This window comes from Malaclemys terrapin, chromosome 2, assembly GCF_027887155.1.
Source record: "Malaclemys terrapin pileata isolate rMalTer1 chromosome 2, rMalTer1.hap1, whole genome shotgun sequence".
Taxonomy (NCBI): Eukaryota; Metazoa; Chordata; order Testudines; family Emydidae; genus Malaclemys; species Malaclemys terrapin.
Genome location: NC_071506.1, coordinates 21,868,263 through 22,012,062, shown reverse-complemented (window position 1 = coordinate 22,012,062; position 143,800 = coordinate 21,868,263). Strand labels below are relative to the sequence as shown.

The 143,800-nt window shown below is 43.2% G+C and overlaps 3 protein-coding genes across 9 annotated transcripts; 1 reads left to right on the top strand and 2 right to left on the bottom strand.

Moving 5' to 3' along the window:
- Positions 1-14,362: 14,362 nt before the first annotated feature.
- KLHL38 (kelch like family member 38) lies at positions 14,363-25,136 on the bottom strand. Of its 4 annotated transcripts, none has more exons than XM_054021221.1 (4): positions 24,906-25,136; positions 22,890-24,326; positions 20,607-20,712; positions 14,363-14,947 (listed from the first exon to the last, which is right to left on the bottom strand). In XM_054021221.1, the coding sequence occupies exons 2-4, from the start codon at positions 24,237-24,239 to the stop codon at positions 14,661-14,663; spliced, it is 1,743 nt and encodes a 580-aa protein (XP_053877196.1). In that variant the 5' UTR covers positions 24,240-24,326; positions 24,906-25,136; the 3' UTR covers positions 14,363-14,660. The 4 variants fall into 4 exon arrangements, with proteins under 4 accessions (XP_053877196.1, XP_053877198.1, XP_053877195.1 ...); XM_054021223.1 differs by having other exon boundaries at positions 22,890-23,956; XM_054021220.1 differs by lacking the exon at positions 24,906-25,136 and having other exon boundaries at positions 22,890-24,888.
- Positions 25,137-33,501: 8,365 nt separating this feature from the next.
- Positions 33,502-71,859, bottom strand: ANXA13 (annexin A13). Of its 3 annotated transcripts, none has more exons than XM_054019072.1 (11): positions 71,787-71,859; positions 52,974-53,049; positions 48,154-48,248; positions 42,981-43,151; positions 41,929-41,962; positions 41,541-41,620; positions 38,852-38,920; positions 38,509-38,610; positions 35,630-35,705; positions 34,833-34,945; positions 33,502-33,667 (listed from the first exon to the last, which is right to left on the bottom strand). In XM_054019072.1, the coding sequence occupies exons 1-11, from the start codon at positions 71,799-71,801 to the stop codon at positions 33,548-33,550; spliced, it is 951 nt and encodes a 316-aa protein (XP_053875047.1). In that variant the 5' UTR covers positions 71,802-71,859; the 3' UTR covers positions 33,502-33,547. The 3 variants fall into 3 exon arrangements, with proteins under 3 accessions (XP_053875047.1, XP_053875046.1, XP_053875044.1); XM_054019071.1 differs by lacking the exon at positions 71,787-71,859 and adding an exon at positions 55,511-55,577; XM_054019069.1 differs by lacking the exon at positions 71,787-71,859 and adding an exon at positions 55,258-55,317.
- A 13,766-nt stretch (positions 71,860-85,625) lies between these two features.
- Positions 85,626-140,766, top strand: FAM91A1 (family with sequence similarity 91 member A1). 2 transcript variants are annotated; one of them, XM_054018268.1, is made up of 24 exons: positions 85,626-85,802; positions 91,379-91,463; positions 92,542-92,693; positions 93,836-93,893; positions 98,786-98,853; positions 100,612-100,725; positions 101,870-101,960; positions 108,302-108,364; positions 109,536-109,642; positions 110,796-110,834; positions 110,987-111,099; positions 112,900-113,018; positions 113,494-113,606; positions 113,880-113,966; positions 114,929-115,061; positions 117,362-117,510; positions 119,146-119,280; positions 120,252-120,365; positions 122,262-122,334; positions 124,472-124,621; positions 125,040-125,147; positions 125,558-125,681; positions 127,021-127,090; positions 137,230-140,766. In XM_054018268.1, exons 1-24 carry the CDS (start codon positions 85,731-85,733, stop codon positions 137,419-137,421), a joined length of 2,529 nt encoding a protein of 842 aa, XP_053874243.1. In that variant the 5' UTR covers positions 85,626-85,730; the 3' UTR covers positions 137,422-140,766. The 2 variants fall into 2 exon arrangements, with proteins under 2 accessions (XP_053874243.1, XP_053874244.1); XM_054018269.1 differs by lacking the exon at positions 137,230-140,766 and adding an exon at positions 130,772-131,058.
- The last annotated feature ends 3,034 nt before the right edge of the window (positions 140,767-143,800 follow it).

Genomic DNA, 143,800 nt, shown 5'->3' with positions numbered 1-143,800 from the left:
TAATCCCTGGGATTAAGTAGGGGCATTTGGCCAGTCAGAGGGCTGCTGTTACTCTGGGTCTCTTGGGTGGTACTTTCTGCAGTGCCTACTCCCCACTGTGCTGTCTGGTTGTGCCTCTGCATGGCCTCCCAGTGACACAGTGGGAACATGCCACCCCAGGCTCTGCAGGTCCAGGTTCTAGTCTCCAGGTCCTTACATTAACCTGACAACAGCCCTGTTAGGTAGGGGCATACAATTATCCCATTTTACAGATGCAGGAGTTGAGGCACAGAGACTAAATGACCTGCCCAAGGTCACACAGAGAACCTGTGGCAGAGCAAGGAATTGAACCCAGGTCTCCTAAATCCTAACCATTTGACCGTCCTTCCTTAAAGCTTACTGAAGGGCCAATGTAGGTGGTGGGCTAATGGTCCCAGTGCTGACTCTCAAACTTACTTTCCAAGGTGCCTCCAAACACCTAATAATTTACCACTTTGTGTTGCCGGGTTCCTTGCAGGAGTATGTTTTCAGTAGCAGTAGCCCTGTTAGTCCCAGCCTTTGTTATTCCTCTGTGGGTGCGATTGAGTACTCAGCCACCTGTTGCTGTAAATCTGGCTGGATTTCATAATCTCCTCCCGCCCCCTGCGCTCTCTTTGAATTTCTGTAAATACATCTGCGTGACCTCTTGTTTTCTGCACTGTAGAAACTTGCACAGTCACACGGGGGACATGTGGCACAGCCTGTATTGCTCTGACCCTATAAATATAGACAGATCAGTTTATTTCCAAAAAGTATGGATTACATAGTTACCCTTAATTGTTATTGACTCTGGCAACCTTTTACCCAGCCTGGATCTAGCACAGTTCACTCAGCTAAACAGCAGTAGGTAACCAACTGGCCTATTTTACATAAATGTAAAGGAAACTCTAAAGCCCTGCAGAAATATTTTATGTAAACAACATACAGAACTATGAAGAGAAACATTAGCTTAAAATATTAATGAATGTTATGTAGCTGAGATTGAAAAAATTACTCAGAGAGAATATTTCACTTGACTAGAGCTCAAAGTACTATACTTGAAATTCTGAAGTCAAAGTTTCCCTTGCAGTCAAACTCCCATTGAAATGTGGCCCCGGTTAAGGTCCATGAGCGTTTGCCTGAGTATGGACTGAATGAAAACCCAGGGCCTTCAGTATTTAATGAGAGGTGCTCTCTAATTCCAGTAGAGAGCTGCACTTGATAACTGCCATAGGTCAAGATTTTCAAAAGCAATTAGTTGATTTGGGGTACCTCAGTTTTAGAGGACTCCATTTGAAACACCTTAAAGTGGAACTTGCAATCAGGCCCCTTTAAGGTGTCTCAAGCTGGGGCCCCTGAAATCACTAGTCACTCTTGAAAATTTTGATCACAGTCTGGAGTAAGGACCTCAGGGTTTGATCCACATACTGTATGTTATGTAAACAACAAGGAATCTGGTGGCACCTTAAAGACTAACAGATTTATTGGGGCATAAGCTTTTGTGAGTAAAAACCTCACTTCTTCGGATGCACCGAAGAAGTGAGGTTTTTACTCACGAAAGCTTATGCCCCAATAAATCTGTTAGTCTTTAAGGTGCCACCAGATTCCTTGTTGTTTTTGTAGATACAGACTAACACGGCTACCCCCTGATACTTGTATGTTATGTACCGCTCATAACAAACTCTAGCGAGCAATTTAGTGGCTGGCAAATGGTGATATTTAACGTACATTACACTATGGGCTTTAAGATTAGTAGAGCTAATCAAGAAAAGAGAAAATGCAAGTGGTATCTCTGGTGATCCAAGCAATGGCTTAGAAGACAAGATTAAAGAAGTTTTACAACATACAAGTGCTTTGGAATGGAGTAGTTAAGTACTGCCAGTTCCAAGAATCAGTTTAATGTTAAGGGACTGGTGGCAGTTATCCAAACATCCTTGCAATCCTCAGTTCATAAGCAGTTTTCATCATAATACAGACAGAATAAATTAAAAACAAAAACAAAACAAAACAAAAACCCTACCCCACAAGATCTCTGCAGTTACCACATTCTATATGAAATTCAAGCTACCAAGAGGAGAAGAATTGAATGGATTCCCATAAATAATGTAAGTGGAGAACCTTGATCGCAACAAGAAAAACACTGGTGCATTTTTGTCCTTTTAAAATAAACCAGATGCCAAGAAGAGGGTGAGAGAAGGAGTTCTCAGAAAAGTTGGCACAAAAACATGGAACGAACAGAAAAAAAAAAGTGCTTGCTTCTTGACTTGTGATGAACAAATGATAGGACCAATCCTGCAGCCTTTATGTGTGTTGACATGTGTTATGTAAATACTGGGAGCTGTTTTTGTAGGGTCTGAAGCTGCTAACTTACAAAGAAAATGAATGTATGGAGTTCTAAATAGACATCATTAGTTTTAATTAAAAAAACTAAGTTTCATGGCGACATCAAAGTTATGGAGACATCCGTGTTACAACTCATGTACATTTCTATCCAAGCATATGATAGAACAGGATTGTTTTGGTTGATTGTTTAAGATCCTATCAGATGGAGGAACTGTTGCTGAAATGAAAGTACTTATGCTGCATGCTTTGTGCACATATTCCATTTGCAAACACTGCATGCAGCCTACGTTCTTAAATGTATGGGTTTCATTCTATTTATATAGGGCTTATAGCCATATAATCAATTTATTCCATTTTTACATGGAAAGTATCATTTAGATACACAATACAGCAAAAGCATGTAGATATATAAGCTAATTGCACCTAAATTGTATTCTTTTAATAGACCTTTTCTTTTAACTGGTATTTCTTTAAAAGAGCTTTTGCTGTTTTGTGAAATACTTTGATTTGGGACATGGAAACAGAGGCAGATTAAGATTTATGGGGCCCTAGACCAGAGCAAGTGTGGGGGCCCCCTCCACACACCTTCCACCTGGGATCCCGTCCCCATTCCGTCCCTTCCGCCTGCGGCCCGTCCACAGCCCCACACTGTTCTGCCCCTGTTCCACCCCATTCCGTCCCCCCACTGCAAGCCCCCCTTTGCTCCTTTCTGCCCCCCTCCCCACACGGCAGCCCTAAGATCAGAGAAGCTCTGTCCCCCCAGTCAGGGACCCAGGGCTGCTGAGGGGAGTGAGAACTCCTCCAGCCCTGAGGCCCAGACAGGGAGCGAGAGCTCTTCCAGTCCCAGGACTGCAGCCAGAGTCTGGGCGCTAGGGCTTCCTTCACCCCACCCTGCCTGGTGCTTCTGCCAGGGGCTGGGGTTGGGATGTACGGGCTTTCCCTGCCCCATCCGGCGCTTTTGCTGGGGAGTGAAGTCAGGGTGTGAGGGCTTCCCCTGCCCTGCCCACCCAGCGCTTCTGCCAGTGCTTCAGGCTTCCCTGCCCAATGGTGGATGTCTCTGGGGGCGAGGTGCCCATTTTTCTGGGGGCCCCCCAATTGGCTGGGGTCCCTGGGCATGGGCCCCATCGGCCCATTGGCTAATCCGCCACTGAATGGAAAAGGCATTATTCTAACTAATCCATTTTAACCAAGTTAAATTTGTATGGCATTTTACCTTTTGTAATACCGGTATTGCAAATGTATTCATTCACAAATGTTTGTATTTACCAGGAATTAATTTAAAAGGGTTGCACTGTATTTCGGTGGATGCTTTTGCTTGCTGAGCAGAAAATACATTCTTTTAAACCAGTTTCTTTAATGAATAGCAGTAATGGAATTTTGTCCTGGCTGTCCCTGGCAGTTTATAGAGGATAATACTAACTACCGTAGTACTTAACATTTTACAAACTTTAACAGATTCTTTCTCAAATGAGGAAATGAGACACAGAGGGGAAAAGTGATTTAGCCAAGGTCAGCCAGCAAGTCTTCGCAAGAGCTTGGAGTAGAATTCAGGAGTTCCGGACCATACTCCTTCCACTGAGCGTGCTACATAACTCTCTGGAATTCAGTAGAGCTACACCCATTTGCACTAACTGAGGATCTGACCCTAAATGTTATTACAGGTCAGAATGAGGACAAAGAAGAAGGGGAGTCAAGAGATGTTTGGAGGGAAGATTAAAAAACCCATTAAAAAGAGAGGCCATGTTTTACTCAGAGGTATGCATCTGAAACCCCAATTAAAGTCCGTGGAGCAGACTGTGATCTCATTTGCACTGGTCTAAATCCAGAGTAACCCTGCTGAAGTTAACAGAATTACACCAAAGTATCTGAGACCAAAATCTGTTTTAGCAGGAGTTCCTTGTGCTTATCGGTGGGCAGAATTTGGTCCTAGGAGTAAATGGGGGAAGGAAAGGTCCAAGCCCTTAGGTCTTTGCTGTTTTTCAGTCTGTGCTTTACTGGGGCAAATTTCTGCTAGCGTTAGTGGAAGTTTATCTGAATAGAGCTCTCAGGATTTATTCCAAAGAATTTATGAAAAAATAATCCACTCCCTTTAGTTATGAAAATTACCCTCCATTTGTGTATAAATAGGTTTAACCTCACAAGCAACTCTTAGGCCAGATGCTACTGATTCACCGATCTGATCTAAATCTTCAGGTATTCACCACTCCCCTGACTCCATGCTGAATGAATCACTGTTTGTGTGCAAATGCAACAACCTACTGCACCTAGAAGCCTTCATGTCTTATTTGCCAGCGTATCTGCAGCTATCAGGAGAACTTCACTAAAACCTGTGTATGGTCTCGCCTCCTGATCCAACCCTGCCAGTAGGTTATAATTTACATAAACCTACATGTATTTGCATGATCCAGGCACAAACCATGAGAAGAATGTGCCTGCTTGGTTCAAAGTTCTACTGTAATAACAAAAGCTCAGTGTGGAAGAATAATTGTAGGCACGTCCATTGTCTTATTCTCGTTTTCATGGTGACAGGTTCTAAGAAACTGGGGTGTCTGTGTGCAGGACAGGAGTGCCTGTTGGAGTTACACGTAACTTTTATCTCTTAATTAGCCTTGCCCATATCAAAAGGAAACGCAGAGGACTTTCAGCCACTCTGAACTGTTATGACATTTCATGATTGTGTACTAGAAATTCAAAGATCCCAAAATGTATCCTCCCCCCGCCTTTTTCCCCTCCAAAGTGTTGTTTGCGGAATCACTGCTTATTTCACTGAACACCACTATATTTCACCTGAGAAAACCTCCAGAGCCTATAGGGACTAGAAAAAACTCCATTTATTCCAAATTTTAGTATATAAAAAGGTACCCATTGTAGGCTCTACACATGGCACCTTAATGGAGAGCCCAAAATCTCCTGACCCCCTACATTTTTTTCTCTTAAAGGATATTATTTTCTATCGAGTGCTACAGGATTTTAGGATAATGGCTGTAGATCCCATTGGTTTAATTCCCTATTCTAAAGCCCACTGAAGTCAATAAAAGTCTTAATAGAAAGACTCCCATTGACCAATAGGGTTTGAACTAGGGCTTACATTCTGCATGGCTTTCCCATAGAAGGAGCACAGGGGAAGTATGTGCAGTCAGCAGAGGGAGGAATCTTTCCTCCCAAGAGAAGCAGTTGTGAGTCCATTGGACGGAAGCAGCTGCAGCTCAGGGGTCACAATTGCATGGAACCTGGAGGGAGGAGCACAAGTTCTAACAGGGAAGAGCTGAGAGGGGCCAGCAGGGGAAGCTGGCTGTGCACATGGCAGGAAATCTAGCTGCAGTTGCAGCACCTCTGAAAATAGTTCTCTCACTGAGGAGCCAGTTTGGTTTAGAAAAATGGAGTTCTCTCATCTTATTACCTGGCCCAACGTGCATGAAACAGCGGTAGCCCACCTGGGGCACTTTATACTGCTGTGCAGCTCATGCAGAATGGGTTCGCCGTGCTCTGTGTGGCTCTACCACATCCATCGCACCCCCTCGCATAGCGGAATTGTACATACGCCTCTGCACAGAGGCCCTATGTCATCACAGAAGAGTGCACCAGACTTCCCCTACAATGCAGCTGCAGGTCAGTAGTTACTTATCCACTGATCATTTGGGCCTGTTTCCTGGGTCATGTTTACTCAGCTCTTCTCTCCATAAAGGCAGAATTTTCTTGACAAAGACCACATTCCATGGTGCTTACACTGTCTCATGATTGAGAGCCCTATCAGAGGAACACGTAAACAGAGCAGCATGTCAGCCTGTGGTACTCTTTAATGTTGTTTTTGGGGAAATATATATGTCATAACAACACAAAGCAGATATATTTCCCCAGCTTTTATTCTGGCCAATGCCTATTTAATGCAGTGGGACACCTTATCTGAATGAGTTCATGGTAATACAGCTCTCCCCAGAGTTGCCTTCCTTATCCCTTTGTTTTCCAGTTCTTTCTTAAGAACATAAGAATGGCCCTACTGGGTAAGACCAATGTCCAAACAGCCCAGTATCCTGTCTCTGACAGTGGCCAAAGTCAGGTGCTTCGGAGGGAATGAACAGAACAGGTAATCATCAAGTGATCTATCCCCTGTCACCCATTGTCTTCCAGCACCTTCTGACACCTTACTTCTTATTGTGTTAACCATCTAATTTAGGCTATAAGCCTTCTGGGCCAGAGACTTTGTCTCCACAGCCCTGTGTGTATTAGTGATTAGTCCACCATATTGATTATAGAGGTTAATACTGAAGTTTCTGTATGAGGCACTGTAGATGCACTGCATTTAACCCTCATCTTCTTGCTAAGTCTCGCCGTGCAGTAATATATCAGCTGCGTGGTATGTTCTGCTCCTCCTAGCTGAGCATGCTTTCCCCTTAGCACTCCCAGGCTGCCCCATCTCCTGTAACACGGGAGGTGATGTAGAACTATTTCTGCTGACTCACCGGAGTAGGCGAATCATACTCACTCCAACCGAGGAGTTTAATTAAAAAGGGTTTGAGGGGCTGACTGTCCATTGCATGTTGTGTAGTCACTGACACTGGTGTCGGGTGAGTTAAACCCTATTGCCAGTGTGAGTGGAGAGCTCTCATTGGCAGTATTACACACCCACTATGCACATGTGTAAGTGACTGCACATGGTGCAGAGAAAAGGGCCAGGGGGTAGGAACAGAGAGGCCCCACAGGGAGAAACCCTAGAAACAAACCAATTTCAGGAGAAAGTTAAGTTCTGAACTTATTGTGTTGTCATTTAAGTTGGCAATTTAGGCAAGGCCCAGGAAGGAGATGAGTTTTTTGATGCTGATCCTGTGTCGTGTGTTAAGAGCATGGGGTGGGAATTTTGCCAAATCACAGAAGGACATAGCCTAAATGAGAATCAGACTAGGGAGGCCTAAAAGGCAGCACAAACTATTACCTTAGGGTTGACTGTCTTGCTTTTAAATAAACAAAATTCACTGTGGACCAGATTCTGCTGCCCGCACTCATCCCAAGCACCTTGCTCCATGAGTGTTTCCACTGATTTCCAAGCCTAATGGTAATGATTTCCAGCCTCTGCTGAGTTACTTTGGATTTGAACTGGTGATCAGGTGGTTAAAAGACTCAGTAGGCCGTTATTAATCCCCTGAGACATCCAGTGCCTTGGTCTGCTAAGAAACTATTGCAACAGTGAAAAAGGAGCATGAATAGAAAAGATCCTTGTGAAGGCAAGTGACAGCTGAACTGTGCGTGTGACTTTGAGAGTGTGACATAGCAGTTGTTTTCTTTGCTATCATTTTGCTCCAGTTTTGGAAACTTCAGTAAACAAAATGGGCCAATTCTACTCTTAGTTACTCTGGAGTAAATTCTGAGTCTTTCTGTTGATGTCAGTGGATTTATAGTGTTACACAGAATCTGAGGCAATATTTCTCATTATAAATTGTACTTCCTTTGTACCCTTCATTTGCTAATGAAAAATAGCTGATGAATACGTTACAAAGACTCCACTAATCAATTTGTGTCAGATCCTCAGCTGGCACAACTTGGCATAGCTCTCTTAAAGTCAATGAAGCGATGCTGATTTATACCAGCTGAGGCTAGAGCTATGTAACTTTTGCTTATGAGCTCTCAAGTTTTGGGTGTATAAAAAAGTCTGTTTTGCTTCTACTGTTAATGATTAATGACTCTAGAAAGGTGATAAGGAACAATGCCATTGTTAAGTTAGATTTTGCTCTGTGCCATTTGAATTTATTCTAAAAAAAAAAAAATACATTGTTTACTTCTTAAATAAAGGACTCCCCTTCCACTGAACTCATTGCAGTTTGAAAAAAAGTGGACGACAAAAAGATGAACTTGGAGTTTATGCATTGATATTTTTCCTGATCTGTAAGGTGTTTAATCAAAAAGGAGCAGGAAATGCATTATTTTTATAAGCACATTACTACACAAGAAAAACACTGCCCTTGGAACTGATTATATTGTTTGATTAATGGCTGCAATGAAAAAATACAGGCTTAACCTACAAAGGCCTTTAAGATCAAAGTAAAATCTCTTAATAACACAAACTGTCCATGCAGCGATACGTAGCTTTAAATTTGTAGTGACCAAAACAGAAGGAAATTTAAGAGGAAACTTTATCTCGTTTCTCATTTGAGAGAGAGAAACAGAAAGTTTTGGGGTTTTTTTGTCAGAAATTTTTCCCTTCCCATAAAATGACTCAAATGCTAAACATTTGCTGTTATAAACAGCAGGATTAGAGACAACCCATGCTAAGTAGTCAGCAGTTGGGGCCTGATCCAAAGTTCATTGTTAAAGTCTATAGAGAGACTGTCATTGACTTCAGTGGTCTCTGGGTCAGGTCCTTGGTACAGGGAGGAAGGGTAGTCATGTGGTTAAGACATAGGACTGGGAGATGTGAGTTCTTTTTCTGGATCTGCCACAGACTTCCCCTGTGATCCTAGGCAAGTTATGGAGGCCTAAATTGGTAAGAATGTAAGAATGCTGAGGGCCTGCATATTTCGTGCCCAACTTGGGACACCTGAAAATGAAGCATTGGAAATGCTGAGCACTCACAACTCCAACTGACTTCAGTGGGAACAGCAGGAAATCAAGCTCAAAATTAATGGATGCCTTTGGAAATGTAGGTCTGTCATGGAGTGTGAGGGAGTCAGGGCCCTGCACCCCCACTTCCTGCAATTCACTGTGACTCTCAGTCAGCCAGTAAAATAGAAGGTTTATTAGAAGACAGGACCACAGTCTAAAACAGAGCTTGTAGGTACAGAAAACAGGACTCCTCAGTCAGGTCCCTCTTGGGGGGGAGGGGAGCCCAGATCCAGGTTCTGGGCCTCCCCCCGTCTCCCCAGCCAGCTCCAAACTGACACCCCTTCCTGCTGCCTCACACAGCCACACCCCCGGCTCCTCTTCCAGCCTTTGCCCAGTTTCCCGGGCAGAAGGTGTCACCTGGCCCCAACCACCTCCTGGGCTCAGGTTACGAAGGGCAGCCGCCATCGTTTAAGTGCTGGCCGTCAAGAATCATCCCTCAGTGAAGTCACACCCTTATTTCCCATCACCATCTAGTGTTGGTGCAGTACCCCAGGGAAACGCAGGCACGCCCCGGCTTAGCAGAAGACAGTAAACTAGTAAAACTCCCCTGCAACATGACCAGGTTAATACTCCCTGCTCCCTACTCCGTCACAAGGTCGACTTAACCCCTCTGTGTCTCAGTGATAGCAGGAAATACCTCCACAGAGTGCTGTGATGCTTCCTTCATATTTGTAAAGCACCTTGTAATCCTCAGATGGAAAACACGGCATAAGTGAGGAGTATTAGTATGAGTGTCCCAACGCTACAGTGATGGGCACTTTAGAAATGGAGGTAATGACTCCATAACAATGCTGACAGTAAAACCAGACTTGCAGTTCTTATTCAAGAAAGTTTGCTGTTGACACCCAGGAATAAGGACTGCACAATCAGGCCCTGGTTAGTAGGGTGGTTGCTCTGCTTAAGTTCTGGTTCTGTAAACAGTTTCAGGCATTTTTTGAAAGTTTTTGTATCCTTTGGGTTGAAATCTCTTGTTCTTGATCACCATCCGTACTGTGAGATACAGGAATGGCTCAAAGCCACATTAGACAGAGCACATACCCTCTCTCTGCAGGACTTAACTTGACAGAGAATCTGGAGTATTGCTCAACGTTGAAACGTTGTGTGTCTGTTTTTGCACCTACATAGGGCCCAGTCCTGCATTCCTTGTGTGATGGGCAGCAGATTTGGAGTCTGTGCGCAGGAGGACTACAAGGGCAGGCCCACAGTCATTCAGGACTAGATTGTCACTGTCCTCACTTGGTGGTACAGGGGAGAAAGAGGGATCATTGTGCATCCTGGATAGGGTTACCATATTTTGTGCCTCCAAATGGAGGACACTCCACGGGGCCCCGCCCTCGCCCCCAGCCCCGCCCACGCCCCCCGCCCCAACTCCGCCCCTTCCCCAAAGTCTCCGCCCCCTCCCCTGCTTCCCGCGAACATTTGATTCGCGGGAAGCCTGAAGCAGGTAAGAGGCGTGTGGGGGGAGGAGGCGCGGCCCAGGCTGGACCCCCGGCGGCTCCAGCCTGGGTCGGCTCGGGCCCTGGGGTGCCGGCCCCCGGCCGACCACCCCCGGCCGAGCACCCCCGGCCCGGCCCCCGGGCCCCCGGCCGAGCACCCCTGGCGCACCCCCCGGCACCGCCGGCCCCCGGCGGCCCGGCGCACCCCCCGGCGGCCCAGCACCGCCAGCCCCGGGCCAGCCCCCGGCCCAGCGGTGCCGGATTTTCCCGGACATGTTCGGCTTTTGGGGATTTCCCCCCGGACGGGGATTTGAGTCCCCAAAAGCCGGACATGTCTGGGAAAATCCGGACGTATGGTAACCCTAAAGCAGGCCCTGAAGTCCACTGAGTGCTACAGGGCTAAGCCTGATGTGTTCTGCCCCTGCCCTCTGCATATGGGCCAGCCGCAGCCAGACCCTTATATGGATTATGAGATCATTGACAGCTACTTTATGTAGGTTCAAGAAAATCCTCACACTTCAAAACATAAACCAATTATTTGTGGGCTAGGAGGATTATTCCATAATTGTTCAGTACAGGGATTCTTTTGCCTTTAGAAGTGTCTGGTGCTGGCCATTGTAGGAGACCAGATGCTGAACTAGATGGATATCTGGTCTGATCTGGTTTGGCAAGTCCCATGTTTGTCCCCTACTTTGCACAGATGTTGACACCTGCACATGTTGTAAGACAGTAGAGAAAAGGGTCGCCAGATTTTTACTCCGTTAATAGCCCCAAATCAATTAAAAACTAGCCCAAAAGTAACCCAATACATTTTATTGAAACAATTTTTTTTTTAATTAACACAGTGGTCTATACATCAAATAACAAACAAAAGCTTTCCTTAGTTAGCTAGTACAAATTTGATTTTTTAAAAAAAGCTACAAGCCCCAGCAGGGGTTTGTCCACATCAGCAACAAAGCTGTGAGATGACACTCAAATTCAAAATCAAAACCCCGATGCTGGTAGGTGCTGGAAGGGTGTGTATTTCATGGGAGGGGGTATTTGGGGAGTGCTGGAGGGGGTGTTGGGAGGGATGCTGTAGGTGTGTGTGTGTGTGTGTGTACTGGGAGGGAGTATTTGGGGTGGTGCTAGAGGGGCATGTGTGTACTAGTGGGGCATTTGGGGAGTGCTGGAGGGGGTGTTGGGAGGGATGCTGTAGGGGTGTGTGTGTGTACTGGGAGGGAGTATTTGGGGTGGTGCTAGAGGGGCATGTGTGTACTAGTGGGGCATTTGGGGAGTGCTGGAGTGGGTATTTGGAGGGGTGCATGGGTAGTGGGAGGAAATACTGGGGGGTGCTGGAGGGGTGTGTGTATACTGTGAGGGAGTATTGGGAGGGCGCTGGAGGGGGTATTTGGAGGTGCTGGAGGATTTACTAGGTGGGATAGTTGGGGAGATGCTGGATGGGTGTGTCTGTACTGGGAGGGGTATATGGGGGGTACTGCAGGGGGTATTTGGAGGTGCTGGAGGGTGTACTAGGTGGGATAGTTGGGGGGATGTTGGATGGGTGTGTCTGTACTGGGAGGGGTATATGGGGGTACTACAGGGGGTATTTGGAGGTGCTGGAGGGTGTACTGGGAAGGAGTATTCGCGGTGTGTGTGTACTGGGAGGGAGTATTTGGGGTGTGTGGGGGATGGGGATGTGTGTACTGGGAGGGGTATATGGAGGGTGCTGGAGGAGGTATTTGGAGATGCTGGAGGGTGTACTGGGAGGGATAGTTGGGGATGCTGGATGGGTGTGTCTGTACTGGGAGGGGTATATGGGGGGTACTGCAGGGGGTATCTGGAGGGTGTACTGGGAGGGGTATTTGGGGGGGATGTGGGATAGGTGTGTGTGTACTGGTAGGGGTACATGGGGGATGCTGGAAAAGGTATCTATGGTCTCACACTCAAGTTTGGGGACAGTGTTGCACTGTGTCACGGTGGCAGGGCGAGTGGCACAGGCCCAGGATGCAGCGCCAGACTGTCAGTCAGCCTCCCTACGGGCCTCTCTCCTTTCCCAGGGCAGGGAGCCAGGGCCTGGCCTTGTCACCCCTCCTGGCCAGGCTCTGAGGCCCTGCAGTGGGGCAGGCGGCCTGGCTGAGAGGCGCTTGGCAGCTCTGCTTACCTGGCAGGGCAGGTGGGATCCACCAGCTGCAGATGAAGAGGAGGGACCAATTGGGGTGTGGAGAGAGCTCAGCATCCAGAACGTGAACGGAGGACCGGGTCTGCCTCCGCCCCGCATGTGGCATTTGCAGGGGGGTACATGGGCTACTTGTGTTGTGAATGCCAGCTGTGGTATTTTTTGAGCAGTTGTGGGTTGCGGTATTTTGGGAAGTTCCACAACCTCTGACTGCTCAAAAAAAATACCGCAACTGGCATTCATAAGCAGCCCAATTCCATGGGGAAAATGCAGACTTGGCAGGCCCTTGGTAGAAAGTTTAGGAGCTGAAGGGTGGAATTAGGTTGACCAGATGTCCTGATTTTATAGGGACATTCCTGATATTTGGGGCTTTGTCTTATAGAGGTGCCAATTACCCCCCACCTCCTGTCCTGATTTTTCACCTTTGCTATCTGGTCACCCTAGGTGGAACCTGTGATCATCCCCATTTCCTCTTATGTAGGTTTACTCAGATTGCCAGAAGGGAAGAGCTGGCAAAAAACACAAGTAGCAAAATCACATCACCATTTGCTTTATAGGGAACAATTTTCTGTTGCAGCATTAAAACTAGTCACTTGAAATGTAATTTCCCCCTCTGATTCACCTACTTTCCATTAGCCTATCAGTTCCTCATACTCGTCTGCACTCCTGTAAGGCCTTGTTACTATGAGCACAGTATTGCGTATCGGACATCCTTTCCCTAGATGCCAATCACCAGCTGCCATGAAAACCCCTCACTGTCTCAACAGTTTATGCTGACTGGTCTGAGAGTCCAGGACATCTTCACTATCAGATGGTAGGTTTTGTTTTAGTTTTTGCGAGGGGAAGAGAGTGGCTCCCTGCAAATATATCTTCTCTTCTGGATCCATTATCCTGCATCTGTTACCCTCATTTTTCCAGCTGTACAGGAGTTCCTGTGGTTTAGCAGCTTCCTAGCCAACCTCTATGTCTGACTTCATTGTAATCCCTGACGTAGAGAGAGGACTGGAAGCTTTTTCTTCTCCTCTCCAAAAAGAAGAAACAAGTAGACAACTTTTGGGCTTCTTGTGCCCCTCTCTTCATTTCCTTCTTCTCTTCTAGGGTTGCCAACTGTGACTGAAGTTATTCCGGGAGAGATTTTTCCCCATAATGTGATTTTCTTAAAATATACTATTAAAATCTCCTGGATTGCTGTCAATAGTCACCAGGAGATCAATGCCAATTCTGGGAGACTCTAGGCCAATCCTGGAGGGTTGGCAACCCTTCTCTTGTTCCTTAAGGGAGAAGATAGAAGAGAAAACGCTTAAAGAGATCTTGACCCACTTTCCTCCAGTCACCAGGACAGTGGTCAGCTCTAGGGATTCAAATCTCCATCTCACCAACACTTGAAAGGGTTCAGAGTCAAGGACTGGGGTTTTGTTCCTCTCTAATTTGTGATGTGGAACATAAAATGTAGTCATTTCTTCCCTACCTTCCTATATAACCTGTTCATTTTTCAAAGCCCTTGTTTTAGCATTAACTGATGGCAGAAAGGTTTTCCCTGTTACTAGATGAGTATTGTAGCAAATCCATGGATATTTAGCATCACATGGCTACTCAGAACTTCATGGGGGGTGGGGGATAGAACTCAGATCCTCCTATTCCTAAAGCCCCTGCCACCAGAACTAAAGGAGAAATCCTGTTAGTATCTGGGCTACGACACACACTTGAGGAGTCCTGTTTCTGTCAAGTAGAGGGCCGTGTTATAAATACGTTAGCAACTTTGTTGTGACATGTTTCCCCTGAGACTTCAGCATTTCTATCAGTCTTCCAAAACACATTATACTCTGCGTAATCCTGAGGCTCTTGCACAGTTTTTACTCCAATTGCTTGAGTAAAATCTGAGTAGGGACCTCAGGGTGGGGCTGTTGGCAATACAGTATGTACTCCAGTATTTTACAGCAAATTACATCCCATTTTGCTGCAGTATGTACATATAGATCTGAGAATTCATGGCCTTTTGCACACAGTGCCCTGGAGATGACTGCCTCCTTTGTTTGCTTCACTGGCAGATGATTGGGACAGTTGCTAGTACTTTCCATATGCACCGTACCCAGCAATTTGGGCCCTTTGGGCCAGAGTAACACAAGATTCCTTTACAGGAGGTTGGAATAGGGGACACACTGAAGAGCAAGGCATCCATGGTCAAAGAGTTTGTGTGGGAGTTTCCCCTTCGAAGTCCATGTGTCAGTCTCAGGATCATAGCAGTCCAATGAATCAGAGTCTTGGATTGTATTGTCTGCAGTCAGACAGCGCCCTCCGGTAACATATAACTTGTTTTTGATCACAGCAGCTCCGTGATGCATCCGTCTGTCCTTCATGTCTGCACACTTAACAAACTTATTGGCCTTAGTATCGTAGGCGATGATTCTCCGGGTGTACCCTACACACAAATCAGGGAATGGAAGAGGTGAATGGTAGTTAAAGTCTAAATCCAACAGAAGGGATAACAACATATTTTCTTTCGTGAGTAAAAACCTCACTTCTTCGGATGCATAGCTATGCATCCGAAGAAGTGAGGTTTTTACTCACGAAAGCTTATGCCCAAATAAATCTGTTAGTCTTTAAGGTGCCACCAGACTCTTTGTTGTTTTTGTAGATACAGACTAACACGGCTACCCCCTGATACTTGACAACATATTTTCTGCTAATCTCCAGACCCTTTTCAATCTTGTAATTATATGGTTGGTTAATTTTGCAGGACTATGGGCCTCACTAGGCACATCTAATTTACCTGGGAAGTGCTAATATATCACAGTTGTGATGTATGTCTAGCTATCCAAGTTGTCCTTTCACCGTAGTATCTGAGCACTTGGAAATGCTATAAAACCCCTGATATGTGCAGATAGAATGTAGGATTAGCTGTACCAGATCAGACTGTAGCTCTGTCAAGCACAGTTTGTGCTTCCAGTTTTCTGACTCTGTTTTGCAAACCCCCGTGTATTTCTGCTAGCTGAATATATGAACTTTGGCCCCAGTGCTGGTCTCAGAAATATATGGACCACTCCCATTGGCATCAATGGAAAAATAAGGCTATGTATCCCTGTTCTGAGAGCCATTCTGTGCTCTGTATTAATTATTCATTCATACAGGAGTGGAAACACCATAACTTTTCACTTGTGGACTTCCCACCAGATCATTCCCTCGAGTGAGGAGGGGGAGAGGTTTGCCTCCCCAGAAGAGGCACCAGAACAAGCTGGCCAGCTCCCTAAATCTGTAGGTCCCTTTAGCCTGTATGGATCTCAGGGAATCTGCTGGAGCCCAGGCATCTGTTCTGCCAGAGATGCTCCTCTTCCCGCCCCATGTCCATCTTCCTGTCGATAGAGCTGTACTGTTGGGGGATCCCCCTGCTGCCAATGTCTCTGGAACTCCTTGTCAGTATGGTTTCCAGAATGTGGGTAGGTTAGTTCTGAGGGGGCCTACAGCTTCCCAGTCCCTTTCAAACAGAGAGGATGTCTTTTTTTTTTTTTTTTTTTTTTCCCTTTTCTTCCCCTGGACAGTAGTTAGTTTATCACTAACATGGCAGCTGGCTTTGGAAAGAAAAAAATCCTTGGCCTGAATTATAAAAGAAGCTAAATACTGCATGAGCAGCATCACATGAAAGAGCAGTGAGTTTTATTCCTCTTCCCAGTTTTCCATTGTGACCTCTATTTACAGTCCTCTATTGGCATTTGAGCATCATCATCTCAGGCTTCCTCATGGCTGGGAACATTCAAGGACTGGCCATTGAGTCAGGTATTGAGAATTCCCTTTAAGGGCCTAGTTCTGTTCTCTGTTTCATGTGTGAAAGGGATCCCCTTAATTTAAGTCAGAACTTCAGCTCAATCAATGCAAGCCATCTATGTCAGCGTCTTAAGGGATAGAATTTGGCCCCAAAGGTGCATGTTCACATGGAATCTCTCTTTATTGTTTCTCTTCTGACGTGATGAAAAGTCCTAAAATCTTTATCTGACAGCTTTGTCTAATTGCCTTTAGTGTTACACAAAATGTAGAGAGAGCCCCAAACCAGCAGCTCAAGTATGAGCACTTTGGAATTTTGGGGGCGGTGTGGGGATTGTATTCCAACTCAGATCCCTGGATCTGACTGCACCTCTAGCAGCTTCGGTTTGGGGTCAGATCCAACACTGAAAGAAATCTGTTTTCCAGTTCCAGCTCAATGTGGCCAGATTTTGTGAGAGCAGCTTATCTCACAAGTTTCCAGATATTTGGAGCTGGTGTAAGCGGGGGAATGGTCCCGCTATTGTGGGGAACTTTCCTGGCTTCTGCACTACCCCGGTGAAGTGGACTAGCGAAAGGATCAGAGTCCTCGCTCCCACTTCCTTTACCCAGAGGCCTCCCTGCCCTAGAGGTCTCTCCTTCCACTCTCCTGTCTGGCGGAGTCCTCGTAAACCCCGACAAGGCTGGGCCCAGGATTCCTGGGGGGCTCGACCCCCCCCAACCCTGCTGTGATCACCCAGGACAGGGGCTAGGGGGTGTCTCCACTCCGGGGTACTCTCTCTGCACTGGGCACCTCCCTGACCCACTGATCATTTCATACAATTTAAAGCAAATACAAGTTGTTTAATTAACAATTAATTTTAAAAAAGAATAAGGAAAAATGGGAAAGGTTAAAGGAAAACACATCACCCTGCTCTGTGGCAGGGAACATTACAAACAGTGTCTCTGGAACGTCAGCGCAGTTCAGTCTGTTCCTTGTAGGTCCCAGGCCTCCTTCCCAGGCCCTGGCTGTGCTGCAGAGATGCTGCGGGTCGGACACTTGCTCTGGTGGTGGCCACACGCTCTCAGGCTCTAGGTGGCAGGACCCTTTTTCCCAGCGTCGCCCCTGCCTGATCGGGGTTATGATCCCTCTCCAAGTCTGGCCTGCAGAGCCTCTTGGCTGAGGCATCTCCCTGTGCTGGGCCCACTGCCCAGGGTCCCCCTCGCTCTCCCCAGCTGCTCACCGCACCCAGCTCCATACTGCTCCAGCCCCGGCTCCACTCGGCCTCAGCACGGCTGCTGCTGCTGCTCTGCCTTCAGCTCCCTGGGCTGCTTGTCTGGCCCCTCTGGCTCTGGTTGCTGCAGCTCTGCTGTCTCTGGGCTGTGCTCTGGCTTTGGGGCTGCAGCTCTGCTTCCAGCAACTTAGCTCAGGCCCCTGCTCTCCCCTTAGCTCAGCCCCACTCTGTGTGACCCAGGCAATTCCAACTCACACGGAGGACGGGACCCCCTCTGGCCTCCTGACTCCCTGATTAGCCTGCCTGCCCTGTCAATCAGGCTGATCTGGAGCATTGGCCTCTCCCCATGGTTCCTGGGGACTGTCAGTCTCAGGCTCCTGATTTCCCATCGACCCCTCCCCTTTTAGTGCTGGGAGCTAGCAACCAACCCCCCCCCCACTGAATGTTAGTAAGGGGGCAACAGTCCCCTTACACTGGTCTCATGAACTTTTGGCCCTATCGGATCAGAACCTAAAGCCTAACCCTTATTCTGTCTCAAAGCCTGATCCAGGGCCCACTAGTAGATACTGCAAAAAGAACTTAAAAGTGGTGGGCAAGGGAAAAATGTAGGCTTCTAGCTAAAAACGGGGCTTGTCCATGAGGTGCATTAGTCTGTGCTAGAGAGATGTAAATTCTAGTGTGCCCTAGCATGTTGCACACTACCAGGGCTGTGTGGGCCTTGCTGGCACATATGAAAAGTTCTCTAGTGCATGTTAATGAAATACTGTTTCAAACAGCACTATAGTAACATGCAGCAGGGGATTTTTAGTGCATGCCAGCAGGTTCCACACAGGCCAATTAGCGCACAACACACTCGTGCGCACTAAAATTTATATCCCTCTAGTGAGGACTAACATGCCATGTAGACAAGCCCCAAGACTCTTGTTGTTCAGCAAGCATGTTCTCCCTTCTTTCATTCTGAGTTGTTTTGCAAGGTAACCTTGAAATGTGGTGAATGCTGTTTTTAAAAAAAACAGTATTATGTTTTGTAATTTCAGCTGTTGCTAAACCAGAAAAATTTGGCCAATCATTTGGCATAATTGCTGGTAAATGACAACTTATCTGCCATAAATCTCTCTGCTTTAAAGGAGAATGGAATATATTTAACGTTAATTTGGATTTTTGTGGTTTTTGTTAAATAAATAATTTTAAAACACAGTTTAGGCCTTAAGCTCATCAGCAGAATACTTGGGTCCACACAAGCGCATCAGATAAATACATTTGAAGGTAAGAGTTGAAAATCCTTTTTACCTACTTCTTTGCTGTGGTCTGATATCAGAATACTTTGCTTCCCCTGCTATCCTTGGGACCTAATCCTGACGGGTTTACTCAGGCTCAGGACTCTTCCCCCTCCTTTGAGTAGTAGCTTTCTCTGTGAATAGTCCAATAGCTTCAAGGAAGGGAAGGCTGGTCTAGTGGTTAGGGTGCCAATATGGGACTTGGGAGTCCTTGGTTCAAATTCCTGCTCCATGCCAAACTTCCTGTTTGATCTTGGGTAAGTCAATTAGGCCATTCTTACCCTACAAACTTCTGCTGGCATAGTTATTCATAGATTCCAAGCTCAGAAAGGACCAAGTGTGTTCATCTAGTCTCAGCTATATAACACAGACCATAGAAGGTCCCCAAAAGAATTCCTAGAGCAGACCTTTTAGAAAAGCATCCAATCTTGATTTTAAAATGGTCCGTGATGGAGAATCCATCATTGGTAAATTGTTCCAATGGTTAATTACTCTCACTGTGTACCTTATTCCCCGTCTGAACTGGTCGAGCTTCAACTTCCATTCGTTGGATTGTGTTCTGTGTTTCTCTGCCAAACTGAAGAGCCCATTATCAAATATTTGTTCCCCGGGTAGGTACTTATAAACTGTGATAAAGCCACCCCTTAATCTTCTCTGTGTGGGTGAGGGGTGTGATTTGTGACTGGTGTAGCTGAGCTGGCAGAAGCTCTTAGAATAGATGCAGTTATACTGGCAAAACTGCATTTGTACAGCTGTACCTTATTTCGCTCATGGTGGCTGGTTTTACTCGATTGGTACGGAGAGCAACTTTGCTAGTATAGCCGTGCCATAGTAGGAGCACTAGTATACTGGTATTCCTCGACTGGTAAAATAGTCATAGAGCTTGCCTACAGGGGAGATCCTGGAATGTTAATCTGAATTAACTAAATGTGTTAATTTAAAGTGAATTAATTAATATGCATTAAAACCCTGGTGAATACCCTCATTCAGAATTAAACTGGCCTTAATTTGGTTTAGTTTACAGTGAATTAAGCTACACTGAATCAAGGCCACTTTAATTCTGAATGAGGGTGTTCATGCAATGTTTTAATGCAGTTTAACTAAACCACTTTAAATTCACACATTTAGTTAAATCGGATTTTCTTGGCTGTTCCCATGTAGACAAGCCCTTACTGTACACATGAATAGCATGCTGCTCCACAAGCAGTCCCACTGAAACCCATGGAGTGTAGTGCAGTGCTGCTACTCAACAAGAGCAAGTGTGGCAAAATCACTTTTTGTTTCTGTAAAACACCATGGAGCTAAAGTGTCACTTCCCCCTGAGAAGTAGCACACAGCTGCATCACCTCAGGACCAAAACTGGGAAGGAACTGTGATGCTCTCCTATCCAGTTCCTGTGCTGGTTCCCTCCTTACTCTAGAAGAGAATTAATGTGCATTAGCCCTTTACCAGATGTAGATTACTTCCTCCACAGGCTGGCTTTCTCTTTTGGGTGTGGAGGTTAGAGTTCAGGCCCTGGCCATTAGCTATCTCTCTCTGCCTGCTGACCTCCCGGGAGATGGTAGCAGCCGGCAAGCCTGCTGTGACCAATGGTGTAGTAGCCTGCACATGGGAAGTAGGGGGTACTGTTTGTCCCCTTTCATCTTATGTGGGCTGCAAAGGTACGTGACAACATTGCCTCATTTTACTATCCCTTCACATAAAAGAAATTGCCTCAGCAAGTTGGTTGCCTCAGAATGTATTAAAGATGTAAAGAAACCGTTGATAAGTAAGTATGTCAAATTCCATGGGAGTTAGTCTTATGCAGCTGACCTGCATGACCTAGACTGCTTACCTCCAACAATGATAATCCGGTCTCCAATCACCACTGCTGGTGCACAAACATTCTTCACCATTCTGGTCTCCATTCTAAACCACATGTTCCTGGATATGTGGTAAACCTGAAAAGTACATAAAGATACACACTGTAAAGTACGCAGCATTTCAGCAGGCAATCACACCTACAGAAATGGCTACTTACTTGTTAGTTTTTGTGCATCTTAATGACCAACAATCTATTGCATTGGGTTGTTGAAAAATGGAGAACATTTCCCCACAAATTATTTGCTAATCTGTCCTCTCTGGAAAAAAAAGAGTCCTAATTTTACATAGTTCTGATGACAGTCATCCAATTGACCCAGCCATTGTATTCATGTTGCTGATTGGCGTGGGCCAGGTTAGCACAGAGAATTGATAATGGAAACCTTGACCAGTGGGGAGCGAAGGCACGTTTAGGCCTGACAGAAGCCTGCTGTGGATTTTAAGAGTCTGTTCTGATAACACGTAACATCATAAGCATAAGTAGAACTGTGTATGTATAAGAAAGCACAGAGTATTCATGCTGGCAAAACCAAGAAAAAACTAAAGTAACTAAAAAACTAGAACAAATTGGTTTGAACTAACAGTTTGAATCTGTACTGATAGGGGAGGAGAGTTAACATGAAAATGAGAAACTAATACATATGTATAAGAAAATATAACAGTTATAAATAAATTTGTTTAACAAAGGGAGGTTGAAGTTGTATTGTCCAGTGTTGGAGGTAACTGTGATGAGATCATTCTGATAAGCTTCCCACTTGTGAGTAATTGATCACTATTCACTGAGTTTTGCCTTAATAAATATTTGTTAGACCCATCTGCTCAGTAAGTGAACCTTCATCCAACATAACTCATTCATCTCTGTGTCAACAGTTCAAATGTGGCTCTTGTTGTTAGTTTGGAGGGTCAAATGTGTCAACCACATCTACTAAGTGATTGTCTCGGGGACATCTCCCCACCTGCACCTCTGCACCTAACTTCCACTGACAACTGAATTACGTCCCTGTGGGAAGTACAGAGTTGATTATGTGATGCTGCCATCTTGGTCAACAGCGATTGAACCAGGGACTTCCAGAGTTAAAAAAACAGGATCTGTAGCTTAGAGCTGTAACAGACTCTGTGCCTGATCCACAGAGGATCTGAGAGGGACACATAGCATGGGATACATGCTTCCGCTGAGTAGAGGAATCTCATCCTCTGAGCATCTGAGGTCCATGATGGTTTAAATCTTGGACAAGCCCTCATGAGGCAACCTCTACCACCTTCGTTGACACTATAGGTCGAACCAGGGACCTGCAGAATTAAAAGCATGTCTTTTCAGTTTGAGCTAAACAGCTAGGCTCTCTCTGAGAGCTGTAACAGACTCATATCCTCTGGATTGGGCACGTCGGAGGATACAAGAAACACACTGACCAGTCGGTTACCCTTGCCAGGAAAAGCAATATTAACACATGACTAACACATTAAATATGAAAGTATTTAATGTATTTTTGCCTCCTTTTAAAACAGTTTTACATCTGGCAGGGAAGTGGAGAGCCAGTGTCAAGTGACCAACTAGGACCCTACAACCCTTCAGTAGGGAGTGCATGGGCCATTGGGAACCATTGGCTTGTGTGAGATGAAATGGCAGTTCCAGTCCTGGTCCTAGTGAATAGGAATCCATATCACAGTAACTGCCATCACAACTGGTGTCTTTGCTGATACTGTCTGAGGAGAGACAAAAGACTGAGACCCAGATTCAGCCAGGAACTTAAGCACCTGCCTAATAGTGATCACTGACTTCAATGGAAATACTCCCATATAAAGTTAGCCATGTGGTTAAGTTCCTGGACTCAGGGCCTGAGTGGGCATCAGTTTGCAAGACTGTCAAAATGACACCTTTCACAAGCACTAAAATCACATAGAGCTGGCCCTGAGATCTTTACTCAGTTTTACTCAATCAGGCAAACTCTCATTGAAACCAGTGGGAATCTGCCTGAGAAAGGACTGAGTAAAACCTCAGAAGGGCCTCAGGGTTTGGGACTTAACAATAATAAAGGCTTCTTGTGGAAATATAAAAGTATTTAAACATAATTTCCTACATACTGGACTTCCCTGAATGAGCATTTCCAACTTAGCATGTGTATCTTCCCTTCTACTGCATAAGACTCATTGCAAATTCAGTTCTATATTGGGCTTTGATTTTACCAGCTGGGCTTGGGTGTCAGTACTGAATACCCTGGAGGAAATGCACATAAGATGAGCAGGAGTGACAATTTACCTGTATTAGACGGACAGGGTTTTGCATAATGTCTTCCCCTCCAAAGAGATAAATTCTTTGGTCTTTAGCTGCAACGGCAGGGTGAAGGACAGCAACGGGCATGTTTGCCATGTTCTCCCAGATGTTATAAATGCTGTCGTACCTCTCCACGGAATTCAGAATTTCCTGGTTCTCTCCAATTCCTCCAATTGAGAAAATGTAGTTCTTATAGGCTATGCTCCTGTGAGAATAGCGTGGAACCAGCATGGGTTCAACTAACCTCCACTGATTTAGCTTGAGGGAGAAAATATGAACATTATCACTGACTGGACTTTTCTCACAGCTAACAGGCATCCCTCCTAGCACATAGATATTGCTATGCAAGCTCACTGCAGAGGCTTTGTAAAGGCGCACAGGATGCTTGGCGAGGCTCAGCCACTGGTTGGTCTTCTCATCATATAGGAGGACATCCCTGGTTGTCGTCTGGTTGTCCTTCCTGCCACCAATGATTATGAGGAACTCTTGGTATGAATATCTGCGGGGAACGTGCCACATGGGTTTGATGTCAGGAGTGCTGGTGCTGTATAATGAAAACATCTGTCTCCTAGCTGATTCCAGGATGCTTCTACAAGCGGGTGAAGACTGAATGAGGGAGTCATTGGCAATGAAGTGGAAAAGGAAGGTTGGGTGGACGTATTGAAGCCGGACCTTCTTGAACAAATCTTGGATATAGCCCTGTCGCGCCTGGAGATCGTGCCGGATCCAAACCATGAGTGTCTCAAACACTTGTTCCTCCTCACCACAGAGCTCATCATCCCCAAGGTAATTGATCAACTCCAATGCACAAAGCTCCTTCAGGTCTTCAGAAGAGGCTACTTCAGGAAAATATTTCAGAGCCATCTCCTTGGCTTTCTTATTGAGATTCTGGCAGTTCAAGATTTCAGAGAGCCTTATCATGCTCAGGCAATTCTCAGGAGTCAGCTGGTCCTGGAGGTACAAGGAGCAGGCCTGGAACAATTTAATGTACTGTAACATGGAAGTGGCCTCCATTAGGTACAAGACGTTCTCGGCTGTTATAAGAATCTCTCCTGTGTAAACATAAAGGACAATCTGATACAAAATATTGGAGTCCATGCCTTTCAAGTCAACTTTTGCCTGGCAACTCTCTTTAAAGTTGTTACAGAACATTGCCTTGAAGTAAGGACTGCTTGCAGCCAGCACATTCCTGTGGCAAGGGATTTCAAACTCGCTAGTGCAGAGAGTAACATCAGTCAACATCCCGTTTTGCCTTAAAACGTTGAGCTGCCTCAATAGTTCGGAGGAGAAGTCCTGGTCTTTGAAGAGAAGGTCCTTTGCAGATTCTTCCTCCATAGCGAAATGTGAGAGAGAGGAATATTGGGCTTGGCAGGGAAGACAAATTCTTAGCAGCTTTTATTTAAATGCCCAGCTCCAAAGGGGCTAGGGATCAGAACATTGATGGTTACTCTAAATATTCTCTCTCTGTTTGCGCACAGAAATAAGAACACTGGTTAAGTGCAGTGGGAAGGGAGTATACAAGCCACGAGGTCATTCAGCATCTGTTTGTTTGTTTTTTAAAGGTATCGGATGTGAGGTCGGCATCTTCTGTGAGCCTCACACACAGCATAAGCACTAAAATGATCTTGCTGACTTGGGACTAAAGGGAAAAGCCCTGAGCAAATTGTATGTTCATTTTAAACATGTCTAATAAATGTGCTCAGCCTTTTCTTCGCTATTTTTAAAGTATTCGCAATTTAGTAACTTATGTTTCTTTCCCTTAGAGTTAGTCATTACTGAAGAATGTAAATCTGGCAGAGCTAAACTCTGCAGCAGGACAAACTAAACTCTAGAGACTGGGAATCTGCATTAAAATGGTTATTTATTAACTCTGCTTAGTTGTTGTTTTTTATATTAATCAGACACACGACTAAACAATGTACCAGGCAGAACAATAAGATGGCTATCTTCATGACACTGACTGTTCAATCTGCAGTGAAATCACATGGTAGAAATGTTTACCTTATGTTGTCCTTCACTGCATTCACTCACTTGGTGTCCTTTAGTCTCTGCTGAGATTTTCCATAGCTAGTACATGAGCAAAAACTATATACCCTCAAGATGTTTCTTTCTGTTGGTAAGTGATTCATAGAGGATCATTTCTGGATTTGTTTATTCTGAAGGCACTTTCGCTGCTTTCTGGAGCTTTGTGAAAGAACCACCAGGCAATGAGGCGTTGTATACATTCCAGGGCTAAGAATAGTCACATATGGACTTCTCACTGTTATCACATGTGACTTTCCCCTTGCCTTTTGCAAGGAGCTGAACATTACTGAGCATGCCCAAGGGGTGTTTTTCTGGCAAGTGTTTACATATAACAAATAGACTCTGAAACCAAGGTACACTTATAAAAGTCCTGGCTGTCCATTTGGAAACAGCCAGAAGGCCCTGTCCTGATGTGCCTGGGAATTCTAGAAGCCTGTAAACAGTCTGAAATGCCTAGCACTAGGTATGCACTGTCATGCACTTTCATCTTGAGGGAGGGGAAAATGGGTATCAGGAGTTTTTGAGGGGACAATATTTTCATTTTAAGGAATCGGGGGAAGTCCTTCTAATCTATCTGCTGAGATTTGGGACTGAGTGCGGGAGAAGCTGGTAGCACTGGTGTTTCATGCTAATGCTCCCATTGTAGCAAACTGCCCATTTTCTAAGTATCAGGGGGTAGCCGTGTTAGTCTGTATCCACAAAAACAATGAGGAGTCTGGTGGCACCTTAAAGACTAACAGATTTATTTGGGCATAAGCTTTTGTGGGTAAAAAACCCACTTCTTCAGATGCATGGAGTGAAAATTTCAGATACAGACACTCCCCGGGTTACGCAAGATCTGACTTATGCAAATTCGCACTTACGGAAAAAGTTCCATAAGCCAGAAACAGGGTTTTCGAGTTGCGGAAATTTTTGCGTAACGTATGAGTATACGTTTCCGACTTACGTAAAATTCGAGTTGCGCAAGGCTTTCCAGAATGGAGCGATTGCATAAATTGGGGGGGCGTCTGTACAGTCATAAATATATATTGGCACACAAAAAATAAAACCATGCTAAAGTAACTGAGGGCTAGATGGTGCCCTCAAGGCACAGCCCTGTGCTGGGGCAGTGTGGAGCTGGGGAAGCATCCTCAAGCTCCCTGGTTACACAGAGAGGAGCATAGTCTGTGACACCCCTTTTAAATAATCCCATTTTATGCAGCCAACCAGCAAATCCACTGGCCAATGTAGATGGGGGGAGTAGGTAGAACAATAGCCCTGTCTACTCCTTTCTCTCTCTCCTCCCCTCCCCCCGCCCACTTTCAGGTGAGTTGCTTCTAAGCACCATAATTAGTAGCCCATGCACTCCCGGGAGCATAAGCATGGTAATGTGGGCCGTGCAAGGTGGGCTGGGGGAAGGTGCATTACTGCCTCCCATATTGCTGCCTACAGGGCTGGCCATCATCATGCCCTAAATATTTACAGTGCACTTCAAAAACCAAAATGAAAGGTTCTGCTTCACATCCAGGGAAAATTAACTGCTCAAATGAAAGCCACCAAACCCGAGAAGATAAGCCAAAAAGCAGCTGTGTGTGTCTGTGTTATTTCTGCTACGGTGGTTTTTTCTGCTGATTGCTTTGGCTTGGTGTCTATCAGCACTAACACTAGCTCTTTAGAGTTTGTTTGCTTGTTTAGTTTTTCTGGCTGTTTCCTGGCAATGGCTGATGATTTATTTTTTTAACCCTTAAAGAAACTATCACAGCCATTCAACCCTGGATGGACTTTACTTATGTTGAGGTTTGATGGGGTGGGGATGGGTGGGATTTTTGCTGTTCCTTCGCTTTTGGATACTGGTGTATGTTTGAAAAACATTTATAAGATCAAATCTTGAGGTCTTTTTATTTATGCAAGATCTCTCTGACCTCGGAATCTGGCTGGTATAGTTTAAATAACCTATTGCTCTGTTTGATTGGGGCACAGTGCTAATTCCTCACAAAGGATTTCTGCTAATTCTGGCCATTACTCTGGGGAAATGAAGATTCCTGTCTTTGATTACCTTTTCCCTTCCCATGAAGGGAGGTTACAGTTTCAGAGATGATTCTCCCACCAACAGTGCACCTCAGAGTGCTATGTGCCTCAGCCGGATGGTTGCCAGCGAGTTTGCTTGAATTATATTGTAGTCATAGCTGTTTCAGCTTGAAAGGATACATAGCAGAGCCTGTAACTGAACTAGCAGCAATTGCTTGGATTGGGGTTTCCTGTTAGGAAAGTATAGAAATAATTTTTTCATGAAGCATTTTAGAAGGAAAAAAAACCCCCACAGTTTTCTATCTCTGGTGCTTATATGTCCTTCGGTACCGCAGTGCCTTGGCACCTCACAATCTAGTCACAACACTCCTGTGAGATAGCAAAGTGCTATTACCCCATTTTACAGTCCCCGGAAGAATGTCACAGGCAAGTGGAACTCATCATGACTACATGGGAGCAGGAGGACAGTCACATGTGTGAGTTGGACAAAGCTCTTCATTTTGCTTCAAATAGGGCTGTGCAATACCAAGGCTGTCGCAAAGGTGTGACATGGACAAATACAACACTTTTATCCTTTCCAGAAGAATATCTCTTTGGTCTCTTGCCAAATTGTTCTGAACCTGCTGCCCCTTGTCCTCAAACCCCAGTCTTGCTATACCCAATCTCTCTTCTTGTTGCTAGCAATCTTGCATTACTCCTGTTATGCTGGTTCAGCTATCCTTATAATCCGATTCTGCTGAGCACTGAAACACTGTACCCTCACCTCTTGTATATCCCATGTCACTACTGCGTTACTCATTTGCTATATAACTGATTCTTTATAGCAACCTAACTCTACAGCTACGGTTTGTATTCATGTACAACACAGAGCCTGCTTTCACTTGTTAGAAGTAGAGTTGGGACTGAATCCAAACCTCAGATCTGGATCTTGGTTTTGTTCTGAGTTTGCAGGTTGTGTATGTGATGTTGTGCAGTCTATATGGTTTTATAAAAATATAAGTGAATGTAATGTAACTGGAATATGCTTCATGCAAAAGGTCTCTTGTAAGGTATCATTACAAAGCTCATAATCTACTGAGTGTGATCATCCTATTTGTAGAAATGTACCACTCTTGTATCTAAAACTAGAAATATAAAACATAACTCTGAGGGCCTATTGTAATTATGTAAAGTGTGGGCCATTAAGGATGGTTTGGAATCTTGATGACTCCCATTGTCTGCAGATGGCTGTATTTACCTGTGAGTCTTCCTGTATATGTGTGTGCTGGCAAGTGAGTAATGAAGTCTTGCAGTGACATGTGATCATGTCACCTGAACTGGAATCCATCTTTAACCTGGTGCTTTTCCAGTGACGGGGGGGGGGGGGGGGGGGGGTGGAAACCCAGAGGGACAAAGGGTTCCCGCCTTATGCAAAAGATATATAAAGGGGTGGAAGAAAACCAGAGGGGGGGAGGAGCCATCATGAAGAATCCCCTAGCTATCACCTGAGCTGCAACAAGAGCTGTACCAGGGGAAAGAATTGTGCCCAGGCCTGGAAGGTGTCCAGTCTGAGAAAAAGCTTACTGAAGTATCTCTGAGGGTGAGATTATCTGTATTCAGTTTGATTAGACATAGATTCGCGCATTTTATTTTATTTTTCTTGGTGACTTACTTTGTTCTGTCTGTTACTACTTTGAACCACTTAAATCCTACTGTCTGTATTTAATAAAATCACTTTTTATTTAGTAATTTACTCAGAGTATCTATTAATACCTGGGGGAGCAAACAACTGTGCATATCTCTCTATCAGTGTTATAGAGGGCGAACAATTTCTGGGTTTGCCCTGCATAAGCTTTATGCAGGGTAAAATGGATCTATTTGGGTTTAGACCCCATTGGGAGTTGGGCATCTGAGTGCTAAAGACAAGCACACTTCTGTGAGCTGTTTTCAGGTAAACTTGCAGCTTTGGGACAAGTGATTCAGACCCTGGATCTGTGTTGGAGCCAGACAGGAGTGGCTGGCTCAGCAAGACAGGGTGCTGGAGTCCTGAGCTGGCAGGGAAAACAGAAGCAGGGTTAGTCTTTGCACATCGGGTGGCAGCTCCCAAGGGGGTTTCTGTGATCCAACCCTGTGATCAGGTTTGGATCTGAATATCGAGCGCCTGAGTATGTGAGAGTTTGAAGCCTGGGTATTCACCCATTATAGAGATCAGAGGCCAAATTTTGCTCTGTTACATCTGTGTGAATCCAGGTTAACTTTCTGGGCTTCACTGCTGCCCTTGCACTTGTATAACTGAAGAATTTTGGCCCAAGAAGTTTGGCTCTGGAGTTTGGCTCCTGGATTTTGATTCAGGCCAATCTCTCTAATCAGAAGGCGAGGGGCTAAGAGAGAAGCTATCATGCATTTTCTTGTTTTCTAAGAAAGACCTATTAGTCTTAATTGAAACAGTCTTCAGGCCAAAGCAAATTTGGCTGCCTAAAATTAAGCACTTAAAATTCATATTTAGGCACCTAAATAAGTGACTTGGTTTAAGAAGTGCTGAGCATTCCCAGATCCTGCTGAAACCTGTGAGTAACTGTAAGCACCCAAGTCTGAACATTTTAGCATAGGTGCTTCATCCTCCCCCGGAACTCCTTCACGCTCATATTGGAAGCCTGCTATACTCTTGACAAAACCGTATCATCCAAATAGGGTTGCCTGCATGGATCTTAGTGGATCGGATGTGCAATGTGACCTCTGAATGATAAAAGAGCTCTGGGAGCACTGGACACCTAAGTAATTATTAATTTCTTTCTAAGGGCTCTGCTTACAACAGAACTAAGGCAACTGCAAGCCTAAGCTACATGTCTCCTGCTCTGCTGTGCTCTTTCTTTCTCGATTCTGAGAGTTGCTGGATACAGACGCCTGAGGTTGATTTCAGATTAGGAATTTGCCTCCAAATAAAAAAAAAATTCTATTGGAAAAATTGGCCGAGTATTAGAGCTGCTAAATGTTCCTGTGACTGGCACATCCTCCCTGCCCACTATGCAGCCTCACGTTGCTCCTTGGAAACACCTCCCTCCTTTCAATTAGTCATCCCCAACTGACCTTGCTCTCACCTAAGTACTGTACTAGCTGCCCAGACACCACTGCTGGGAATATGATATAAATATTGAGAGAGCGAGACTTTGTTCCACTGTCCTCAGAAGGTAGTATACTATAATAAAAAGGCATGACCAAGATGCACAAAACCCCTTAAGCCTGTTTCCTGATCAGCCACTCTTATCCCTTGGATTACCAGACTCTCCCCTGTACTCTCCCTGCCGCATCGGGGCTAATCTAAGCCTCAGTCATTTGTTTAGGGCATACTCCTGCATCAGGGGTGGTGCAGAGCTGTCCAGCTCCAGTAGGAGAACCTCTCAACGCTCATGGGGAGCATGCTCATTTCTATGTGGTACAGTATACTCCCTCTTGCAGGCCAGTCCCACTTCATGGGCAATACAAGGCAGAGCAGGGCCAGGGGCCCACCTCTTCCCCACCCACTCTGCTGTGTTAGGTTCCATGGGGTAGTGCAGAGGGTACAATCCCTGCCCTCCCCTCAGCTCAGGGACTGCAATTCTTTGGCCCTTTTGTGGGATAATTTAGCAGATGATGCTGATGGGAGACATGGCTCAGACAGGGAAATCATGCCCACCTTCCCTTTGGATTGAGAGCAGCGGCTGATGTGCATCATCATGGGGAGGGATAGCTCAGTGGTTTGAGCATTGGCCTGCTAAACCCAGGGTTGTGAGTTCAATCTTTGAGGGGGCCACTTGGGGATCTGGGGCAAAATCAGTACTTGGTCCTGCTAGTGAAGGCAGGGGGCTGGACTCAATGACCTTTCAAGGTCCCTTCCAGTTCTAGGAGATGGGAACTCTCTATTAATTATTATTCTTCTCTGGCAGTTTAAGAAGCTGTGATGATGGGCTCAGAAGGGAGCACTATTCAGTCCATTTTGGCAGAAAGTGTGATGGCATGATATGGAGTGCTTAGGATGTGGGTTATAGGAGCAGAGGAAGATTGTCTTTGGAATTCTCTAGAGACACCCTGGGGGAAACGGTGACAAGATTCTAGAAATCCCTCTTTCTGTTACAAATGGGAAGACAGGCCAGTTTAGATTTAGTTTTTTAAAACATTTTTATTGCATTAGAATAATAGAATATCAGGGTTGGAAGAGACCTCAGGAGATCATCTAGTCCAACTCCCTGCTCAAAGCAGGACCAATCCCCAACTAAATCATCCCAGCCAGGGTTTGATCAAGCCTGACCTTAAAAACCTCTAAGGAAGGAGGTTTGCAGTGACAAAGTGTGGGCCAAATGGTCTATGGACTCAGTCAAGCCCCAGTTCTCCTCCAGTGCACATCAGCATCCCATCAACCTTCAAGGAGGGTCAAGGCTGCCACTCCTTCAGTGATGATGGATCTCCAGCCTAGCATCACCCATGCCCCATGACCCACCTTATCTCCTGAGACAGAGGTGAGTGACAGAGGGTGCACAATGGATCCGGGGGTGGGGGGTGTAAGGGAAAGGGATAACAAAACGCACCTTCTGGGGGTCACCCATTATGTGGCAGTAAGGGGGAAGGGAAGGAGTGGAAACAGGAGGGAGCAGCACCCTCAAAGGCAATGCTGCCAATGGGTCTCCCCACCACATCAGGCCTGGGGCTGATAAGGGGCCATTCCCTGGGCCTGGGTGCCTGTGAAGGGCTATATAAACCCCACGCTGGCATAGAAGGGGTTTGCTTTAGTTTGCTCCCTTAGTCTGGACTGGCCCAGGTCCTCCTCACCTGCAGATCATGCCAGGACCGGAGCAGGAGTTAACAGGAGAGACCTACTCTACTCAAAAGGGGCCACCCTGGGAAGGGAACAGTCTGTGGAGCATCTCCAGCCACAAAAAGAGAGCTGGCAGCATTCGGGGCTCTGGCCTTCAAGGAGGAAGGATGGGGATCCGTGGAGCTGAAAGGGTGAGCAGGCTGAAACTTGTGCTGGAGACACAGTAAACTCTGAAGGGGACTGAGATGCTCTCAGGGCCCCATATCCTGATGGGATCTGTCCACAGTTTCCCCCCACACACACTTTTTCTTTCATTCCTTTATTTACCCTTGTTTACCGACAGTTGGCTCTTTTGCTGTTTCACCTGGTACCCGGAGAGAGGAAGAAAGTGCCCCGAGGCCTCAGTCAGAGGGTTGAGCCCTGACACACTAGAAGGACATGCCCCTGTAGCACCCCTGGGCCAGGGGACAATTGGACTCACAGAGGTGCACCCCAGAAGGCCTGAGGCCTAGCAGTTTGGAACCAGTCTGATGGGCTGGATGGCTTCTCACTGGAGGCTGCCAGAAGCCTGGCACATGGAGTAGATATGGGGTGGCCTGGAGAGCAGGAAGCGGGGCAGCGTCCCAGACATCACTCCGAGAAGGGAAATAGAGAGGGGACCAGGGACACTGCAGTGAACTCAGCACCCATCCTGAAGGCCATTGGCAGAAAGTTATCCTCTCCCGGGCCTATAGGGGTCAGACAGTGACACAGATCCCTTGGCAAAGGGTCACTTGGTCTTTGCCAGCAGCTCTCACCTGAGACCTGACAAACCCATCACCCCAAATACATCTCTTGGAGGATGGTCATGTGAGGTGCCTACAGAAAGCTCATAACTGGTCAAGACTCATGATGACTGAGAGATCAATGTATGTGTCATATGTAAGGAACAAAGCATTTATATTGAAAATCTACTTTATGGACTTGGAATGGAAAATCAACCACCAAGAGGTAATGGGCCCTGGGATTGGCCCATCCACCCAAGAGGGAGTTGTGACTTCTCACTAGTCAGCTGCCAAGGGAATGCAAGACTGGAGTGATCAGCCTTGCTCCCTCCCAAACTATCAATGGAAAACCATTGGGGCACTACCAAACAACTGAAACTCTGTGTGTGTGTGTGTGTGTGTGTGTGTGAAGGTAACACAAATTTAATCATCTGAAATCCAAAATATGAATAGTTTAAAGGTACATGTTACACGTGTATGGTGTGGAAGGGCAGGACAGAGTGTATAGGGGAGGGGAGCCTGTTTGGAGGAGAGGCAGACTGGGCAGAGCTAGGGCATGACTGGACCATGAGCGGAAGGTCCAGCTGGAAGTAGCAGTGAGGGGCCCAGCTCAGTGTGCAGCTCAGGCTACATCACCAAGGTAGCATGTGCCAGACTGTATGCTGCTGCTGCCTATAATACATGGGTGCAGCAGCCTAGGACAGGAGACAGCTACTGGCTTCTACAGTGCTAAGTGAGGGCTGGATGGGATGGATAAGAAGGGGAGGCTGAGCTGGAAATGGTGGCAGGAGGAGGTGGTGGAGGAGAGAGAGAGAGACATTTGAAAGTATGACCATTATTCCCATTCCACCATAACAAAACGTACAGGAGAGGGGAGCAGCACTTGGTGTGATAGGCTTGGCCTGAACCTCACACCCAGGTAACACAAGGATTATCTGGTAACCTGTTCCCCTGCTGTAAAGAAAATAAACTTTTTTTTTTTTTTTTTTTTATTGCTAGTGCCACATTTTTTGCATGTTACTTGGAAGCTGGTCAAGAAGGTGGCTTCTTCTCATGTCTCTCCCTTTGTGACAGCAGTCTTAGTGTAACAGTGCCACTAGCAGCTTTCTAAAGTCCCCAGAGGTGTCTGATTTGATGGCCTCCACTAAGGCCTTGTTGTACATTTTCTGGAACTTCTCCTTTATTGTTTGAAGGTCAATCTGATGGGAAATGGAAAGAATTTTTAGAAGCGTGGATCTGTTTTGCATAATACCTTACACTTCTAGGTCCTGATCCAAAAAGCCCACTGCAGTCAGTGGGAAGATTCCCATTGATTTTAATCAGATTTGATCCAGGGCCTTGATGAGGAAGGAGTAGGTTCAAAACCTTGGAGAACTTTTAGCTCAAACTTGATATCCTGACTGCTGCCCTGGCAGAGTGGCTCAATTTACTGTCTCCTCTGGAAGACACTCATGGATGGTAAGGAGTGGGGGAGAAATTTCCAGGAATAGAATTAAAAAAATAAATAGTTTTTGGGTCATACATAGCTTTCTGGTTGCTAAGTACAGAGAAATAGATGTTATGTTATTCTATAAAAGATGGCATCAATGATATGGGTCATATCTTTATTACAGAGGTTCTCAAGTGTTTTCATAGTCAGGCCACAACTTAACAGGGAGAGTGTCTTGGAGACTAATTTCCAGCTCCACCACTTCAATCATATGGATAATCACTTCACCTCACCGTCACATGAACTGCTTCCCTTTCTATCTATGACCACGTAACATCCCGGTGGTGACAACAGCTTACATACAAGAGTGATGTTAAGACTGTGTTTATGGAGCTGAAATGTCTTGAGCTGTTTTGTGCTTTGTGAAAAGACTTTAATCATAGTCTGCTTTGGCTCTTTTCTTCTCTCCTTCTCCTCTGCCCTGTTTTTCCCATCTGGAAAAAGACAGAGCCTGCACCATGTGACTCCCTAGCTCTCCACTGAGCATACTTTGGGAACTGCTTCTTTATTGTTATTTAATGAGGATTTTTTTTAACAAAGCTCTTTGGGACGAAACGACTCATCTCCCAGTAGAATAATGGTGGCCAACTTTAATCTAGATGTGATTAGCTCCATTGTGCAATTACTAATGTGTCTCATGCATCATTCTTTAAAAAAAAAATTAATAGATTCGGTATCAAGGCTAGAGTCTGTTTTCAGTTTCATGGGAGTAAAAACAGTAATATCACTGAAGTCCATGTAGCTTTGTTGAATTTAAATTGCAAAACAGATTGACTGAGTGCAGAATCTGGCCCTACTCCTGTAATTCATTCCTTCTAAATTTCACACTTATCCACCAGAAGATTTGGGGCCTCTCAGATCCCAGCATATCTTACCTCAGCCCGAGTCACGAGGATGCGAATCAAAGTCTCCTCCTCTGTCCCTGCGCCCTTCATTGCCTCATACAGACGGGTGGCAAAGTAGCCTTGGCAATCTCTGGCACATCTCACTAAAGAAGAAACGTGAAGGGACCTCATAAGCCTTGTACATTTCATATTCCGCACTGCAGCTTCAGTAGGAGGAGAACAACAGCCCTCTTAATGGAAACCTAGACCTCCCCAATGTCTGTGCCCAACTGGACGTGCATTGTTGTAGAGCCTTAGTCCTGCAACTGGCTCTGTGGAGATGCAAGGGTCAACCCAATCATGACAGGTGACAGACTGAAGCCTAAAAGTGAATGCATTACCCTACAGAAAGAGCATGTTATATAACCGTGAATATCAAACTTGACTAAACATGTTAATGCAAGCACAGAAGGGTTGAAAATGTTGATGTTTATGTTCCAGAATGAAAACTAATTGTATGGGGACATGGTTTTTGTTCTTTTGGCCTGTCTGGAATTCCGCTCTCTGGCAACTTACTCCTGATTGGGATGACGTTGGCTTACTTCTGTGCTCTGAGACCTAAGAGCTAGATAGCCCATGCTGGGGGTTAATGGAGGTTCTTACTTCCCACAGGCATGTAGGGCAAGTCAACAAGTTAATTGGTTCTGTCCCCCAGTGGTCTTGCCATGTCTCAACCTAGTTCTAATAAAGCAGATTATCACTGTGTTTATACACATAAGAACCCCAATGGCTAAAGTCAAGTGAGGATGAAAACTAGAGAGAAAAGCTATAGACTTTCTTTCTTTTACCAAGAGTGAGAAAGGCCTTCTCCAAATCTCCAGATGTTTCACTTTTAATGGCATCTTCGATGTCTTTCCCCTTCAGCTAAAGAGACAATGAAAAAATTAATGACAGCTGCTGTTTAGTGCACTAATCTATCCCTCTAGTATCAGAACAGCAGTGAGCCATTCCTGTTTCTTATCAGATGGCATTTAACATGGCAAAAAGACTGATTTAGATCATATTGACCCTGTCTGTGGCTTTAGGGAGTAAGCTTTTAACTACTTTAATTCCCTAGCAGGCAAGGGTCTCACTCTGGCCCGGTCCACACTAACCCCCCATTTCGAACTAAGGTACGCAAATTCAGCTACGTTAATAACGTAGCTGAATTCGAAGTACCTTAGTTCGAACTTACCGCGGGTCCAGACGCGGCAGACAGGCTCCCCTGTCGATGCCGTGTACTCCTCTCGCCGAGCTAGAGTACCGGCGTTGACGGCGAGCACTTCCAGGATCGATTTATCGCGTCTAGACAAGACGCGATAAATCGATCCCAGAAGATCGATTGCTTACCGCCGGACCTGGAGGTAAGTGTAGACCTACTCTGTCTCAAAGGATCAGATCCTCAGCCGGTGTAACTCTTCATGGCTCCATTGAGATTGATAGAACTATACCGATTTAAATCAGCTGGCTCAGAATATATATAACGTGCATCATTAAAGCTAACTGAAGCATTTGCACTGGGTGTTATAGTGAATTAACTCATGGCTTCTTCTTGGGGAGACCTCCAACTGAGAGAGACTGTTCGCACCTCCTCTGGCCCACCAAAGACTTGGATAGGTCCAGACAGTCAAGGTGGATTTTGGCGGGTTATAACTTATTTTCTTTGGATAAATGTAGTTTATAAGGGTCTGAGCTTTGCCTGGGTTTTGTACCACACTGTAGGGAGGAGACAGTGGGGCAGTGGAAGGAGAAAATATTTTGAAGTTAAAATCTGTTCTAATTTTTGTGAATAAAAAAAAATTTTATTTGTAAAAATGAGATTTTCCCTGACTCTGCCTTGCAAGACAGGATCCTCCCACTCTGGAATATCTGCTTAAATGAGAGATGGACAAAGCTGGGAATGTTTAGGGTTTGAGTTCCGCGGAACCAGGTTTGGTTTGAATCTAGTCTTGTAAATCAAACCCATCAAAATATGGAGAGGATTCATGTGTGGACAAATGGCTTTAGTCTCGGGCCCATCGCAACTTCAAATACAGATGGAAAGGATGCAGGTGGGTTTGATTTGGATAACCCGGTTTGGCTTTTGCTTTAGAAATTCAGGGATTTCAGATTTGAGGCTCATTTATCGAAATTGCCAAGTGTGGGTAGTGTTTATCTGTGAATGTGTGTGGATAAATGGTTCTGGCTTTGGCCTCTCTCTAGCCACAAACCAAGGTTTGGAGTAAGTTGTGAATATATTTCCAAGAATGCCTTATTATATTTTCCCTCTTATCAAGAGATTCAATGGTTCTAATTATCTGCTGAACACAGAACAAGTTTAGGAAGCGAAATAAATGCAAGTTCTCGCCTTAAGGAAATCATGTTCAGGCATCAAAGCACAGTGACATTTCGTTTTAAGAATTGATCTAAAAAATCAGAATCATAAAATGGTCCTCCCTAATGGGAAATGTCAGCTTGTCCATCTCGAGCCAGAGAGTTCTGTCTAGTATGTTCTGGAGTGTTTTGTCCAGTCCAGTTTTAAATACTGCAAGTGACAGAGTTTCTGTCACTTCCTTTGGGAGATTTTTCCCCTGCCTACTGCATCTCACTGTTAAACTAATTCTCAACCTAATGCATTTTATCTTAACTCCCTGCCTTGTAAATAGCTATGAACTTTGTCTAAACAAACCTGAATTTCATTTATAACATTACATAGGCATCCAACACACTCAACAGGGTTTTGGTTTTTGGCTCTTCATTTTAGTAGCTGGGACGGAGCTGTTATGTTTTCAGTGAGAGCTGTTTATATTTCAGATGGGACTAAGTTGCACAGTTTAGCTCCAAACATTCCCAAAGTTCAGGGGTGTTTGCATCTTGGGGTTTGGTTTGGGCCCCTCTCTAATTTACACATTTTGAGAGAAAAGTGCTCCCACTTAGTCACAAGCAGGACATACCATCTTACCTTCTCCTACTTTGTCCTTATTCTCTTCCTAATTATTTTTCAGGCTCCCTGGGCTCAATTCCAAACAAATTTGGAAGCCTCTTGTGAAAAGAGGTCCATTTCTTGCATGGGAGACCAGCAAGAGCTAGGTTCAAGAGGCCTTCCCATCTGAGCCTCCCTTTCATTGAGACTGGAGGATCAGGATGAGAGATGTAGATTTCCCCCCTCCCCCCATCAGATCTCTGCTTCAGTGGAGGAGAGGAGCAGAAAGTAAGAACCTCAAGGTCTCTGGCCAGGGGCCTATTGCCTGTGCAATGTACCTCTTTGCTGAGTCTTTGCAGTGTGACTAGGGAAAGGTCACCCTCTCTGTTATTCATAGGGTTGGGGGAAGACAGGACAACAGTCAAACTTATTTTGCTGGATATTATAGGGCATATACTCAACTGGTGCAAATTGACATAGACCATTCATTACAGCATTTGAAGATCTAGCCTTATACATATATTGCTAGGTGTTTAGAATGTCTGGCCTCTCCTTAAAATTACAAATAAAGAATCATATGTTCCAAATGTAAGTAAATCTGCTGTAGGAATTATTTTGGGGAAGTTCTATGGCCTGTGTTATGCAGGAGGTCAGGCTAGATCACAATGGTCCTTTCTGGCCTTGAACTCTATGAATGTGTAAATTAATTCCATTAAATTACCACTGAGCTCCAAACTGCACAATACCTGTTACAGAACAAAGAAAAAAACAACCAACAAAACTCACCTTTTCATAAGCTTGAAAGGTAGCTCTTAGCTGCATGTAGTTTCTCTTTGCTAAGACAACATTGAAAACCAATTCGTCTGTTCCCCAGCAGCCTTCCCCTGCCTCAAAGATTGAATGTTAACATTAACAGTTTTCAAATGTTTGGGCTTTTTTTTTTTTTCATATTTTTAAAAACCAGACATTGCAGTGAACCCAGTGCACCCAATTCTGTTCCCAACCTGCCATTTTATTTATGTAATTTAATGCCATTGTCTTTGGGGTTGTTCAACATTTAGACGCCTTAGAAATGCCATAGACAGATGAAGACCATGACAATTGGGGATTTCTCCATTATTTCACTTACTTCATACAGGTCTTTGGCATCTTGCTCAGCAAGCGCTGCATTGATCTCCAGCCCTTCATCTCGGTTAGCCTATAGAAAGGGACAGTGTGTTAAAAAAGAGAACACATGCGGATTACTCTTGTACAGTAGAACCTCAGAGTTACAAACAACAGTGTTACGAACTGACTGGTCAACCACACACCTCCTTTGGAACCAGAAGTACACAGTCAGGCAGTAGCAGAGACAAAACAATAACAACAACATAAAGCAAATACAGCACAGTACTGTGTTAAACGTAAACTACTAAAAAATAAAGGGAAAGTTTAATTTTTTTTTTGACAAGGTAAGGAAACTGTTTGTGCTTGCTTCATTTAAAGTAAGATGGCTAAAAGCAGCATTTTTCTTCTGCATAGTAAAGTTTCAAAGCTGTATTAAGTCAAGGTTCAGCTGTAAAATTTTGAAAGAACCATAACGTTTTGTTCAGAGTTACGAACAACCTCCATTCTGAAGGTGTTTGTAACTAGGTTCTACTGTACTGGAATGGGAGTACTTGCGGCACCTTAGAGACTAACAAATTTATTTGAGCATAAGCTTTCGTGGGCTACAGCCCACTTCATGGGCTGTAGCCCACGAAAGCTTATGCTCAAATAAATTTGTTAGTCTCTAAGGTGCCGCAAGTACTCCTGTTCTTTTTGTGGATATAGACTAACACGGCTGCTACTCTGAAACCTGTACTAGAATGGAGTGTTTTTCATTCTTGCGTTCACAGCTGTTTCATCATAGTCTTTTTGCTGCCATCCACTGGCCATTGTCTAGTACTGTATCAAATTACACAGGGCTAAATTCTACTTTGGTTTACCTTGCACCCTGCATAATCCCATTCACTTCAAAGGTATAAATCAGGGCAGAATTTATTTAGTCCATAGTATTTGCTGTACTTGAGAGATGCTAGTTCACCAAGGCTGGTATCCTGCCTTCTGCAACATTCAATACCTCTTGCTTCAGAAGAAGGTGAAAAAATTCTATGTTTTATCTACACAGTTGTGCAATGCTGTACAGTGGAAGCATCCCAAGTGAACCCTGACTGTCAGGAACATGTAGCCTCTTGACCCTACATCTGAAACTTTCTTGCAAGAATAGGGGAATATGGAGACACGTCTGTCACAAAAGTCCATTTTAAAAAAAATTTCCAATACCTACAGTGAAATGTCACTTTTGTCACATTCCTATTCCTTAATAAAAATCATGTGGCCCTGTACTGTTCCTCCCTATTTAACAATCAGAACCATTCACTAACAGCTGCCTTTTTAGTGTTGCTTTAATTTTCCACAGGAATTTCTGGTAGCACATATCAAGGACAAATCTATGAATATTCCCTGGTTTGTCCTCCCTGAAAATACACCTAGAGGGGTCAGACAAAACCATTGTGACTTCCCACATTCTAGAATGGGAATGTAGCTGTCATGTATTTAGCTATGCCATGGTTGTGCCTTTGCTTCCTGAGTGCTGTACCTTTTCATCTCTAAGTCTGTCTGCAAAGATGGACAGTCATTTTGTGTTTTCTGTTCAGTGAATTCTCTCTCTCACACACACACACACTTCACTTTTGTTCTTGTTTTCTTAATCTAAAACAAAGATCATTCTGTCTGATATTATGTTTGCTCTGTGTGAATGGAAAAACATAGCAAGCCACTTCCATACTTTCTCTGTCTTGTCTGTTTAGAGTGTAAGCTTTTTGGGAGAGGGATTGTTTCTAATTATGTCTCTGGTGCAATGCAACCATGATCATGGTTAGGTACTCTAAGCCTTACCATAATATACAAAAGAAAGTAGTAATAATCCAGTATCTTCAATGGAGGGATAATACCGAGCAAGATCTAAAAGCTATTAGTGAGAATTACCATCAATGGTAAAATATGCCCTTGACAGAAAGAGGTGGGGGGCAAATTCTGAGAATGGCCAAGGACCGCTATGGTCTATAGCAGGGGTGGCCAACCTGAGCCTGAGAAGGAGGCAAAATTTACCAATATACATTGCCAAAGAGCCACAGTGATACATCAGCAGCTCCCCCCCACATCAGCTCCCACTCCCCTCTCCCTCCCAGCACCTCCCGATCAGCTGTTTCGTGGCGTGCAGGAGGATCTGGGGGGGAAGGGGAGGAGCGAGGGCATGGCAGGCTCAGGGGAGGGGGTGGAAGGGGTGGAATGGGGGCAGGGCCCAGGGCAGAGCAGTGAGTACCCTCCGGCACATTGGCAAGTTGGTGCCTGTAGCTCCAGCCCCAGAGTCAATCCCTATACAAGGAGCTGCATATTAACTTCTGAAGAGCCGCATGTGGCTCCAGAGCAACAGGTTGACCACCCCGGTATATAGAACCAGGTGGTAAGTAAGAAAGAATCCAGCACAACAGTTTAATAATCAAATTCCCTGGACTGGGGGCAGATCCTCTTTTGTGTTCCTAGGTCGTACACTATAAACCTCAGCCAGGAAGAGCCAAGGCTGAGCTGTTATTGGAGCCATGGTCACATCCAGCCTGAATTGTACACTCATCTTTAATTATGACACTAGATTTGGTTAAAAGGCTGTAAGTATAGATGTTTTGCTATAAAAAGGCTGTGTGCACAGAATGGAGATTTATTACACTGCACTAAGTGGGGTAGAAAAGAAATGTCTATATCATGTAGGTTTGTAATAGAAATATTCCAACCCTTACCTGTAGCACAGAAACCAGAATCTTCCGTAGGGAGCCACTTGTGTCGCTTTTTACATCAGATTCTAGATCCCGCTCAAAGACTATTAAGAAAAAAAGTCTGTAAGATTTTATTCACTGCTAAAGGGTGAGATATTTTCTTTAATATGGGGGGAGGGATAGCTCAGTGGTTTGAGCATTGGCCTGCTAAACCCAGGGTTGTGAGTTCAATCCTTGAGGGGGCCACTTAGGGATCTGGGGCAAAATCAGTACTTGGTCCTGCTAATGAAGGCAGGGGGCTGGACTCAATGACCTTTCAAGGTCCCTTCCAGTTCTAGGAGATGGGATATCTCCATTATTATTTATTATTATTATATTTAAATGAGGGTGTTTTAAATAAAATATCACTTACGCCTTCTGTATGCATCCTTTATGTCCACAATTTGCTGGATAAGCAAACAAACAAAAAATCAGGTCAGTAACATGCCCATGTGACTTGACATCTTCAGATACCACAGTGGTGTGCCTGGGATTAGACCCCAGATAGAATGATGACATTTAGTGGGAGATATTTAATAGGCCAGATTCTCAGTCTCCACTAAGATCCCAGTTCAGGAAAGCACATAAGCACATGCTTAAATCCATTCCTATTCAGGACAGCAGTTAAGCACATGCTTAACTTTGTTTCTTGGATTTCAATGGGATTTAAGTACATGCTTAATTGCTGTCCTGAAGAGGATCACTTTCCTGAGTTGGGTGGGCCTAAATGCCCTTTGAACTGCTGCAGTGATGCAAAGGGCTCTTCACGCTGCCTTAAACAGGCATAAATGTTGTTGTGTTGTGATGTAGGATACACCCCCAGGCATCTATCCCTCTCTGCATCTCTCCAAACCCTACTCATATTCTGAGGGAGGTGCGTGTTGGAGGGCTGAGAGGGAACTTTCTGATGCGACTATGATGTTCTTTATCTACATAGCATTTTGGGTCTAGGGTGGCCACTCATGTGGTCCCAGAATACCAGACATTCCGGTACTTCTAGGAATGGCGTGGGCCTGCCCCTGCAGACAAGATACCCCCTCCCCGCCTCCCAGTGTGACCTTGCACTCGTGGTGTGTAAGGTCATGCTGGCAGAGGTAAAGTGACACTCTTCAAATGTCATCCCCCAGGTGATATCAGACATAACCACGTGCCGTTTTGTCACAGTACTGGATGGGGGACAAACTACCCCAAAAGAGGATTGTTCAGTTTATAACAGGACAAATGGCCTAACTATTATTGTCATTTCCTTAAAAAAATGCTCCTGACTCCAGCCTGAGGGGGCTGATAGCCTTTCGTCTGCAGACATACTCTCCTCACTTGAGCAGAGGTGACATCTCTTCTTCCAGGAGGCAGGAGTAATGTGTTCACACTAGTCAGAGCAGTACTGCAAGGAAAATGTATAAGAACGGCTAACCACCCACTAACCTTATTGACCCTGGTGCAAAGAATCTCAATCAGCACCGATTCATCAGTTCCTGCGCCTTTCATTGCTTTCCGAAGCTCTCTGGCATCATATTCACATGGACGATCCAACAGAGCCAAGGCTGTCTTTTCAAAATTCCCACTTAGTTCTCCTTTCAGTACCTCTTCCAAATCCTAAGGAAGTAGCCCAGAAAGTTAATTCATAGCACAGAAAATCCACACAGAAGAATTGAGAGGTAATGTTTACTGTTGTTTGTTGATTATTTGTGTTTAGTCTATGGAGTTGTAAACATTTCCTGTGCTAAAGGAAGTCTTCCAAAAATTCAGATCAGAAAAGGAAAAAATAACTTTAAATCTATGGGCCTGGTTTTTCTCTCATTGACACCAGTGTACATCAGGAGTCCCTCTATTGATGTCAATAGACTTCTCAGTGTAAACCACCAGGCACCCCAGTGCCTAGAAAAGGTGAGTTGGGATTACTTGATACACTGTCTCAAGAGGCTCATGCTATATAGGCAAGAGCAAAGTATTATTACTGTTGTGACAAAGTTACTCCTCTATCTTGGTGGGTCCTGCGCTTATTGGAGGATTTTCTTGCCTCAGAGATTCACCATGTGGGTTGGGAAACAGCCCAGAGACCTTCCCCTCTGGAAGAACCCACAGTCCAGGTCAATTGGGAGGTTTGGGGGGAACCCGGGCCCACCCTCTACTCCAGGTTCCAGCCCAGGACCCTGTGGACTGCAGCTGTCTATAGTGCCTCATGTAACAGCTGCAGGACAGCTACAACTCCCTGGGCTACTTCCCCATGGCGTCCTCCAAACACCTTCCTTATTCTCACCACAGAACCTTCCTCCTGGTGTCTGATAACGCTTGTGCTCCTCGGTCCTCCAGCAGCACACCCTCTCACTCTCAGTTCCTTGCGCCTCTTGCTCCCAGCTCCTCACACTCGCACCACTAACTGAAGTGAGCTCCTTTTTAAAGCCCAGGTGCCCTGATTTGCCTGCCTTAATTGATTCTAGCAGTCTCTTCTTAATTGGCTCCAGGTGTCCTAATTAGTCTGCCTGCCTTAACTGGTTCTAGCAGGTTCCTGATTACTCTAGTGCAGCCCCTGCTCTAGTCACTCAGGGAACAGAAAACTACTCATCCAGTGACCAGTACATTTGCCCTCTACCAGACTCCTGTACCCCACTGGTCTGGGACTGTCACATATCCCTCCCCCTGCTCAACGCCAAGGGGTTGGGCAGCTTGGGACGCACCAGATCCTTCTTTATTATGAAGTAGGGTCCTGGTCCCTGGGTTTTTCCTTCCACGGGGACCCCATCTATTTCAGTCACCTCCTTCCTAATGTTGTCATACCTTGGGTCTTCAGATTAGCCTGATTTCCTCTCCCGGGGCTAATCTGCCCAAGATCTAGGGGCCCAGTCTCTGTTGCCTCTACTGGTTCAGAAGGATTAGGGTGGGGGTCAGACTCAGGTGCTTCTCCCTCCTGCGTGGCCTCCTTTTCAGCTGCGCAGGTCCGCCTATCTACAAGAGCGACCCTCTGGCTTTGGGTCAGTATTCAGGTTCCCAAGGCCTTAGCTGCCCTTCTTTCCCTTTTTGTCTTTCTACCCTGTCTGGGAGTGGAGAACAAATCTGGGGCTATTTCAGAGAAGATTGGGGGTTGACAGTCTGTTGTGGATGCCTCATCAATTTTAGGGTCCCCATCTTTCTCCAATCCCCCTACTGGGAGTAAGTTTCCAAACCCTGGGAAATCCCTCCCTATGAGCACCGGGTATGGGAGTTTAGGGACTACGCCTGCTGCTACCTCAGTAGTGTTCCCTTGGATCTCGATTTTTACTGCGATGGTGGGGTAGTAACTAACTGTCCCATGGACACATGTTATCCCCATACATTTAGCCTGCAGCACCTGACTACACTTCACAAGTTTCCCTGAGATAAGCGTGATAGCACTCCCCGAATCAACCAGTGCCGTGGTCCCTACCCCATTTAGTTTCACTGGTCTGGTATACATATGTGGGGTTAGTGAGACCCTCCACAAGGTGGATTAGGGAGCATGGATCTGCCCAGTTCCCCAGGTTACACTGCATAGGCTCCTCAGCATTGGGACACTGTGCAGCTATGTGTCCCCACTCCCCGCAGGCATAACATCTGTATGGAGCCCTAGGTGTTCCCCGGTCTCTTGGTTTGGGCAGTCTAACATCACGATACTCTTCTCCCTCACTGCTCTGACTCTTTGTGGCCTCTGATGGGCCTTCAGCCTCTCTCTTTTTCCACCTGGGCCCTCCTGGTGGCCCAGTCACCCGAACTTTAGGGCTTGGTGCTGCTAGTTTAACCCGGGGTGCCTCTTCCTTAACTGGTCGGGTCAGCTCCCTCGCTGTCCTTCGCCTCTATACCAGGGCGACAACTTCGTCATAGGTGGAGGGTTCGTTCTGGCTTACCCAGGCACGAAGGTCTGGTGGTAGTCCCCTCATGTATTGGTCGATGACCAGAACCGCTAGTATCTCTTCCGGACTCCGGGACTCTGTTTGCAACCACTTTCGTGCGAGATGGATGAGGTCATACAATTGGGATTGTGGGGTTTTGTCTTCCTGGTACCTCCAACCATGATACTGCTGGGCCCGCACTGCTGTCGTTACCCCAGATCTGGCCAGGATCTCTGCTTTCAGCTGGGGGTAGTCTGCCGCAGCCTCTTCAGGCAGATCATGGTAGGCCTTCTGGGCCTCCCCACACAGGAATGGGGCAAGGATGCCAGATCACTGATCTCGAGGCCAGGCCTCCCGTAGGGCTGTCCTCTCAAAGGCCAGAAGGTATGCCTCTACATCATCCTCCCGCGTCATTTTCTGCAGCCAATGGCTGGCCCGTATGAGCCACGTCCCATCATGGCCGCGATTCAGCTCTGTAAGGGACTTTACCTGGTTTACCAGTTCCCGCAACATAGCTCAGTCTTGAGCAGCCTGGTCCATCAGCAGGCGATTAGTCTCTTGCTGCGGCCGCACTGCCTCCTGTTGGGCGGCTGCCTGGACATGGGTAGCCACCTGCTGGGCCGCCGTAGCATGTATCAGTGCCCGCACTACATCATCCATTGTGGTGAAAAAAAAAATAAACCCTCTCCTTTTTTTTTTGGTTTTGTTTTTATTTTAAATCACCCTCCTTCTTCTGCCGCGCTGTGCACCCCAAGATCCCACCCCTGACATCAGTGTGACAAAGTTCCTCCTCTATCTTGGTGGGTCCTGTGCTTCTTGGCGGATTTTCTTGCCTCAGAGATTCACCATGTGGGTTGGGGAACAGCCCAGAGACCTTCCCCTCTGGAAGAACCCACAGTCCAGGTCAATTGGGAGGTTTGGGGGGAACCTGGGCCCGCCCTCCGGGTTCCAGCCCAGGGCCCTGTGGACTGCAACTGTCTATAGTGCCTCATGTAACAGCTGCAGGACAGCTACAACTCCCTGGGCTACTTCCCCATGGCCTCCTCCAAACACCTTCCTTATTCTCACCAGAGGACCTTCCTCCTGGTGTCTGATAACGCTTGTGCTCCTCGGTCCTCCGGCAGCATACTCTCTCACTCTCAGTTTCTTGCTCCCAGCTCCTCACACTCGCACCACAAATTGAAGTGAGCTCCTTTTTAAAGCCCAGGTGCCCTGATTTGCCTGCCTTAATTGATTCTAGCAGTTTCTTCTTAATTGGCTCCAGGTGTCCTAATTAGCCTGCCTGCCTTAACTGGTTCTAGCAGGTTCCTGATTACTCTAGTGCAGCCCCTGCTCTGGTCACTCAGGGAACAGAAAACTACTCATCCAGTGACCAGTATATTTGCCCTCTACCAGACTTCTGTACCCCACTGGTCTGGGTCTGTCACACTGTGTATGGTTGTTAAGGGTGATAACACCCAAAAGTTGGGTCCTTTGGTTGGAAATAGGTCAGAAATTCCCAATATCAGTGCCACTGTAATTGTGATGTCTCAAATTGGTTGTTTAAGACCCTTTGGCTCAATTCTCTAACATCTGCTGCTTCAAACTCATTGTGGAACAAATCCTGCAGTCTTTACTCAGGCAAAATTCTTATTGCACTCACTATTGGGTTTGGCCCGTTGGAGGATTTTTGGCCCAATACTGCCACCCTTACTGGCATTGATTAGTGACCTAATCTGCAACTAGCTCTAATCAATTACAAATTAAGTATAAAGCCTGCAGGATTTGACCCTATACCTAAAACAGGTGTTTTGGAGGCTTTTATTTTTCTTATATTAAAGATTACTCAGGCATTGAGTCTTTCCTTTCAGAGGTCAAGTACCAAAACAGATTTCTGATCCTTTTAACTTTATTGGCAATTTGTAGGTCAGATTCTAATCTCATGCTGGTATAAATCAGCAGTAAATCCATTGAAGTCAATAACATTACACTGGTGTAAAACTGGTGTAAGTGATATCAGAATTGACCCTCTGAATTTGCATTAGGGAATTTCTGTTGCTACATCAACTACCTTTACCCTCGGTTGAGGCATTCTTTCTTACTGCAGGAGAGGCAAACAAAAATGAAAATGTTTTAAAAGGCTCTGGAATTTTAGTATAAATGTCCAGCTCTACTGAATTTGATAAAAATACTTGGAAGTGGTAAATGCAGTTTTCTAGAGCTGGTTGAAAATTTTCCAACCAAACAGTTTTCTGTTGGAAAATGCTGATGAGATGAAATTGAAAAATGTTGTGGAAATTATCAAAATGTCTAGATAAGGTTGAAACATAGTGTTTTGATAAAATGGAAACGTTTGTCTTTTAGGTTATTAAATTTTAATATATAATACAATATAAAAAATTAAATGATAAAGTTGAAACAGAACATTTTGCCCTTATCAAAACAAAATATTTTTGGAATATCTCATTTTGTGAAAAATTCTCAGATTTTGCCCTTTCATCCCAAATTGGGACGAAAACATATTTTGAAAGCTCAGAATCTCCCCCAGAACAGAAATTCCAAATTTCAATCCACTCTACTTTACCAACCTATCTGTAAGGTTAATATAATCAATATGTTAAGTGACAGTAATTCTTTCATCGGAAACTAACTTTCTAATTCTATGTCTTTTAAAAACTGCCAGACACATGGCATTATCAAAAATGGGAAAATGTGGGGGCACATTTCTAAAGAGCACTTTGTTTAAAACAACAGGGCCATTTTTTTTTAAATACCTTGCCATACATGGTCTTGTACTTCTGTTTTACTTGTTGCCTCTGGTCTGATGATCGATTTGATAGGATTTCAATAATTGCCGTTTCATCTGTTCCTAAAAAATATTAATGTAGAAGAGGAAATCATTCAGAAACTGCCTGCAGATTTCATTTTTGCTGGGAGAGGAAAAGATGATCAAGTACTCTCCCTTCTAATTAGTAGAAAATTAGTTTCAGAACATCAGTTGTTGTCAATGATAGCTTTTCTAGCATGTACCATTTAAAAAACGTTACTTTTAGTCTGCAGCCAGAACATAAAAAGAAAGTGCACCCAAACCAATGCCACTTAAAGCTAAGAAATCATTAGGGAACCAAATCTCATGTTTCAAGGAATAAGCTCATCAGGGATCAGGAAGAAATTCCACCCTGTGTAGCACTGAACAACTGGCCAGGTGTATTATTTGTTAGGGTTCGGAAGTTGGCCTCCTTTGAAGGATCAGATACTGACTACCTTTGGCAGCAGAACACAAGTGTGCCAATAGTCTGAACCAGTAGGGCACGTCCCATGGGAAGGTAACCTATTGAAGACAATTGCAAAACACTCACTGTCTTCAGCAGGAGCACGAACTGGTGTATAATGATCTTGATTCTTGCTCTCTTAGTTACTTTGATCACAGATGGTTCTGACATACCAATGTACAGTTCAGATCAGTAGGGGGCTGTGTCACCCTTGTCCTGCAACTTTGGGTGTCTTACAATGCCTTGCTGAAGTAGCTCCCACCTGAGCCAGTCACAAACAGCCTTCCAGCATGAAAGCCACACCCAGAGTATGAACTGCATCGCCAGTCACACCTGGGTTACAGTCTGGCTCTCACCAGCCTTGGTTATACTGCAGGGTGACCCTAACAAACCCCCAGGTCCAGATTTCCCCCCATAGAAATATGTCCTGTACTGCCCACCCCGGCACTCTCCTGGACAGTGCAAATATTTTAAGTTCATTATTTCTTTAAGGGAATAATATGCAGGCTTATTATCTCAAGTAGTTATTCAGACACTTCAATTTAAACACACTGGATTAGATGAAACAGTAAAACAAGTTTATTTACTACAAAGAGACAGATTTCAAGTGAGTATAAGTAATGAGGCATAAAAGTCAGAAATGGTGAAATGGTTACAAGAAAAATAAAGATAAAAGACTTACTAATGCCTAACAAACTATATCAGATTCAAGCAAAGTTTCTCACCACATGCTTTCAGCAGTCTTACTGACCAAGCACTGTGGGTTAGGACCCCCTCCCCCAGAGTCCAATGACTGCTTCCGTTGTCTCTTTAGGTGCAGTGAATGTGATAAGCAGGGTGATAGAAGGGTTTTCCTTGGAGTGTTTGTCCCTCCTTTTTATAGTTTCAGTTCCCCTCTTGAAAAACATTTCCAGCTGGGCACTAGGAGACAAAGAGTCTATGTGGAAGGATGTTCCCTGCTGTTTTTTTCTCACTGGTTTGAGCTTTCTTTTTTCCCTCCCTGCTTGATGACTCTGTTTACTGCTTACATGAAAATTAAGCGAAGCACACATTCCTTTGCTAGGACAGACCTGTTTGCCAACTTCTGTTTGGGCAGCGCTGTGAGGCTTGGACCTTGTATTAATAACCCACCAGACAGGGGAATTTTATAACTTCACATACTGTGTAGCCACACGTTTTATCAGGACGATACTGACCAGAAAATTTTGAGTGTTTAAATCAATGGTTCCCAACCTTTTCTCTGCAACTGCATACCATGATACGTTTAATTATTTTGAGACACATCACCATATATCCAAATGAACTTGCCCTCTTATCTCCTCGGTTTAAGCTGTTTACCACCCTTACCATTCACAGTCGGCAGAGGCTGTGTGCTGGCAGAGGTGTAGCTCAAGGTGCAGGGGGGCTGTGTCTGAGGGGGTACTGCTGATGCAGGCCCCAGCCATGCGCTCAGTCCTTTGTTGGCGCAGTGGGGACAGCTCCACTCCTTGTGGCCATGAGGATGCCAGCCAAGGCTATGCCGACCTACACAATCACCATGGCCACTGGAACCCACTGGTTAACAGGCACTGAGGATGACATATCTATGGCTACATCTTCACTACGGGGGGGGAGTCGATTTAAGGTACGCAAATTCAGCTACACGAATAGCGTAGCTGAATTCGACATATCTGAGCCGACTTACCCCGCTGTGAGGACGGTGGCAAATCGACCTCCGCGGCTCCCCCGTCGACGGCGCTTACTCCTACCTGCGCTGGTGGAGTACAAGCGTCGATTCGGGGATCGATTGTTGCGTCCCGACGAGACGCGATAATTCGATCCCCGAGAGCTCGATTTCTACCCGCCGATTCAGGCGGGTAGTGAAGACGTAGCCTGAGCCTGAAGGGTGCGGTGGCCATTACCCAGCCCACATGGGGAAACTGATCTGGATGCACAGAACACCTGGTGTCGCCACTCACTCCCGCCGCCTGAATGTTCCTCCATGCCCCCCTAAGGGGCCCTGGCCAGCCTGGGCTTGGGGAGGGAGCAGGGCCAAATGGAAGGCAGAAATCTGCCACCCCCATGCATCGCCTCTGCGATGTTTCCAGTTTGGGGAGCAATGCCCCCCATGCCCTCCCATCTCCACCCATTCAGGTGGGCAGGTGCTTCCCTGCCCTCCCTAAATGGCACCCCTACCACATCAAATCTGTGCTAACCCTCCACCAGTTCAGCCCCCACCTCATCCCAATTTTGCCCCACCCAGCCCCCACCAGTTCTGCCTCCCCAGCTCTCCCACATCACACCGCACCCCCACCTCTCAATTCAGCCCCCCCCTGCTTCTCCTGGGGGGCTGCAGCAGGGTCCCTGTCCAGGCTTCCCACCCCCAGTTGGCGGTTGCAGGAGGGAGGGCGAGGGGCAGAGAAGCCAATCCGTTGCTCACAGGAGGAGTGTGGGGAGGAGAGGGAGATTGAGCTCTGATGGGTTTCTCTGCCCCTGGAGGAGGCGGGGCAGTGAGGCAGTCGGCCAATCAGAAGATGACTTCCTCCCTCCTTGCTTCCCCCTACCCCACCCCCACTCTGTATGTAGTTTTTCAAAAAATTCCACGGCACAGCTGTTCAGGCCTGACGGCTCCCCAGTGTGCTGCAGCACACCGGTTGGGAAACACTGGTGTAAATGATACCTCACAAGACGTATTTGGTACAAAGATTATTACAATAGTGTGTAGGGTGTGAACACAGCGGTATATATTCCATCGCAATGGCCAAAGTCAGACCTCAGGCCACCTATTGCCTAGCACAACGTGGATTCTGTCACTGAAATTCTTTATGTGTGACTCCCTGTATGGGACCTGGGCCACAGTGTAGTGTCCACGCTGACAATCCCCTGGCTCCTGTTGTTAGTGTACAATGTTAGGGGCAGAGACAAGGAGAGGCAAACGCAGTGCAAAGCGGTGGTAACGGTGAAGTATTTCACTCCAGACGGGAATGAGGGGAGAGAGTTACAATGTGTGGGGGAAGGAAAGAGCCAGCAGCCCAATGTGTTGATGGGAGAGACAAACAGCTGTGGGTCAGTGTCTGAGGTCTTATTTCTCATTTGCACTAGGCCCCTTTATACTGCCAGAGCGGCACAAAGAGGCCTCAGTATCAGTGAGAATCCAGCCACCCATGTGTAATCGCTGTGCAGCCCATCTGTCAGAAAGATTTGCCTGTACCGATGACATTGTCTTAGAGGAGCTAAAAGGATCTCCTGGGGCAGCTTGATGCCAGGAATGACCTTACAGATTTAACTCTGCCATCCTGGATGTTAGCTCTAATGATGTAACTGGAGAGGTATCATGCTAACTCCTGACAGTTTCCAGCCATGTGGCCTGCCTGTTTAATGCACATCCGTATTCTAAATATCAAATGGGAAACCAAAATTCTTGACCCCGATGTAGACGCTGAATAGATATGTCAATATAGGACATGTGTATATCCCCTATTTTCAGCTATTCCTTGTAGAAAATCTGAACACCAGGCCAGATCTGGGGATAGACTTTTTGGTGCTCGGTGCCACTGCAACCTGGAGGTGTGGGAGTGTGCTTTTAATGGGGCATTTCCCAGTGAAGCTGTCATGGCTGGGGGGTTGGCCAGGCGAGAGCAGCCCCTAATATTCAGGTGTCCTAGGTAGCTGCCTTTGTAACCTACCCCTAATGCCAGTGCTGAACAATGAGAGTTCACTATTCCTGTTATTGTTACTGACAGCTTGACCAGTCAGTTGCAGTGAATAAATGCCATGTTCTTTCTGCTCCTTTGGGGTTAAGTCATGAAGTTAACACACCAGGAATAATGGGCATAGTGAAGGCCCAATTCTGTGAGGTGCCAAGTGCCCTTAGCTCCTGTAGACTTCAGTGGAAGTGAGGGGTGTTCAGCACCTTGTAGGAGGTGCTCAGGATCTTCCAGGATTGGACCGTTACTATAATGAGGTTAGGACACTTGTGGGGTAAATATGTATTGATTAGCCAGTGATTTTACTCTTCATCAATATTAGATCCATAAGCACGTTGGGGTCTAATAATGATTCATATGTAGCTAATGACGATTAAGATTATTTTCCCCCAAGCTAATATAATATATCATACTGTGAGGGTATCTGTATCTATCTATGCACACACAGAGCAGTTGTGCTTTGGAGTTAATAAGTGGAGTTCGATAGCTGACAGAAAACAGAAAGGTTAACTCAAAACTGATCAAGCAGTTGTTTTGCCGCAAGTGCGCGCTTGGACATAAAACTTCTACAATGCAGAACTGTTCCATTGGTACCAACACAGCTAAACAGCATGTTAAAAACAATAGCATTCTTACCCATCCCTTTGCAAGCTTTTTGTAGTTTCTTGGCATCCCGTTCTGCATCGAAATCATGATGGCGCCGAATGGTTGGCTAGAAAAACAGAGGCAACAGTAAGTGGAAAATAATACTACAGTGAATCCTCTGAATTATACTACATGGAATTTGGGCTAGGTTGGGTCAGATTGCCATCTGATCTTTATTCACAAATATCCCAACTCTGATGTCCTTATTTAGTTTTTACTCACTCCTTACTCAGGAAAAACTCTTATTGACTGACTTAGGTGTGTTGATCTATAAGTAGATTATGAAAACCTTACTCACACTGGTAAGCATTTACTCAAACAAATAGTTCCATTCAAGTCAAAGGGACTAAATGATCGCCAGCATGAGAGAGGATTGCATGAACTAGCCCTGAGTGAGTACTTCAGGATTTGCCCCACTATAAAATAGAAAATAAATTCAGCCTTTCAAATACTAGTACTTTTATGGATAAGCTGGTCTCCGGCCAAAGTAAAACATGGGGGCTTGATCTTGTAACCATTACTCATGCAGGCAGTCTTTTTCATGCAAGTAATGTTATTGATTTCAATGGCACTAGTCACACGAGTAAAGAATACTTGAATGAGAAAGAGTTATAGCTTCAAGCTGTTAATTTAATCTTTATGACAGTTAAAGTGTAGGAGCTGATCAATATCGCCCAACTGCAGCACCATCCTCCAAATGACAATGGGTACAATTTGCAAAAGCACCTTCGTGACTTAGGAGCTGAAATCCCATGGAAACTCAGTGCGATTTAGACTCCTAAGTGCTTAAGACACTTTTGAAAATGGGACATCAGTCCTAAGTCACTTAGTTGTTTTTGAAAATTTTACCTGTTGCGTCTAATAGATTATAGTCACTGTCACATTCTTGTCCAAAGTATTGGTGTTGTCTCCACTGATCCCATTGGTTGCTTTGGCACACACGTAGGTGCAAGAAGCATCTTTTAGTATTATTCTTTTTCACAATGGTCATGCTTAAAGATTGCTAGTTCTGATGAAAAGATTGGCAGTCCAGGATAATGAAGTGTTCTGTCCAAAGAACAGGTGTGTCATAGCAGAATAAATCTCCCTACACTACCAATCTACCTCCATGCTTTACTAAAGGAATCAGCTCTGGCCATTCAGTCCTTCGTGCCCCTAATAAGATCACCCAAAATAATTTCAATTAGTGCTAATTGTGACTTTTACATTGCTTATATTTTGGTAAAATTATCCTAATTTTTGGCTACCCTTATGAAAATAGGCATTTATAACACACTATAACAATGTAACATTTCCTTCTCTAAGTCTTCTTTCCTTGCTTTAGGATCACACGGTAATAAGACTTTCACCACCAGACCATTATCCTAAATCTTGATTGTAAAGTTACATGTTGTTATACAGTATGAACAGATATCAGAGTAGCAGCCGTGTTAGTCTGTATCCGTAAAAAGAACAGGAGTACTTGTGGCACCTTAGAGACTAACAAATTTATTAGAGCATAAGCTTTCGTGGACTACAGCCCACTTCTCTTCGGATGCATCCGAAGAAGTGGGCTGTAGTCCACGAAAGCTTATGCTCTAATAAATTTGTTAGTCTCTAAGGTGCCACAAGTACTCCTGTTCTTTTTATGAACAGATAGTAAATCAAGTCCAGTAACTAGGGAGTTACTTGACTAACCCTTTGAATTATTGTAAAAATATACCCATATATATAAATATTAATATTTTCAGTTGTGAGTTTTCATTTAAATTATTCCAGTATAAAATGATATCAAAATCTGAAAGAAAATACAGTTATTGTAGCTGAACTGATGGTGTTGTATCCAAATATTTCTACTGTGAAAATATGTTTGTTATTGCTTTGATAGAATTACATACTACAGGCATAAATATTTGAATATGCGCTTGAAGATACAAATTAAATAGTGTCCAGTTTCGTCGTTTCTTACAAACTGTGCAGCATCTAAGTTCTCTCCCTCCAATTGGTGATTGGAATAATTCTGAGAATAGAATTCACCTTTGTTCTTTGTAACATCAGGTTGTACAGCGGCAGCCTAGCTAGACTGAGTAATGAGCATAGGTTAATGGAATAATGGCAGTTTACAATACAATGAAAGTCTATTCTCAGTATTCCTCTCCATGACGCAAAAGCTGTAGGCGCAATGGATCTATTCATCTAAGCCATAATACGCACACAGTATTGATGCAAGAAGAGTCATATAACTTGTTCAAGTTGTCCTCAGCAAGTAACAGATTCAATGTTCACCATGACTTACGCAGAATTCAATAGGACCCTCAGCTGGTCTTATGATTGAATGCTTTCTGTTGTTTGCCATACAGTGTTTATTTATCACTGGACTCTGTTCTGTATGCCATAAGCTGTCTTGTGTTAAATATTTTCAGAAAGCATTTTGGGACCCAGATTGCATTAAAGATGCTATTAGATAAAAATATTTTGCTGGTAAGGTAGCCTTGAGCCTTTCAATATATTTTTGTAAAATGGTCACCGATAATTTCCACTAGCATTACCTCATTCTGGATGCCTCTTGTTTCAAAGATCCAATAGACCATTAATACTCCATTTCCATAGTTAAATATTAAACTGTCCCAGAGCTACACACTTATGTAAATAAACTGGAGATAGACCAGATGTCTGCAGTGCACCCTTGAACTCCTCAAATTAAAACACAAGCCCTCTCTTTCAAACAGAGTTAGCATTTATATTTCTAGAGATTTTTATATACTTATCTGTCAATTCTTTATGGAATTCTGAAGTCTGTACTCAGTCCAGACTCAGATAAAATTCCCATTAGCATCAGAGGTGCCCAGATATTACAGTGATGGATGTGATATAAGAACCTAGATAAACAAGACTGAGTAATGGCTTCATGATTTGGCCCAACTCCATGATAACAAACTTAACACAGAGACTTTATTCCAATGCTTTATTCAGTCTATAATTTAAAAGTTGATAGTATTATTAGAGTCTACCTTAAGCTAGGTAAGACATTAATAATTCTATCTTGCACTCATAGTACTCCTTTAATTCAGACAGATCCCAATTTATAAACAACAGACCATATGCTCCCTACTCCATTATGCTGCGTGGAAGGGAGCAGTTTGTAGTACATTGATGATAAAGAAGAATGGAATAAACAGTGCTGACATTAAACTATCAAAATTATTATATTTAGAATTAACATCTATTGAGATGAATGAGGCAATTCAGACCTCTCTGAGCTATTGTTTCAGGCTTCCTGCAAACCCAGGCAGACATCATGTCATTTGTTACACTTCATATTTGCAAAATATTTCTTTGCAACCATGAGGAGGAGCAATTTCTTTTAAAAAATCAACAAAGTTTTGATTCTGGAGCACAAAATGCAGCCATCAGGTAGAAGTACTAACTGTTTAAGCAACTGTTCTAATTCAGCCCCTGATATTGCCTATCTTAAACTATCTATTTTGATGATAAGATCTATGTTTGCAAGGCTTTGTGTAAATGCAAGGCATTTTCTAAGTGATCAATAATAATTATTAATAAAATACCACTCACTGATCATAAATAAATTATTAAAAATATATATTTGTCAGATGGTAACTAGGTTCAAGTTAATTCATCTGTTCATCTGATAGATTGTAATGCTCCTATAAGGTTTGTTTCCAGTGTAGTATCCACTTCAGTCTGTGATATCTAGTTGGAATGTTGGAATTAACCACGGCCCTGCACCTTGCAAAGTGAGGGAAACGAGGGTGCAAAAAAAAATGTTGCCAAGCCTAGGTCTACATTACAGACTTCTACCGGTGTGTGAGAAGGTGTGATCCCTGACCGCCATAGCTATGGTGGCAGAAGTCCCTAGTGTAGGCACAGTTATATTGGCAAATCTGAACCTTTACTGGAATAGCTTGTTTCACTTGTAGCATTAGCATACCAGTACAAAACCAATATAGTGGCTTATACACTAGAGAGCTTTGTAGATAAGGTATACTGGCAAGGGAGAATGGCAGTGTTATAGACTCACTTTGAATGGGTGTGACTACACAAGACATGTTGCAGTGATGAATCAGGCCCCAAGCCTGAAAGTTGTAAAGAATCTGGCTAGCACAGATAATAAAATGCTAATAAGAGGCAATAAAATAAAATAACATAAAAGGTAATAAAAGAAGAGGCCCCAGTTAGGATACTATTCATCTTGCTTGTTCTTCCCAAGATATGATGCATCTGACTTGGCAGCATGCCATATCTGAGACACCAGCAGCTGCATGCCTCTTCTCAAAAGGGAGTGTATAGAAATACTGTTATTCTAAATAGTCCTTGTCTATACCAATTCTGCTAGGGAATGCTGATCTGGGCTTTACCATTTTGATGGGACTGAGTTTTAAAAATTATTTCTTTCTTTGAAAAAGATAAATTGTCAAACCACCTGTCTGTCTACGATATTTAGAAGGCACCCATCACCCTGCGGTTGGAGGGTGTGACCACATGAAGAGAATAAAATCCCTCTGAAATTTTCAAAAATATTTAGGAAAAGCTGGTCTCAATTCTCCACTGTCCCTGAGCAAGGCTCCTAGGTATGGGGAGGTGGTTAGGGAACCAGTCATGTCTCCTTGATTCTTAGTGGCTTGGCCGCAGCTAAGTTAAAGGAAGAGGGGGGCACCTTTAACTTACACTGCTGGTAGAAAACTTTCCACCAGAAAATAATTGGGCGTAGCAGAGTCCTGCCCTGACACATCCCCTCCCTGCCCCCAACATGTGGTGCAGTTGTGGCAGAGGAGGTTGCAGACCTCTGCAGCATCTGGCCCAGTGTATCCAGAAGCCTATGTCAATTGTGCAGCTCACTCCTGATGGGGAACATTCCCTCCCATAAGTAGTCCCAAGGAAGAGTAATTGCTCCTCAACATCAGTGAACCTTGCACAATCTAGCCTGAAATGTTTGTTAGGAAAGAAAAACCTTCCAGTGCCTAGAATTCAATAAACCTTGAACCACTGTCAGGGCTTCTATAATCATTTGTCCAAGTTCTGTTCTCATTTACAATTCAAAAGAGGTACTTCAAGTGGTTTCACATTTACTTCCATGTAACTGAGGACAGAATATGATCAGTCGACTCAAAAAATGATGCTAGTGGTTCATGGTTTATTGAACTATCTGGGCTGATTCTCCACTGCCTTGTACTTTTTTGTTGTCATTTTCACCTTGGAAAGAGAGAGGAAAGTGGTTGTAAAATGCTACCATTCTGATTTGTCGTGGTTTTGCTCCCTCTTTTCACTGATATTGTAAATGTCTACACAAGGTACAGGGCAGTTAAGAATCTGGCCTAACATAACTACAGTAAAACAGATGACATAGTTAGCTAGATTTTATTTTTAATTGACAGCTGTGTCATTTCATCTTTCAACAGACTTTAGGCATGTGGCTTGTTAATATGTCTTGACTGCTAATAAATTATTTCCAGGTCTTGAGGAGTTTATAACTCATGTCTACAAACTACAACCCATTGTGTGCAGAATAGCACTAGTATTTAATCAAGTTGTAGCTCAAATGACTAAAATATTATTATAAATGGAATGAGTCCCATGCATTTATCAGCCCAGTTTACAGGCTTCATACAAATATAAATGAATAAAGATATTTCCTGTGAGAGAGAAATTTCATGGAGAGCTGACACAACATGAGTTTGCTAATGAGGGTCAGAATATGTTTTTTTTTCCTGTACCAATTCCATTGACGTAGAAATCTATTGATTCTCAGTTCTCATTGCACTGCGACCCCCTTCTGAGCTTCGGTTTCAGTCCTGGATGGAGGGGCTTGGGCGTCGGCTTCAGCTCCAGGTCCCAGCAAGTCTAATATTAGCCCTGGTGACCCCATTAAAATGGGCTTGCGACCCACTTTGGGGTACCAACCCACAGTTTGAGAACCACTGGCCGCCACACTAAAACTTTAATCTTTAAATCACAATAAAGCATTAATTAATTAATCCTGGGAATACCCTTTGAGTGAAAAATCATCAGATGGGAAATCTGAGACAGAGGTTAAGTGAACTGCCCAGGCCAACAACTAAGTCAGCTGCAAAGCTGGGAACGGAATTCAAGAGTTCCTGTCTCCAAGTCCCATGCATGCACACTGATAATACATTCTTCTTCTGCATGGTAGCCCTCCTAAAGTCTTATTGCTTCCTATATATATATATACCTCTTGATATAACAGATAGGTATTCCTAACCCCATGAAAACAACACATCAGCCCAGTAGATAGTACTAAATAAATCTTCACAATGCTCACTAATCTAAAGTGACTGAAGTCTGAAGATGAGTCACTTGGGTCACCATGGCTCTTACACAACTCATGATTTTGTACACATTCACTTAAAACAACATGGGTAGAGTCATTGCTTAATTTATGACATTTTTATGGTTATTACTAGATTAGATAATCACACCCTGCACTGTTGTAGTTTTGTTGGGGCAATAATACTTTGTTAACAGTGTGAGAACATATCAAGAGTATCAGATCATCAGATTACAGGCATGTTTTCCAGTGAAACAATGTTGGGAATTTTTTTTGCGCTGTTCTAAATGGCCCAGGACAATACAACTATTAATGAGCTTTGGGGAAATAATTACAACATGGATTGTGCCTGACCTAGTTACAGAATGGTTAAAATTTGAGGTGTGGATGGGACATAATCATGTCATCATAACTGAACTATGCCTTGGACTGGCCAGTTTCACCTTTGAACTTTAGTCTGTCTAAGCCCTATCCACATTACAAATAAGAATAGTTTATATGAAGCACATTTATGTTCTCAATTAGCAATCTGATTCTCAGTTAGTAATCTGAAAAGATGGGTAACCCCTGAATGTACTTAGCAAAAACGTCCTGTATCCAAGTATGAAATCTGCCATAAATGCAGGAAATAGAATGCAATAAACAAGTGAAACCACATGAGATTCCCGGTTGCCCTTCATCCAAGGTTGGCACCGATCTATTTGACTTGAATGGGATAGATTATCAGTGGTTGAAACCGAGCTGTTGCACAGCACATCAAGTAACAATTTACTAACACATTGTAAATTGGTTTGCTTGCCATGGGATTTCAGATGAGTCGATAACAGATAATGACTCACAATACTCAGTGAATCATCCGAAGAAGTGGGCTGTAGCCCACGAAAGCTTATGCTCTAATAAATTTGTTAGTCTCTAAGGTGCCACAAGTACTCCTGTTCTTCTTTTTTGAATCATTTTAGGTATTCTCTTTGATCTATCAATTCAAGCATGTATGTCAAGTCTTACGATGAAAAACCAAATGGGTTGGCAGAAAAAAATTGAATAAAAAGGGATCTATACTTAGCATGGTTAATATTGCAACACACTTCACTTGTGTAGACACTTATGCCAGAGACCCAAATTTGGGACCAAAATCTAACAAGTTTCTTGAGCTAATGACAATAGCTTTGAAGTCCTTACAGAAGAACTACAGATCAGGAAACTAGAACAGAAGAAACACAACCAAAAAAAAGTGACACCTAATGCGAAAGAGAGGGAGAGAGTTAAATTTCCAACAAAAAGTACCTTCCAACATATCAAAATAACAACTATTTTTATCCATCCACACCTTCAAGTTTAGCGAGGTCCCACAGGCGAAACAGAAGACAATGGAATAGCAATATCTAGAATGCTAATGACAATGATCACGCACTGACAGAAATAACACATGCCCACTCAGTCATTGACAGTGTGCAGCACCAGGAGCAGTAAACTCAGGCCACTTCACAAGGAAGTTGTGAGAACCAGTGCCCATGTGATGAGAAAGCCACTGAGGTTTGGAGATCATAGCTATTGGAATAAGAGTTGGAATAATCCTCTCACCTATTAGAGGGGTTCAGGTGTTTTACCCTGACCTTCATCCTCGACAGCTGCTTTTGAGTGCTTTATTAATTGGCTGCCTTACTTTCGGGTTGGTTTTGGTTGATATATTTTATTTGCATTTCACTTTAGAGAAATAAAAAAGGAATATGTAACTGTAACCACTCGAATCAGTGTATACTGACCCCGGCCATTTGATGGGAATATTACCTTTTATAAACCTGACCAATTAATGTGAGTGATGTTAGTCTTTTACCAGTACTCTTATGTGTCACATACATTTAATCATTATTATTATCTGCTGTGCTACTATTGCCTTTCATTGCCCCATGGACTGTTAGGATATACCTGATGCATTTAGCAACAGAGCAGATATATGCATGTTCAACTGGAATACGTGGAAGTAGTTAGAGAATAGAGATAAAATAAAAGCCTGTTATAATTGTTGGGCCAATTCCACTCTCAGTTGCAGAGGTACAACTCTGGTTGAAGTCAAAGGGGCTGTGTCAACAGTCTACAACAGGGAACAAAAGGCTAATTTTTAATAGACTTCTAAGCAAACAATTTCACTAACAATACAAATCAGTCTTTATGGCTAAAAAAAAAAAAAAGAACCGTCATTTTCATAAAATTAAGTACAGGAAAAAAAAAACTAGGAGACCACCTCAGAAATCCTGGAAATTGTCACAGAAAATAGTATTTATAGTCACAGGTTTGCATATATTTCATTGTAGCCCATCCATCAGCTTAAGAATCCAAAGTCCTTCAACACATATCCCAGGTCCAGACAATGAACCAGTTCTCTTACTAATCAGCAATCCTGGAAATTTGCAGGGTTTCCTTTTCTCTGTCCATAACCACATATCATACTATTATATACAGTAATATAATTGCGAATACAATAACAACCAGGAATTAGGTGCTAATCTAATGAGTAAAGTTGTGTATAATACATTGTGCGCTCAGAAGAGAACCTTTAGCAAATCAATGCCCACATGATTAATTATTAATTGGTGCATACGTACATGGGATTAATTATTCACTGTAACAGAAGCTTCTAATGAGCTGTAATGTAACTGAAAGCGAAGGTTAACTAGACCAACAGTACTGAATAGAGAAAGAGGAGGCATTGTGTTAGATCTTGAATTCTTAATATCCCATACCGTCACATGGGAAGTGCTAACACCCTGTGTTATCAGGATGAACTTTAAAGCTTAGTCTAGAAGGGATGGTTTGAATTATCAATAGCATAACTGATGTGACTCATACTTCCATGCAGGTCTTTGAGTTAAGAGTAAAATGCAAAATTATACTGTTCTCTCTTAAGTCTGGCACAGTTTAAAATACAGGATGAAAATGTTATACCATATCTTCCTAGCCTTATCAGGAAGCTCATCTGTCAGCCCAGAACTAACTTAGGGTTCACTTCTCTGTAACAGAAATTGTTACTTGCTTTTACTCTAGCTTGGGCCCTATGAACCGTGGCAGTTATTGGACCATATTTAAAGCCATAAATCAAATGGGATAGTCCTTTCATTTTTAAAATATCTGAATAGAAAATGTAGCCCAATTTCTTCTCACAATGTACATGTGATTGGAATGAACAGAGATGAATGACACATTGCCTACAGTTTTGTGACATCTGGAGTGGTAATAGGTGACTGAGTCAGAAAGTGCTTGGGCTCCATAATGTTAACCAGTAGGAGTAGTTTCAGAGTAGCAGCCATGTTAGTCTGTATCCGCAAAAAGAACAGGGGTACTTGTGGCACCTTAGAGACTAACAAATTTATTAGAGCATAAGCTTTCGTGGGCTATGCATCCGAAGAAGTGGGCAGTAGCCCATGAAAGCTTATGCTCTAATAAATTTGTTAGTCTCTAAGGTGCCAGAAGTACTCCTGTTCTTTTTTCAGTAGGAGTAGAAAACAGCTGGAGTCCACTTGATTACCTTCATGGGGAGAAAATACAAGGTCCTAAAGGTCTCTTGGATCTAGTGGAGAAAGGCAGAACAAGAACCAGTGGCTGGAAGTTAAAGCCAAACGAACAATGAAAGGCAGCAGGAGCACAGCAGATAATAATAATGATCCTTGGCACCTTCATGCAACTTGCAGCCCTGATTTAACTCTCCCAAAAGGGAGTTCACTTGACTTGGTCTTCACAAGCACTGCTCTTTGAAATATCTCTTTTGCTCGTTCCCCTCTCCAACTATCACCTGGTCACTTTCAGCATCCACCATTAGCAAACCCCTCCTCCTCCCTCATGCCCTGTTGTTCAGCCTTTCCATGACTTTCAGTCCATCAGCGCTGATGACTTCTTGTCTGCTTTCAGTCCCCTCCTCCTGGCCCTTTCTTCCCTTTCTTCCATGGTTGTTTATTCTCTGCATGTTTCACTCTCCTCTGCTCTTGACTCTTTTGTCTCTCTCTCCCAGGTCTGCCCTCCCAACCCCCAGGCCTCACTCATCCCCAACATCCTCTTCCTCTGTTTCTGCTCTCACGCAACAGAGCATCTGTGGTGGAAATCCCATGACCAGGCTGACTTCCTCTACTACAGATTCATTCTCTCGTCCTTCAACTCTATCATCTTCCTAGTTAAACAACTCTACATTTCCAACTTAGTTGAATCACATGCCTGCAAACCCAGGTGCTTTTTCATCCCACTGATTCACTCCTTAAACACTTCCCTCCTCCTGCCTCCATGTCTCCACACAGGCTCTCGCTTATATCTTTCAAAAGAAAATTGACAAAATATAATGTACCTTTTTCCCTCCCCTCAGCTTGCCTTCTCTTCCTCTCTTACAACTCCCTCCTCCCTCTCCCCATCACAGATACAAAAGTTTCCCATCTGCTTTCCTCCTCTAACCACTTCATGTGCCCCAGTGATCCCATCCCATGCCATCACCTGATCTACCTTGTGATGGAGAGTTTCAAAGCATGGTGTTTTTGTCCATCTTGGTGATGTGACTGAGAAGCATGCAATACTGCTTTTGAATATAGTGAGCAACTGAAAGAAGGCCAGATCTTTTTGAGATCATGACATTACACACAAAGTCAAACCACTTTGTGCTCAGGATTTGACACTAACAGTGCATAAGGAATGTTTCTAGTTGCTCCAGGTCTGTCTGTAAGAGCGTCAAGGTTTTGAACTCATAGAAATACAAGTAGTACACAGGCTTGATAGATCTGGAATTTTGTCTCATCACAAAGTTGTCGCATCCATAAGCAAGACATGGAGTTCATTCAGGAAGTGGCAAGACCTAGTCGTCTAAGAACATCCAGTTTTCTGTGACAATTTGAACTCTGCTTGCAGCCTAGGTAGATGAATGCATTAACCCTCTCCATGGTACTAAGCCCTCTCTGAATTGGGGGTTCTGATGTTCCAGTTTTGAGGTTCTGGACTTTTGTCTTCTGCTATGAGGTGGTTGATCCCATATTTCGGGTGGCATCTTGGAGACCTGAGAGGGCCAAGGCTGAAATTCTCTGACTTTTCCACAAACAAGGCAGTGTTGTTGGTGTAATCTTAGTCAGTGAACACTTCTTGACCCACTTTGATTGTGATGTGTAGAAGAACAAGTCCTTATATCCATTTGATAGCTCAACAAAATAATACAGGGTGAGGATGCATCTCTGATGCACACCTGAGGTTGTAGAAATGAGTCAAAAGCTCTGAACCAATCATACTCTTGCACGAGTACTGGTGTGACGGTCATGGAAAAGTTTTAGCAGATCATTTGGAACACCAACGCCTTTCAATGTGAGCCAAAGTGCTGACCTGTCGACCAAATCAAAAGCTGCTTTGAGATACAGTAATATATGCCACATGAAGCGGCAGTTAAATTCTCAGTGCAGCTCAACAAGAAGCTGGAGGGTAAGGACAGTGTCCACTATTGACTGCCCAACAGTGAAACTTGATTGCTGTAGACAATGATGTCTGTTGAGAAGCAGCTGCATCATACCAAGCAGAATGTGAGCAAAGACCTTTCTTGGGACCGATAACAGTGAGATCAGCCTGTAGTTGCCACACTCAGTGCAAGATACTTCGCGCTTATACAGGGACACTGCCGTCTTACCATTCTGCTGGGTTAGAAGGGACCGCAAGGATCATCTTGTCTAACCCCTGCCAAGATGCAGAATTTGTTGTGTCTAAACCATTAGACTTAATTGGCTCTTCCTTTGCTCTTTTCCAATCAGCATACCTATAATTTGTCTTTGTTTGGCCAGTTTTCTCTTTTCTTGTTACACACCGTGGCAGACAGCTACATCTGCTTCCCATAACGTTCAGAGCAATATATCACCGTATCTGAATGCCATCCCCCATCTGTCATGCGGACTGCCACGGATTATATCAAAATACATATTGTTAAGGCTGTTTTATGCCTAATAACAGCAGCTGCAAGTCAGCAACTGACACTATCAGGCACTATAGAGGCAATGAAAAGGCCTTCCATATGAAATGTACAGTAGATACAAAGTACAATTACCATATAGATACATCTTCTGTTACTGCTCAACAATTCTAGCTGCAACTGAAGATTTCCTAAAAATAACCAGGTGCAAATAAGCTTTTTTAAACTTGTGAGTAAAAATGCAGTTAATTAGCCATTTTAATAAGATCAAAATAGACTTATTTGTAATTTAATTTTTAAGAATAAAAAGTGCCCATATACAGGCTGAGAGCCCTGCCCTTTATTTAGAACTGCAAAATTAAAATATACATCTGAATCAGCCTCACTTCCGCTACAAAGCAGCAGCTGTTAATATAAAATATGAATATCTTGCATTTAGTCACCCATCGGCATTTCAGCTTGGCACCCATGTCACCCTACTATGACAGACAATGTTCACTCATTTAATTTTATATTGTACAGCTCCAGTTTGACCAAATACAGTCCTGGAATATTAAATTCCACGGATACAGCAGGAAAGAATTATTTTTGTATCAATATTATTCACTGAAAGGCAGGTAGAATTGTGTGGCTCCAGAACTGTAGTCTCTATGTGGAGCTGCTCCCCCACCTGCCCAAACCCTGGGCATCCAGACCCCCTCATACCCAGGCTCTCTGGTCGAGCCTTAGCTGCCCTGCACTCAGAACCCCCCGTGATAAGCCCCCTCCCACTGCATCTAGACCATCCCAATGAGCCACCTGCAACCGGTGTGCAGAATTTTTAATTTTTTGGGCACAGAATGCCTCCAGGAGAAGTGTATTCTATCACCTTCTCTACCAAGGATGGCTCTATGTCTTTTGCCGCCCCAAGCACGGAAGGCAGGGGGCTTTCGGCGGCACACCTGCGGGAGGTCCGCTAGTAACGCGGATTCAGCGGCATGCCTGTGGGAGGTCCCTGCTGCTGAATTACTGCCGAAGCCGTGGGACTGGCGGATCTCCCGCAGGCGTGCCGCCGAAGGCTGCCTGACTGCCGCCCTCACGGCGACCGTCATGCCACCCCCCTCCGGCTTGCTGCCCCAGGCACGCGCTTGGTGCGCTAGTGCCTGGAGCCGTCCCTGTTCTCTACATCAGCACATTTTGCCTCTCTTTTTTGAGCAAAGGTGCAGCTTCACCAGTCTGAGAGCTAGAGCAGACAAAGCTTAACTGATTTCACTACTGTATCAAGAATTCTTCAAAGACTTATATATGTTATCTCACCTTAGACCTGGATCTGTGTCTTGAAATAGTGCTGTAAAAGTTTGAGTTTTGTCTACGCGAACACCTAAACCAATATTGGCTTCAGTGCAGCTGCACCACTGATGAAAAACACGTACCACAGCTGCAAATGCAGAGACCCAGTCTCTGGGGTTATAGTGCTGAATGTCTAAGGTATGTCATAATATTTTAGTTATTTTAAGAGGATTCATAGATTCATAGATTCTAGGACTGGAAGGGACCTTGAGAGGTCATCGAATCCAGTCCCCTGCCCACATGGCAGGACCAAATATTGTCTAGACCATCCCTGATAGACATTTATCTAACCTACTCTTAAATATCTCCAGAGATGGAGATTCCACAACCTCCCTAGGCAATTTATTCCAGTGTTTAACCACCCTGACAGTTAGGAACTTTTTCCTAATGTCCAACCTAGACCCCCCTTGCTGCAGTTTAAGCCCATTGCTTCTTGTTCTATCCTTAGAGGCTAAGGTGAACAAGTTTTCTCCCTCCTCCTTATGACACCCTTTTAGATACCTGAAAACTGCTATCATGTCCCCTCTCAGTCTTCTCTTTTCCAAACTAAACAAACCCAATTCTTTCAGCCTTCCTTCATAGGTCATGTTCTCAAGACCTTTAATCATTCTTGTTGCTCTTCTCTGGACCCTTTCCAATTTCTCCACATCTTTCTTGAAATGCGGTGCCCAGAACTGGACACAATATTCCAGCTGATGCCTAACCAGAGCAGAGTAGACCGGAAGAATGACTTCTCGTGTCTTGCTCACAACACACCTGTTAATACATCCCAGAATCATGTTTGCTTTTTTTGCAACAGCATCACACTGTTGACTCATATTTAGCTTGTGGTCCACTATAACCCCTATATCCCTTTCTGCCGTACTCCTTCATAGACAGTCTCTTCCCATTTTGTATGTGTGAAACTGATTTTTTCTTCCTAAGTGGAGCACTTTACATTTGTCTTTGTTAAACTTCATCCTGTTTAACTCAGACCATTTCTCCAATTTGTCCAGATCATTTGAATTATGACCCTGTCCTCCAAAGCAGATGCAATCGCTCCCAGTTTGGTATCATCCGCAAACTTACTAAGCGTACTTTCTATGCCAATATCTAAGTCGTTAATGAGGATATTGAACAGAGCCGGTCCCAAAACAGACCCCTGCAGAACCCCACTCGTTATGCCTTTCCAGCAGGATTGGGAACCATTAATAACAACTCTCTGAGTACGGTTATCCAGCCAGTTATGCACCCACTTTATAGTAGCCCCATCTAAATTGTATTTGCCTAGTTTATCGATAAGAATATCATGTGAGACCGTATCAAATGCCTTACTAAAGTCTAGGTATACCACATCCACAGCTTCTCCCTTATCCACATGACTCGTTATCCTATGGATAGCACCAGATGGTGGCAGCGGCACAGCAAGGAGAGGTTACATTTAAACAGAAACTGTTAACATTTTTGAGGCCTCAAAATTAGAGTTTAGACACTTATTACCCCCCAACTTCCCTTCCTCCCCCCCCCCCCAAAACAGCAAAACCTTTAATTTTCATGTACTGTTTGTATGTCACTTTTTAAGCTGCTGGAGTGATTTTCAGTTTCAAAGTGTTCCCCTGCAGGGTGTCCGACCCAAACACTGTGTGAGAAGCATTTGTAACCCATCTCAGCATCACTCACCACTCTACCTAAGTAGGAAAAGGAGCAGTGTATATACTGGACAAGTGGACAAAATCTGTCATTGGTTCTCTCCCAAGGCTGAACATGAATCTATTGCACCTTCTGCTGAGATTGGGTATCTGGCCAGCAACTGCCATTGAATATCACCTGTTCCTAGGAGAGGAAGCAACAAGAAGCTACTGTTGGGCTCTGTGAGAAAACAAAACACAGCAACAAACCTCTCACTGCAATAAATAATATTTACACTCAACAGTGGTCCCTACAGGGGTTATAATTCAGGATGAGTACATAAAGCACTCATAGGCAATGCAGCAGTCCATGTGATGTTTATAAATTCTGCATGTTATCTGCCAGAGTCCGGAGGTAATCCCTGCTTGGTACTTGGATGTTTTCAAACTACCTGTCCTATGCCAGACTCACCCTCTCTTTTATGTTGCTTAGTGCCCTCCTGATTGAGGAAGGCAATTAGTCGGAATCTGAGACCTTATGAGATTCTCAAAAAACAGATCAAATTAAAAATGAATCACTCTCCTTCCCCAAATTATCCAAAGGCACCAATGTTCATTAGGAAAAATGAAATACATAAGATCTGGAGTTTTTTGGCTAAGGCATTTTTCAGAGATGACATTCGATGATAAAGTTAACCCAATTTTATAAAAGTGAAAATGCCTCAGCTTTGCAAACTGTCATATCATATGAAAGCCTTTTCAGATTATCCTGAAACCTTCCCCAAAGCACCTCTACTGGCAGCAGAGCATACATGCAAAATTTTAGACTGATTGATTCCATTTGGTGTATTCAGTGTTGTTTTAGCCGTGTCGGTCCCAGGATATCAGAGAGACTAGGTGGGTGAAGTAATAGGTTTTGTTTGGCCAATCAAAGATATTATCTCACCCACCTAGTCCATCTGATTCCATTTGGGGCAATTAAGAGGGAAATCAAAATTACAGATAGGATTGAGGATACAAGATTGCAAAAGGAGGAAACAGTTATAGACTTTGAACCTTCCAAAGTATGGGAGCGTTCGGATCCAGGGTTTCGGTCAATTGCAGAAGCAGGAACCAGATCCTGTTCAGAGAGTGAAACCCGACTGAAGTCTAAAGATTTGGGATCTGGAATTGTGGTTCAGGCCCGTTTATAGCCCAAATTAGATTTATGAAAGAAAGCTAGTCTCTAGAGCTGGTTCGAAATTTTTCACTGAAACTTTTTTTTAATGAAAAATGCCCTTTTTGTAAAAAATTACGTGTTTTGAAAAAAAAAAATTATTTTGGAACCCCCCATCTGAAATTAAGCATTTTGATAACATCCTGTTTCAATATTTTTGGAATGGAATGTTTCAGCTTTTATTTTCAAAATTAAATTCATTGTTTTTTATATTTAAAAGAGGTTTAAGAAGTTAAAGGTTGAAATCAGAACTGATGTTTTGATTTTATGGAAACAAAATGTTTTGATTGACCCCAACCTAATTTTTTTTAGAATTTCATTTTGTGGGAAATTTCAATTTTTTTTGGCTTTGTTCTGTTTCACAATGAAAAAACTATTAGAAATCGTGGAATTTCCTGCAAGATGGAAAATCAGGTTCCTGCTCAGCTCTATTAGTCTGAACCGTAACTAAAGAGAGAGAATAATGTATAATGCAGAGTCCAAAATAGCCAGTCTTAGGCAAGTACATGAGCTGTAGGAAAGTGTGCCCTCTTGCACCCCTCATAACAAAATTGCTTACTGGCTCATTTGCTGAAAAACTGGGGCCCCCTACTGTTGAATCCCGCACTTTTTCTGTAAAGTTGTACGACTTGCTCTGGGGATTTAAAACACACAACACACAAAGCACGAATGAAAAATATTGTGAAATGTAGAAATAGGAGAAGAACAAACTGCTTGCTTAAAACCTTTTATTTAGGGCTACAGATTATGAAGGTGTTTCAGAAGTGGTTCTCAGAACCAGGAGTTGAGCATATTTCCAAGATTAGTTCAATCTCCTGGGGCCAAATCCCAAGGGAAGCTGAACCCCTGCATTTCCCACTGGTGTAAATGGGCCAAGCCTTGAGGTCCTTAAATAATGTGGGCATTCTACTGTCCCTACTGAAGTCAATGAGAGTTTTTCCAATTACTTCAAATGGAGCAGGATCAGCCCTTTTAGGCTCACCTCACTCAGGAGAAATTGAAGTGATCTGCCCTTACATGGGAGCGCAGGGGTCTGTGTGCGGGGAGGAGACAGGGTGTGTACAAGAAGCCTCCCTGCTCTAGCCTTGTACTGCCCATGCAAAGGCTGATCTAAATAGCAGTCCCTGTGAGCTTGCTTCTTGTTCCCCTTGGGGAACAAATGTCCCAGAAAGGAATGGGGAGGGTGAGGAGGGGCCATTTACCTTTCCCCAAGACCCTTACACAAGCCTTCAGAGAGGGACCGACACACCAGAGCAGGAATCTACACTTCCTAATGGCCCTGATTCACAATCTCTCTTGGTGCAGTCTACTGGCTCCCACACAGAGCTTAGTGCAAATGGCACAGTCTAGGGAACGGATGTTAGACTGAGAAAATAATGAGTAAAGACCTCAAGATATGGCCCTCTGGTAGTGGCAGGTGCTCAGCACCTCCTGGGATATGGCTCTTTTATCATCGTTTAACTTATCTTTTATTAGTGTTTAACTTAACTCTAGCAGAATACACAGCAGCAGAAATAAATGTGCTAATCTGTGAGTTTCAAAAATATAAATACAAACCATATTACCTTTTTATTACAATACAGGTTGCTTAAATGACAAATGTACTGAGCACTTGCAGCTCCCATTGAAGTTATTTGAACATTATAGAATCATAGAAAGGTAGGGCTGAAAGGGACCTCAAGAAGTCACCTAGTTCATCCCTTTCCCTTACTAAGGCAGGAACACCTGTAGGTTCATCCCTGGCAGGCGTTTGTCTCCTCTGTTCTTAAAAACCTCCAATGATGGGGATTCCACAACCTCCCTTGGTAACCTAAGTTCTTCCTACTATCCAACTTAAATCTCCTATGTGCAGATTAAGCCAATTACTTCTTGTCCTACTTACAATGGACAGTACCTAAATGTGCATTTAGATGTCTAATATTAGGAATCTAAGCATGGATATTTTGGCCAAAATTCTCTCCGTCAAAACCCTACAGCGATCCTAAGGGGTTTCAATTTATGGATTTGGGTCAGGTCCCCCTGTGAACAGCGCAGTTCTCAGAGCACTTGTAGATGACTACTTAGTCACCCAATGACAAGCTTCGCCAAAATTTGAAAATGTTGGCCTCTGTCATTGGAGCTGTTGTCCTAGATCCATATGGAGTTATTTTAGTGTCCAGCAAGTACATACACAAGCTCACAGGTTAAAATGAGCTTTTCCTTAACACACTGTTTATTGTGGTTTTTTTAATCCTACAATACCACCCCTATTTAGCTGTTATAGTCACTATTAAAACACTCAGAACCTATATTACAATTGTAGTTTTATACGAATATTCATTGATGTAAATATTATCAGGTACACACAACAAAGTCACAATACATTTAAAAACATACTTCCAATTTGAAATCCTAATTGAAATATATATTATTGCATTGCAAATGCAATCCAAGTGAAATAATTACTTACATGAAAGTTGCCCATTTTTGCTTAGCTTGAATGTGTGGAGGATACAACTGCTTTGTTGTTCAATAAGATAAGTATTTTCAATAGTCGAGTCTTATTATAGCTTCCAAGTATGATCCCTGCCCTAAGAGTCCTGGATTAATAAATAACTTTTGACATTATCGTAATTTGAGTCATTTATAGATGGGTGTGTGTACATCAATGTAAATGGACTTTATTTTCCTAAACGTTTAGCAGTGAATCCTGCAAGGTGCTGGAGTTTGGATGTGCCTTTCAGGAAGCAATCAGCACCTTATGGGATGGAGCCATTAGTCACACCGTTTGAAAAAATATTTAAAATATATGATTATAGTAAGAGTCAATATGTGATTTCTAAACATTTAAAAAGGGATGATCCCTGCTCTGAGTTCACAGTGGGCTTCAGCCAGTGAAATGTAGAGCACCCTCAGCTCCAACTGAACTTATGATCAATGATCTTAGATTATAAACTCTTTGGTGGCAATTCTGTACAGTGCTTAGCACAATGGGGTCCTGGAGCATCAGGCTCCTTCTGAATCCCTGGGCTTGGGGTGGGGAGAGCAGGTGTCTGGGGAAGGGGGGCGCTGCAGCTGGGCTCTGGGGGTGTGAGCGGGTATCTGGGCCAGAGGGCCCCACAGCTGGGTTCTGGGGAGAAGGGTGTTCGGGTGAATTGGCTAGGGGAGCCCTGCAGGTGGGCTCGGGGAGAGGGGAAGGGGTGTGGGTGTCTGGCCCTCTCGCTGGGCTTAGAGGGGGCGGGGGGGAAAGAAGGCAGAGAAACAGGAACTGGGTTGTCATATGCATTTATTTAACTCTCTACTCTTGGGGGAATTTTTGTGTGTGTCTGTATTGTTACAGACATACTTGCTGATGGGTATTTTGAAATCAATTACCAAAATAATTGAAACTGGCATGATTATGTATTGTTATTTTGACAAAATGTGCAGAATTTTGCAGAAATTTTAATTTTTTGGTGTAGAATTTTTAATTTTGGGGCACAGAATGCCCCCAAGAGTAAAATAGGACTCTCTGCAAAGCAGAAGGGGGGTAAATGAAGTTAGTAGGAAGCGTATGAACTTAGGAGGCAGACTGTTATTCCAGGTAATAAGTGCCATCTACAGCAATGGTGCTACTGTAAATGAATAGCAGTACTGTTACACCAGATGTTGTTAATGGCTTCCATGGAGTCTTCCGTCCAAAGACAATCATGGACCTGGCCTGTCATAACTATAAAGAGAAGGGTAACAGCCCTCCTGTGTACCATACTATAAAATCCCTCCTGGCCAGAGACTCCAAAATCCTTTTACCTGTAAAGGGTTAAGAAGCTCAGGTAACCTGGCTGACACCTGACCCAAAGGACCAATAAGGGGACAAGATACTTTCAAATCTTGGTGGGGGGAAGGCTTTTGTTTGTGCTCTTTGTTTTGGTGGTTGTTCACTCTTGGGACTGAGAGGGACCAGACATCAATCCAGGCTCTCCAAATCTTTCTGAACAAGTCTCTCATATTTCAAACTTGTAAGTAAACAGCCAGGCAAGGCGTGTTCGTTTTTATCTTTGTTTTCTCAACTTGTAAATGTACCTTTTTGCTAGAGTGTTTATCTCTGTTTGCTGTAACTTTGAACCTAAGGCTAGAGGGGATTCCTCTGGGCTCTTTAAGTTTGATTACTCTGTAAAGTTATTTTCCATCCTGATTTTACAGAGATAATTTTTACCTTTTTCTTTAATTAAAAGCCTTCTTTTTAAGAACCTGATTGATTTTTCCTTGTTTTTAGATCCAAGGGGGTTGGATCTTGATCCACCAGGAGTTGGTGGGAGAAAGGAGGGGGGATGGTTAATTTCTCCTTGTTTTAAGATCCAAGGGGTTTGGATCTGTATTCACCAGGGAATTGGTGAAGAATCTCTCAAGACTACCCAGGGAAGGGAATTAGCACTTCGGGAGTGGTGGCAGCGGACCAGATCTAAGCTGGTAGTTAAGCTTAGAAGTTTCATGCAGGCCCCCACATCTGTACCCTAAAGTTCAGAGTGGGGAAGCAGCCTTGACCTGGCCAAAGCCAGTGGGTGTGCTAATCACCATTCATTCAGGGTAAACTGAAGGAACAATTAAACTCTTTCATGTAGTGAGATAGCTGAAAACAATACAGGGTACTGCCCAAGGCACTGAGCAGCATAGTGAGGCCTGAGCAAAGCTGAGCTTTGTAGTCTGAATGGAAGCTGTGTGTGTCTGTATGTGTGTTAGAAGCAGAGAGCTAGCAGAAAGCAAGAAGAAGCAGTTGTGAGCAAGAACAGAGAGACACAGTTTCTTGGGCACAGAACTCACTAAAGAGAGAAGCTTGGGGATTTCTGAGCAAGGAAAATGCCTGCTGTTGTTTGTGTCTACTGTATTGAGGGGAAGATGACTATGTATGAATTTTTTGTTAATAAACAGGATTGTACCAAAGAATATATTTGACGTGTAATCAATTTCTCCTCCTAATGGAAACAAACTTGCAAGGCCCCGAATATTGGCTAACTGCACAGGCAAAAAACATTAGCATAACAGTGGCATAGAGTTTCCAAGGAGAGACATTTTGAGTTGGTATTCCTGTTCAAGCCAGGAGGAAAAAATAATGGAGGTGCTTGCAGAAATCAAAGACGGCCAAAATGATTTAAAACAAGAGATGGAGACTTTGCAAGAGGAATGAAAACAAAATCTGGAAACTCCCTGGAAGGGACTGGGAGATGTCCTATAATGGGAGAGAAAAATCTTTGTTGGGCAGCAGCTACAAATTCTCCTGGTGGTTTGGGAATTCCCAGTCTGGGCTGGCAAGATGGATCAATGAGGTGACCAACAACCTGATGGCCATGCACTAAAAGATTTTTCAGGAAACAGAGGAGGGAATAGAGGAGACAAGAAAACTTTGGCCCACTTGGAACTTGCTAATAGAAATGAGCTGCAGCAAAGGCTTATGGAGCTAAAAATTCTGCTTGAAAAGGAATTCAGAGGATTTCAGATCACAGTGGAAGTCAGCTGTCTCCATGGGGAATTAGGCCAGCTAGAGAACTTGGGTAAATTAGGACATTTACAACACTTTTCTACCCTGTTTGTAACCCACAGAGGCCCAGAGGGAAGGGGTTGGATTGTCCCAGCTCAGGTAATACAAAAAGCCACGATCTTTGAGGGGAAAACTCCATGGGAGGCTTATTTGGCTTAATATAAAACCATAGCCCTAATGAACTATGGTTGGAGAGATGAACAGAGATGTGAGTTTCTAGCCGCCAACTTGAGTGGCCCAGCTCCGGTGGTGCTGTATAGCTTAACCCCAGAAAAGAGACTGAGTTATCCACATGTGGGACTAGGGGGAGGGATAGCTCAGTGGTTTGAGCATTGGCCTGCTAAACCCAGGGTTGTGAGTTCAATCCTTGAGGGGGCCACTTAGGGATCTGGGGTAAAAATCTGGGGATTGGTCCTGCTTTGAGCAGGGGGTTAGACTAGATGACCTCCTGAGGTCCCTTCCAACCCTAATCTTCTATGATTCTATGATAGGTCTTGATATATGGTTTGGAGACAGCCATCAATCTGAGCAGGCCAGCACATAGCTAAAGGCTAAAAGGAGAGGGAAGGAAGAGACACCACCTGAATTGGCAGAGGACCCATGGAGACTTGTGTTCCTGGCATATCCCTATACCAATGAGCACTTCCAGTATAAATTAGCAGTAGACCAGTTTATAGATATTCAGCTGGACTTGGACTTGCTGGCCAAGATCAGCGGCATATCCCAATACCAATGACACTTCAAGAAGCTATGAAATTTGCCACAGAACTTGAATCCTTTCTTGCACTTACATAGCAGAGAAAGAAACAGCTGCTAGTAAAGAAGATGAAGCTGATCACCAGGAGCCCTGTCAGTACAGCTTTGTGTCTTGTAGGCATGATGGAAAAGAGGATTCTAGTGTGGTTCATGGCATTTTTGAATGATTGGAGACATTATTAAATTTAGTTTGTAAAACAAGGGAGATTGGCAATCATACAAAAATTAGGGGAAGCTGTTCAGTTAAATTGCTGATACTGTGGGAAAATGGCTAGAACAAGGATTGTTGTACATTTAAAGTAGATAGAACATCACAAGTGCCTAGTGAAGACAGGCAGTTTGGGAAATGGGGCAGATCCCAAGCTGAAGGCTCAGAGCTTGGAGGTACAAGAATCAGCTCCACAGTTTTTGTTTAGCTCTGGCTAAACAGATCCAGATATACAACAATTATGGTAGTTTGGCTATTAGATGTGTAATCAGAGCTGTGAAATTCACAGGAATACTGGCTCAGACATATCAGTTGGTAGACCAGACATGCTAATAATTAGGGCTGTCAAATGATTAAAAAAAACTAATCACGATTAATTGTGAGATTAAAAAAATAGTGTTAATTGCTTGGGTTAACTGTTTTTAATTAAAGCAACAGAGGGTCCTGTAGCACCTTTGAGACTAACAGAAGTATTGGGAGCATAAGCTAGTATTAATAACATGCAAGGCACTGTTATTAATTGACAGCCCTACTAATAGTGCTAGGGAATAGGGGATCCAAAACTGATCTAGCTAGTTGCTCTCAAATGGAGACAGTGACTGGGGATCACATACCCATCCAGAAATGTGAAAAGTGGGTTTGAAAACTGGACCTCTGGAATTTGAGAGAAACTCTGGGTAGTTGAAATAGCAGATGATGGGTTGGCTTTCATTATGGCTAATAACTGTATAATAAATACCAAGAAAGGTGTCTTACAAATTTAGTCTGTAGAAATTCCTTCACAAGGTGTGGTCCAGGTGAAACAAATGGTTATACACAATTGGTTTGCAAGTGAGCAGGCTGTTCTGCCTCTAGGGCAGACTCCATAACAACAGCTATATGCTATGCTAGCTTTCCAGCAAGGGAAAACTGGGGAGTCGTTGATAGCTACTTTGAGTCCGAAGGTCTTGGGGAAATTTTATCTGTTAAAGTTCTTGCAGAACTGAAACGGGAGCAGATTCCTGTTTATTTTCTCAATATTTTAGCAAACAGCCAATAGTAAAAAAGGGAACCACAGTTGCAAATGTGAACAAGTGGATCTAATAAGTGTCAATATAAAAGAAAACTATAAGGGAGAAAGGGGAGACAGTGAGATCCCAGAGTTTCTGTTGGAGCAGTTCCAAAAAAGTGATCATACACATTGGGCATGCAATCAGTGAGGAGGGAGTTTCCACCGAGAAAACGAAAATTGAGGCTGTGTAGCACTGGCCAACTCCTCAGACACTCACAGATGTACAGAGTTTTGTAGAGCTCTGGTCCTACTATAGAAAATTTATTTGTGCATTTGTCAAAATTGTGAATTCATTGCACAGGTTGGACAAGAAAAGGAAATAATTTCAGTGATCAACAGAAAATTATTTAGCATTTTCAGAGTTGAAAAGTGCCCTAGGGATAGCTCCTGTCTTAGCTTACATGTTTCACTCCCCCCAAATCGTATTAGACGTAGATGCTATTGCTTACAGACTGGGGGCAGTATTAACATACGAACATCAGGACTGCCTGAAAAGGTACCAGAGGGAAAGAATCTGCCCCAAGAAACTGAGAATGTAGCTGTGGAAGCTCAGGGTGAAAGAAACAGTGATGAACTCAACAGAGCAGAATGGATGAGGACTTTCCCATCTAGCAGACTCCACGGAATCAATGGACTCTCTTCAGGAGCTCACTGAAAGCAGCCACTCCCAGTTGGAAAGGAAATTGGACAGGGAATAGAAAGCTCCAAGATTTGGATGAGAGTAATATTGATTTGGGTTGGCGATACGAAAGTGTCCTGACAGAAAATCATTATGTAAATAGTTAAGTGTGCATAATTTTTAACTTTTTAAATTACTTCTTTCTGACTGGGATATTACTCAGGGTATCAACATTTTAAACTCCATTGGGATGACAGGGCAGGGCTGAGATGCAGGGATTTATGCTGGAAGTTGTTAATGGCTGCCATCAAGTGAGTCTTTGATCCAAAGGAAACTTGCACAACACTTTCAAAAGACGAGCTTGGGATCTTAAATTCATAACTTTGCTAGACACTAAAAATCACGGTATTAATAAAGACCCTGGATGTATGGCTTATTATAACAACCTGTAACCAACTAACCCCACATTTTGTCCTATGACTACAGGGGTGTTAATGGGCCACTCTGCCTTGATTGATCCCTAGGAATATGCACAAACTACTTATACAAAAATATCTGTTTGTTCGAGTATTTAGCTGTGACATTCTTAGTATCTTTCGCAGAGATGAAGAAGAGCTCTGTGTAGCTCAAGAGCTTGTCTCTCAACAACAGAAGTTAGTCCAATAAAAGATATTACCTCTCTCACCACGTCTCTTTGATGCAAAGACAATCACAGACCTGATTAAAGCTGGTGGGTGTACTAAGTACTCTTCTTTCTGAATAAACTGAAAGAGCAGTTAAGCCCTTCCATGTAGAAACAATAGAGGGTCCCACTCCAGCAGGGGTGAAAGTAAGGCAGTACGGGCTGGTATGGCGTACCGGTAAAAAGTGGCCGCCGGTACCGGTCCCTACTGCCTTACTTTAAAGCGCTGCTGCTATTGTGGGCCCCCCCCCCCCCCCCCGTCGGCGGCCCTGCTGGGTCCCTAGCGGCAGGGCCACTGACGGGGGAGCGCAAAAGGGGCAGCGATGTTAAGGCGCTGCTGGGGCAGCATTTTAAGCAGAGTCCTTAAGCACTGCCCTGCTTAAAACGCTGCAGTAGCAGCTCTTTATCGTCACTGCCCCTTTTGGCCCCCCAGGCTGCCAATGGGTGGAGGGGGGCAAAAGGAGCAGCTGCCCCGGGGCCGGCGATTTAAAAGGGCCCAGGGCTTCGGCCGCTGCTGTGGTAGCGGCAGCAGCGTCCAGAGCCCCAGGCCCTTTAAATCGTTGCTGGAGCCCCGGGCAGCGTAGGCCAGGCAGCTTGGAAGGGCTGGCTGGGGATGCTGATGCCCCACCCCTTCCGCCCGAGGCCCCACCCCTTCCGGGGGAGGGAGGGGGCAGAGCCGGCCCCCGTATCGGTAAATGTTCAATTTTACTTTCATCTCTGCACTCCAGACAATATGCTGCATGTTGGGGCGTGAGGAGAGGTGAACTGTGTGGTTGGAAACAGAAGGGCTAGGATACTGTGTGTGAGAGAGAGAGATTTAGGGGCACAAAGCCAGCAGAATTGTCACTTGTTCCTGGTGCAGACTCTCTAGGGATTCCAGCTTTTTCCTAATTGTCCCCTTCAATTCATCTGCAATTAGGCCAGTCCATAACTTAAATGGAGCCTAAGAGTTTATCAGCCCTTAAACTCCAGGGCTTACAATCTTCTTTTGTTTCCTTACTGGTTTCTCAGAGGCAATGTGGAGTAGGGCTGTTGAGCTCTGCTATCCCAGGTCTTTCTGCTTCCCTTTCCCCCTCTGTTCTCCCTCTTTTAGTGAGCTCCTTCTTTTCCTATCACACATTTAGTGGGGTTTGTCTTTAACCCAGATTCCCTCAGTGATCAGAGAAGGGCAGTGACTTTATCCAGAGGGGAATCTCAATCCTTGCTATAGATAATTACATTGTCCAAGTATGCCACTGTGTATTGATTATGCTGTTGGAGTAATCAGTCTATCAAATGTTGAAAAGTAGCCACGGCCCCATGTAACTCAAAGGGCATTGTCTTAAAATGAAATAGGCCGACTGTAGGGATGTAAATATCCATTAAAAAAATTAACCGTTTAAATGATTAAAATTGTCATTTAATCGATTAACTGATTAAAGGGAGAGGGGCTGCGGCTGCTGCGGCTGGCCGGTGTGGCTGGGGTTGGCAGGTGGCCCGGGGCTGGGTTGGTGGGCTGGAGCTGTTCTGGCCAGAGCCTCCCCTGGTCTATTATACCCGCTGCCCATGAGCACAATAGGACTCCTCCAGTCCCCTTGGGATTCCTCTATTACCCTGAGTTCTAACATGGTTCTTTTTCAACCGCCCCCCTCAATTAGTTGGGGACTGGTCACAGCCCTTCCTGTATTACTTTACCAGGTTCCATATCAATTTGATGGTGGGCCAAGGACATCTTCCCAGAGAGAGTTGAGAATACCTTTGGAAAATACCAGTTGGAATTCCAGTTCCTTTTGTTTCTGGTTTAGTTACTCTCTGAGGGGCACTAAGCTTTCTTTCAGGCAGTTGTTAATTTGGGACCCCAATTCTAGTTCCTCAAGATACGGCATGATGAAGTTTTCCCTTGTTTGCAGAGCTCCAGCAAATTTATGTGGTAAATTTGTTGTTCCTTCCCCCCCCCCCCCCCGCCCCCCGCAGTTTTCTGATTAAGTAGTCCATGGTTCCTACCTGCCTACCCTGCACTCACCGGGCGGCAGAAAGTAGTGACCTGGCCCAACCCGCTTCGCTGGATCATGCTGGGGGGCGGTTTCCCCTCCCCCGTGAAGGCCTGGGGCCCCACACAGCTGCGTAGGGTACCAAAATGGCGAGGGATGGCCCTGGCAGAAGGTAATATTTTCACGTGTGATGAAACATCTGAGTTGCTCCACATTTAAAATATATATATGTAACAAATCAAACACCAAGTGCAGTATCATTAGGAGAAGATATTTTAATGGGAGAAAACTTAGGCTGAATATGAGTAATATGTTCCAGACAATTAGACTGATCAGGCTATGGAATAGGCAAGAGAAGAAAAGTGATGGAACCCATGCTCGAGTCATTTAAAATTGGACTGGTCAAACCATTATTTATTGTTCTGTATATTGCAGGAGCAGCTACAAGGTTGGATTGAGAGCCCACACAATATCCTGCTGTGCTAGGTGCTATGCAAGTGCACATACAAATACATAGGCCCTGACTAGAGGGGTACAGTTTAAGAAGACAAGTGACATTCACAGGTCTGGAGAAAGGGATACAATGATATAATTTGCATTTTAGAAAGTATAAATAGCTATAAGCTATTTCAAATTTGCCCCTCAACCTAGTCAATAGAATTATATTATTAAATGTAAAGTAAGATAAAAAGAAGAGCGCAGCGAAGCACACGTAGAGAGGGGACTGTTCTGTGAGGTATGCTGTTATGGCAAGCTTGTGTAGTTCACAAGGAAAATAGTTGTAAAAGTTAGTGTTGTCCAAGGAAACCTTAATTTACCTTTGGCACTCCCTCAGAGGGGTCATGCATGCGCATCCAGGGAGGAGAGAGCCAACAGTAGTTCAGCAACATAGGAGGCTGTGCTGCCAAAGCTGAGAGAAAAGATTGGAAACACATGTAGGCTCATACCCTGTAGGCCTGATCCTTGGAAGTGCTGATCATCTGGAACTCCCAACATGTCTGCTTCTGAACTCATATTGTTTTTACACATCTGATTTACATCTGTGTGACATTGCAGTCTATATAATTTTATAAAAACATGCTAACGAGTGAATATAATGTAACTGGAATATGCTTTGTGCAAAAGGTCTCTTGTAAGGTATCATTACAAAGCTTATAATCTACTGAGTGTGATCATCCCATTCGTATAAATGTACCACTTTTGTATCTGAAACTAGAAATATGAAATATAACTCTGAGGGCCTATGGTAATTATGCAAAGTGTGGGCCATTAATGGTGGTTTGGAATCTTGATGACTCCCATTAACCAGGACAATTGTCTGCAGATGGGTGTGTTTACCTGTAAGTCTTCCTGTATACGTGTGCACTGGCAAGTGAGCAATGAAGTCTTGCAATGACATGAGATCATGTCACCTGAACTGGAATCCATCTTTAACCTGATGTCTTTCCATTGAGAAGGATGGGGTGGGAACCCAGAGAGGGACAAAGGATTCCCGCCTTATCCAAAAGATATATAAAGGGGTGGAACAGAACAAAGGAGAGGAGCCATCATGAAGAATCCCCTAGCTACCACCTGAGCTGGAATAAGAGCTGTACCAGGGAAAGAATTGTGTCCAGGCCTGGAAGATGTCCAGTCTGAGGAAAAAACTTACTGAAGCATCTCTGAGGGTGAGATTATTCGTATTCAGTTTGATTAGACATAGATTTGCACATTTTATTTTATTTTGCTTGGTGACTTACTTTGTTCTGTCTGTTACTACTTGGAACCACTTAAATCCTATTTTCTGTATTTAATACAATCACTTTTTACTTATTAACTCTGAGAATGTATTAATACCTGGAGGACCAAACAACTGTGCATATCTCTCTATCAGTGTTATAGAGGGCGAACAATTTATGAGTTTATCCTGCATAAGCTTTATACAGGGTAAAACGGATTTATTTGGGTTTAGACCCCATTGAGAGCTGGGCATCATGAGTGTTAAAGACAAGCACACTTCGGTTAGCTGCTTTCAGGTAAACCTGCAGCTTTGGGGCAAGTAATTCGGACCCTGGGTCTGTGTTGGAGCAGATGGGAGTGTCTGGCTCGAGCTGGCAGGGAAGGCAGGGGTAGAAGTCTTGGCACATCAGGTGGCAGCTCCGAAAGGGGTTTCTGTGATCCAACCCGTCACAATTAGAATCAGGGCTGACTGACTTCAATCTGAGCTGAAGGAACTTAGCATGTCTGAAAATCAGACAACTTTTATTTAGGAACCTAATTTTAGGCTCCTGTCTCCATCAGGGTATCAAAGTCCATGATAGAAGCTGGCTCCTACATCTTGAAGAGAAAAGATCCCGTAGGAAGCAAGCAGCTCCCAAGCAAGATACATATATTTGCAATAACTGCCAAAGATCATGCAAATCTTGGATTGGACTATTCAGTCACATGAGACATTGCAAACCACCTACATCATAGGCTGCAGTTCCCACCCTCTCTCGTAGATGAAAGGATACCAACAACTGTTTGAAAACCTTGACCAACGATATTAAATAACTAAATGATGCAATTTCTTTATATAATGCTTTATTCTTGCAACAGGTAAAAATCTCATTTATGTTCAAGTAAATCCATTTTTGGATTCTAATCATGGCTTTGATAGCCCAAGAACACTTTTCAGAGTAAAGCTTGAAAATTAGTCCCAATGAGTTGAACACAAGGCTTCTAAGCAATCTAAGGGCTAGTCTACACTGTCAACGCTAAAGCCACCTCCATGACGCTGGTGCACTGTCTACTCTGGAAACTTGCTGTGCTCACGGGGGTGTTTTTTCACACCCCTGAATGAGAAAGTTACAGCGCTGTAAAGTGCCAGTGTAGACAAGCCCTAAGAGGTTTTTGTACTGTGCCCACCATTGTGATGTCTGAGTGCTTGAGCTTCTAGCTTGCTGATTTTGCAATCTGTGTTTTATTAGTTATTTTCAAAGGAATAACTCACTGATGTTGGTTCGCTAACATGAGAATTTGGCCCCAAATCAAAAGCTTAAAATTGCCATGCCCTATCAACAGGTGTGGCCTGTTGCTGTTATCAATAGCAAACAGACAGTACCAGCTAAAGACTTGTACAAGGTGATGATTTATATGATAACAGGCAAGATATAAAGGGTTTCAGACTAATTACTTTTCATAGTTTACTTATATACTATATAAGGGTGTGATAGGATATGACGCATCAAAAATGATAGCCTTGATTACAAGATTTGAAGAATTGCTTTGGAAGGATGTGTGTGTATAAATGAATTTTTTGTAGGGACAAGGCAAGAAAGCAAGCCGTTAAGGTGCTGAGTTTCTTTCTACTGTTATGGCTTTCATTTTCTTGCTAATATTATCATTGACCAAATATTATTATTCATGTAAGATAATAGTCAGACACATTAAATTGAACAAGTAATCAGGTGTTCACTTTCTTTCAGCAGGTATTACTTTCATGTTCTGATTGCTCGTGACATTTCAAACAGCAATCTCTTAAATATATTTTAGTAGTAATAGAGTGCAGCTAAAGCAAAAATTAAATAGCCCTATACTTTTATTTTCAAGAAGCTCAAAATAAGAGTAAAGGGCTATTTAAACAATGTGCAACCTGCTTGAGAAAAATACTACTGAATAGCAAGTTGGTATCAGTCTCAATAACAGTATCTATAAAATTCTAAAGGACTGACAAAACCTTACATCTAAACCAGATGCAATGCAGCAGTTAAGAGTTTTATTTCAATTGACTTCCATATTTACACTGATCCTGTGGCTCACTGTGTGTGACAATGCACAACGGAATGCTCACCAACATCAGTGGGTTTGCATAAAGATGAACAGGAGAATGTTCTGGTTTTATGCATTAACTACACGTTTAGTTATCAGCCATTATTTGTTCAGTGACCTATTGTCAGACAGACAGATGAATGACCTTTAGGCCATGATTATTTCTGCCCTTCTTCCTTTCTCTCCCATTTCAGTCTTTGTGAGTCTCGTTTTTTCCCCTCTGCAATTACCAGCCCAGTGGGACTTCACTTCCACCCCCACCCAGAGCCATTCCATGCATTACAATGGTCCGTGATTAAATAGTTAATGTTGACACTCCAATCAGAGATACCAATGAGATACCATCAGTTGGTTTTAAAGTTGACACTCCAATCAGATTAATAGGATACTGGAAATTTCCCATTGCTGAGTCATTGTTTTAAGCTATCTGCAGACTCAGGCAGACATTTTGATTACAGATCTTTCACATTTGGAAAGTTAGGCTTTGTCTACACTGCACTTTCATCAGTAAAACTTTTGTCGTTCAAGGGTGTGAAAAAAACACCCGCCCTGAACAACAAAAGTTGACGAAAGTGCTGGTGTGAACAGCGCTTTGTCGGCGGGAGAGCTCTCCCCTGACAAAGCTACCATCTCTCATTGGGGGTGGAATTCTTTTGTCGGTGGAAGAACTCTCTCTTGCTCACATAGAGCGACTACACTGCACACCTTTTAGTGGCACAGCTGTGTCGCTCAAAGGTGCATAGTACAGGCATAGCTTTATTTTGGCAGCCATGAGGCTACCAAACTTTAAAAAAAAAAAAAGACAGCTTAAGTTCTGGAGAATCTGAATACGTAACGCAGGCCATACGGTTGACACCCCTAATTTATACCGAATGTACACTGGAGGACCTGTACACTCTTCACAAGTACAACTCAATTCAAATAATGGAGTCCAATTCAGAGTCCTGTGGTAGGGGGCAGCGATAGGAGGCACCTGAACAGACAGGGAGCTGAGACTTAACCTGAGGCATGGGAGGGAGGGGCTCAGGACTCACTTCTGCAGCACTACGGGGGAGTGGAGGCAGTAGGGCTGTAGGCTGGAGCCCAGGAGCATTTGGAGGGAGGGGTGGCTAGAGGGGCCGGGCCTGGGAGTTAGATGTGGAGCAATTTGTGGGTCAGGCTCAGGGAGGCACGACAGAGAGTGAGGACAGGCTCAGGGCTGACGCTGTTTGGGGCAGGGGACCAGGGAGCGTAGCCGTGCGGGGGCTGGGCAGGTGGGGCCGTAGGCTGGTGCACAGGGGGCAGGCACTGGGGCACTAGCCTGGGGCGTGGGAGCGCCGCGCTGGGATCTGGGCTCGGCGCTGTGTACCGGCCCCGCGCAGCCGGGCGGGGCCAGACTGCGGCGCCCAGGCACCCCGCGGTAGCTGGGGAAAGCGCTCGGAGACCTACGGGGAAGAGGGTGGCGCAGGCGCCTGAGCGCTTCCAGACGGGGGGCAAGGGAGGGGACTCAGCGGAAACGCCCTCCCTGACTGCGTCATACACTGCGTGCGCATCAGCAGCCCCTCCCCCCTTAAAGGGCCAGTCCCACCTTTCCCAGTGTGCACAAGCCCCGTGAGCCAGCCGGGCGCCCGTGGAACTAGCGGAGCGTTCAAGCCCAGGTGCAGGAAGTGACGCAGGGCTGGGGTGGCGCTTCCGGGGGGGGGCGTAACGCGGAAGTGGTTTGGGGTGGGGGGAGCGAGGTGTCGGTAGAGGCTGCGCGGCGGGAGGGAGGAGCCCGTGCTGGAGCGCCCCCCTGCGTTGGGGCTGTGAGGAGCGGGTGGCCGTAGCCTGTCCCGGCCCCTCGCCATGAACATAGACGTGGAGTTCCACATCCGCCACAACTACCCCTGGGCCCGCCTGCCTGCCAGCGTCCGACAGGTACCGGCATGGCGGGGGAGGGGCAGCCGGGCCAGTACCAACCCCCCTCCCGCCAGCGCCCCACCGGGCCGGGGGAGGGGCGGGTGGGTACCAACCCCCCTCTTGCCAGCATCTCACCGGTACTGGGGTGGGTAGGGCAGCCGGGCCGGTACCAGCTCCCCTCCCGCCAGCGTGAGACAAGTACTGGTACTCGTCTGGGCTGGTACCATCCCCCTCCCGCCAGCGTCTCACCGACGCCGGGCTGGGGGGAGGGGTAGCTGTACCAAAGCCCCTCCCCCAGCATCAGCCCATGACCGGACACCAGCCTCCCTGTGACCACAGAGTTGGGCAGGTGCCATGGACAGCGCGGATCCCCCCCCTGCCAGTGCTACACAGCGACTGGTACGGCGGGGAGAGGCGGGGATCGTCAGCCACCCGCTGGGCTGCCGGTGTCAGCGAGAGGCATTGGGAGCCTAGTGACGGGAGAGGTGAAAGCATCGTCCTGCCTCCCAGTGCCAGGCAGGGCTTCTGGGGCAACACCATTCCCTTCTCTCGGGTCTCAGCTGCTCCTTCCAGTGGCTCTGTCATTCCCATTATCAGGTCCTCTCGCTACACCTGCAACTGGGGGGCGTACCTACCTTCCTACTCCACCTATCTTCATCCTCCCCATGAAGGGGACTCCTTGTGCCCCAATCACCTTCTTTTGCTTCTCCATCTCTCGTATTGGTATCTATCCTTTGTTGCCTGTGCCGTCTTACAGAATCAACACATCCTCTCTTCTTCATCACCTTCAGGTCTTTGGCAAAGGGTAATTGGGCCCCCCACCCTTCTGGGACTATGGATCTCATCTGCCTCCTGTCTTGACATTGGGGAGTTGGGATTTATCAGATAGACTCCAGAGCATCATGGGGGAAAAATGGTGCTATTTAAGCATGTGGCCTTAGTGCTGTAAGTGTGTGCTTCTAAAACATCTCAGTTTTCAGTAAGTGAACTGAGAGAGAGAGACTGTCCTGTCTCCATCCCTCCCTGTGTGGTGCTTGATCACTAGGTGCTGCTGGAAAGCACAGGTGGTTCTGACGCCTGTTAGGTTGAGATGAAACAATCATAACATGGAAGTGTGGTTCATAGTGAAGCTTTAAACGACTAGGGATTATTTTCTGGGGAAGTTCAGATCCAGGGGAGGACTCCCCAGTCAACACTGTACTGTGTACACTAAACCAGGAGAGGTTTCAAGAACTATGCTGCTCTAGTTTTCAGCAATAAGGGAAATGTCACAATAAGCGTTAATGAAAATGGAAACCCCATGAAATTTTGATGTGTGCCACGTTTAATGGGCTTCTGACAGCCCAAATGATACATTGTTTAAATTCAAGAAGGAAAGTCTCTTTTCATCTTAGGAGTCTTATGCTACTTCAAAGCAGAAACTGAAAAATAATTCCTTCTCTTACACAGGAGAAAGGGAGAAAAGGTGTTGGAAGAAAGATGAACATTGACTGTAGATCCTGGTATATGAATTATTGAGTTCCTGAGTGAGACTTCAGGAGCTAGTTTGTAGCAGGAACATAAGTGATTTTATTTCTCTTTACCTGTAAACCTGAAAATGCACTGCTAATGTTTATGTAAATCAGCCTAAAATAGTCTCAAGTTAATTTAAGTCTTGCTACTAGATAAAACATCAGTTAAATGTTACTTCTGCAATGCTTTCGGAAGAACACTTAAAAAAAAAAAAAAAAAGGAAGTTTGAGTAAAAGTATCTTTTCCTGTTAGTGAGAGTGGCAGTAGTTACGCATTCTCTTCTATCTGGACATCTAACAGTATGTGGAAACTGTCTGCAACATAATCTATTTCTTTTCCAGCAGCTGATGCTTTGAAGCTCAGTGTGAATTTACTTGCTTTAAGGTTGGATCTGTGCACACCGTGCAATCATGTTACATTTTATCTAAGGATTTCAAAGCGTTATATAAGACTTAAAAACGAGGATTCCGGTGGCACCAAAGTGGGCTTTTTACCCATGGAAGCTTATGCCCAAATAAATCTGTTAGTCTTTAAAGTGCCACTGGACTCCTCATTGCTTTTGTGGATACAGACTAACATGGCTACCCCTCTGATATAAGGCTTAAGACTCTAAGTGCCACTGCAAGGAATTACCTGCTAATGAAATTTTACTGCTGCACAGCTAAACTGTAGAAGAAAAATAATTGAAGGGTCTCCAGGGCAAACACGTTTTATGCTTGGCCTCAAGTAGTTGAAACATGTTTTTGAAATGACAGTTTATACCGTATTATATCCTCTCTTGAAACGGTTACTTACTGTTGGACTTCACAAAATATTCAGTTAATGAATATTTGAAAGTGAAATTGATTTGAAATTAACACCACCAGATAAAATTTCTGGTGCCAAACATATTGAGAAGTGTGTGATATTAGTACCAGATATATTCTGTTTATGCATTAAAATTGTTTGATTAGCTCCATCAGTTCATGATAATAGCTTTTGAAGACTAGTAAATATACTGTCCCGCAGAAGTAGTGACTGGCCATTATTCTTTCCCTTGAGCTTCAAGTTGTTATACTTAAGGCTATTCCTCAGATTGTTCAGTTCTGTTAAGGATTATGTAGTTCAGTCTTCAGCAAGACCAGTTATAGTGGATGAAGAATTAACTCTTATTCTTACTGAAAATGGGCTTGAACTGAATAAATTTCCTAAAATGTAATGTCTGTTCACCTTCTGTAACATTATTAAAAGCCTCAAATAATTTTTACCTGTTTTATTTTTTCTTTTATAAAACTTTTTCTTCTAGTAAAATTATAGATGAAAGTATCTGAAAATATGCTCACTACAATGTTTTTGTTTTGCGCAGTATTCGGAAGGCAACAATACATCAGTTTAAACTTGGGTCACTTTTGGAAAATTATGTTCAATCATAAGGGCTAGAAACTTGGGTCCTGTTTTTTGAAACTGTGTGTGTATGTACATACGCCGGTTGCCCATGCAGTGCCCCATTAAAGTCTTTGGTGTGCCAGATTTATAGATTGGATTGCAAGATTGGGACCTTCCTTCCTTCCTTAAACAAATTAAGCCTTAATTTTTTTTTTATTAATTGGTGCTTTTGTCCTCCAGGCTTGTTAGGAAAAGTTTCTTGTTCACTAATGGCTAGTTGATTTCCCCCCTCTCCCCCATGCCCAGACTAGAGTCTGTATGAGATTTACTTCTGACATCAGGAGTTATTCAAGGAGCTCTATAATGTAGTCTGTAGCTCTTCTCCTTATTAAGTGCTTGCTTCTGTTCAGAGTTGCACTGGTTTAACTTAAGATGTGATTTTAAAATTTTTTCTTTAAAATCCAGTTTGCAGAGGGTTTTGGGGACGCTTATTTTGATTTCACTTAAACCTGTTTCTAATAGCAGATTTAGGCTAAATCAAAACAAGCCACTGTGATAGGGCACTCACCTCACGTGAGCGCCTCCTATCGGGTGTGCGTGTGCCTACTCTCGCTCAGCTCTTGCTTTGTTCTCTGTCCGCAGCATTACTTTTCAGGTGGGTTTCCAGTGGCTCAACCCTCTGGCAGAGTCTCATACAGTCCATGTGTGAAACAAAATAGACTTCTTGTGACATAAACAGTCCCGTGGGGCCTATCACAGTACCCTTGTTCGTCTTCTGCAGTGCTCCCTGGGCTAAAACCTTCATCGGTCCAAAAAGGCCTATCCCAGTACCCTGGTTGGTGTCCACAGCCACTCCAGGGCTACATCTCAAATAGTTCCTTTTCTGGGATGGAGCAGTGCCCCCAGGCTTCCTCCCTGGAGACTCTTCATTCTGTAGCAAGCCTCAACCGACCCTAGCTCTCCAGCTGAGTTGCTTTTTCAGTTCAGTTCATCCCCCATCTGGGGTATTAAAGTTCAATACATACTGATCCCTTTGGCGTCTTCAGCCCCTTCCCAGGGCGTATGTAAACTCCCTTCTCAAGACACTTAGTCACTTCCCTTCTGGCTGGTGCTGGAGGACATGGGCCCACCCACTACACCAGGTCCCAACCCAGGGACCCTGCAAATAGCAGCCACCCACTGTATCCCTTTAACCTGTTGCTGCTACTGTTCCCTGGGCCACTTCCCCATGGTCCCAACATGTTCAGCTTCACCCTTATCTTGGGTTGAAGTCTTGCTTGAGTCCCAGCAGCCAGCCAGGAGCATCTTCCTTCCTCCCCCAGTCCGGCAACTGCTCTGTCCAGGTACTGGAACTCTGCACCGAGCCGGGAGCACCATCCATGCTCTTCTGGCTCCAGCCAGCAACTGAATCTACTTAGGCCCGGCAGCTCCTTTCATACGAGGCTGCTAGGCTCTGGTTCCTTCCCTGCAGCCTCTCTATTCTAATTGACTGCTTCCCATGCAGTCCTTCTCTCAGCCTCTTGGAGGACTCGCCTCTTCTGCTCTTTTTCTGGGGCAGGGTGTGGTAGGACTGTGAGGCCTCCAGCAGCGGGCCTTAGGGTTTAGTGTACCTTGTCACAACCATTCTTTAATTCTAGTGTCTACTGGACTTTGGTCTGGTTTAACTAAGGGCTTATCTAAACACACAAATTTTGCACCAGTTTAACTAAAGTGATGTTGAGCCAGCTGAGTTAAACTGGTGCAATTTTGGCCATGTCTTTACTAAGGAAAAAAGACATTGGCTAATTTGTTAAAATCGTAATGTAGACAAGGCAAGCTGTAGTTTTAACATGTATTAGTTGGTCAAAGTGAAGCCTAAGGGGGAGCCAAGGGTATACTTTAACCAGCTAGCGCATGTTAAAACTACAGCCTGGTCTATACTAGGCTTTTTACATATTAGCAAACATAAGTGAAAAACACACCTCTTTTCTGAGTGTAAACCTTTGTGGACATTCTTACATTCAGGTTTAAACCAAGCTTACAAACTACATCTATCCCAAAGTTGCATTAGTTTAACTAAATCAGTTTTACATCACACTTTAGTAAACTCTATGCAGCTTTGTATAGATATGGCCTAAGAAGTTAATCCTGCAAGGTTCTGACCTTCCTTCACTCAAGCGCCTAGCACTTTATGAGATGCTTGACACTTTGCATGATTGGGTCCTAATGAGTATATGTGGCCCATACAGACTTGTTTTCAGGATTTGATTCTTTCTTTTGGTCAGTATAGTGGTGCAAGAATACTTAAGCTTGTCTGCACTTAAAACTTATATTGGCATATAGCTATTTCGGTCAGAGGTAAAACCACATCCTTGACTGACTTAGCTATGCCAGCAAAACTCCGAGTGTAGATGCAGCTATGCTGACTGAAGAGGGCTTCTGGTGGCATAGAAAATTTTGTTTGGAGAGGTAGTGTTCTTACACCAACAAAAAGGTTTTCTGCCAGTGTATGCTGGTTTGTAGTGGGGGCTTTGCCAGCATAGGTTCTGTAGTGTAGACATAACCTTAGAAAAGTACGGTTCAAAGGTACCCTGCATTAATTCAGTTAGATGGATAATCTTGACCTCCTATTACTACAATGACAGATGAGGAGAATTCAGTCTGTAGTACAAGTTACACTGATTTAATTAAAGGACTATACAATTCAACTACAATAACATTTATATTTTGTTTCATAGGGTCTTGGAAACTCTCAGAGGGAGTATGAAAAGCAGGTTGTACTCTATAGTATCCGCAATCAGCTACGATACCGAAATAACTTAGGTGAGTATGGAACACTGATAACTTCAATTTGATAACTGACTCTACTTCTAAAGCCTTCGTTTGAGTGTACGGTCATCTTTAATAGCTTACAAAAGTAGGTCACTGAAATTACTACAGACCTGTCAGAACCATCTCAGTCCTCCAAATTTCCACCAAAAAAGACCCCAGCAAAACACCCTTTTAATGCTAGAACCCCAAAAGTAAATTAACTTTGAAATCCACTTAATTGCAGTGGCTTCTTTGTGGAATGCACCCTTCAGACTCTGCAGGTTTCCAAGTGAAGCTTACTGATAGCCGACTTAGTCTCCTGTGTGCCATCTGAGCCCTTCAAACAAGGTTAGGGCTTGTTAATGGAGGACTTAACTAATTTACAGCCATGATGTCAAAGGAAGTGTCCCTCTAGAAGGAGCCCAGACAGGTATAACGAAGGAGGCCTGGGGTCCAAGCTGTTTGACATAGAATTCTCATTAGAGTCACACCGGTTGTACTCACTTTCTCTTCTGCAGTGGACAGAGCTCTCACTGCCTGAAAAGGAGGTTTGCTGGTAACTCCAGGCGTTCTAAATCATGAACATGAGTGTATATTTCATTCTCCTTTCGTGTCTGTTTATGGCAGAATGGCATTTAGAAATGAGACACATAATAAACCAAACAATAAGATTATTCTATCATTGCTGAAAATGCAGGATTGCTCTGTACAATATATTCTTCAGTGCTGTGTTCTAGTTAGCTTTAAATTACTCGCATTGGGTTTTCACTATTTCTTTGGGAAATTATTCAGTAGCTTAATAGCTAATCTTATCACGAGTAATCTTTCTGATTTCTAACCTGAGCCTGAGAGACTCTGAGCACCTGTATCTCCTATAGAAGTTAATAGCAGATGTTGGTGTTCAACATCTTCGGATCAACTCCCCCTTTTATTTCTTAAGTCAATTTCATACCATTTTACTATTAACCTTTTTTGTGTGTTGCCATGCAGTTTAAATGTAAAAATATAATCTCTGCACCATTTTGAGAGAACAGTGTAACAGAATATTAGCCTGACCTTTCTCCCTCCCCTCCTCCCCCCCTGCCCCCAGTTAAGCATGTCAAGAAAGAAGAACGAAAATACTATGAGGAACTGTTAAAATACAGTAGAGATCATCTCATGCTCTACCCTTACCATTTGTCTGACATCATGGTAAAAGGCCTGAGGATAACACCATTTTCGTATTACACAGGAATAATGGAGGTGAGTTTGGGAACAGAATTAAAACAAAACATGTCGTACTCTGTACTTCTAGAAATGCTTTTTGTAGCATTGTAATGTCTGCCAGCCAGTCCAATGACTGTTGTTGCTTGCTCTTGGAGAGACTGCTGCTGCTGCTAATGAGCAGCATGAAGGAAAGCTGCTTCAGAATTGTGCTGATAATCACAACTCAGCCTACCCCCAAGTGCCTCTCTGCAGAGCTAGGGATTGGCAACAGCAGTTGGATGGGAAATGGTTTTCCAGTCCTGAATCAACTGAAAACTCCGAATTTTTTGCAAACCGAAAATCCCCAAAATTTCAGATTGAATCAAAACATTTTATTTCAATGATGACCTTTTAAACTTTTTTTACTACAAATTAACTTGCATTTCAAAACAAAGCCATGCTGACCTGAAAAAAAAAAAAAGGAACTTTTTCATGCTGAAAATGTCAAAACACTCCATTTTGACAACTTTGAAACATCTAAAAAAATTGGTCAGAATGAGGAAATTTGTCATAACTGACTCTCTCTTACCGTTTTGGTGAATTGGCATTTTTCATCAAAAAGTGCCCAACCAGCTCTGCTGGTAACCTTCTGTCATTTCTTTTGGGTACAGTACACATAATATTTTGTTATTTGAGTAAAAGATGCATACAGTTTAATATAGAGTACATTGATAATTGTTACTGTGATTACTATTAGCTACTTTCATTAGTGCCTTTTTCTTCCCCTGTTTGGATGAACATCTCCAGTTTTACTACAGAGTTTAATGGAAATAGACTTAGACCCTTAGTAATTTGCCTGTCAGGCTTTCTGGGGTTTTTATAATATAAGGGATCTGATCATCATTAATAGTAAGCATATAATTTTTGGTACAGTTCTCACATCACTTTTACAGTAAGCCAGATCTCTCAAAAGTGTTAACTGATTTTAGCAGGCTAGATTTTCTTTGTCAAATTCTTATCTTCAATTTGAGGGGTAGATTTTTATATCGAAAATGTACACGTTATTTTAGGTTTTAAATGCTCATGGATATTAAAAAAACACCCTTTTCTCAAATAGTGGACTACATTGGTCCAAAAATCTGTTTCTTGCTACAAATTAAGCTTTTTTTTTTTTTTTTTCTGTGTGTTGCTTTTTAAAGGATATAATGAACAGTGAAAAAAGCTACGATTCATTGCCTAACTTTACTGCTGCTGACTGTAAGTATTATCTGGCTGCATTCTTCTGTTTAGTGAGGTAGATAAATGCAGCTTCTGAAAACAGTTTGAAGGCTTCAGTTGCATCACAGCTTCTTTTTAAAGGTGTAGAACCTGTAAGTAGTAGTTTTGAAGTAGGGGTGTGTCTTCATGCAGAGTTATCCTGGGCAGTGTCCTCATTGGTACTGCATTCTTGTGTTAATAGGACTTCTTTGTGCTATTGTGCTAAATCCATGGTTCTTTGTGCTGCAGTAATCTGGGCTGCTCTGTGCTTTTTCCCAGTGAATTGTGGGAGAACTTGTCTGTCCTTCTTCTGGGCACATGGTGTGTGAGAATTGTAGGAAGGCACTGCAGGAGTATCAGCACCCAAGTTAGCTTGTATCCTCACCATAGGCGCCAACTTCCCCTCTGCCTGGTGGGTGCTTGACCCCCCCCCAGGCCCTGCCCTTCACCGCCTCTTCCAGCCCCTGCACCACCCTCGCTCCACCCCCATTCCACCCCTTCTCCAAAGTGCCTGTCTCACCCCGCCTTTTCCCACCCCAGCCATGCCCCCTTCCTGCCCCAATTCCACCACCTTCCCCCAAGTCCCCAGCCCTGACCTGCCTCTTCTCCACCTCCTCCCTGAGCGCATCCTCTCCCCCTCCCTCCCGGAAAGTCCTAAGTGCCACCAAACAGCTGTTAGTCGGGGGGGGGGGGGCGGGAAGTGCTGGGAGGGAGGGGGAGGCGTGGGGACATAGCGCGCTTGGGGTGAGGGGAGAAGGAGGCGAGGAGGGGGGAGCTTGGCTGCTGGGGGGTGTGGAGCACCCAGCCACGGAGCACCCATGGAGTCGGTGCCTATGATCCTCACTGTAAAGTCAGCCCAAGTGAAAGCGGAGCCCAAGCTCTAACCCATACCCCTAGTCTTGCCAGCTAGCCTGGGTTGAAAGCACTAAACTCAGGTGAGAGGTTTTGTGTGTGGATGGGAGAGGGGCTAAGGTCAACACCTGAGTAAGCATCAGACTTAACTCTGCAGTGAACACATACCCTAAGAGTCACATTATTAGGGAAGGGGAGTGAAATGAAGGGTGATCCTTGGGCCCTTTGGCAGACTAAGGAAAGCCCTGGTGAACAAGACAATTGATAGATTTTAGCACCCAAAACACAACTTGAGAAATTTCCCTACTAGCTTTCATTGCCGCCTTCCCTGTTGTACCTCTATACGTTTCCACTGTGGGTGGGTAGAGAGGGGAGAGTTCACAATTCTATAACACAGTAATAATGGGTGACTTCAACTATCTCATTAACTGCACATGTGTCACAAAGGGAGATAGTTGAGAGAAGCAGTTTTTCAGCACCACTGAATTGCTTGGAGTTCAAAAACAGAAGCGACTCCTGATTTAGTCTCAAACCAACAACTGTGTATTACTTGAGAAACAATTGTAGTTCAGTCACAAAGTGACTAATATGTGATAAAGTTAAACTTCTTCATTGGAGTTTTGTAACAAAAGCTAGCGCTGAGACGCTAAACTTTAGAAAGAGGGATTTAAGAAAAATGAGAGACCATGGAGGTTACTTAAACATTGTATTTGAGGCCCAAAAGGTATACAGTATGCACATACCTAAATAAAAAGGAAGCCAGAAGGCAAGAAAAATACCAAATATGGTTAAATTGTAAGGTACAAGAAACTATTTGGGTCCATTGGGTTTCCATTTAAAAAAAGCCAAACTGGAAATCCAGCCCTAGCAAAGCCAGTAAATGAGAATATAATTATGGCAGGTAAAATATAAGATGGCAATTTTGAGGCCTGAGGGAATTTCAAAATCAAATCCAACCTATGCACTTTAGATAAACGAGGGGAGAATGGAGAGGCACACTTGTATGCAGCAAGAGCAGAACATTGACTGGGGTACACCATGTAGCTGCTGAAATTAAAATATATTTCAAGAAACATATTTCAAGAAGCATAACATGTTTGAAAAAGCAAAATTTTTCAGGAAGTAAATTCTAAGTCACTACCTTCTTGAAATTATTTTTAATTTTTGTGTGTTAAATTTTTGTCGTCCTCTGACTAGACTTGTTTGTAACTGGGACAGGGGAACCCACACTTAAGAGTTAGGGCACTTTTTTGTGGTTGTGACACAGTTGGGGAGAACCCTGTCCTGTGTGCGGGGAATGTGCCTGCCTTGTTTAGGGGAAAAAGGGCAGGGAGGGGAACATATGTCTCTTACCTCAACGTGCCTCCCAGCCCGAGTCCATACGCTTGCCCATAGGAGGGCAGTACGGCCTAGTGGCTGGAGTCCATAAATTTGCCCTTGTCACTGGGCAGTAAGGCCCAGGGGTCAGTGTCCATCAATCCTCCCCTTTTCACAGGGCAGTAAGGCCCAGTGGCCCAAGTCAATAACTTTGCCCCTTTTTGCAGAGCAGTAAGGTCTAATGGCTAGAGTCAGGAAATCTGCCCCTTCTTGCAGGGCAGTAAGGCCTAGTGGCCCAAGTCAGTAATCTAGTCCCTTCTTGCAGAGTAGTAAGGCTCAATGGCCAGTCAGGAAATCTGCCCCTTCTCGCAGGGCACTAAGGCCTAGTGGCCAATGTTGGATACAGGGGGAGGGTTTCATCTCCCCCAGCAGGGGTGTCCAGGCCCTCCCTCTACACCAGACTCCCGCCCAGCACCCTGGTAGTAGCCATAGTGCGGACCACTGAGTCAGTGGGGAAAGGCTTCTACCGAAACACTCTGACTCAAGGCTTCAGCTCACTCACTGGTCTGCTGTTGGATATCCCTGGGGTGATTCCTGCCATTGTCCCTGCTGCTGTGATCTGGGTTTTCCTATTACCTCTAGGTTCTCTGGTCTGCCCTTCCGCCCAACCCTGCAAGGCCTCCGGGGTTGCCTTGGCATTCGCCTGGGCTGTGGCATCTCCAGCTCCTAAGGTCACAGGCGTCCGCTGAGCCTTGCCTGGAGCAGGCAGCATACATCCTTTCTCCATAGCGGTCAGCCCCAACTGAGCTGAGCTGCTCCCTTTCATACTGGTACACCTGGAGCATGCCCAGTAGGGTGAAGGAGGTGTGGCTTCCTCAGCCCACAATGGTAGGATTAACCTCTTTCCATCCAGTGTGGGGCGAGTGCGCCCCGTCATAGTGGTCTTGTTAGACTTACTGGAAAATGTGGGTGGAGGAAATAGAATAAAGTCTTCCTGATTTCTGAGGGACAGATGACTGAAAATTATTCCTAACCGAACAGATAAATATGTAGTGGACATTTGGCTATGTGAGGATCTGCAGGAGGTAACAACTACAGCAATTTTCAGCAAGAGACACCAAACTCTTTTGTAAGTAACTATTCAGAAGAGACTCAGTATTGTAACCTTACTCATGGAAGTGATCACACTGAATTCATTGGTATGGTTTATATGGGTAAAGATCACTGGATTACGACCTTGTTCAATTAAAATGAACTATTTTTCTTGGAGGCCACTGTGACCTTTTGGCTCTGCTTCTTAGTGTCCAGCCTTATTAAATGTGTAGCCTTTTTAAAAATCCAGCTAACTCAGTAGTGTCTGGTATTGGCATAGTTATTACTACCAGCTGACTGAAGGTAAGGCTGAGGTGATGAAGATGTTGGACAGATCTTGGTGACTCTGTCCCCTCTGTGCTGTGACTCTTGTGTCATAAACTAATTTTTTTTCTTTATATTAAATTTTTCTTCTGACTATATTATAGTAAGATGATAGGGAATCATCATCAAGTGGGTGTGTTTCCAGTGGGGTCCCGCAGGGATTGGTTCTTGGTCCTATGCTATTTAACATATTTATCAATGACCTGGAAGAAAACACAAAATCATCACTGTTAAAGTTTGCAGATGACACAAAAACTGGGGGAGTGGTAAATAATGAAGAAGACAGGTCGCTGGTTCAGAGCGACCTGGATAGGCATACTGGCTGCAAGTAAACATTATGCGTTTTAATATGACTAAATGTACACAAAGAAGGTAGGCTGTACTTGCAGGATGTACTACATCCTGGGAAGCAGTGACTCTGAAGAAGATTTGGGGATCATGGTGGATAATAATGAACATGAGCTCCCAAGGTGATATTATGGCCAAAAGAGCTAATGTGATCCTGGGATGCATAAACAGAGGAATCTTGCGTAGAAGTAGAGAGATCATTTTACCTGTGTATTTGGCACTGGTGTGACATACTGTGTGGATATAGTATTCCAGCAGCCTACAGTTAAAGAAGGATGTTGAAAAATTTGAGAGGGTTCAGAGAAGAACCACAAAAATGATTAAAGCATTAGGAAACATGCCTTATAGTGATCGATTCAAAGAGCTCAATCGATTTAGCTTAACAAAGAAAGTTAAGACTGATTTACAGTCTATACGTATCTATATTGGGAACAAATATTTAATAATCATCTCTTCAGTATATCAGAAAAGAGTGTATATATAACATGATTCAGTGTCTGGAAGGTGAACTGGACAAATTCAGATTGGAAATAAGGTGTGAATTTTTGACAGTGGCCATTAATTAATCAAACAATTTACCAAGGGTCTTGGTGGATTTTAAAATCTAAGTTGGGTGATTTTTTTAAAAAAGATCTGTTCTAGGAATTATCTTGGGGAAGTTCGATGGCCTGTGTTTTGTGGGAGGTGAGACTAGATGATCACAATGGTCTCTTCTCACCTTGGAATCTATGAATTTAGTCTGGGCAAAAGAAATGAATGGGGCCAAATTCTGCTCTTGGGCAGAGATGTGGCTACCATCCAAGTTAGCAGGATCTATTTTTGGTGCCTTTTCTTTAGAAAAAAGAAGGAAGTATTGAAAACATTCTTGAGATACTTTTAAAAATGAGAATAGTATGTTCTCACATCTGCAATTAAAAATAGACTTTTTTCTTAAGGAAAATCAAACATTTACTTTTCAGGTCTACGGCTTCTTGGTATAGGAAGAAACCAGTACATTGATCTAATGAACCAGTGTAGGTCATCAAAAGTAAGTTTTGTTTTTAATTTTCTTTCCATCTATTCTAAGTGTTGGTCCTGCCTCCCATGCCTGGCTCCATCTTGACAAAAATGTTCTAGGTGGGGATAGGATGCCATATGCCTCTTTAGTAAAATTATGTTTAATCAAACAATAATGCACTAACCTATGTATGTTTCTTCAAAGCTATTAAAATATCTTTGTTAACTGTGGTAAAAAGCAAAACAAAAAAAATTAGAAAAAAATTAAAATTTCTTCAGCTTTGTGTTATCTTATTACTACTTATACAGTGCTACATTTTGTCTAAGGCAGTGGTTCTCAAAGCTGGTCCTCCGCTTGTTTAGGGAAAGCCCCTGGCAGGCCAGGATGGTTTGTTTACCTGCCACGTCTGCAGGTATGGCCAATTGCGGCTCCCACTGGCCACGATTTGGTGCTCCAGGACAATGGGGGCTGCGGGAAGGGCGGCCAGCACATCCCTCAGCTTGCGTCGCTTCCTGCAGCCCCCATTGGCCTGAAGCGGCGAACCGTGGCCAGTGGAAGCCACAATTGGCCGAGCCTGCAGACGTGGCAGGTAAACCAGCCCGGCCCGCCGGGGGCTTTCCCTGAACAAGCGGCGGACCGGCTTTGAGAACCACTGGTCTAAGGCCATCTCTAGACAAAGACAAGGGGCTAAATTCTCCTTTGACTAGTATAAATCTGAAGTAATTCCATTGGTGTTGGTGGAGTTATTCCATATTTATACTGGTATAATTGAGAGCAGAATTTGCTCTGGTGTATGCCTCCAAAAGCTTATAATCAGAGTAGTTAATGTAAATTCTATTTAGTTTATATACTACTCATATTGTTTGAGGTTGCAGTGTTGGGTCTGATCATGCAGACCTTTTTTTTGTGTATGATCAGTTTCACTGACGACATCAAGATTAATCTCATTATTGATGTCTGCATGATCTAGCCCTTTTACAAGCTCAGTTTACAACAATAATTTCCTTTTTAAGAATGTAGTAAGTAATTCATAAGTGCTCTGTCTTCAGTTACAGCATTGCGCCTTTGGCCAAAGGATTGTGTATCCAAGTTAAGAGTTTTAGTGTAGGCTGAGGGAAACAAAAAGGATAGGGGCCTGCTTTATAGAATGTGAGAAGAGTAATCTTAACGATATCAATACAACAGTACCCTCTAGCTGTTCTTTCATGAACTGAAGTTTATAGTAGCTCATAGCATGATGCTCATCTGGAACACAGTGTAATCGTTGTCTGTAGATAGAAATAAACAGAATACGTCTTCTTATGATGCATTGTTTATTAATTTTGTAAAGTATTCTGCCTACAAAAACACTCCATTTGATATGTTGTATGCTATCCTGTATCTTTAGGCTCTGCTTTTTTGCTAATAAAATGCTAGTGTGCTTTTAATAGTTCAGGCCTGGACTTCATGCTAGCAGACTTGAGTACACACACAAATGGATTGTTTTCATTTTCCCGTTTTTATTTGGTTTGGGGTGGAGAGAATGTATTTGTTTTTTAAACAAGTTCATATCCCTGTGTGCTATATACATGTGCATTCAGTGACTGTAGGGGATTAGGAATAAAAATCAGCAACTTTCCCATATCCCAACGTATCCTGCAGTGTTTGTTTAATGCCTGAGTATGAAGTACTTGGAAAGTAAGCATTTACAAGTAGCTGTTTTTATGGTGTAAAGGAAACTGGTAACATCTCGATTTGTAATCAATAACATTTAACATGTACAATCTCAAATGGACTGTACCACTGCAGAAATTTTTCAGAAGGAAAACTGCTCGTGATCTGCTACCAGTAAAGCCGGTGGAGATTGCTGTAGAGGCCTGGTGGGTGGTACAGGCTGGCTACATCACAGAGGATGACATAAAGGTATTGTGTGTTTAACCAAATTTAGACACTGCTAATTACTGAGAAAATGGGGGAAGATTACAAATCTGTACTGTTTATCTGTTAATGTAGTAGAACAGGGATCGGCAACCTTTGGCACACAGCCCGCCAGGGAAAGCCCCTGGCCAGCCGGGCTGGTTTGTTTACCTGCAGCATCCGCAGGTTTGGCCAATCGCGGCTCCCACTGGCTGAGGTTTGCCGTCCCAGGCCAATGGCGGCTGCGGGTAGGGCGGCCAGCACATCTCTCAGCCCGCGTCGCTTCCCGCAGCCCCCATTGGCCTGGAGTGGTGAACTGCGGCCAGTGGGAGCTGCGATCGGCTGAACCTGCGGACGCTGCAGGTAAACAAACTGGCCTGGGCCGCATGCCAAAGGTTGCCGATCCCTGTAGTAGAATCTCTTATGGAAATAGTGGTAAGGGTTTTTTTTATTGGTATGCTTTCTCTTTTTTCCTGTGAATTCTGACTTCTGGGTTATATGGTATTAGGAAACTTATTTCAGCATGACTGCAAAATACATTTTTCCCTGAAGGAATGTCCATGAACTGTATGATGCATATATCTTAAGAAACAAAAAGAAACAACTATATTATGTTGCTGGTCTCATTTAGATTGTCAATTGTTCAAAGCAGAAATTAAGTGTTTGGATGGAATCTAGTACATTTCAGATACAGATTATTTGTAGTCCAAAATCGCATAACTGTAAAATGATTTAAATAGAGGTGTTGTATTTAGATCTGAAACTTAACCTATTTTAGAACTGTTATAGTTAAGTAAGTTGTATTGAAAATACACAACCCTACTTAAAAGTTGAGCACTGTATCATCAGTGAATTTTAAAAACTATTTTAATCTGAACTTCACTAGCTAAATCTTCAGCAAGCAGTAAACTAAATACAGCTTCCAGAGGTGTGCGTAATCTTGTGATGAGGTTACTTCTGCAGAGATAAGAGTAACAAACTAGACAACTATGGCAAGCTTAAATATGTGGTTCATATACAGACTTCCTTGTGTAAAGATGCCTTTATTAGTTTTCACTGTCTTAAAGCTGAAAACTTTTCATTCCAAATGACTGTATGTAAAATGCGTAGACAGATCTTACTAGAAATTAACATGTTTTCTTTTACATAGATTTGTACTACATCTGAGAAATCTGTTATTGATAAGATAATTGATTCAGGTCCTCAGCTTGCTGGATCACTAGACTACAATGTAGTTCACAGTAAGTGTCTAACAAATGTGGCATTTCTGTCGACTGTAGAATTTATTGAGGAAAAATTTGAGGACCAGTATTTCAGACTAGGAATAAAAGGAACATAGGAGGCTGAAGCATTTAGTACAGATAAGAGATGAAGGAAAATATTATGGAATAAAACAAAAGTGGAGGAAATCACCTATAATGTTTCCTAAATAGTATAACACTGATTCTTAGCGGTATATATTTATTTTGGCAGCTGTCGCTCTATTTCTATTTGAAATGATACAATGACTTTCCCACAGAGATATCTTTAAAAAAAAAAAGTACACACTTGCGCAGTTTCTAGACATCAAGGTTATGTTGACCCAAATGAAAGAGACATTGTTTCAATTCGAGAGAGAGACATTGTTTCACTTTACTATTCATCAAATGTATACTATTTGGGGAGGGGAGAGCTTTTAAAATAGTAGTTGATTCTGTTCTGAAGAGCACTATTAGATAGCAAACATGGGACTCTTAAGAATATTATGATCTGGTGAGGACAATCTCTTGTTGATTTCCCAAGGATCTACCACTCTATTGCTGAGAACCTGTGTGTGTGTGTGTGTGTGTGTGTGTGTGTGTGTGTGTGTGTGTGTCTACACTACGGGATTACTCCGATTCTACAGAATTCGATTTTTGGCAATAGATTGTATAAAGTCGAGTGCATGCGGCCACACTAAGCACATTAATTCGGCAGTGCGTGTCCATGTACCGAGGCTAGCATCGACTTCCGGAGTGTTGCACTGTGGGTAGCTATCCCATAGTTCCCGCAGTCTCCCCCGCCCATTGGAATGCTGGGTTGAGATCCCAATGCCTGATGGGGCAAAAAACATTGTCGCGAGTGGTTCTGGGTACATCCTCCCCCTCCCTCTGTGAAAGCAACGGCAGACAACCGTTTTGCGCCTTTTTTCCTTGGTGAACTGTGCAGATGCCATACCACGGCAAGTATGGAGCCCGCTCAGCTCAAGACAGCAGTCATGAACATTGTAAACATCTCGCGCATTATTGCGTAGTCTATGCTGAACCAGAACCTGAAAAACCAGGCGAGGAGGAGGCGGCGACGGCAGCGCGGCGACAAGAGTGATGAGGACATGGACACAGAATTGTCTCAAACCGCGGGCCCCGGTGCTTTGGAGATCATGGTGTTAATGGGGCAAGTTATAGCCGTGGAACGCTGATTCTGGGCCCGGGAAACAAGTACAGACTGGTGGGACCGAATAGTGTTGCAGGTCTGGGACAATTCCCAGTGGCTGCGTAACTTTCGCATGCGTAAGGGCACTTTCATGGAACTTTGTGACTAGCTTTCCCCTGCCCTGAAACGCCAGAATACCAAGATGAGAGCAGCCCTCACAGTTGAGAAGCGAGTGGCGATAGCCCTGTGAAAGCTTGCAACGCCAGACAGCTACCGGTCAGTCGGAAATCAATTTGGAGTGGGCAAATCTACTGTGGGGGCTGCTGTGATGCAAGTAGCCAAAGCCTTCGCTGAGCTGCTGCTACCAAAGGTAGTGACTCTGGGAAATGTGCATGTCATAGTAGATGGCTTTGCTGCAATGGGATTCCCTAACTGGTGGGGTGATAGATGGAACCCATATCCCTATCTTGGCACCGGAGCACCAGGGCAGCCAGTACGTAAACCGCAAGGAGTACTTTTCAATGGTGCTGCAAGCACTGGTGGATCACAAGGGACGTTTCACCAACATCAACGTGGGATGGCCGGGAAGGGTTCATGATGCTCGCGTCTTCAGGAACACTAATCTGTTTAAATGGCTGCAGCAAGGGATTTACTTCCCAGACCAGAAAATAACCGTTGGGGATGTTGAAATCGCAGACCTCAGCCAAACCAATATTCCCATTGTTATTGCTGCTTGCTGTGTGCTCCACAATCTCTGTGAGAGTAAGGGGGAGACCTTTATGGTGGGGTGGGAGGTTGAGGCAAATTGCCTGGCCGCTGATTACGCACAGCCAGACACCAGGGCGATTAGAAGAGCACACCAGGAAGCGCTGTGCATCAGAGAAGCTTTGAAATCCAGTTTCATGACTGGCCAGGCTACGGTGTGAAAGTTCTGTTTTTCTCCTTGATGAAAACCCGGCCCTTGATTGACTCATTTCCTGTAAGCAACCTACCCTCCCCCCTTCGATCACAGCTTGCTTTCAAAGGAAATAAAGTCACTATCGTTTAAAAATCATGTATTCTTTATTAATTGATTATAAACATAGGGAGAGAACTGACAAGGTAGCCCGGGTGGGGTTTGGGAGGAGGGAAGGAAAAGGCAACTTCAAAAGTTCAAAATAATGACAGCCTTTTGCTTCGGCTGTCCACTGGGGTGGAGTGGGAGGGTGCACGGAGCCTCCCCTCCTGTGTTCTTGGGCGTCTGGGTGAGGAGGCTATGGAACTTGGGGAGGAGGGAGGGTGGTTATACAGGGGCTGCAGCAGCACTCTGTGACCCTGCTGCAGTTCCTGAAGCTCCACCAGACGCCGGAGCATGTCCATTTGATCACGCAGCAGCCCCAAAGGAGCATCCTGCCTCCTTTGATCCTCCTGCCACCACCTCTCCTCTCGGGCGTCCCTCCTGTCCTCACGTTGGTCCCTCCTGTCTTCATGTTCATTGGCAGCTTTCCTGTAGTTTGATACCGTGTCCTTCCACTCATTCAGATGAGCTCTTTTATCGCGGGTTGACTGCATGATCTCTGAGAACATGTCGTCTCGCGCGTGTTTTTTTTCGCCACTTTATCTGAGATAGCCTTTGGGACGGAGGAGGGAGGCTTGAAAAATTTGCAGCTGCGGGAGGGGAAAAAGGGAGAGAAGTATTTAAAAAGATACATTTTACAGAACAATGCTAATACTCTTTCATGGTGAACAATACTATTCACATTACATAGCACGTGTGATTTCGGTACAAGGTCACATTTTGCATCTTAATATTGAGTGTTTGCGGCTTTGGTGTTAGAGATCACAGACACAGGGCCGGGCAACAGAATTCGGCTTGCATGCGGCCATGGTAAGCCATTGACTTTCAGCTTCTGCAACCTTCATAAAAGCAGCGCTCTCCTTTCCCATACCAAGCAAAGCCCATTGAGTTCTGCGGTTTTCATGTTAATGTGCAGCAGCAGAAACCAAACTAATCCCCACCACCCCCATCCAATTCTCTGGGATGATCGCTTTACCCCTCCCCCCACCGCGTGGCTGGTATCAGGGAAGATCCCTGCTAGCCAAACGTGAAAAGCTCAGCACCAATGCCCCCTCCCGCCCCCCGACCGCTTGGCTAAATGCTTTATGTTTTATATTTACAAAGGTACACTCACCAGAGGTCCCTTCCATGGCTTCATTGTCTGGGATACCGCCTTGGGAGTGTTGGGAGGGTACTTCAGTCAGGCTGAGAAAAAGATCCTGGCTGTTGGGGAGAACGGAGTGCTGTGTGCTCTCCACAAGCTCGTCTTCCTCCTCCTCTTCCTCATCTTCCCCATCTGCAGAATCCTCCGGCATGGCTGAGATTATCCCCTCCTCGGAATCCACAGTCAGTGGTGGGGTAGTGGTGGCGGCCCCCCCCTAGAATTCCAGGCAGCTCAGTGTAGAAGCGGCATGTCTGCGGCTCTGCCCTGGACCTTCTTTGGTTTTCTGGTACGCTTGTCTGAGCTCCTTAACTTTCACGGGGCACTGATATGAGTCCCTATTGTGGTCTCTCTCCATCGTGCCCTTGGAGATTTTTTCAAATGTTTTGGCATTTCGAACGTAGTTCTGCTAGCACGGAATCCTCTCCCCATACAGCGATCAGATCCAGTACCTCCCGTATGGTCCATGCTGGTGCTCTTTTTCCATTCTCGGACTGCGTGGTTACCTGTGCTGATGATCTCTGCATGATCACCTTTGCTCTCCACGCTGGGCAAACAGGAAATGAAATTCAAAAGTTCGCGGGGCTTTTCCTGTCTACCTGGCCAGTGCATCCGAGTTCAGATTGCTGTCCAGCGGTCACAATGGTGCACTGTGGGATAGTTCCCAGAGGCCAATACTGTCGAATTGCGCCCGCACTAACCCTAATTTGAACCGGCAGTATTGATTTCAGCGCTACTCCCTTCGTAGGGGAGGAGTACAGAAATCGATTTTAAGAGCCCTTTATGTCGAAGTAAATGGCTTCGTTGTGTGGACGGGTGCAGGGTTAATTCGATTTAACGCTGCTAAATTCGACCTAAACTCGTAGTGTAGACCAGGCCTATGTTTCCATTGTTCTTGTAGAAACAACAATATTTTGAGTCAAGTTATCATGCCAGCAGAGGGAGCCCAAGCTGACTAACAAACCCTCTTCCCTGAGTTGTCTGTACCTAAATCATTAGTGGCATTGATGCCGCTGATGGCAAACAAGATAGCAAATGAAGCAGATCTATACTGTTTTTTCCCCATAAGAAGAGCAGGAAGAAATTAAGTGTTTGCTAAATGGAACAAGATAAAACCTGTAGAAAGAGTGAGGGAGATTAATTTCAAGCTTTTGAGTGGATGTAAGAACAGTAGAGGGTTTAAGAAAAACAAAAACTATGAAAATGCTTGACCGTGACCCTTCAAGGTATTTAAGGCTAACTGCTGCCTGTACCTGACGAAAGAAAAGGGTGCAAACTCAATGTACAGATAGCAGTGTGCCCAATGTGGGTGTGCAGAGGGATCCTGCCCTGTTTCATGGGTGGAAAAAGCAGATGTGGACCACCAATGGGATGGGCTTTTATGAGGAAAAGGGTTTGGTTGGCCTAAAATCTGTTGTGTATATGCTGCCATACACAGCAAGTGAGAGCCTGCACCAGCAATGGACATGGCACCCGGAGAAAGCAGTAAAAAGCATGTCACTTTGGGTTATGTCAGCTTGCCATGTGTCCTCCTGGCCTATGACAACAGGCTGTCTTGCACTACATGTGCTTAACAGTCTGTCTGGGTATGTGTTGCTACCTACTCTGTGCAGGCTTGTCAGTGTGTAGTCCATTATATATTGTGTGTATCTCTATTTTTAGAAGGCAATGCAATTCCTAACATAAGCCAGGAGTTCAGTCTGAACTCAATTAGTTAAGTCTGTATTACTAAAATATGATACACAGTTGCAACTCAAATCCCTACTGTGCTAAAACTGTATCTTATCAAGCTTTCTTGCCTGGTTGGCTGTTGACTTGGCAATTTATTTGTGAAAATTTCTACTGTTTCTCATAATATTTTCAGTGCCAAATAGTTAAGAGTAACTCTTGGAGGTGTTAACTTGTGAGGTAGTTAGCCTCAAATATCCTATCCTGGGCTAAATAAAACACTTTGACACAAGAATAAGGAGTTAAATAAAAACACACACATTTAAAAATTGAGTGCTGATAGTGTCCTTTCTGCTATACTGAACAGGGAGTAGATATGCTCTCTGGCCTAAGGTCAGAGATAAACAAAAGGCAATAAATCAGACACCTAATACACTGGGTGATCAAGGTTTGTGCTTTATTCGCTCATGATACAATTCTTAGAGTTAACAGTCAGGGCTCTCAAGTTCTTGCCTTTTGAAATCCCTCTCCATAGTTATGTTGCACAGTTAACCTGGGTGATTGGCACCAAGGTTGAGCACTCAGGTTAGCTTAGTCTTGGTGTGAGTATCCCCACTACAAAGGCATACCTTCATTACTGTGTCCTCACTATTTATTCACGCCCGTGTATATTGGGGGCACATGCCATGGCTCTCTGTGCTGAGACACTAGGATTGGTTCCCAGTCATATGTGAGAGAACTTGTCTGTCCTTCAGGTGGGGGTGGATTGTGGGAAGGCATTGGAGTACTATGAGCACTTGAGTGAGTTAAGTCTGCATCTTCACTGTGGGTTCCTGCCCAATTAAAAGTAGAGCCCAGCCTCTAACCCACACCCCCAGCCAGGAAAACCCTGGGTCAGAGGTCTTTCTGTGTAGATGGTAGAGGGTAAATGCTAAAACTCAAATAAGAATCCAGATTAACTGTCGTGTAGACATACCCCATGTTTCTGCAGTAAGCCTAGATACCTCAATTGCTGATCACCCTTCTTTCCATGCCCTGTTACCTTCCTTATCCCTGTCTCTGAAGTAAATATATGGCTGTGGGTCAAATTGTACCTTGTCTTTGTGGTGTGAATAATTTAGGATTCTGCTTCAATGTAATGTCTAGTTAATGTTTTGTTTAGTCTTCTGGTCTAATCATAGCTGTATAATTGTATATTATTCAGGAGTGTGGGGTGGGAGAGGTTAAAACTTCCTGAATCGATTAAAAAAAATATAGCGTCTACTAGTATCATTAATATTTGGGTAAACAACTTTCTAAAATGACATACCTTTTTATTTTTAAAGGTTTATATAACAAAGGATTTATTTACCTTGATGTACCAATATCTGATGACAGTTGTATAGCAGGTGAGTGTATGTTTGAGCAGTAGTAGCTATGTTTTCGTGGGAAGAGATTCATTCCAGATAACTTGTTTCCTTTTTTTTGGGTGCTGCTTGTCTTTTTCTATTAAAGTGATCTAGTTAAACATAACACAAAGATGGTTGAAAACTCTTCTTGTTTATTGAATGGCTTTCCAACTTGCTGCTAAAATTTTGTCCTTTATCCTTATTAGTATTTATTTATTTTCAACTTATATTTCTATCTGAAGTAATAAAGCTGCTTTTAACATATGTGGAGATGAAGACATTTAAGTATAATTTAAACAATTGTCCTTGTTTCGGTGTATCTGCAGTTAACATGGATACTATAACTGTACAAACTTAACCATATTAAAAAAAAGTCTTTTCTTTCTGATTCAGTTAATATTCATAGTACTGGTTGCTTATTCACTTCCATCATTCATGCCTCTATCACCTCAACATTTGATTACTGTAATGTGCTGTACTTTAGGACCATGTGGAAACTTGAGCTTCTGCAGAATGTGGCTGTCCACTGGATAAAGGGTGCAACATGCAGGGAGCAATTACTATTATTCTGAGTGCTGCACTAGCTCCCAAGATATTTGGGATGGAATTTCAATGGCAAGATTTAATTGTTTGGTTTAAGTGGTTTGGGACCTGGTTACAGTGGGACCACCTCGCGCTGCTACAGTTTAGACCTGGCAAGACACTTAAGCTGTAGCTGGGTCCTCAACTCTTTCCAGACATATTAACCATTCAGAAATGCTACAAAGCTAGTCTCTTTCATAGATCTTTTAAGTAGGCTGGGAGTTTTTACAGGTGGATGGGCTGGTGGATGATTTAGGTGGGGTCTTATGATACAGCTGGGCAGAATGGCTTTAGCTGTTATGGGAGAATATATCATTAGAAAATAGCTGAATGCAAATATTTCATAGAATGATTTTAGATTTTTTTACTGTGTTTAAGTTTTGGGAGGTGTATAAAGTTGGAAAGGCACCAGAGAAATTGAATGAATAAATCTGAAGTTGGAGGGAAAATATTGTAAATTACCCCGTAGTCTGAACTAGAATAAAGTTTAGTTTGGTTATTTAAAAAAAATCTTTCAGCTTTTAAGCAGTCAAAATATTCTGAAAACTTAAAGCTTTTAAACAATAGTATTAAAAATAATTCTTTCCAGTGCCTCCACTTGAAGGTTTTGTAATGAACAGACTGCAAGGTGATTACTTTGAAACTCTTCTCTACAAGATATTTGTTTCAATAGATGAACACACTAATGTGGCAGAGGTAAGTAACGCTTAGTTTGTTTCTGCATCAGAGAGGTGAGGGAAACTGGAAGGGCCAAGAAACAGGCTGGTCAAATACTTGAAAGGCAATTAGGGAGAAATGCATTTCCTCTTGTCAGTGTCCATCTCCACAGCCATGTGACGGTATGTAGCTTTCCAGAGATGAGTCTAGGGATAAGAGATTTGAAACAATATTCATTGCTTTATGGAATGTACTAGTTGCTTTTGATTAAAATATTAAAAAGCACACAACGGTTTTTTTTTTTCATAAATAGTACTACCTTTCCCCTGGCAAAAAGAGCAGTGCATAGGAACAACATGGGGTGGGAGTTTTAGTGAACAATCCTTGCAAATAGTTAATATTCATAATACTGGTTGCTTATTTACTTTGTTGTCTCTTCTTAGAGGTGCATTTTCACTTTGGAAAAGTGATTGCAAAAAGGCATTGGGGGGTTCCTGAGGGCCAAGCTGAGTTCTTCAATCTTTTATAATAAAGATTCTGCAGGCCGAATTATGTCCTTCGTTCAGGGCATATACAACTCTATTGCCTTAAGTGGGTTTGCCCACGGGTAACTTATAGATTAAACCTGTGATTGGAACTTAGTTGATGATGCACAAGAAAAAATGGAACCCAGCTTCCCCCTCTCATAGTTGGATTGATTCTGTTGTGTTAACAGGAGTAAAAAGTATTAAATTTTTATCTTCGTCACCAAAGTGAATGGATGGGACAGTGAAAGCCCGGGGAGTAGATTTTACATGGTCCCTTCTCAAAACAGAATCCGGTTGTAAGACTAGGCCTGATTCTCCAATGCCCTGTGTACTCATTTACTGTGTATAGTGGGTGTAAAATGCTTCAATAAATGAATTGAAATGATAACATTTTACATCCACTTTGCATGTAGTCTACCCTGGTGTAAATGACTGCACAAGGAGTAACACAGTGGAGTATTTGATCCTGAATCTCTTGCTACTCAAGGAAGGGAGTATTGGACTAAGGTTTCAGCATTTCTTTTCCTTTCTCTTAACCACTTGTGAAATGACAATAGATTGTACAACTTGTACTAGAAAAGGTGTTCTTGGCTAGTAGCAAATGATTCCTGGAATCACTTATCAATTATTCTTATTTTGTCTCTTATCTGTTTCCTATTTTTCAGCTTGCAAATGTTCTAGAGATAGACTTATCACTGGTGAAGGTATGTCTGAATAGTACATCCAAAGCATCTAATTGTCCAAAGTGAAAATCCTCCAATGTTTTACTACATGGCTTCATAAATAGATACTAAAACTACGTTGTGAAACTTACCAGTTTTTTATTGATCTCTTGTGTGTCTTTTTGTCTCTTCAGAATGCTGTGTCCATGTATTGTCGATTGGGTTTTGCCCACAAAAAAGGCCAAGTAATGAATCTGGAAAATCTTCATTCATCATGGAGGAACATTCCTTCTATAAATCGACTGAAGTAGGTATCTTGCCACGTTTCTTGAGCTACTTGGAAAGTATAGTTTTGACTACAGAGCTGGGAGGTGGTACATTCTAAATCAGGGGTCTCAAACACGTGGCCCGCGAGCCCCTCGCAGCCCCACCGCCCTCCTCCAGTGTTTACCTAGAGCGGCTCTGGCCGGACGTGCACCAGGGGCAGGGCAGCCTCCCTGCCTGCCTGCCCTGCCCCGCGCTGCTCTGGGAAGAAGCTGGAACGTGGGGAAGAGGGGGCAGAGGGGCTGTGTGTTGCTGTTGCTTCAGGCAGCGCCCCCAGAAGCTCCAATTGGCTGGGAACGGGGAACTGCGGCCAATGGGAGCTGCGGGGGGCGGTGCCTGAAGCAACAGCAACACACAGCCCCTAGCAGCACGGGGGCAGGGCAGACAGGCAGGCAGGGAGCCTGCCCTGCCCTGCCCCCGGTACGCTCCGGGCCAGATCCTGCCCCCCGAACCCCTCCTGCAGTCGAACCACCTGCCCTGAGACCCCTGCCGCACCCTGCACCCCGACCTCCTGCCCTGAACCCCCTGCCTCACCCCGCACCCCTCCTGCATCCCAACCCACTGCCCTGAGCCCCATGCCGCACCCCTCCTGCACCCCAACCCCCTGCCGTACCCTGAACCCTAACCCCTGTCCTGAGCCCCCTGCCACACCCTGACCCCCTGCCCTGAACCCCCTGCCCCACCCCGCACCCCTCCTGCATCCCAACCCACTGCCCTGAGCCCCCTGCCACACCCCACACTCCTCTTGCATCCTAACCCCCTGCCCTGAGCCCCCTGCCACACCCTGACTCCTTGCTGTACCCCTCACCCCTCCTGCACCCCACACCCCAACTCCTTGCCCTGAGCCCCCGCCACACCCTACACCCCTCCTGCACCCCCTGGGAGCAGGGAGGGGGCAGAGTTGGGGTGGGGATTTCGGGGAAGGGGTTGGAATGGGGGCAGGGAAGGGGTGGGAAGAGGCGGGGCAGGGGTGGGGCCTCATGGAAGGGGTGGAGTGGGGGCGGGGCCGAGGGCGGCAGGGGGGAGGTGTCAGTAATGTGGCCCTCAGGCCAATGTACTAGTCCTCATGTGACCCTCATGGTCATTTGAGTTTGAGACCCCTGTTCTAAATTCTACCCTTGATTCTGGCACTGTGATTCCCTTTGTGGTCCTGGCAATAATTTAATTATTTTCCTTCATTTTCTATATATAAAATGAGAATAACATATATGTAGCTCTTGGGTATATGTGAGGGTTATTGGTGGTAAAATTCGCTGATAGGTGCTGCAAATAATATTTTAAGTGTTGGCATTTTGGTTTAGAATACTTAGTCTGTGTTTCAAAACCAAGAAGTATATACTTGCTTTAATGTTTTATGGCTGTGAATTTGTAATTATTCTGTATTTTGATTTGTGTCTTTAGAACTTTAAGATTCTTTCCTGATTTTAAAAACTAAAAGTAGTCATTTCCATGGTAGTACCATGACAGCCTATCTCAGTGCGGCTGGTGGTGTGTGTACTTGTAATCGGCGGTGCATTTCTGTGGTTGGCAAGACACCTTGCAGTACTTGGGCATTCTTATTATCAAGAAATAAATAAAACCTGTTTGAACTTTTTTGTAGTCATCAGTTGAAGAATTCAGACCTCTTGCTGAGGGATAGTTTGAGGGCAGGAGCTGGATCAACAGATAGGCATTCTACATTGGTGTGAAATGTTTGATCTCGCTTTGATAGGACCGTGAGATTAGCAGGCAGAGCTGCTGCCATGGTGCTACAGTGATAATAGATACAGACTTTATGTTATAGGAGTACTTTGGATCCGCAAAAGATGCTGCTTTCATGGGAAAGTGGGGAAAACAGGACTCTTGTACAGGAAGCTTGTTCATCAGCTACAGATACTGACACCAACAGTCAAGATGATCCAGGTTAGCACCTATATTGAATTGATACATTACCATCAATTAGTTAATGTTTGTAAAATGCCTTGAGGTTATAAATGCTAATTATTCATAGACCCAACCAGAATATGTAGAGAGAGAGGCAGATCGTGGAAATACATTGAGTTATTTTCCCACTTTTTATTCTTGTTGCATCTCCCCACCTCCCCCATCTCAAAAAAGTGCTGTTTTAACCAATCTGTATTATGAATGCTAATAGAATTCTTCCTGAATGAAAATAAAATTACTGCAAAATTAAAATTTTAATTTGATGAGAGTTATATAGTGTTGCAATAATAGCAAGGAAATATGCATAAGACTCGGTATGGCATAGTGTGGGCTTTATGCTTTATTTGTTTAGTTCATACGTAGCTCTAGTTCTATGATTTTAAGGCTTGCTTAAAGAAAATGTCTTTATTCTTAAATAAAAATAAAATTACAAATTCTTTCTTTGTTTTATTAGCTGACACAGCCAGCGTGAGCAGCTTGAGTCTGTCTAGTGGACACACAAAGCGTATTGCCTTCCTGTTTGATTCAACTCTCACTGCCTTTCTAATGATGGGGAATCTTTCACCAGTATGTCAGATTGTTCAGTTTGTCTATGTGAAGATCAAATGTGTAGAAAACATTTTAAGTCTTGGTTTTTAGTATAATGCAGCTCTGATGATTTTAGAACCTTTTGTTTCAATTGTTTAGCAACTTTAATGATCATTTGTTTAAGCAAATTTTGTCATGTTTTTGTAAAACAAAATATGTTAAATCTCCTACTCACCGAGATAAGAATCTGTGAAATTTATATTGTGAATATAAAAATCTTATATACAATATATTTGGATTATATTGTTGCAGAACTTGAAAAGTCATGCAGTAACTATGTTTGAAGTTGGAAAATTATCAGATGAGTCTCTGGACAGTTTTCTTGTGGAACTTGAAAAGGTAACTCTCTTGTGTACAGTGTAAAGTTTTTCAGAGCTTAAGATGTTTCTGTGTGTGTGTGTTTTACACTATCAGTATTTGATATGTATTTTTGGTCTTGTGTTTTTGATTTAGGATATGTTACCCCTCTTTGTACATAATAATATTGGTAGGAACACATGTTCCATTAAAATGGAGACTATCCTGTATGTCTGTGCCAGTAATGACTGTTTTTTTTTTTTTTAAGGCCACATTATCAGAAGTGCATGTATAAAAGTGCAATCGCTAAGTGAAGATAGCAAATACACTAAACCTCACAAACCCTTGTGTGCATGCATCTGTAGATACATGTGCACACAACCACTAACTTGTGTGCTAGCATTGGTTTTTTGTGTGCTGGATTTGGGTATCTCAAAAATGTGCATACACTTTTGTATGCACATGCTTTTGAAACTTGATCATTAAAGATTGGAAGTTGCAAACCATAATTTTCCAGATCTGTTGTTTTAAAATTTAATTTTTTTAAACCTTTAGATCTTATATCTATCATATTTTTAAACAAACCAACTAATTCCTTAAGATGACTGTACAGTTGTATACTTGTACATTTTTTTTCTGAAATTGCTATGACTTTATTATAGCATCCTTTCACAGAAGCCCCTTAAGTGGTAAGTTTTATATTGAACAATGATGATACAATACAACTGAAGTTGTTTGATATATTTTTTGGGATTCCTCTCCTTCCACCAGTTTTAATGTCACGCTAATATACTTAACATTACAGTATTTGACAAGCTTTGCCAGCTTTCACTTAACCTGATGGTTGCTTGCTGTAGATCATTCTTGCTGAAAAACTTCAATGCATTGCACCTTTTAAATGCTGACTGTAGAATGTTTGTAATAACTTCTTAATCTAGTATTTGTGGAACTGGTATTTAGAGAAACAGTATACAACATACACATTCATATTATTTTTTGTTTAGGTTCAAAGCACAGGTGAAGGGGAGGCACAGAGATACTTTGATCATGCACTTACTTTGAGAAACACAATACTGTTTTTGCGGCATAACAAGGACCTAGTAGCACAAGCTGCACAACCTGAACATCCAAATAATGGTACAGTGAAAGTTACTGTTTTGGGAAAACTGTCCAATCTCTCGGAGTTAAGTTTGTTTATCATGTGTTCTCTTTAAAAAGAGTTTTCTCACTAAGTGCCCTTTCTGAATGGGTGTTTTCCTGAAATTGGGTCTTACAGTCCACTCCTGCCTGTTTTGAGCCTCCGGTGATCCATCCTTGTCACATTTGACACATCAGTCACTTACATGACAGTAGATTGGTGTTCGAAACACTAGATTGATTTCACTGCAAGACCAAGGACAAACTGGGCTGGTGTGGGAGGGAGCTGGTTCCAAACCACAAACATTCAAGGGTAGTAAAGGAGGAGTATTTCTGCATGACTAAATGTATTAAGTGGAGATATTTCAAAGGCACAGAGGGGAGTTCGGCACAACTCTCCATTGCCCCCACCCCTCTCACACACACAGGTGCTGAATGCCTAGTTGCCATTTATGCCTGTGAAAATCCCCCTCCCCTCAAAAAAATTCCAAACATGCTTCACTGCAAAAATCCATCGTCAAGATGAGCCCCCAAAACTTTTTTCTTGCTGCTAGTTCAGTATCTCTGTGGGCCTGAAATATACCCCAAATTTAGAGAAGTATAACTTATACCTCACTGCCTACTTGACCATATGAAGAAAAGTTTCCTACTCAGTGAATTACAAGATTCAATATCTAATATTAAAGAAAAATGGTTGCCTGTTCTTCAAAGTGTGGGTGCAGACATGTATTCCACTCAGATGTGAGTGTGTGACCAATGCACCGAAGCCAAAGAACTTTGCCTAGCTGTACCCACAGAGGTGATACTTGTGCCCTATGGCCATTAGCCCCTCCCCTGGCAACCTACCCCTCCATAGTTCCATCCCACCGAATGTCAAGAGCAGAGACTTCGATGCACAGGGAAGGGAGTGTGGGTTGTGAAATACAAGTCTGAAATACATCTCAAAGAACAACACTTACAGAACTGAAAAGTAGCCATTTTTTGTCGTCAGTGGTTGTAGATGTGTATTCCACTCAGGCAACTCACAAGCAGTAATCAGAGGTAGGCCTTGAAGACTATTTAAATAATGATTGTAGCACTGCCTTCACAAAGTTTGTATCTGACAGAGATGCTGCAGTAACTAAATAATGTTTGGTAAAAGTACAGAACCCCACATCACAGCCCGACAAATATCCAATATTGAAACATTGCTGAAAAATGCAATTGATAACACTTGGGCTCTCATCAAATGAGCCCATAATGACTGTGGGGATGCAGACTGTGCTACTCCATAAGCTATAGTAATGCAGGAAGTTATCCATCTGGAAATAATCTCCACAGAAACCACCTGATCCATCATTCAATCAGCACAGGAAATAAGAAGTCAAGGAAATGTCCGAAAAGGCTGTCCTCTCTAGGTAAAATGCCAAGCACAGTCTCACATCCAACATGTGAAGTCATTGTTCATGTGCATTTGAATGCAGTTTAGGAAAGAACACTGGGAGGGGCTAATGGCCATAGGGCACAAGTACCACCTCTGTGGGTACAGCTAGGCAAAGTTCTTTGGCTTCGGTGCATTGGTCACGCACTCACATCTGAGTGGAATACATGTCTGCACCCACACCTTGAAGAATAGGCAACCATTTTTCTTTAATATTAGATATTGAATCTTGTAATTCACTGAGTAGGAAACTTTTCTTCATATGGTCAAGTAGGCAGTGAGGTATAAGTTATACTTCTCTATCAGAGACCAAGTTGGCATAGATTTGAAATACTGTTTTGTAGTAGTTAAGTAGTACATCAGTATGTCAGGGTATTCTTGAATACTTCCAGGATTCCAGGTGCTAGACATTAATCCTTTGCTGGCCAAAACATTGGCATTGGCCATCTCCGTAGCATTGAGTAAAAAGCAATATAGCAGCTAGTTCTTTATGTATTCCATTTTCTCTGGCCTATGTTTTTGCTCCCGAACAAAGCAGACTAGATGCCAATTTAACTTTATATTTTAATGGTTTTGTTATAAAACATCTTCTAGAACATAGTCATGAAAATACCTGATTAAGATGTTGAGTTAGCTTAAACAGTCAAAAGCCAAGCTGCTTAATGTTAAAAGTTCAACTCTGAAAAACAGGTCTGTAAAAATAGTGTATCTCTGTATTCTAGTGACAGACTAGACTCTTCTACTTTCAGCCTGAAGAACCAACATATCTCAGGGAAAGAACTGGATTATTTTCTGATTCATATGTTGTTAGAATTGTTACTGGTTGTGTATGTTCCTTTTCTAGCTGTATTCAAAGTGTCTTTTGATGCTGTTAATGTAGGTTTTCCTTTGGATCTCTTACGATGCGAGAGTTTGCTGGGCTTGGATCCTGCAACTTGCAGTAGAGTTCTAAACAAAAACTATACGCTACTTGTCTCCATGGCGCCACTCACCAATGAAATTCGACCCATCAGCAGCTGTACCCCCCAGGTGAAAATCCGCTTTGAAAGGAATCTGAGTCGGTGATATTATTGCACTTCATTTTTGAAATAATACTTTTAACAAAAAGGCAGTTTTCTTTGGCTTTTTTTCATAGAAAGTACCTTCATTAGAATTTTTGCTCTAAATGATTTGCACGTAAAACAGTATTATTATATTACAGTTGGTTCATGAAAATCAGAATTTAGTGATGTATAATGTGCATATTTATTATTAAGCTGAATTTATTTACTAAATATCTGCATGGTAATTATCTCTCTAGTTAAAAAGTTTTGTGACAGATGTTCCCATATATAATTCAAAATGTTATATATAACATATATATATATAACATTTTGAATTCATGTTCTTAGAACTTCCTTACTATGAGCCCTTTGGATATAAAGTCTTCTAATCTCTTATCAGTGTAAACGCCAGGAAACAAAATAGATATTTTGCATCTTCCAGAAGAGATACTATTTTAGAACCTACTTCACTACCCTGTACTCCTGTTGAGTAGCACATAGTAAGGTACTGCGCCATAACAATAAGGGTGGTGTAATAAAGCCCTTAATTTATTCTCTAAAGTACCACACTCTATTCCGGCTGTCTCCTTTATCCGCACTTCCCAGGCATGCACGGCCCTTCTGTACGAGCCCCAGCCACCTGGAGCTGACAGCATGAGCTCATTTAAAAAAGAAAAGAAAAAGGAAAACAGCGTTGCCTCCCTTGACGCATACCTGCACCTCCCTTGGGAGGCCCACCCCATAGTTTGAGAACTGCTGGCTTAGAGCATCTTTATTAAAGTGCTACAGTGTTTTATGTGTTGACTTGCCCTCACGTGATTCATTCTGTCAATGTTTCCCAAATGCTGGGGCATGTCCCCCTGCGGGTGCCTGAAGAACTAAGTGCGGGGAAGGTGTAAGAAGACTTGTCATGTGTTCTCCAGGTTATCAGCTTTCATTAAAAATAAATAACTAAAACAACCCTGAATGGTAAATAAACTAAGATGGATACGCCTTTCACAACATATGCCAGAGCTGTGGGAGAAGGGGTGCCATAGGCTTAATTTTCCAGAAGGGGGATCAGCTTTCAAAAATTTAGGAAAATGACATTATTTAATCCTCTGTGAAGGTACTGTATCTTGCTTCCTGAGTTTATTTACTTAGTGTATTACTTAGCGTCACATATCAGACCTCTGCAGTGAAAGTTAGAATAGCAAAACATACTGTGCAGTATGAATTAAAGGGGAAAGTAATGTCAACAACTTGGTAACCAAATTCTATAAAACAGCTTGTTTACAGCATTGTGTTTGAGCAAGTGTCCAATAGCTGTGCATGTACTGTACCTTTAGCAAACTTTAACAAATCTAGCTTTCAAGCAAGAGTGTCCTTCCCATCTTCTGTTATACCCAGGGAATGAAGGGACAGGTGAGTTTGAAGCTTAAAACTAGGATTCACCATGTAATAATGAAGTGTCGCAGCTACTGGCCATGAGGTCAGTCCCATCTGCCCGTAAGGGTTACGGTTTAAGTGTACTAAACTGTAGTAAAATAACACAGTTCTGCAGTTTTTTCCTAACCTATAATTGTACTTGTATTAGTTGCAATTCAAATGATGCTTTATCTTTTGATTAATCTTTCTTCAGCATATTGGACCAGCTATACCAGAAGTTAGTTCAGTTTGGTTCAAATTGTATATTTACCATATTACTGGTCAAGGACCACCATCCCTATTGCTTTCTAAAGGGACAAGGCTTAGAAAACTTCCAGATATTTTTCAGGTACGTTATTTTTCAGGTACGTTTTTGTATGCCCTTTTTTTTTTTTTTTTCCCCCCCTTCCAAAATGGAATCTGAATTTTCTCCCAACAAGGGAACTGTTCATTGCTTCTGTTGCAGTTTGTATCAATGTCATTCCAGCAAACTTGATGCTACTTCCCCCAGCTGTAATTTAATGCATCATACTGGAGTTCCTCTTAGTATGAAGTAAACACTTTAGATGATGGTGGTGGTTGTTCAGGAGTACTATCTGGACACATACGTCTTCTGCTACTGAAGCCTCCTATGAGGAGCAAGCATATCTTTGCTGAGAAAGATTAGGCTTCTACCCCAGAGTGCAAAGATTCTACCTTAGGGAATCAGATCTCTCTTCTTCCTTCATCCCCCAAACAAAACAAAATAAAAATCTCACACACGCGCACTTCTCTCAAAGTTCGAGAAGATGGTTAAGACTATCACCTTTATTCTGGAGACTGTTCGGGTCCTAGAACAGAGATTTTTTTGAAGCACCTGGAGATGTCTTCTGCAATTAGGATGACTGTGTTCATACTGCTTTGGATTGACTAAAGGAGCTTTGGCAGTTTTCTCCTACCATTTTGTCATTCTGGGTACTGCTGGCAAATTTAAAGTTTCTCACCACATATTCTGACCTTCCAAATTTATATGAGAATATTTTCATCTCCCCTTCTCAAGGAACATTGTGGTATCTGCACATTGCTGCAAAGACTTGTGACAGATATATTCTGTTCGTACTAGCATGTTAGGAAACTCCAAACCTCCAATTCTGCTTCCATCACTAGCAGGAGCATGGGAATAAAAGTGATGTTATGACACAATATAAGATGGTATATTACTGAAAATACTGGCAGTAATTTCCTAATTGTAACACTTTACTATTAGCCTAATGATTTAGCTTTTCACTTTTATATACTTGAACAATCAATTACTACTGCTTTTTATTTTGTTTCTTTTAGGGTTATGATCGCTTACTAATAACATCTTGGGGTCACGACCCAGGAGTAGTCCTAACTTCGAACGTATTGACAATGTTGAATGATGCTTTAACACATTCTGCCGTTCTAATTCAGGTATTTTATACGAATATGATAAAATGTACTTAATTTCAGTAAAAAATTTTCTTGTATGTAATGTAAGAGGTGGCTGAATGAAACTGGAAAAAATTGACATTTTTTCAAAACTTTTTTTTTTTTTTTCAAAAATTTATAACTTAGAAAAATTTTTACTGGCTTTATTGTGTAGTTTGTATATTACTGTGTCACTAAAATGTTGAACCAAAACCGTTGTGTGATTCATATACAGTTATATGGATTAAAATGTAATCCTTGTATTAAAATGTAGTCAACAAGTATGGAATGCATCACGATTGTGCTTTGTAGATGCCTGTTTTTTCAAAGTTCTATACTAAATTTTTTTTTATTGATTTGAAATTCTTTCTGAACATATAATATTTGTATCTTAGTACAATTTTGTACTAACTTTTAGGGTGTTTTTGTACTCTTGCACAACTTTTTGTTCACTGACTTTCCTGCAAACTGTATCCCAGACTCTTTGCTTATTATTTTAATTGTATTAACTCTGGAAAGGAGGATAAGTTAAGCAACTTTAACAAAGAAAAGAGGTTTTCAGGTGAGATGGATGTGATGAGGTAGATATATGAAGGTTATTCAGATGTCAGGAGAGGCATATGAGAAGCACAGGCACGAGAACTAGGGATGCGGCAGGTGCTGCAGCACACCCAGGTTTCACTGTGAAAAGTTTGCTGATGCTGTCAGAAGGAAGCTAGCATTATTTCATGATTCTTGAGAATCCCATGTGGTGTGAGTGGGAATTGTATTTTTTTTTCATTGCTTTTGAGTGCACATGGTTTGCAGTTTCATTAGATGGATTTCAGCACCCCCACTATAAAAAGTGTTCCAGCGTCACTGATGAGAAGGCTTTTGAACCAAGGCTCCTGGACATCTGGGACTTGGGGAGGCCAAAAGAGAGGTGCAGAATTGAAGATGAGGCCATAGACAAGGGTTTTGGCATAAGTGGGGCTAAGAAAGTGATGTACCTGAGCAATATTGCAAAGTGGTGAGATGCAGATTCACAGGTGTAAGAGATGTGAGAAGGCAGTTTCAAGGTGAAGGAAAATACTAAGGATTATAGGCCAAGATGGTGTGTGATGAGAGGTAGTTCTGTTTGAAAATGTTCTCATCTAAGAAAAACACCTCTTGAGAGACTACTTGGTATTTAGGTCTTGTATCTAAATCAAAAACAGCTAAACATAGTTCACTCTTGCTTTTGGTGTGAAGAGCATTTCTATGGCTCTTCATAAACATCTGAAATGAAGGGTTCTTTAATGAAATTACTGACATTAACTACTACATCGGGTTTTTTAAAAAAATATATAGGTATATCTATCTTTAACGTTTTAGTAAAATAAATACCATAGTATGATGTGTATGAATCCTTTTTTGTCTTTCACTGGTTTAGCTAAAATCTTTGAGATATAGAAAACAACTGAAAGAAAAAGTAATAATTCAAATAAGTGAGCATTTAGGATTATATTAAATAACTTTCATATTGTGTATATACCACCAAATGCTTCACCTGTAAGAGCCTCAGTGAAAAAGAAAAGCACTTACTTGAGCATTTCTATGGATGAGGGTCTCCATGCTGTGATGCCATTTTGAAACTGACAATGACGCTAAACTTTGTAGTTATGATTAGTAAAACACAAAGCTTAACTGTTCCTCTTTTACTACATTTTAACTCTGAGTTGCTTACATCAATATTGGTTTAAAATTACTAACCACAATCTTCAGTATATAAACGTCTTATCTGATCTACTTGTTTGTTATATTAGCGTTACCAATTTGGCCTTTCTTAAACAGAAGAGAACAAATTGAACTAAGAAATCAATGCAAGCTCTAGTAGTATATATGGATTTCTTTCCCTGATTTTAATTTCTTGGTGTTCAGGGACATGGCATGCACGGAATGGGGGAAACTATGCATATTCCTTTCCCATTTGAGGAAGCAGAACAGCAAGGAGGTAACTGTCTTTAATGTGAATTCTGCACCAAAGACTTCAGTGCTATTGTACAATTACCTTGTATGGCGAGGCTAAACTAAATATATTAATGCCCACTTTCTAATAGCAGAGGATTACAGTGTTACTAGCTATTGATTAAAGTTGGAAGAGAAAATTGAAGGGATCCTTACATAGTGTCCACAGGGTGCTGCTGTAAATGTAGAGGAAGATAGTCTTAGTGTGACCATTACTCCAACTTCCAATTAATTTACTGTCCCTCTTTCTTTCCCTGCATAAACTTACTGGGACGACACCAGCTTTTATTGCCCATCATTGCTTGTACATGCACCTCCTTGCTGCTCTTTGTGTCGCATGCAAGTTTATTGAAAAAACTTTTAAATCTACCTTATTCTCCACAAGACTCATCACTGCTGTGATGCCAGATGAAACACTGCCTGATGAAAACATCTAGGCAGTTGGTGAGCTCCTAATTGTGCATTCAGCTAAACTATCTTGACTATTACTCTGGGACATAACTGTAAAACAGAAAATAAAAAATGGAACACAGGTATTTTTTTTTGTTTTGTTTTTTAAAAAGCTCCAAGTTAATGATGTCCCTTTTAAATTTCCTAATCTTCACTTTCAAGGTCTGCACAAGCACAATTTGCTTTTAGTGAAGCAGAAATTTACTGATTGTGACGTGCTTCTTAAACTTATTTTAGTCAATCATTTTGAAGATAAAAGGGGGTGGAGAGGAAGATGATGGTCATGTACAGTAGAACCTCAAAGATACAAACACCAGAATTACGGACTTTCCGGTCAACCGGATACCCTGTGGAACTAGAAGTAGTCAGACAGACCGCAAATACTTTACTGCCTTGGGGCTCTAGCTCTGGGTCTCAGGACTTCAGTCCCACAACACTGTACCCAGCTTCTGCCCTGTGGGGGGTGCTGGGCTCGGGGCTTCAGCCCCACAGGGAAGTGCTAGTTTGAGCCCAAGCACCTCCTCCCACCCCCCGCAGGCAGAAGCCAGGAACAGAGCCATGGGGCTGAAGCCCTGGCGTCCCTCCTGGGGCAGAAGCCCTGAATCCTGGTGCCCCCTGCGAGGCTGAAACAGGGAGCGGAGCCGCAGGGCTGAAGCCACGAGCCCCTGCGCTCCCTCCAGGTCTAAAGCCCTGAGCCCTGGTGCTCCTGAAGGTCAGAAGCTTTGACACACACCCCTAAGGCTGCAGCCCCAATCTCCCACCCCTCCCAGTGGCTGAAGTCCTTAACATCTTGTTCAGTGTTACGGACAACCTCCATTCCCAAGGTGTCTGTAACTATGAGGTTCTACTGTACTTCCAAGCTGAGCTCTCTCTGTACAAAGTATGAGATTTAACACCTGAAACTGTAAATTGGTGCTGGACAAAATACAAACCAACATAAACCTTATCCATTAGTTTCCTGATCTGAGTCTAAATCCAGTTTATTTGTTTATGTTTACAATGAGCTATTTCCTACATTCACTTCTCCTCCTGTTGGTCTTTGGCAAAGTGGCCCACATCCTTTCACCTTTATCCTCAGGTGAAAAGTTTTGAGCTGAAAGCCAGAAGGGTCTTTCTCACTTCCCCCCCTCATTCTGGCATCAACAGCTGGATGTCAAAACCCAGTAGTTCCTCCGTGACCAGACTCAAAACCTGGGAGCACTGCAGTATTATCTTGTGAGTCATAATGTACAGTACCTCACATAAACTCTGGGCCAAAGTACTGTGGAAGATCCAGATTGCAGCTTAGTGGAAGAGATGGACATCAGTGAGGCCCAACATTGAAATTGCTGTACTCTGCCGTGTGTGTGTGTGTGTGTGTGTGTGGAAAATGGCTCCCACTAATTCTTGCATCCTCTCGTCCCTCCTTGCCACTTTATCTTAAGGTACTATGTTGTTTTTGGAATGGGGAAGAAGGAGGTATCCATTTACCTAATTTCTCATACCATACCCACCATCATGATATCTGAACCTAGGAGCTACAGAAGGAAGGGAAATCTCCAAATGCCTAAATGAACTGCCATCAATAGTCTACCCCTGACTTCCTGGATATTAACTGTAGTGGTGCTCTGGTTGCTCTACTACTTTCTTGCAGTGAAGCAAAGGCAAACTTGTGTACTTTTTCTCTCTGCTAGACTTCTCTCGTGTGAATATGGGTGTTCATAAAGCATTGAGAATATTAAGTGATAAAGTGGATTTGCAGCATTTTTGTGGATATGTTACCATGTTGAATCCTTCCAGTCGACACACAAACAGAAAGCTCAGTGATGCTTCTGATGGAAAAGGTTAGTCAGCAGTGAAGACTATTTGTCTTTGGTGGTCAATGTCTTTGAATTCATGTGCCCTCTTTTAAACAAAAAACAAGGTGTATAAATTTATTGTGTAGAATGTAGAAATAAGTACAAAACAAAATCTTCTCTTAAAACATCAACTCTTTAATGCTTTATTTTGAAAACAAAATTGTGTATTTAAGTAGAAGTGATGGAGATCCCTAGTTTCCTTTATTTATTTTAGTGCCAAACCAGATCCAAATAAGATCCTTGTGTTTTTTCCTTTATGCCATGCATCTGGATTACTGTCCTTAGGTAAATAGTTTGAGGTACTTTGGGTTCATTATCAGTACATCACATATGAGCAAAATTTGTATATTCTATACATCAGGAGGTAACTAAGCTAATGTTCAACTAAATATCTTAAATTTAGGTGAGCTTGAATTGGCATCAGGATCTGATGTAAATGGGAGCACAGAATCATTTGAAATTGTTATTGAAGACACATCTGTGGATTCTGCAGCTAAGCAAAGCCCTGAAAGTAAGATCTTACAAATGACCTATATTATTTACCGGAAGATAAAATCTCCCTTAGATTTTTTTGTCCAGTCAGAAATCTAGTATTAAAGTATCTAAACACACAATACAAGCATTGCCTAACATCTCCTCTAGTGCTGTCTTTTAAGCAAATAGTACACATTAACAAAAAAAAGTTAATGTATTTGACACATTGATATATAGATAATGCAACACTGTTAATGTGTTTTAATACAGACCTCTTAAATAATCTTTTTTTTTTGCTCAGAATTGTTTGAAGTGTTCTATCTTGTAAATATTATGTAAGTTTTAGAAAGAATGGGAGATAGGAACCTTTTGGTACGGTTTAGCTACTGACTTTCAATTTGCTGTTCTCTTCAGTAAACTTTTCAGTCTCTTGTTTACATCTTGCAGTACCCACAACAGAACTGGAATGGGTTCCCCTGGAATTATGCTTTGGAATTCCACTCTTTAGCTCTGAATTAAACCGGAAAGTCTGCAGAAAAATTGCTACCCATGGACTATGTAGAAAAGAAAGGTGAGGTTTCTTTTGCCACAGCCATTGTGTGCAGAACTTATCTGTGCTTTGGTAATGCAGTAAATTAAAGTTGAAACTGTAGTACTAGATCATGTTATTACATTGTAGAAGTCACTTTTAGGTTCCAAGATACTTGCTATAATATACATTCCCATAGCTCATTAATTATAGCTCAAGTCCTAGGAATATTTGGCTGCTATTGTCAGCGTGGGCATCATACAATAATGTATCGTGTGTGAGCGGAGATTAGGCTAATTAAAATCTTGCCTTGCAATTTATCTTTATTGTAGATTAAACTTCACATTGCAATTGATTAATATAGCAGAATGTTTTTTTAAAGGAATTTTATTTTAGTTTGGAGACTATAAGAAATTGGATTTCTGATGGTAATTTGTTTCATCTCTTGTTCAATGAGGTCTCTGACAGACCATTTTAATTGCAACTGTTTTACTGAAACGCAGCACCTTCGATTAGATTATATTTCTCAAATTAATGGTGGCTTCTCTATGTGTGGATAAATACAGTCCTTTGTAGAGGGACAGGGCAGAGGGAAGTAGCCATAGAGAGCCTTTACACAAGCTTTCCTCTCATCATCAAAATACTAGCAAAACTCAAATTCCGTAAGAGCTAATAATGTAGTAGCTTTACTGCATTTGATTTTGGGAAGGCAATTCTTATGCACTTAAGTGATGGCCACTGATCTTTATTCCTCCTTTTGAAGGTGGCTTTTCATTATAGTTCATGTATTCTTTGGCAAAAACTGTCTGATTTAGGGGCACAATTTTAGAGGCTGTGTTACAGCCATTTGAAGATGTGGCCCTAATAGGGCTCTGCAGTGAGGCTCTTACAGGTAAATAGTTTGCTTGTCACCTTTATTGGAGCCTTTGCTGTGTTGCATTTTAAGAAGTAACTTACCACTGTATATCATGCCTTTCTAGAACGGTCTAGCATAAGAAGCAAGAATGAAGTTTAATATATTATTCATGCTTCATGTACATTATAAATATTGAGTAAAACTTTCAACCACACCTTTGTGTCATAGTAACAAACGTAAATAACTTCAGGAAATTGGATATTCACTTGTTGAATGGAACAAAACCCAGGCAGTTATAAAAAGCAGGGAGTGGCAGGTAGGAGTTTAGTTAGCAATTTACCTCTTATACAATGATAGTATTACATTTTCTGTTTTATTTTAACAAGTGGTGTTAAGAACCTCTAGAGCTGCTCTTAAGATCATGAGCCTGGTATTCTAGTCCACTACACTATCAATATGCATTGACACGTGCACTTTTTAGACACATGCTATGTTTTACAGCTTTTCCTTTTTTCATTTTGACAGCCTTCAAAAACTCTTGCATTCCAGTAGAAAGCTGTCCCTACAGGTTCTTAACTTTGTTTATTCATTCCAGGTAAGGAAAAAAAATCAAAATGTAGGAACTTCTGCATGGTCTGTCTTTTGGTTTTGGCTTTTTTGTTAAATGTTGTGTAGAAGTTTGTGGCTTATTCACTTTTTAATGGTAGAGCTATTAAGGACATTGTCATATTAAAAATCTCATTATTTTCTGAAATTTTATTGAAATAAGAGGGGAAAGATACCATTGTTTGGTTTTTTACTTGGTATGTTGTCACCACTCCATGTATAATCAGTTTCCCCTGTTTGTAAGGGATTTCAAAGCAAAAGGAGAGAGAGAGAAAGAGAGAGAGAGAGAGGATTATAACATCCTAAATATTATTAAGGGATTCTAGGCAAGTGTACCCTCAGGTACTACATACTAATCTTCTAAACATCAAGTTGACCATATCCCTTTTAAGAGAAATATTTTTATTTAAAACTGTCATTGTTTAGTAATGAAATCTCTTGTCCTAAATTTAGCCAAGTCTGAGTGACCGATGAAACATGCTGTTAAATTCTAGTTTTATTAGTTGAAGAAGTCTGGTGTGTTTCTTCATGTAAACAATGAAGTGATGAGTTAATGGTAAAGAGAAAATGGGTAAAACTCTTTGCTGGCCGGTATTCAGGACAGAGCAGTAACGAGTCTATTAGCTCAGACCTTCAAACAGCAAGTCTAGGAGCCCAGGCCCTCAGACAGGGCAGGACAGTGAAGTCAGGAGGCTCTGGCCTGTGTTCAGGACAGAGCAGTAACGAGTCTATTAGTCCAGGCCCTCAAACAGGGTGGGGCAGCAAAGTCTGGGAGCCCAGGCCCTCAGACAGGACAGGGCAGCAAAGTCAGGAGGCTCTGGTCTGTATTCATGACAGAGCAATAAGCGCAATCAGGGCGGGGCAGCAAACAGTCGGGGGTCCTGGCTCTAGTGGACTGCCAACGAATGCAGGCCTCTTGGCCTATGGTGGGGAGGCTGCCACCCCAGGAGTAGGGTGGCAGGGGTAGGGAGATGCAGGCCCACCCGACTGCACCGTGTCCCAGCCCAGGGCCCTAACAGTGGCGGAGTGGTCTGCCACTAGGTCAGTGGGGAAATCTGGTTGCAACACGCTGGCCAGCTGTCAGTCAGAAACACAACCGAACAATATTTGGCTCCCCTGCGTTACTTCCTACACTTCTGGGTCCTGGGGGTCATCGTCCATCTCGCTGGGATAAACAGTTAACGGCAGCCCCAGCAATTCCTTGGTGTCTCCGGTGACCCGCAGCTCTGGCAGTCCGTCCAGATCTTGGATGCTACAGCAGTTGCTGTCAGGTCTGAACTCCAGCAGCGGAGGAGAGATGTCCTTCTTCTCTGGCAGCTCCTCTTCAACTGAGCTGGAGGGCCTGCCTTTTATACTTCCGGTTCCTGTCCTGCCCCTCTACTTCCAGCCTGGTGGGTGTGGGTGCCCCGGCTCTGCCCACCAGGGAGCAGTCGCAGCCATCCCTCCGTCCATTTGGGAGGGAGGCCTTCCCCCCTCACTACAGTACCACTTGTTCCCCACAGGCCCACCTGTCTTAATAAGATTAGGTCTTTTGGGGGATAACATAACCAGATTTGCATCTGAAGAAGTGAGGTTCTTACCCACGAAAGCTTATGCTCCCAATACTTCTGTTAGTCTTAAAGGTGCCACAGGACCCTCTGTTGCTTTTTACAGATTCAGACTAACACGGCTACCCCTCTGATACATAACCAGATTTGTTACTTGTGCCCAGGCCATTAAAGCTGATCATGCCACTTATAAAAAGGAAACCACCTCCCGTAATATTGTGAATTCAGTATGTGTGTCTGTCTCAGACAATGTCAAATTATATGTTGGGGGACCGCTGTTCTCAAATTATTTTTGTCCTGGTTTGCTCTGACACTGGGCCTCTGAGACAGCTTTTAATGATGGCTTTGCCCTTTCCTATAATTTCTGAGACTAATAACTATTTTATACAGCACCATAAGTGTGGTACAATGTCTCCCTGTTTTGGCAATAGCTGTTGCTAAGAAGCATTCTGGGTTGTCATAGTCCAGATGCTATTTTGTCCTCTCTTTCTAATAATAACTTGGACAAGGTGTGAAACTATGAAGGAAACCACTACGCTCACTTTTTGAAGTGGCCCTGCATATTCCCACTTACGGGTAATGTGTTGAGTTGTGCAGCCTAATGGTAGAATCGTCTCCAAACAGTGCCTGTTAAAGCACATCTGTGCCTCCTCCTATCCCTCCCCTCAGCATCTTTGAACATTCAGAGGGTGGGGTGAAATAAGGGGGCGGTGGGCACACCACTGCCTGAGTTCCTTCCAGCTACTTATGCCAGATAGAAATGAACTGCTCTGGTCCTTTGGATCAGGTTTTTTCCCTCCTATTCTAGTGCCTTAGATAATCGTTGGTGGTAGCTTATACAGTTAGTGTTTGTAGTTTGTAAAAAGCACTGTCTATACAGCTATTTTTAGAGTGCTAGCACAAGCCGTGCTAGCCCAAGTCTATCAACCTGGGCTGGGACACTTGCGGCTGCAGGCTGTGTAGACATACCCTAAGTCAGGGATTCTGAACCTTTTTCTTTCTGAGCGTGCCCCCTGCCCCAAATGCTATAAAAACTTCACGGTAGGGGCGCTGGAACAGGGGGGCCATGACCCCCCCACTTTTTACTGGCTGTAAGGGCGAGGGACGGGAGAGGGGGGATGAAGAGGAGAAAACGGGGGGTGGGGTCTTGGATGGGGAAGAGGAACCACGGGAGCGGGGCTTTGGGGGAAGAGGTAGTGCGGAGGGTCGGGGAGAAGGGTTGGAGGCTCAGGGAGAAGGGGTTGGGTGGGGAGGGGACGGGGCCACGGTTTTGGCGCCGAGGCCCCCCCACTTTAAGGGCGCTTCCGCTGCTCCTGCTCCACAGCCCACCTATGCCACAACAACTGGTTCTCTGCATATAAAAGCCAGAGCTGGCATTAGGGGGTAGCAAGCAGGGCAATTGCCTGGGGTCCCATGTCACAGCGGCCCCCACAAAGCTATGATGCTTAAACTTCGGCTTCAGCCCCAGGTGGCAGAGCTCAGGACCCTGGGCATCAGCCCCATGCAGTCGGGCTTTGGCTTTCTGCCTTGGGCCCAGCAGGTCTAACGCTGGCCCTGCTTGATGGACCCCTGAAACCTACTCATGGCCCCCCCAGGGGGCCCCAGATCCCTGGTTGAGAACCACTGCCCTAAGTGTCTCTTAGAAAGCCATTCTCCTTCTGCATCCTCTGTTTGTCAGACTTTCTCAGTCAGGGCATGTAAGGAGAGGCATCATAGATTGCAGGTATTCCTGCTTAAGGAACCACTTGCTGCTAAATTATCAGGCTCTGGGAGATCGTCTAATCCAAAGGCTAATAGGTCTGTTTCATCTCCAACTGCCTCTTTTAGTAAGGCATAAGATGCCTAAAAGACCCAAGTCTGTCGGTTCTGGCTCCTGTTACCATCTCATCCGATCCTCCTGTTAAAGCTACTAGAGTGTTGAAGGCCCTGTCTGTTCAATTGACAGCTAAGGCCCCTATGATTAAGCTGTTTGTTCCAAATTAAAAAGGGAAGGAGAAGTCAGTCACTGTCAGCAGTGCCAAATGTTGTGGATCAGATTTATTGGTTCCGTCTCATTTGGATGTGTTTTCTGGGGTTCAGTCTCTGAGACCTAAGTCTGTTCTGCATTTGGCTTCACGTTTCAGGATTACAGAGTTGAGCCCCTCTCCAGAGCTGATGATCCCTAAGCCTGTCAGACCAGCACCATTGCCTGAATTAACTCTGGTGCCAATGTCTGATCGGAAGAAGACTATTATTGTGCTGGCATGTTCTCATTATGACATCTGACTGTTCGTTGGATCCAAGTGAGAGATTGCTCAGAGCAAGAAGGAGGAAGCCTTCATTGGTTCCGAGAGTTAAATCCCTTTCACCTGAAAAAAGGTTTAAAATGGAAGATATTGTGAGTCTTTTCACAGAGCCATCTTTGCCTCTCCCTCCTAAGACTTCTTGAGGATCGCCAAACAGATCCTTCTCAGCTTTTAAGCATCCTCCGGTGCCGTTGCTATCTCTGGTGAGATCAGTAGTGGAATAGAGGTTGGATCCATGGTTAGAAGAGGATAGAGGGAGAGTTAAAAGATCTGAATTGTTCATATTCATGCCACCTAAGTATGGATTCCCTCAACCTCTTGGACAGTTTCTGCTGCCTCATCCTATGTATATGTTCCCAGGTCCCAATTATTGGAGAGGCTGACAGGACTTATTGGGCTGTGCTGCAAGAGTTCTTGAGTCATCCTCCGTATGGATGAAGTAGTGATATTCCAACTAATAAGGATCTGTCTTCTGGGGAATCTTTGGATCTGATTCCACTGGATCTCTCTGCAGCTCACATGGTGGTGCCTGACACTTTCTGAGTAAGAGAATGAGGAGTTACTTCCTCTTTTTTTGAGCATGATTAGGTGGGTAAAGAATTTGAACCTAATTTTTCAACTGATGAGCGTGTGGGTGTTGCTTCTGTGTCTTCTCCTTCTGAGGATGCTTTACTAGTCTATGAATTAGTATATCGTATGGAATCTACTTTGAATTTGCCTTCAGTTGCTGTGGAAGTGGTGTCACATCCAGTATTTGACGTTCTTGGTGGTCCTTCTAGGAATAGGATGTTTTTACCTATGTTGGAAGGTTTCTTGCAGCCTGCTAAAGGAGTTTGGGTTACACCTGCTTCTTGTCAGCTTATCTTTAAGAAAACTGACAAATTCTCTGAAATACTATATGAGGCGTGTTCATATTTTCATACTCACCTGTGTCAAATTCCTTGCTGGTTGCAGCAGCCAGTAATAGATTCAGGTCTGGTTAAGCCTCTTCGACTCCAGATAATAGAGAGGGGGGGAAAGGTCAGGTTTTGTTTTTGTTTTTTTGTTTTAGTGATTAGGGTGACTAATTACCTGGCAGTCATGCCTGTTACCAATTTCATCTGGGGAGAAAATGACGTGTGCAAGAGTTATCAGATGATCAGAGGAAATCCATCTCAGGGAGAACAGAGGTTTCAAAAGCCAGCTCCTAAATGACCAGAGGACTTAGTGAATAGGAGCAGCAAACGGGAGTTTAGAGAGGGAGTATAACAGGCATCTACATGTAACAAACCTACTCTAAATTTAGGCCAATTCTCCCTTCCCTCCCCCCCTCTCCCCCAAAAAACAAAAACAAAAGCCCTGCAAGAGTAAATATAATGCAGGCAGAAATCCAGCAGCAGAGTGGAGGCGATCCAGTTTATTGCACTGAATGCGTCATGTACAAATATCTGCCTGTGGGCAAGTGGCGTTTCTGTGTGTGCAGTGCAAGCAGTTCATGGGCCTCAGGAGCACTGTAGAGACGCGTGAGGCCAGAGTGGCAGAACTAGAAGAGCTAAGGGAGATGGAAGTACACAGAGGAGACTTTCAAGACACAGTAGAACAGTCCCACCCCCAATCTGACAGCCTTTGTCCTGTTGAGGAGGATGAAAATCTGAGTGGAGGAGAACATCAAGCTGGAGCCAAGGGAAACAATCCCTTAGTTATGACATCATCTGGAAGGAATGTCCTGGTATCCTCTTGCACTGAGGACACCCCTCCTAAGGAGAGATCCTGAGTTACTAGGACCAGCCAGGTAATAGCAATTCAATTATTAAAAATATAGATAGTTAGGTTTGTGATGACTGGGAGAACCACATGATTCTAGACAGACTTATGTGTGGTACTGGGGAGGAGCCAGTGGCTGTGATACACATTGGTACCATTGACAAAGGGAAAGATAGGAGAGAAGTTTTGGAAGCCAAATTTAGACTGCTAGGTAAGAAATTAAAGTCCAGGACCTCCATGGTAGCATTCTCTGAAATCCTTCCAGTTCCATGCTCAGGGCTGGAAATACAGGCACAACTGCAGGGTCTCAATGCATGGATGAAGACAATGGTGTAGTGAGGGCAGTTTTAAGTTTATTAAACCCCTTTATTAGACACTAGGGAACTTTTGTGGAAAGGAGGAGTCTATACAAGAAGGATGGGCTCCACCTAAACCCAGATGGAAGCAGATTGCTGTCATGTAAAATTAAAAAGGTTGGAGAAGTTTAGGTTTTTTTTTTTTTTTTTTTTTTTTTTTTAAACTAAGGGCAGGGGGAAAACTGACAGGTGCACAGGAGCACATGATTTGGGGAGGAGACATCCCTTAGAGATAAATTTATTAAAGGGGAAACTCTATATCCTAGTAAAGAGGATAGGAAAGACGTTGGTAAAGTGGATGTAGGAACTAGTGAGGAACAATAAAAAGTAAGGGTCCCGTTGAAATAGAACACGTGAAGGTAAGCAACTGAATATTGACAAAATGTAAGAAGTGCTTATATATAAATCCTCGCAGTCTAAATACTGAGATGGGTGAACTAGAGTGCCTGGCATTAAATGAGGAGATGGATATAATAGGCAACATGGAAACTTGGAGGAATGAGGATAATCAATGAGACACCATTATACCATGGTATAGGAATATATAGGAATGACTGAGTAGGTCACGCTGGTGAGAGAGTGGCACTATATGTGAGAGAAAGCAGAGTCAAATATAGTAAAAATCTTAAATGAATCAAATTGCACCATAGAATCTCTATGGATAGAAATTCTGTGCTTGAAGAATAAGAGTATAGCACTGATACACTACCGATCACGTGACCAGGATGGTGACAGTGAAGAGGCAAAAACCACAATAATAATGGGGGATTTCAGCTATCCTTATATTGACTGTCTATATGTCACCTCAGGAAGGGATGCAAAGAAAATTTCTAGACACCATAAATGACTGCTGCTTGGAGCAGCTTTTGTCCTGGAATCTGCAAGGGGAGAGGCAATTCTTGATTTAGACAAGTACAGGAGCATAGGATCTGATCCAAAAGATGAATATGGCTGAAGCACTCAGTATTAGTGATCATAATGTAATTAAATTTAACATCCTGCTAGGGGGGGAAATGCTAAAGAAACCTCCACAATAGCATTTAACTTCAAAAAGAGGAACTACACAAAAATGACAAAGCTAGTTAAATCAATTTGCTCTTTGATGGTTGGACCTTGTTCTCAGACAAGACTGATGACCCTTTGCACTCCTGTAAGGGTTCCAGGGCTTGTCTTAAACATGTTCCTATTGGAGAAATCTGCAAGGCTGCTACTTGAAGTCAGTGCGTACGTTTACTAAACATTATGCCTTGGATTTGGCTTCAAGAGAGGATGCTAGATTTGGTAGAGCAGTGTTTCAGTCGTTATTTAATTAGGACTCTGTTCCCTCCTCCTGAGTTTACAGCATCGCTTGCCAAACTATCCATAAGTGGGACTATGCAGAGCCACTCGAAGGAGAAATTAAGGTTACTTACTAATAACCAGAGTTCTTCAAGATGACTCTGCATATTCACACATCCCGCACACTATTTCTCAGAGTCCTATCCTGGTTTCTCTGGGTCAGCGATAGAAAGAACTAAGGCAGTAAAGTGCCAGTGCCCCCTTTTATAGCCTCGCCCTCAGAACATTCAAAGGTGAGGAGAGGGCGCGTGTGCTCTAACAGGCACTGCTTGGAGAAGGTTCTACTGTTAGGCTGCACTGGTTGGCGCATTATCCATAAATGCGGATCTGCAGAATCATCTCACAGACTCCTAGGCTTTAAGGTCAGAAGGGACCATCGTGATCATCTAGTCTGACCTGCACATTGCAGGCCACAGAACCTCATCCACCCATTCCTGTAATAGATTCATAACCTCTGACTGAGTTACTGAATTCCTCAAATCATGATTTAAAGATACAGAGAATCCATCATTTACTCTAGTTCAAACGAGCAAGTGACCTGTGCCCCATGCTGCAGAAGGCAGTCCCCCACCCTTAGGGTCTCTGTCAGTCTGACCTGGGGGGAAATTCCTTCCTGATTCCTAATATGGTGATCAGTTAGGCTCAGAGCATGTCAATGAGACCCACCAGCCAGATACCTGGAAAGAATTCACTGTAGTAACTCAGAGCGCTTCCCATCTAAAGTTGTCTCCAGCTGTTGGAGATATTTGCTAGTAGTTGTCGTAGATGGGCCATGTGCCATTGTAGGCAACCTGAAAGAACTCCAAGGAACCTCAAGTAAGTAATCTTCATTTCTACTTGAAGCAGATTCCTCCTGGAGCGTCAAACAGTAGTTCCAACTAGGTGCATTAAATTAGCCTCAGTCCGACACAGATGGCAGCAGTGCAAGTGGTCTTTGAGGTCCTTTGGGAACTTGTAGCACATATGAGAAGATTGATACCAGTGAACTGACTTAATGTGCTGATGGACAAGGGAGAGTTTGATTTTCAGAGCACTGAAATTCCTTTTGTGAAGAAAGCCTATTTGGATTAGATACCTGTTTCTTAGACTGAAGAAGTATTGAACTCCTACACAAGCCCTGCTTTAAACTCATTAGAGAAGAAGCTTTTTGCTTAATTCAAATGCCCTGTGATGTAATTCCAACATACATAGCATTGCAGAAGATAAAATTCGAAGACCAAACATGAAGGATCTTAACATTCTAAATTTTGTATCCAAATGCAAGGAGCACTGGAAACTAGCAAGAACTAGAATGGGGTAAGTATCAGGGGGTAGCCGTGTTAGTCTGTATCTACAAAAACAACAAGGAGTCTGGTGGCACCTTAAAGACTAACAGATTTATTTGGGCATAAGCTTTCGTGTGTTTTTAGAAAGGGGTACTAAATTATGGAGATTATCTAGTGGTGTAATCAGAAATCGGTGGAATGATCCACATATCTGGCATGTAAAGTACAAATGATTTTGTATTTATAAAATACATTGCATGTGAAATCATATAAAGTTATAATACATAATGAGGCCTGGTCTACACTGGGGGGGGTGTTGATGTAAGATACGCAGCTTCAGCTACGGGAATACCATAGCTGAAGTTGACACATCTTATTCCGACTTACCTCCTGTCCTCACGGCGTGGGATTGACGGCCGTGGCTCCCCCGTCGACTCCGCTACCGCCGCTCGCTCCGGTGGAGTTCCGGAGTCGACGGGGAGTGCGTTCGGGGAGCGATATATCGCGTCTTAACGAGACGCAATATATCAATCCCCGATAAATCGATCGCTGTCCGCCGATACGGCGGGTAGTCTGGACGTACACTGAAAGACATGTGGGGGTGTGCTAGAGAATTTGGTGATGAAATACTTTTGGGTAAGGATTCCAGGAATGAAAAACTGGAAGTGACCGCACACACACACACACACACACACACACACGCTAACCACTTCTTCACACTAACCAGAATGAGAGAAATAAATATATCTACACATGCATTGTTGTTTAAGTGCCAACAATGTGTTTCTTGTACAAGATATCAAGGATGACGTGGTTCCTGCTCTGATGAGTGTATAGTCTTAAATAGCCAATACAAATCAGGTAAAAGGGCGCAAAACTGACAAAGGACGGTTCTATCTTAGAATGACTTGATTGATGAGACACAGTGATTTTAATGAAATGGAGCAGCATTACTAAATGGTTTAGAGGTGTTTGAATGAGAGAGGGTGATCATCTTTCTTTTGAGGGTGTTCCCAATGTAGATGGCAGTCTGGGGAAAAAAAGAGAGCCTAAGGATAAGAGTAGGAGACTAATAGAAAGAGTCTGCCTTGCAGAGGAACAACATACAGAAATCCCAAGAAGTACAGTTCCTTGGACTTTCTTATGTTTCCTTGCAGGTCAGATGGCTCACATGGGCCTGAAGGTAAGTTTCATGCAAGTTGGGAAGGGAGCACAATTTTGTAAAGATTATTGTACTCTGACACTGGGGCAAACACCAGCTTCAGCTATGTTTTCAGTGGCTAGTTACTTACTAGTAAATGGAATTCTGGTTGAGGTTTTTTTTAATTCCACTTTGGATTTTTCCAGAAGCCTTTTTGGACCCAAGAGAGTTTGTATGTAGACATAGCAGAAGAGTCAAGTAACTCCTGACCCATTCAGTGGCGCATGCATTTACCTATATAAAAATTCAAAACTTCAGTGGCTGAAAGTAGCATTCATAGACCCTCCAGATGTGTGGCTTAAATGAGTCAATAGAACTCCAGTTAGTACTAAAGCACCCTTGTTGGTCCTTTGTTTCTATTTAAAAACATTGTATTTTTCCCTTTGTCTTTAGGAAGGTATTTCAACACTGGATCTGCTCTCTGACACCAGTTCAAGTTTCTTTTCACAACCTACTTCTGCAGACATAGGTGTTCCACTTCCTGCCAAGAATCTAATGTTCAAAGAAGGCATGTTATCCGAATGGAATGGACAATCCCCGTCCCCAGTTCTTATTGCAAACGTACTTAAAGAACAAATCAAATAATTTGGTTTCACCATGCACTGCTCACTTAATGCCTTTTTTCTTTGTCTATTACGATTAATTTATACTGCAGACCACTAAGAAGTGTTTTGCTGCTGCAGCATAACCCATATTAAAGTAGTGTTTTTAAGTGTGTTGTGTTGCAGTACTGGGGAAACACACTGTATACAACTTGTTATTCGTTGGCTGCAACAGAAAGATCTTACGCTATCAGCACTATATTTGTATCTTGAGATAATCGCTATTTCTTTTATAATTCTAAACACACCCTTTTTAGGCTTTCTGATTATTGTTAAATTTCTATGCTGTCACCACAAAATTGCAATAGTAATTTTATATGTTCGTTGCTCAGACATATAAATCCTGTTTAGTTTTGTATTTTATTACTGAATTCTGTTTATAGGTAAGAAATTTGGCTCTGGAAAGGCTCAGTAGTGTTCAAATAGTAAAAATCCTTTATCAAGGTGGTATTATGGGGCATTAAGAATTGTTGCCAATGTCTGTATATTATGTAGATCAGCCTGATGATAATGAAGGTTTGGTTTGGTAAATCAACATAACAATAATGAATTGACACTTTCTATGAGGTCTTAAGTTTTGAAGACATAAAATTCTGCTGATGCCTCTAGGAAATCTTGGAAAAAGATTGGGTCAATTTCATCCTTGGTGTAACTTCATGGAGAGCAATGGAATTGCACCAGGGATTAATTTGGTTCCCTCTGTTCCTAGAAAGCTGTTTACATATATAATAGTGTATTTCTCTTGTCCATTGTTTTATTGGAGCACTTACATAAAACTAGGATCTTTGCGCCTTAAGCATGTTTGCTTCTCTCATATGCAGTGTTGTTGGGGTCTTGTTGGTCCCAGGATATTAGAGAGACAAGGTGGGTGAGGTAATATCTTTCATTGGAACAACTTCTGTTGATGAGAGACACAAGGGTTTGAGCTTTCACAGAATAGACCTGAAGAAGAGCACTGTGTAAGCTTGAAAGCTTGTGTGTCTCACGAACAAAAGTTGCTCCAATAAAAGATATTACCTCACCCACCTTGTCTTTCCTTCTGTCACTTATTCCTCACCGGAAGCTGTTTGTTTATGTTTGTAATGTCGCTGTAGAAAAGAGTGTCACAAACCAAAAATTTGAATGGCAGAATAGAATAAACAGTCAGAGAAGACTTAACACTAAAAGAACAAAGCTTTTGGTTTTTATGTGGGTGTCCTCAATAAAGAAAAATGCAGAAAAAAAGTGCAGAAAATCTTTAGGCAGATGTATTTCTTTAAATAATTCTTTTAAATTTTCCTTAAGCCATCAACTACTCATGACCAGTATAAACGTTAATCATTTCTAGGTTTAGAAGGCTTCCCCCCTAGAGGTGGGAGGAATTTGTGCAGTATTACTTCATTTTAGTTTATACTAACTCTGCAAGGTGGTTTCCTGCCAGTTTAAATACATCGTATCCAGTTAAGCACACTAGGAAAACAACAAGCATGTAAAATATTTTGAAGATTAGTGTCTAAAAATTTCTGATGACTTTTAGTATATGAATGAATTCCAGTAAACAATCTTTAAAATGAAATTGAACCACGCTGTCAGCACCTGCCTGCAGTTAAGCAATTATTGGACCAAGAACCTGTGCAATGTGCAGTGCTGGAAATTGTACATGATAAATGTAGTAATGTTCAGTTTTTGTATTTGTTTGATAAGAGGGTAAGAAGAAAATATTTGATGTGATATATGTTTTAAAAGAAATAAAAAAAAGCACCCTAATGTGATGGAACAGTGATTTGAATTAGAATGGAATCTTCGATTATTTCCTTATTTCTCACTTGGTTAACATTCCTATTAAGTGTGAATGTGTCGCTTTCTCTCCGGCTGAAAACTGGAAGTTGTAAGTACTTCAGCATGATCAGTGCAATGCTCTTCTCAAGTTTGTCTCTTCCCCCTTTATATTTTACCAATAGCAGTTGAACTTGCTTATTCTGCACATATTATAGAGCTTGACTTCATGTGTTGATTAGTGTGTACACTACAATAAAAAAGGTTGACTTTTTTTATTGGAAGTGGACAAATTGTTCATATTTTAAAATTGATACTGGTTGTCTTATTGCCTTCAAAGGAAATTAAAAAGAAAAAAATAGGTATGCTACATGTTCTTTATTGATATTAGTAAGGGGGGAAATAGCATAGAAAGCAGACCAAAGTCTGATGTGTCTGAGAATTATTATCCTACATGAAGAGACATTAATCCACGGTCTAACACAGTGGAGGGACCTATACTGAAGGTGATGCTTTACTTTTTCAGTATTGTAGGCATTATTTAAAATACTGCAGTGAGCTTTCGTAGGTTAGCTAGCAACATACTTTATATCGGCTGTCACCTGTACATTGTGTATATACAGATATGTACAATTATGGTAGCTCATGTAAAAGTCTATCATCTGCAACCTCAAAATTAATTTTTTTAAAATTTTGTTTTTAATTGTTCACTATTATTGGCTTGGATGCCTAAAGTTAGGCTTCTAAATAAAAGTAGCCTGATTTGCAGAATTGCTAAATACCTACAAATCTGAATGTTAACAATAAGATCTGCAAGTACTTGGCAGCTTTTCAAAATCAAGCTACTCTTATTTAGGTGCTTTAAGATGGATTTAGGAACCTAACTATAGACACACAGGCTTGGAAATTTTACTGAATAGGTGACTACCAAAGAAAGACCTTAAAATACCATAAACTCAACTGCAACTGTAATACTGGGTATGGTCCAGATGCTTTATTCAAAGTACAACATTTTGTTTTAAATGCGGTGTAAACAACGGCAAGACCTCCATTCAAACCAAAATAATCTTTTTATATTGTTATTAAGAATAAAGACAATATGATTTTTTTTCTTCAAATGATTTATTAATTGTGGAAAATCAAGTTCATAATATTTTAAATTTATTTTAGGCATCTACCTTCCAAGAAGTCTATTAAGTTAAAGAAAAAAGTGGTTTGTTTTGTGATTTCAGAATAGTTCGGTCAACCTAAGCAGTATTTTAGCTGGATTTATCTTGCGATATAGGCGCCAACTAACAAGATTTCATTGTGGTTTCTATCATGTAGCAGTTCAAAAATTCTCTCTGGCATTGTTCTCAAAACTTTTTTTCTTTTCTTGTTCAGTGTTTCTAACAGTTTGTATTCTGAAGGTTTTCAAGTACAACTGTAACTCAATACAGTTGATTTTTTTCTGGTATGACATTGTTAATAGTATACATTGAAATGTACAAAACCTTGTGTTCAGTTAAATTATTGGCACATGTAACAAATGTTTACAAATAAAATGTGTTGTAGATCAAAACACAGCAAAATGCTTTTCCCTTTCAGGTGTGTTTCTTCTGGACATGGCAGTAAAATGTGGCACTTACGGACTGAGGCACCGTTAGTATATTATGGATTACTATAATTGGTTATCAGAGTATCTTCAACCCTTGAAGTAGCAAAATCTTCAAACATTTAGATTTATCAGAAGATAAGTTCAGTCATTGCAATATCTTTCCTCCTAAACCCTCTTCTCCATTGGTTTTCAGAGAGATGATCATGGAGCATAAAAATTGCACCCTGTAGCTCCCCATCCAGCCATTATTCTTCCACTAAGAGCCAGAGTACTTCCTGAGACCCAGCTTTGGCCCCATATCCTCCATTAATTTGCCCCCAGAAAAGACAGTAACTTAACGAGGCATCATTGAGCTCTCAAATTAGGATTCTGATTAGCAAAGCACTTACACATGGGTGTAAATTTAGGCAATGAGACTATTCACATACTTCAATATCCTGGTGACTCAGGGCCTCAGCAAAGCACTTAAAAACATGCTTAACTCCTGTGACGGGTTGGATCACAGAAACCCCCTTGGGAGCTGCCACCTGATGTGCAAAGACTGCCGCTGCTCCTGTTTTCCCTGCCAGCTCAGGACTCCAGCACCCTGTCTTGCTGAGCCAGACACTCCCGTCTGGCTCCAGACACAGATCCAGGGTCAGAATCTCCTGTCCCAAAGCTGCAAGTTTACCTGAAAACAGCTCGCAGTAGTGTGCTTGTCCTTAGCACTCAGATGCCCAACTCCCAATGGGGTCTAAACCCAGATAAATCCATTTTACCCTGCATAAAGCTTATGCAGGGCAAACTCATAAATTGTTCGCCTTCTATAACACTGATAGAGAGATATGCACAGTTGTTTGCTCCCCCAGGTATTAATACATACTCTGAGTGAATTACTAAATAGAAAGTGATTTTATTAAATACAGACAGTAGGATTTAAGTGGTTCAAAGTAGTAACAGACAGAACAAAGTACGTCACCAAGCAAAATAAAATAAAATGCGCAGATCTATGCCTAATCAAACTGAATACAGATAATTTCCTCACCAGTTCCAGAGTGCTCCCTTTTACAGGCTAAGCTCCTTTTAGCCTGGGTCCAGCAATCACTCACACCCCCTGTAGTTACTGTCCTTTGTTTCAGTCTCCTTCAAGTATCCTGGGGGGGGTGGAGAGGCTCCTTCTTTAGCCAGCTGAAGACAACCTGGAGGGGTCTCCCACAGGTTTAAGTAGACTCTCTCTTGTGGGTGGAGACCCCCCTCCTCCCTCCTATGCAAAGCCCAGCTCTAAGATGGAGTTTTGGAGTCACCTGGGCAAGTCACATGCCCCTGCATGACTCAGTCTTTGCAGGCCGACGCCATTGTCCACATGGCATCTTGCATGTCTCCAGGAAGACTTCTCATGTGGATTGGAGCATTCCAAGATGCATTGTTCCCTAAGTGTCTCCTGATCAGGTACTTAACCTGGCAAATTCCTTCCTAAAGAAGCTGACCAAATGCCTCACAAAGCTTACTTAGAAATCAGGCAAGCATACAGCCCATATTCTTAAGCTCGAGTAGAAAATGATATATACGTACAAATAGGATGAATAGATATAGTAGATCATAACCCTTACGGAGATATGTTACATGGCACAGGCAGCACAAAACATATTCCAGTTATGTTATCCATACATTTATAAGCACCCCCTCCCCATAAAGCCTTATGGGGTACACTGTCACAACTCCCACTTACTTCACTTCATACTTAAAATTAAGGGGATAATACCAAATGTTGAAATTGCTACACAACTAAGTATCCAGGTGTGAATCTTTTTTTGGAGTGCTGATTCAGGCCAATAGGTAACTATCTAGAATCTCAGCATTCTGGTATTTGAATCCAGTTGCAAACCCTTCCAGAAAGCTCAGGCTGGTATTTGACTTTTAGAAAGTTGACCTGTGTTCTTGAATATAGGAAAGCTTTTGACCTTTTGCTTAGTTATGGAAGAAGAGACATGAGATTCCTGCTTCCTTAAAGTAATCCTCTTTGATCCTTTCTGAACTCTGGTTTATAGCATAATGGCAATTACAAAGAAACAAGCAAAAAAAAAAAAAAATCAGAAATGAAGAGAAACACTAGTTCTAGGTCTGTTCACATTAAATCTCTTCACTTTACCACTCTTCACGAAGTAAAAGAATAAAACACCAAATAAATTTGCACATTCTATGTATTGCATATGTCAAGCATTCATCTATTCGCTATTGTACATCCTGCAGACTCATTTAATCCCATAGTGAACTGTTAAAGGCCAAGAGGTCCTACACATTAGAAGTTTGTTCAAATCTATTCAAAACTATCAAGTTTTATAGGCTTAACCAGCTGGGAATTGTCCTCTTCTACTAGACTGAAATCAGTGGGTGATCTGGATAACATAGGCTTCAGGCCCTAAATGAATTTACCAAAGTCAGTGTAAACTACAAGGATAGAAGGGTTTTTTTTTTTTTTTTTTTAGTAGGGTACAGAAGGGGAAAGAATTCCATGATAATTCATGGTAGCTAACATTGGGATTTTTAGAATTTTCTCTTTTATGCTGCTCCTAAAAATAACCCTCAACACCTATTGATTTCAATGTAACTCTTATAATTTTAACTTTGCAAACACTTTATAAATGCATAGCATCTAACTTTATCTTTTTGCAAGTCTTTAAGAAAGCTCAAGTTTCATGATTTAAGCAGGACCCAATTGGGTGATTTGGGTAGGGCAGGATTCGGCCCTAAATGAATTTCCCAAAGGCCAAATAGAACTGTAGCTCTTTGACTAGTGAATAATTTATCAAAGCTATTTGACGAATAAAACATTATTTTTGGAATATAATTTAAAAGTAAAAAAACTGGTTGAATAACAACACATTTTTGTCAGATATTTTATTTGAATGATGACGTTCATCAAATACATTGTTCAACTAAATAGTATTAGATCAGCTGTATTAATAAACATTACCAGTACAGCTAGACAAATAACTGATTTTTTTGGTTTGGTGGCAGTTAAAAAGATCTA

Coding starts and splice junctions, on each gene's coding strand:
- KLHL38 (XM_054021221.1), bottom strand. CDS start 24,239: ATGGAGGAAGAATCTGCAAAGGACCTTCTCTTCAAAGACCAGGACTTC. Junction 20,713..22,889: donor ACCCTGTCCGTCTAATACAG/GTAAATTGTCAC, acceptor TGTACTTTTCAG/GTTTACCACATATCCAGGAA. Junction 14,948..20,606: donor CCGGATTATCATTGTTGGAG/GTAAGCAGTCTA, acceptor ATTTGTGTGTAG/GGTACACCCGGAGAATCATC.
- FAM91A1 (XM_054018268.1), top strand. CDS start 85,731: ATGAACATAGACGTGGAGTTCCACATCCGCCACAACTACCCCTGGGCC. Junction 101,961..108,301: donor AGACTACAATGTAGTTCACA/GTAAGTGTCTAA, acceptor TTATTTTTAAAG/GTTTATATAACAAAGGATTT. Junction 113,607..113,879: donor TGATGGGGAATCTTTCACCA/GTATGTCAGATT, acceptor ATATTGTTGCAG/AACTTGAAAAGTCATGCAGT.
- ANXA13 (XM_054019069.1), bottom strand. CDS start 55,317: ATGGCAAACAACAGAAAGCATTCAATCATAAGACCAGCTGAGGGTCCT. Junction 41,621..41,928: donor AAAGGATGCATACAGAAGGC/GTAAGTGATATT, acceptor TTTTCTTAATAG/TCTTTGAGCGGGATCTAGAA. Junction 34,946..35,629: donor GAAGGCCTTTCTCACTCTTG/GTAAAAGAAAGA, acceptor TTTCTTCTTTAG/TGAGATGTGCCAGAGATTGC.